Source organism: Notamacropus eugenii, chromosome 2 (genome assembly GCF_028372415.1).
Source record: "Notamacropus eugenii isolate mMacEug1 chromosome 2, mMacEug1.pri_v2, whole genome shotgun sequence".
Taxonomy (NCBI): domain Eukaryota; kingdom Metazoa; phylum Chordata; class Mammalia; order Diprotodontia; family Macropodidae; genus Notamacropus; species Notamacropus eugenii.
The window spans coordinates 190,903,426-191,013,293 of NC_092873.1; the positions used below are offsets into that span (position 1 = coordinate 190,903,426).

At 37.6% G+C, this 109,868-nt stretch overlaps 2 protein-coding genes and 1 pseudogene across 9 annotated transcripts; 2 read left to right on the forward strand and 1 right to left on the reverse strand.

Annotated features, from left to right (window-relative positions):
* The first annotated feature begins 23,953 nt into the window (after nt 1–23,953).
* On the forward strand, nt 23,954–92,693 carry AMD1 (adenosylmethionine decarboxylase 1). Of its 5 annotated transcripts, none has more exons than XM_072643055.1 (9): nt 23,954–24,441; nt 42,559–42,645; nt 44,075–44,201; nt 45,415–45,517; nt 47,793–47,835; nt 47,928–48,072; nt 48,193–48,285; nt 48,388–48,543; nt 92,607–92,693. In XM_072643055.1, the coding sequence occupies exons 1-9, from the start codon at nt 24,332–24,334 to the stop codon at nt 92,688–92,690; spliced, it is 948 nt and encodes a 315-aa protein (XP_072499156.1). In that variant the 5' UTR covers nt 23,954–24,331; the 3' UTR covers nt 92,691–92,693. The 5 variants fall into 5 exon arrangements, with proteins under 5 accessions (XP_072499156.1, XP_072499154.1, XP_072499155.1 ...); XM_072643053.1 differs by lacking the exon at nt 92,607–92,693 and adding an exon at nt 49,001–51,265; XM_072643054.1 differs by lacking the exons at nt 23,954–24,441; nt 92,607–92,693 and adding exons at nt 24,620–24,698; nt 49,001–51,265.
* Nucleotides 46,383–47,501, reverse strand: LOC140530413 (small ribosomal subunit protein eS24 pseudogene; annotated as a pseudogene).
* A 5,561-nt stretch (nt 92,694–98,254) lies between the features above and the next one.
* GTF3C6 (general transcription factor IIIC subunit 6) lies at nt 98,255–107,824 on the forward strand. 4 transcript variants are annotated; one of them, XM_072643060.1, is made up of 6 exons: nt 98,255–98,439; nt 103,256–103,336; nt 104,186–104,249; nt 104,341–104,385; nt 104,489–104,602; nt 106,632–107,824. In XM_072643060.1, the coding sequence occupies exons 1-6, from the start codon at nt 98,437–98,439 to the stop codon at nt 106,931–106,933; spliced, it is 609 nt and encodes a 202-aa protein (XP_072499161.1). In that variant the 5' UTR covers nt 98,255–98,436; the 3' UTR covers nt 106,934–107,824. The 4 variants fall into 4 exon arrangements, with proteins under 4 accessions (XP_072499161.1, XP_072499160.1, XP_072499162.1 ...); XM_072643059.1 differs by lacking the exon at nt 98,255–98,439 and adding an exon at nt 98,858–99,281; XM_072643061.1 differs by lacking the exon at nt 98,255–98,439 and adding an exon at nt 99,376–99,552.
* Nucleotides 107,825–109,868: the final 2,044 nt, after the last annotated feature.

Genomic DNA, 109,868 nt, shown 5'->3' on the forward strand with positions numbered 1-109,868 from the left:
GAAATGAATGGTAGCTATGTAGGTGGAAGGAAGGTGATATGCACAAAGAAATCAATGAAGATGGAAGTAACAAAATTTGGCAAGCGAGATGTAAGATGAAGGAGAATAAGGAATTAAGGAAAACACCAAGGTTGCAGCAAATGAGGGAAGTATTTGAGGGCATGCTACAAAGCCCTTTTCAGGTTCAAGGGTGAAAATGTATATGCAAAGACCAGGAACATAATCAGGAAGTTAGAAGAAATAAAGACTTTGCCCTTTAAATTTGTCATCGTCTCTCTCTACCTTCTTTCCATTCACCTATATCAGAGAATGACAGAGACTTAGGGTTTTAAAACTGTAGAACCCTTAACCCCAAGAGTGGTTTGGTAATTACTGTTCCACTATTACCTAGTGTGTAATCTATCATTAAAACTACAACATAAATAAAATTCTCATCATAAACTCGTGTGAAACCTATGAAAGAGAGACCCAAGCCCCTGGACTAGGAAGATGAATCTAAAGAAAAGACAATCTGAGGACATTAGCTTATTTAGTGGACCCTGATATTTATTCTACGGAGTTTGGCATTTGAGGCTGAGAATCTCCTGATATGGTAATGAGAAGCTTCAGTAATCTAAACTCTAAGGGAACAAGACAAGTGAACCTGAGGAGAGCCTTTTTGTTGGTCCCAGGTGAGAGTTTCTGCCTTTTCTACAAAAACTGACCAAAGGGCATGGTTTTTAAGCTAATAGACTATGGCAACACTGGCACCCCCCTTCATAGCCAAATATTACAACTAAGCCAGGAGCTGAAGGCAGCAAAGTAGTGCTGACTATATGCTTGGCCAAGCAGCATCCAGTAGAATAGGGTATCTGACCAAGTAGCATCCAGCAGAGACTATGATATCAGCAGAGGGTAGGACCAGTAGAACCCAAAGAATGTCATTACTAGAAGATAGTAACAGCTCTGCACAGACCGAACTGCCTCTACAAGAATATGCTTACCAGGGGGGAGCTAGGTAGCTCAGTGAATAAAACGCCTGCCCTGGAGTCAGGAGGATCTGAGTTACGATCCAGCCTTAGATACTTACTAGCTGTGTGACCCTGGGCAAGTCACTTAACCCTGATTGCCTCAAAAAAAAAAAAAAAATATGCTTCCTGATGTGCATGCCCTTCAATGTTTGTTCCCTATAAATGTCCATTCTTTCCACTAATGTGTATATTTGTGGAAGAGTATGTGCCAAGTTCATGGGAAAAAATATTTTGTTACTACGTTTGTTATTATGCCATTTTGTAAAATGACTTTGCTTTAAACTAGTTGAGTCTTCTGGCTGATCATTGAAAAGAAATACATTGGTAGGGGGACTCATGAGCTATGACTCCAGGGAATGTGGACCCAAAGAATACTTTGAACATGGGGTAATTAATGTTTCCTGTTAGTTGGAAGGATGAGGAAACTGAAGCATATATCCACTGATATTCTACTTTATGCGAAGTTTTGTTTTCTTTTGTTTTCTTCATAGGATGGTGTAGTAGCCAATTTGGAATAGTAGAAACTGAAAAACTGACTCAAAAAATTAATGCGCTGAGCTAGCTACGAGTAAGAATTTTGATGTATTATGTAGGTTTTATTTCTAAAGAAAGGGTCACGTGATTTTAGTCATTCTGTAAGATCTTTTTGTTATGAGGAAATAGTGGGAAAAGAGTAGGGCCAACTTAGAGACCAACATACTTCCTTTCCGAGAAGTTCTGAATTAATATCTCCTAAATCATTGAACTTCAGACATGAAAGTGCTCTTAGAAATCTAGTTCAAGCACCTTAATCATACATATGAAGAAATCAGCTCACAAAGGTGAAATGATTTGCCCAGTCACACAGATCTCATGATTCCTTTGTCCAGTATAACTTCTACTATATTATTATGCTTTTGAGGCATGTCTCCCAGATATTTTCTCAAGAAAAGAGAGTGGTTCATATAAAAGTTTTTCATTCTTTCCCTGAGAATAACTGTATAAATTCAGTTATGCCTATTGCAAACTCTCCTCCTTTGTCTATGTGAATAACTTGACTATGCATTTAAAAATCTGAATCATCCTGCCTCTGAATAAGAATAATTCAAAATTAGTTCATAAGACAAGAGTTTAGAAGGAATGAAGTCCACTCTCTTAATTTTCCTTTAATTATTTATTGCATATAATAATTTAATATCTTAACAATATAATATGCATTATATATGCTTAATATTCTATTATATACTATGTATCATAATAACATGTAATAATAATTCATATATAATTTTATTTTAATTTAATATGGGAAAAATGAATCCCAAAGAAATTAAATGAGTTGCCCCAGGTCACATAGGTAATTTCAGAGGCAGAATTTTAATTTGGTTACTCTGACTTCAAAGTTAGCACCGTCTTTCTACTGTATGTAATGCTAATGCCATACCCACAGCAGTTGCTGTATGCATGCATATTTCCAGGGTAAATTTGCAAAATACAAACTCTCCAAAGACAAAACCAAAATATTTATACAGATACCAGAAAGCCAGTTTCACCATGGTAACAATGAAGTTTGTACACATTACCAGTAAAGGGAGCACAGCTGCCCCCAAGCCTTCTCTCTATCAGGCCTCCTCACAAACAAGCTCCCTTAAGCAAATCCCTCCCTCTCTCACTCACACTAGCTGCTCTGTTCTGCCTGCTCTCTCTCTCTCTCAGCTACACCTTACTCTCTCTTCCCACTGCACCCTTCCTGCTCCATCCATTCAGAAGCTTCTCCCAACATGGGCTTCATGTGACTCAAGCTGTGGGCTGGGCCAAAGCCCAAAACTAGTCACATAGGCCTATTAAGGGGCAGGGAAGATGTTCAAATTCCTTTACCATTATACTGTACCACACTGCTTCTCAGCACTTAGACACAGTTATTCTCTAGAGTTAAAGCCTAGTCTTCCATGGACCTATGTTCTGTCAAGCAACTCTTCATTGGAGGCAAATATCTAAAGCAGTGATTCTCAAACTTTTTGGTCTCAGAACCCCTATATACTTTTAAAAAATTATTGAAGACACACCCAAAAAAGTTTTTCTTTATGTGGGTTACGTCTGATATATGATATTTACAAAACAATATGATATTGATTTTATATATACATTTGCTCTGTTAGAAATTAAATAAAATTCTAATACCACATTAGAAATTAAAATGTCAGTAGTATTAAAAAAAGGGGGCACCTAGGTGGCACAGTGGATAGAGTGTCAGGTCTGGAGTCAGAAAGACATCTGAGTTCAAATCTAGCCTCAGACATTTACTAGGTGTGTGACCCTGGGCAAGTCATTTAATCCTATTTGCCTCAGTTTCCTCATCTGTAAAATGAGTTGGAGAAGGAAATGGCAAACCAGTATCTTTGCCAAGAAAACTCTAAATGGAGCCATGAAGCATCTGACACAACTGCACAACAACAATAACATTAAGAAAACAGTTTTGACCACGCAAGTTTCCCTAGACCATAACTTTGAGAACAACTAGTCTAAAGCAAGATTTGAATTCAGGTATTTCTAACTCCAGATCCAATGTTCTAACTATTGTTATAGGATCATATGAGATATCACTGAAATAGGTCACCACTAGTGCAAACCAATGACACTATCAACAGAATGATGCAAGAGGAAGATACCATTAGCACATCATCCTAATTGGATGCCACCTTAGGCAAAAAAGCTACATCACACAAAATACCACTTTACTATCATCTACTACTCTGTTTTGCGGTATGTCCTCTCTTTCCCAATCTTTTTGATTATTGCTTTGTGCTCTGCTTCCTGCTTTCTCTACACATTAGGCTTTTCTGGTGAACTTCTACACTCTTTCTAATCAAGGCTTGAATAAGGTCCCTTCCCTCCTCCAGGATCTTCATTTGAGCCTTTTCAGTTCTCTTTGATCACTAGCTCATTTTCCTCTAGAGCTGTGAGACTCAGTTTTATCTGCTCCCCAAACGGAATAAAATGTATCCTTTACCTTTGTGTGGCATAGATAAAGGCTGAGTAGTTTGTTAGCTTACTACCCCTATAGCTGGGGCTCCCTGGAGCTCATGGCACTTCAGCAATAATCATAGTCTACATCTGCAGAGCTTGCAGGAGCAAATGGGTGACTACAGAACTAGCCGGTTACTCTAATTACAAAAATAAAAATCAGTCTGGTGTGTAATGGAATAAAGTGTTAGACGGGTAGTTGGAAAGATCTTGACTGAATCCAGCCTCTGACCCTTCTATGACCACAGACGAGTTGCTCCACCTCTCTGGAACACAGTTTCTTCATCTGTTAAACAGGGATCCTTATGCCTGCACCCATCTCATAGAGTTGTTGGGGAGACTCAAATGAGATAATACATGTCAAGGGCTTTGCAAAATCTTAACCTATATTGATGCCAGTTACTACTCACTCACAGTGAGTCAGTCCCCCAGATTCTTTCACTAGTCAAGCAAGGAACCTCCCAGGTTCATGGCCCAATTATAATTGTTCATAGTTCTCCACTCCCAAGTCTTACTCCTCAAAAACCTGGTCAGCTTTTCTTGCCTTTTGCCCAAAGGGACAGGTTGATCTTTTGGAAACCCCCTACCTCAAATAAAGAATACAAATATACATGTATATGTATAAATATCTGTGCAAGTATACACACGTGTATATGTATGTTTAAATATCTAAACATGTGTTATATTGTGCGTCTATATGATTATACATATACATGTTTGTGTGTACACACACACACATATACATATATGTATACATAAAAATGGTGATTACATTGGTAAGTGTATAGGAAATGCCCTAAGAGGAAAATCTTTTTAACCAACAAAGATCAGTACCTGTTCTGAAATTTCTAAAGTTCATTAGGAATTTGAGAAGTTAAATGACTTGTCTAGGGTTACACAATCAGAGGAGGGGCTTTGTGTGGGATGGCGAGACCCCTACTCAAATTGACTACTCAGAGGCATCTCAAAGTACAAAGTACAAACAGAAAGTCTTGAAAGAACCGGACTTCACCCTCCTCCAAGCAGATTGGAAGAGGAGAAGCATTTTACAGAAGCAGATGAAAGGTTATATAGCAGAAATCCACAAAACTCCCCCCTACTCTCTTGGTCAAGAGCCTGAGTAAGCAGTCTTTATTTTCAGAAATAAGGAAATGGGACTCAACAGCCTTAGCTAGCAGTCTCTATTTTCAGAAATATGGAAATGGGTGTCAGCGAAACTGGGGAGAGGAGTGACACATGGTTTCACAACTTCAAGTTTCCCCATATCATATGATTTCTGATAAATTGAAGCTCAGGCATTATCTGCTTTACTTAAAACTTAGGTCCCTGAGAAGTCTTCACTGACTTATCACATTCAATCCTTCCTTTTATTTTTTTATTCCTTTGAAGACTTCTCATGCCATTCCTGGTACATTTGCTCAACCAGGGAATTATCTTTGTCCACTAGCTCATCCCCTTCCTCCACATTCACAGGGATCCACCCTTGTTCATTCAGAATCATCATGTTAGTCTTGATAGTAATCATTTTTGATATGGTATCCTGCACTATTCTAGTAATTAATTGTATCATGCAAGGCAGACAGACAGGTAAAAGAATAATGCCGCTTAATGCATTGAGCACAAACCACAGTATTTGTTTCCATCAGCTTCCCCCAAACCATGACCACCAGGATGTATCGAAAGGAGAAGACCAAGTTTGGACAGGAACATGGGCAATCTTTAAAATTCCTGTTTTCACACTTAAATCCAATCAATAAATACTTCCTCACATTCTTTCCCTCATGAATTCTTCCTTTCATCTATCCCCCTTTATATGAATTTAGGGAGGGAGCAAAGTTGACCAAAGCATTGACAAATTACAAGGGGGCTGTCCCCTTGTTATAAGTACAGATACTGAGATTCAAAATACATAGATAGATCAATGAATTATCCTTTCAGAGATTCCATCTCATATAGCAGTCTGGGGAGGAACATCAACTGATGCAGTTTTCTGGTCTGGATGCTCCTTCAGGCCATCTTCAGCACAGCATCTCTGCATCTTCTTTCCTTTATCTTCTTGTAGAAATCCAGATGTCCACTCTCCTACAAAACTGACCTTAATACCATTTTAGATAACCATTCCTAAGCTTCGTATACTTATCACTCTTACCAAATCAAAATTGGAATTTTGGCCAATTGTCTTATTTAAGAAATTTGCATTAGAAGCCAGTTTTTTACATTTTACATTCCCCCATCAGGAAGATGAGATTTCACAAAGGAGTCAATAACAGGTTCCAGTATATATTTATGTATATACATAAATACAAAAAATAACACAGTATATATCACATCATAAAACAAGTCTAACTACTGGTCATGTGTGCTTCTTCTAAAGCATTTACAATATGGACCACAAACCATTTTTCTTTTAACATTAACCAACTGAGACAAAAATAATAATGACTATATATGCTAACTTCACAAACCCTTGACCTGATTGTCTCCACACTATTACTAAGAATTCAGGAACTCTAACTAATTGTCGTTGGTCTAAAGTCCTAATCCTAATAGCTTAATTTTAGACAACCTCAGATGTTTCCCTACCAACAATCTACAATTTAATAGATCTGGTACTAAGCTTACAAAACCTTTGATAATAGGAAATTGCTACTAAGAGTAGACACATTGCAGGGAAACAATATCTCCCTAACTTCATGTCTACTCCAGGCAGGAGCAGATTGTCAACTGGCATTCAGCCAGGCTTAAAGTCTGCCAGGTGTCAGTGGGGAAATTGAGTCAAGAGAATCCTACCTCAGCCCAGGCTGAACAGCCACTCTTCCACTGTTCCCATGAGATCACCTTTTTGCAGTTCATGCCAGCATCTCACAGGCCTACTGGCATCATGGATTGGAGGCTCTGACTGCCTTTCTTGCTTTCCATACCTGGAGTTAGACTCAGAAGAACAGTCAGCTAATAGTCCCATAAAATCTGAAAATAGCAAGTTCCAATAATCAGGTTTCAGATATGACTATAATTTCACATTGACTAAGGAACATCTTTTAAAGCAAGTCTTAGGTGGCTTACGTGCCTTTCTATACATGTTCTGGTTCCTGATTAAAAAACAATCATAAAATCAAATTTACCATTAAAGCCTTAGGTTATTGCTCTAATAGCTTTATATCTGTTTCCCAAACTACTCTGTCCCTTCCTAACCCTGTTCAATCTAAAAGAATGAGCTACACATATAAGTTCAAACACTAACTTCAACTTATGTTCATAAAATGAATTCACATTGAATGGGAACAGATTTAGTGAAGACTTCTCAGGAATGTGGAGCCTTCTCCCTGGAGTGGAGGAGACCTTAGGCCCAGGTTTCCATTCCTCCAGAATCGGGTGATTTCCATATAAGGCTATGTATTGCATTAGGATCAGTGATTGGATATGACTCACTAACTCCTCAATGCCTAGTTTGCATATAATGATGTGTATTTTCGCAGGCTTTGTAACATCCAGGAGCGGGAAATTTGAACCAGGTTTCAAAGAGGATTGATTAGATTTCGTGCCTAGATTGTAAGACCTTGCTTCTCAGCCAATGAGAATAATGGTCAGTGGGGGGGGGGGGGAATTTTCGAGTCAGGGTCTATATAAATTGCCATTCTGCTTCTGTAAGGCACCTCCCTACTCCAGCTTTACTGGTGAAGGGACCGCCGGGTTTCTAGGGAGAAATGAATAAAGGAGATTTTCTGTTTTTACTTTGAGAGGCTCTGAGCAGTCAATTTGAGTAAGGGGGTTCGTGCTTCCTCCCCCCCCACAACCTCAAACAGAAACATTTAACTTTTCCATCAATTCCAAATTTTACCAGAGGTTACCTGCCTCTAAGAAACTTGGACTGGAATTCTTTTCCCCAAACTAAAGATGCCTCTGATTTAGCCTCCGTCTCAGTAATTAATTTAGTCAATAGTATTTACCCAATTGGTCTTTGTAACAGATAAAGACTTTATTCCCAAGTTGGGACCTTTGTCCATTATCTCCAAAGAGTTTTAGTTGTATTTGTCTAAAAAGGTCCTGAAAAACCTCAGCTTGAAAAGTCCTTGGTTTTTCCCAAGTGAACTGGCTCTTCTGAGGCCCACTGTATCACTATGCTCAAATTCCTGTTCTATTTCCCACTCTTAATCCTATCAATCCAAATCTCCAGGTTACTGGCCACTTCCATCAAGACCATGCAGGGAATCCCTAGACTGCCCGGGGCCACCTTGGGCTCCTTCCTCAGTCCCTTTGTGGATAAGATACAATTCAACTTTAAATAACATCACATTTATTCTGTGGTTTCATCTCCACCTTCTAGCCAGACTCAGAATAGCCAAGTGGGAAACTTTAAAGGGAGTGTTCATTTTCAAAGGAAAACAATGGGGAAACTGAGCCAGAAGGATTCCATCCCAGGCTGAGGACACAATTGTCCCCTGAGGTTTGTACCTTAGATAATAGGTTTCATTAATCAAAAATTTTACCAAGACTCACATCTTAAATTTTAATTTGTCCTAAAAGCCAATCACTAGAGTTTATCACCTTAAACGAATTCCTGGTTCAGGAATACACAGCTTACATTTTATATAGAGATTACAACTTTCACAAAGTGAAGAGCCACACCACTTGGGTGATCATTTGAGACTCTCCTAAATCTTAGCTGACCCTGGGTGGGAATGGGGCCAACTCCTCTCCTTTTACAATAGAAAATTAACATCTCTTCTTTGAGTATTTCCAGTTCAGATGAGATCTTAAGAAGTCCATCTGTAATGACTGACTAAAGGGAATGGGCCAGGAGGCTTTTTGTCTTAAAATTCCTGGTCTCCATTATCTTGTCCCTTATCTTCCAAACCCCCCATAAAACCTGATGTTATTATAACAGATTAGCTTACAACTGTAAATTTGGTAGGTAGTCCTTTGAAAAATCATACAAAAGATTCATACAACAAATATTTTCTTCTTTTAAGAACAATTTACAATTTGTCACAAAACCCTCATGAACCTAATTGGCAACCATTACAAGACCTAAAACCAAGGCCTTTTTACATTTGGCCATAAGCTTCCTTTTTACATATTTTTGTAGATATGGTTGATTCATAGCAGAAACCAATTTTAGCTAACAATGCAATCTCTAATATAACATTTAGATTTACTTAAAAATTTAAACTATTTAAGTTTACTTAAAACTTTAAATGAACCATTCCCTGTTCAGTTGAATGCATCTCTACATCACTTTGCACAATAACCTTACCATGTGGGCATATTCTTATCACCCTGATCAGATAAAGTCATCTTAAATTTGATTAAACTATTAACTATATTAAATTAAGTGATTTTTCTTTCTTCTCAAATCTCTCAATTCCATCACTCAGATTGTCTAGTTCCTTCACTAATGATAAACATCTTTTACAATCAAACACTTTTGCTACTTGCAAGAAAACTTTCTGCCCTCCTTTTTTTTTTTTTTGTCAGGCCTTGTCTGCATTCATGAACGAATGGAAAGGCTTTCCAGTTCATGTCTCATTGTGGGTAAGACAGGAAATGAATTAAATGGTCGTTAGCCTGCCTTTCTTTTAGTCTGAGAGGGGGAGATAAGCTCGCCTCAGCCTTTCTGGTCTTACCAGCTGGCTTCCTCACAAAGTGTCAGAGAAGACAGAGATACAAACCACAGACACAGACTTTCATTCATACACAACACATACAAATAACACATTTAACAAATAATTTTCACCCATTTTTGAATTTTGTTTTCCTCATCTTCTCAGGTGCCAACCCAAAGAGTCCAGGAAGGCTTATAGGGCATCCCCCACAAAATATTTGTTCTGCTTTATCAACTCAAAAGAATCCTACATTAGGTGACTTCTTCCAGGCTACTCAATTCTTGGAGGATTCATGCTTTGGCCAAATTGTGCCTCCTCCAAAATCTTTTTCACCCCATACAAAACAACAATACTTAATCATTTTCTTTGTATCTTTTCCTTTATATTTTGGTACCTCGTTCCAATTTTGAAATCTATTTCCCAAGGAACTATTTACCAGTATACTCTGACTCTGCTCTGAAGCACAGGGTTTGGCCTTCTCCTTCCCCATTTTGCATGAGGGCTGCTGCGCAAACACCTCCAAGTCTAGACACCTCATATCTAAGACTCACTGGACCCTTCCTCGAACTAGTTCACGCTGGGGGTCACCCACCCACCAACAGTCACCCAGCAGAGTGGTCCTTTCCTCTGGGGTCTGTAGTTCACTAATTTGGTTGGAAGCCGTCAACAATCTTCCTGAGTCTAAGACTCTCGAAACTGACCCCCAGACCCACGAGTGCTTACCTGTGGGTTATGCGCCGTAAGTTACCTGACTGACAACCACAAACACCAACAGGTCAGAGTTTCAATTCCTTCAGAGCTTCAGAGCTTCAGAGTCCTCATACCTTCTGTTTCCACTGAGTTCCTCTGCTTCGGGTTGTTACTTCACAGAGAGTGAGGTCCTGTGCTCAGTTTCAAGGACCATTGGTGAAAATCTCTCAACAGCCATATGCTCTTGAACCAAAGCACTGACCTTCTCTCTGGAAAGTCACATGATCCTGGATGAGCCCCCAAGAACTGTGTGGGATGGTGAGACGCTTACTCAAATTGACTACTCAGAGGCATCTCAAAGTACAAACACAAAGTCCTTTATTTGGTTCTTGCAAGAACCGGACTTCACCCTCCTCCAGGCAGATTGGAGGAGGAGAAGCATTTTACAGAAGCAGATGCAACATTATATAGCAGAAAACATAAAAAACCCCCCTTACCCTTTTGGTCAAGAGCCTGAGTGAGCAGTATTTATTTTCAGAAATAGGGAAATGGGAGTCAGTGAAACTGGGGAGAGGGTAACACGTGGTTTCACAACTTCAAGTTTCCCCATATCATATGATTTTTGATAAATTGAAACTCAGGCATTACGTTTGCTTTACTTTAGACTTAGGTCCCTGAGAAGTCTTCACTGACTTATCACATTCAGCTTGAAACCCGGTTTTCTGACTCCAAAGCAGACCCACCCTCCACTACACCATGACTACTTCCTTACTATTAGATAATTTGTAGAGAAAACTTCAGGATACTTCCAACATTTCCTTAGATCAATCCAACCAATATTGCCAACTAAAGGAGGTATTAGCTCCAGCTAAGCATAAGTGACCATGCTAGACTTTGGCAACTCCTTCCAGATACCAAGTCAGATTTGACATGGAAAGCTCCTGTCATAGTAGATTAACTTTTGGAACAGTTGTCCAAGCCTATCTATGATGAATTAACTCAAATCCACACAGCCCCTCTTCATCTGGAAATTTGTGCTGAATGAGTCCCACATTTGATGACAGTACTTTCAACATTCTTCTTTTTCTTTTTTTGGAGGGGAGAAGGCAAGCCAATTGGGGTTAAGTGACTAGCCCAAGGTCACACAGCTAGTGTCAAGTGGCTGAGGTTGAATTTGAACTCAGGTTCTCCTGACTCCAGGGCTGGTGCTCCATTCACTGCACCACTTAGCTGCCCCATTCAGCATTCTTCTGAAGAGAATTTCTGCTAAGAAAATAAGAACAGAAGTAGAGAAGCCAAGTTTTCCCACATAAACCCCAGAAAATATCTGACTAGGATTCCAGAGAGACCAATGACAAAGAAAACTGATAAAGAAGGTATAGAAACATATTAAAAGATTATACACTATGATCAGTTTTATTCATAAAAGGAATTTAGAGTTGGTTCAATATAAAAAACTACAAATATATTCAACAATAAGAGCCACATGATTATACCAATAAATTTCAAAAAGCTCTTGACCAGATACAGCATCCATTTCTATTAGAAACCCTGAGAAATATAGAAATAAATCAATTGAAAAGGAACTTGATATGGTAAACAGAACCTATTTAAAGGCAAGGACAGTACTATATGTAATGGAGAAATGCTAAAAGCCATGTCAACAAAGTCAGGGTAAAATAAGTATGTCCTTTACCACCACTATTATCTGATATAATGCTATAAATACTAATTACAGGATAAGAAAAGAAAAAATAAATTGAGAGAATAAGTATAGGCAAAAATGAAACAAAAGTATTGCTTTATGTGGATGACATGGTAATCTAGCTAGATAAACCTGAGCATTCAACTAAAAATGAATTGAAACAATAACTTGAGCAAAGTTGTAGGATAATAAATCTACATGATCAACTTTTATTTATACTATGAAAAACCTAGCACAAATAGAAAATAGAAAGTAAAATTCCATTCAAAATAACTACATAGAATGTATAAAATATTTGGTCTGACTACCTATTGAGGCAACTATTTGAAAAGTGGAACTGTTCAGGGAACCATTTGACTGTAACTGAAAAATAATCTTTATAGAAATAAAGACAGACCTAAATGATTGGAGAAATATTAATTGCTGACAGTTCAACTGTGACAAGGTAATAAAAATGGCAATACTACCAATATTAATTTACTTATGTAGTGACATACCAATCAAACCAAGAAAGAAGTATTATTATAGAGCTAGAAAAAATAATAATGAAGTCCATTTGGAGACAAAAAAGAAAAGATCAAGAATCTCAGTGTAAATAATAAAAAAAAGTGAGAATGAGGGCCTATAAGTATCAGATTTTTATCTATCCTACAAAGTATTAATTGTCAAAGTATATACTTTGCTACTGTAGTATATGCTACTGTTTTAAAAATACATGAGTTATTCATGGAATAGATTAAGTACATAAAATATAGAACCAAATGAATATATTAATAGTGTCTAATAATCTAACGACCCTGACTACTAGTGTTCATATTCATTTTATAGCAAAAACTGGTAGGAAATTGGAAAACAAATTGCAGAATTTAGGTTCATACCAAGAGCTTATACCATACACTACAATAAAGTCCAAATGGATATATGAAATAGGTATGTAAAAGATAATACAAAGAAATTAGAGAAACAAAGGAGATACCTTCCATAACTATGGATAGAAGAAGAATTCTTGAGCAAACAAGGGACAGACAGGATCATAAAAGACAAAATGGGCAATTTTAATTACATAAAATTGAAAAGCTCCTACACAAACAAAATCAAGATGGGTGTCCCATTTAAATCTTGGCTCTGCTCTTAACTTATTTGTGTGACCTTGAGCAAGGCACTTTACCTTTTTGGGATTCAAGTTCTTCATCTGTAAAATGATGGGGTTAAACTAGATGCCTTCTAAAGGTCTTTCCAAATCTATGATTAATTATGATACAGTGGAAGGGACACTAAAATTGGAGGATATGGATTCAAATCCTTTCCCTGATGGTTACTGCCCATGTGACCTTGGTAAGTCACTTAATATTTTGGGGTCTCAGTTTCCTCACCTGGACTAGATGATCTCTAAGGATCCCTATAGCTCTAGATTAATAATCCTAAAGCTTTTAATAAATGGCTTCTGAAGTCCCTTTCAGCTCTACATCTATGAACCTATGATCCTATCTCAAAATAAGATGCTCCACAAGCATCTTACACTAAACATTTACAAAATGGAGTTCATTATTTCTTTTCCTTTACCTATCCCTTCTCCAAATTTCCATATTTTTGTTGAGGCCAGCACTGTCTTTTCAGTTACTCAGACTCAAAACTTTGTAGTTATCCTTGACCCCCTTCTCCTTTAATAGCAACCAAATCTTGTCAATTCTGCCTCTACCATATCTTTGGCATCTGGATTCTCCTCTCTATACCCATGTCCACCTCCACTATCTCCACTCATCTAGTGCTTCTTAAACTTTTTCCACTTGCAACTCCATCAGCACTTCTTAAACTGTGGGTTGTGACCCAGTGCAACAGCCCCCTAATGGAACTTGTAGTATCTTGGCTCTCATCTCTCCAATTCATCAACCACATAGTTGTCAAAATAATCTTCCTTAAATTTAAGTCTGGTAATGTCATTCCCTCTGCTCAAGAAGCATCAGTAGCTACCTTTTGCTTCCAGCATGAAACACAAACTTCTCAGCTGTGCACCTGAATGAAATCCCTTAACAATCTGACTCTGCCTTTCCAGGTTTATTTTACTTTACTCCTTTTGACACACTCAAGGCTTCTGCCATATGGGCCCACTTACTATTCCCCAAACTCAGCAATCCTTCTCCTACTTTACTGTCTTTGCACAGGCTGCCCCACTATGCCTGGAATGTACAATCTCTTCACTTCTGTTACAGTTCCTAGTTTCCTATGAAGGTCAACTCATGTGCTTTCTACAAGAAGCCTTTCCTGATGCTCCTACATGTTAGTGTTCACTCCTTCCTCAGATTATTGTGTACAAACTTAAATCCAATTTACATAGGAGTCAAGATGATGTCATTGATCCAATTCAAAAAAAAAAATGAAGGACAAACAAACTTACGTATCAACATTTCATATCCTTAGTTAATTCTATCAGAGCCAGATCTGCTGTTTCTTTACTGTTATATAAGTAGTATGCTCCTTCCCCACTTTTAGAGGAGCATTTAGTGAGGTGATATAGTTAGAGTAGCTGGTATAAAACATCCCCACCAAAGTCTTTAACATGCTGTATCAGTCATGTACATACAGTCACCATGAAAAAGTGGGCTCAAGATTAGAGAACTATTCACAAAAGGACAGCTCCTGGTTGCTAGAAGTCTTTAGCCCTTAGGTATAGTGTAGATTCTTTGCTAGGCTTCTTCCTGTCCTTGGGTCACAATTCAGACACTGTTATTAGTTCACCTGAGGACACTGATGAAAAGATGGGCAATTCAAAGGAGACCTGGCCAACACCAAACCTGGGGACTCTCATTCTACCTCACCTCCACCACCACCACCCCAAGCAGGATGAATCTGTGCAATATATCCTTGGCTCTTCATGCAGACAATGCTGCCAGCTGATCCACAGATTCCATATAGGACACAGATGAGAAGTACAACATCCTCTGGACTCTTCAAAACTGAAAAGTTCTTCTGTCAAAGTCAGAGGAAGGAGACCTGACCAAAGTCAAAGCCAAGACCTTCCCTTCCTTCCTAGGTGGAACATCACACTCAAGCTAATTTCTCAACTTCTTCTCTTGCTAACTTGATGCTTTTATAAAAAGGACCCAGGAAACACAACAAAATCCCTCCACTGATTGGAACAGACCTCTTGCCTAGCATCATTCTGGTTCATCAAATAGCTTTCAAAGACTTTTTGAGCTTAAGGTCTTTTGGTCTCAGTGATTGGGACTTGTTTTTGTCAGGCTAAAATGGGACTGGGTTTTGAGCTTACCCCTACACATAAACACACACACACACATGCATGCATGCACGTACGCACACATGCACGCACACATGCACGCACACATATATTTTCCTTTCTACTACATTAAAGTGTTCTGGGTAATCTAATGGGGAGGCATTATGAACCACTCTTGCTTGAAACATTGCTCTTCCAATGTGGGTTTGAGGATTAGTTAGCCCTCTGTGCATAATTCAGCACTTGTCTGGGAACTCAGAGAAGTCTGTCTTCTTTATGCTTATAAATCTAGCACTTAGAATGACTTACACATAGTAGGTGCTTAATAAATGTCTCTTGGAGTAGGTAATAATAGCATACATTTATGGAGCCTCCAAAGCTTACAAAACACACACAATAACCTTGTGATCTTATTAGAGTAACTACTATTATTACCCTTATGTTATACATGGGTAGACTGAAGTTCAGAGTGGTAAAATGACATAATCATAGTCTTACAGCTAGGAAGTCCTGAACTGAACAGAAGTATCAAACCCAGGTTTTCCAAGATCAAATCTAATGTCATTTTCCTTTACCACATTTCCTTTACCACATTTCCTTACCACAAGCCCATTATTGTAATACTAATGAGATTAAAGATCTTCCCCACCCATTAACGGTCCGTTAAGGAGAATTTGATTAGGGTAGATTTGTAGGAAGGCCCACCCTTTTGTTAATGAGGCACTGGTTTTCAATGGTTGTGATGCCCTCTGATTCTGAAAAGTGTATCTATATCTATATGTGTGTGTGTGTGTGTGTGTGTGTATGTATGTATGTATGTATATATGTACTCTGAAGTGAGGTTTTGTTTTGGGGCTTAGTTTTGGAAAGATGGTTTGTGTGCCAGATGAGACTCTGGGAAGCCGATAAGCAGCCCTCCAGCTTTGAAACTCAGATGTTGGTGCTTCTCTCTCTGGTATGTATGTATGTATGTATGTATGTATGTATGGTCAGACAGTTATCTGTCTGTTGATCTGTGATGTATGTATTGCTTATGGTCAGGCAGCTGGAAGCCCTGTTTCTTGATCGTTATTTCTCTGTATTTTCTCTGAAGTTCAGGGTGCTAAATGACTATGTGCTTGATTATAGTGACTGTAGACCCTTCAAAAGTGTACTTTCCTTTTAGAAAAGCAGATCTAAGAACCTGTACAGCAGGCCCTTCTGTGTATGTCAGGGTGCTTGCTTTTATAATCATTTAGCATTTATAATTTATTATCATTTAGCACATAGTAGTATTACTTTATTATTTTGCTCTATATGTTCTTTCTCATTTTTCTGTAATGTTTGCCTCAATTTTCTCATTTGTAAAATGGGAATGATAATAGCATCTATCTCCCGTGGTTGTTGTGAGGTTAAATAAGGTAAGAGTTGTAAAGTGCTTAGGACAGTACCTGGCATATAGTAAATGTTATATAAACGTTAGCTCTTATCATTATAATTATCTATATTATATCCATAATTTATCCATCTCTTTAATCTTCTTGAGAGAAAATTTTGTAAGCTATAGTATGTTCTTTCACATTTCCTCTGTTTTTAAATTTATGTCACAGTCACTTCTGGGAACACTCTTTTCTGACCAATAAAACAGTAAGTAAAAGCATCTGATGTACTGACAATATGTAAAATATTTTGCTCTAGTAGATCCAACTTCTCTGCCATGGAGAGGCATGTTGTATTGTGTGTTCTCTGGGATCTTTATTGGTTTTCAAATTATTTGAAGTTAAACTTTCTTTTAGTGATCTTTTAATTTAAATTTATATTATTGTGGTCATTTCTCTTGTTCTTTCACTTCTACTAATCAGTTTCATATAAATTTCAGTCATCAGTTCATGTAAGTCTTCCAGTTATTCTCTGAATTCCTCATATTTTTTATTGCACAATAATATTCCATTAAATTCATGTACCATAGTTTTTTCAATCATTCCCCTAGTCAACAGACACAAGCTTTGTTTACAAAGAGTACTTACTATAAATGTTTTGGTATGAATTGAGAAGTGAGATCACTGGATCAAAAGGCATGGACAATTTAGTGAATTTTTTTAATATAATTCTAAGTTGAGATCTAAAATGGTTAAATCAATTAATAGTTCAATCAGCTGTAGGTTCAAGTACAATTCTCTTTTCCTGTTCTACTATTTATTGACCCATTTAATTTGTTTTTGTTAAGTTCAGAATAAAAATGGAAATTTTTTCTTTAAGGAAAGATGTGATGCTGAAAGAATTTTGAGAAATGATTTTGATTTTTTTAAGAACCATAAATGAAAACTATTCAGTGGGGAAAAGGAGAACAAGGACTTATGACTTTGCCACAATTATAGTCTTGAATTTCACCTTCATTTGGGATCAGTGCCCCTTGTCTTTGTTACTGAATCAACTGTACTAGCTCATAGGTAACTTTGGTGATATTCACCAAATTAGACCTCCAAGAGGTACAAAATTTGAACTAAATATAGAAAGGTGATCATAGAGGAGGGTCTTCCAGATAAATTAAAGTTTTGTATTTTTTTGGTTGCAGAATGTATCTAAAGTTATTTGTTTTGGATAGTAGGGAGCTTTATAAAAAAATTTGCTTTTGTAAATCAAATGCCTTTTTATAGTCAACCAACCAGTGAACACCATGGAATCTTGTATTCTTGATACATGTCAATTATATAATTATAAAGAGGTTGTCTGCTAAAGAATATTTGCAAAAGCTAATGCATATAGTTTATTTTCATAAAAATTTTGTGCAAATTGTAAAGTAGGCATATTGGTTAGTAGTTATTGATATTCTCTCTCTCTCTCTCTTTGGACAACTGATGGACAATCTATGTGACCCTCGATGGAATCCTTAAGGAAAATTTATTAAAGGTCATGGAAAGAGTCATACAATGTAAAAGGTAAGGATGAGTTAGGTTCTTTTTTTTCTTTAACAGGTATCTTCATTTTGTTTAGGTGTTTTCATATTACAAAAATGTACAGATTACCAACCACTCCACAAGAAGTCTCATAACAGTAAAATAATGAAATAAAATTACTAATACAGTGACTTCATCTGAAAGTAACTGCAGTATCCTACATCTGTAGCATGCTATCACTTTTCTATTTAAAAAATGGAGAAATGTTTTCTTCCCTACCCCCAACTCCCAATCTATTCTTTGTAAGAAATATGTATGGTAAAGAAAAATTCCTTCAACATTTGGACACATGCATACACATACACACACACACACACACACACACACACACACATCTCATTCTGCACCTTAAATCCATCACCTTTTTATCATGGATTGCATAGTTTATCATTGGTCCTCTGAAACCATGAATGTTCATAGTTCTTACAGCTTTCAAAATTTGTTTTTACAGTTGTACAATTTAGAATTGTATAAATTGCTCTGGCTCTGCTCATTTCATTCTTCCTAAGTTTGTAAAAATCTTCAAAATTGTTTGTTTTTATAATATTGATGTTGTAGTATAAATTGTTCTTCTCTGCTTACTTCACTCTTTATCAATTCATGTCTTTCCATGTCTTTTTGGAATCATCTATTCGCTCATTTCTTACAGTGCAACAATATTTCATGATCTTCATATACCACAGTTTATTCAGTCATTCCTTACTTGATTAGAAGCCCCTTTCCCTTCTTCTTTAATCTCTTTTGGGTAAAGGCTGAACAGAGGTATAGCTGGGACAAAAGACTTGCACTATTACATAACTTTTGTATATAATTTGTATATAATTCCAGATTACTTTAGCACAACAGTAATAATAGTAACTAACATTTATGTACCAGGCACTGTTAAGTGCTTAAAAATTGTATCTCATTTGATCCTCACAATAACCCTGGGAGGTGGGTGCTATTATTATCCCTATTTTACAAATAAGAAAACTGAGGCAAACAGACATGTAGTGATTTGCCCAGGGTCACGCAGCTAGTGTCTTTCTAGAATGCCTGCACACATTCACATGTTCACTAATATAGCATCAATGTGCCTGCTTCCTCACAGCCCTGACAACATTTGTTCTTTTCTTTTCTCTTTTTTTTTTTGTCAGATCTTTCGCAGCCTGATGGGTTGAGTTCTGCATGATAGGGAAAAGTATCCATATTGATTAGATTTTTAAAAATCCATAGAAATACAAACTCAGTATTTAAAATCCTGCTGAAAGAGAGGCAGTCTACTTCAAGGATTATGTCATGTACTCTAGGGTCCTCATCCAATACACTGAATTTCCTTTAGCACTTAAGGCAACAAAAAGTATTTGCCAAATTAGAAAAGTGCCAATTAGAGAAAAAGACAATGCAGTATCTGTGGCACATAGTTGGCTGGTGGGAAAATCTGTATAATTAGCTGTCTTCAAGTATTTGAAGAGCTATTGAGTGGAAGATGAAATACATTTATTTGTTCTACTTGACCCCATAGAGTAGAACCAGCAGCAAGAGGTGAAAATTGCAAAGAGGCAATCTGGATTAGATCTGAATTGTACCACCAGCCTCCAGTGTTGCTTTCAACTACAGGATTTCGTGGTCTGCATAAAGTAGAAGACCACAGTTCTGTACTGAGAAATCCCTACACTGACAAAATACTTGCAGGGACTATTAAATTTTATGGCAAAACTCTTAACACTTCATCCCAGAGTTTCTCACCCTGACAGAGTTTCTCACTGATCCACTGAAATACCCCAAGGCTTTCCAGTAATACTGAAAAGGCAATTTCAGTCAAAAGAACTCCTTCACCTTGGACATTATTTTGACCTACCAAGACTGCATATTTGGGTATTGATATATCCAATGTGACTAAAGGAGCTATTTTCTAACAGGCATAAACCATAAGTTCACCAAAACTGGTAGTCAGTATGATGGAGGTGAATGATTATTTGGCTCACCATGGGCATGAGCAAGCTGTGATTTATTACAAATAAAGGATTTCATAGGAGGAACACTATAAAAGATGCTATAAGACAAATATATGAATGACTGGTCATATAGCAAGAGCAAAAATATAGTTATCCCTTCCATATTGCTGGTGGTAGGAGCCTGGCACCCATGTAAAATTTTTTGGTCCTACGTTTGTACCAGAGAAAAAGTCTGAATTATTATTAAAAGATGAAATATGCTATTATAAAATAATATAAATAGTGCATTTGTGAATTTCTAAACTTTTTCTGTGTCATCTGCAGGCCTTCGTGTGCCTTCTGCAGCTTCCACAAAACTCCCCCCAAATTCCCATTTAATTTTTTATGCTGACCTGCAATATATTGAAACAGTGATGGGGAAAGTTGAGACACAAGAGGAATAATTGAAACTGAAAGACAACTAATATGCTCCATTGGTATCCATGCAAGAGAAATCAAAAAAGGTCCCCAACATATTAGGGAAACACTCTGGGTGAAAATATATATTGATAAGCAGATGAACAGGTTCGGATCAGTTCAAGTCTGTATTTGAACAAGAACGTCTATTTTGATGAAACCACAGATCTAATGGAGCACTGTGGTATGGGAGGCTTACTGTTGATTCACATTGAGCTTATTGTCCACTAAACTCCGAGGTTGGTTTTTCCTCCACATCTCTCCCCTTACTTAAGCCTTACTTAACTTGCTAATTTGTTAAACAGGAGTGACAGATTTTACATTCATGCCTATTAAATTTCATTTTTTAGGTTCAGTCCACTAGCCTGACAAGATCTTTTGAGATCTTGAGTTCATTCTCCAATGTGCTCTTTAGCCTTCATGTTATCTGAAAATTTGATGAGCATGTCTTTTATGTCTTTATCTAATTCATTAATAATAATCAACGGACAGAAAAATTATCTAACAATATAAGAGGCCAAAGACAAATTCTTGGGGCACTCAACATTCTCTAGGTTTACCTAATACTTAGTACTTTTGGGGTCCAGTCATCAATCAATTAATAAGCATTTAATTTTTATTAAAGGAGTTTATAATCTAATGGGGGAGACAAAAGGCAAATAAACATATACAAAGCAAGCTATACACAAGACAAATATGAAATAATTAACAAGAGGAAGGCACTAGAATTAAGAGGGGTTGGTTGGGAAAGGCTCTCTGTAAAATATGAGATTTTAGTTGGGACTTTATGGAAACCTGGGAAGGCAACAGGCAGAGCTGAAGAAGGGAGAGCATTCCAGGCACAGGGACAGTCAGATGTTGAAATTATGATAAAAATGATTGGTAGTATCGTAATTTCATTCATGAGGAATGGAGTAGTTAGGAAAAGGAATCAAATGGTGGTGGGGGAGATAAATTCAGTTTTGTACTTCTTGATTCTGGGAAAAGGTGTAGTATATCCATGCATGGATTAACAAATTAAGAACTAAGTACATGGTGATTCTCAGCTTCAAGATTTAAAATAGCCTATAAATAGTAACACATGGTTTCTAATCCCAGCTCTACTACTGTGGATATAACTAGCTTCATAACCTTGTACATATCTTTGAGCTTCTGTTTTTTTATTTCTCTCTAAATTGAGGCAGCTGGATTATCAGGTGTTCTTAAACTTTTTTTTATGTCCTGGACCCCTTCAGCAGTCTGGTGAAACCTATGGACCTCCTCTCAGAATAATGTTTTTAAATATCTAAAATACATGAGATTATAAAGGAAATCAATTACATTTAGGTTTTATTATCAATATATTTTTTAAAAAAACTTCATTCATGGACTTCAGGTTAAAATCCTTTGGCTCATTTAATGACCTTACAAGTCTAATCTATGACCCAATGATCCTTCCAGTTCTAAAATTTATTCCATAAGCCATTTGGCTAGGAAACACTAATTGCTTTAATATACACATTATTTTGAATTAACCTCCATCAAATTAACAAGGTTTTACAGTATCATTGTTCTCATCACTACATTAAGACTTAAATTACATTGGAAAAAATAATATGGTAGCAATTGAAAAGCAACTAATTACAAGCAATTATAAGACAAATAATGTTTATACTACAAGTAGAGTTTGAGGCAGTTTAACAGACGTGGATTCTCCATTTCTATAAGCAACTACTTAAAGCCAAAGAATGGAATTGCTTGTAAAAACATGGCAGTACTACTTTCATCTTCATCCCAATTAGTATTACAAGCCATCTTTCCATTAAAAAAAAAAAAACAGCCTTGACTTGCCTACCCATTTGCTTGTCTTTGCCTCAACTAATGGAAAGATGGACTGTAAGATCTGGGAGTTCATAACCCCAATTTAAACAGTCAGATGTTTTTGTACAAGGTGGCAAGATTATTAGCAAATATAATAACAAGCTCAATACCTAGTTGCTTTCAACAAGTTTCATGGAAAAATGTGAACAAACCTTTATACTTGTTGGACAAGTATAAAGCCCTGCAGGGTATCTGGAAAGCAAGCTCAAACCTCTTTTCCAGCTGCTTCCCCCTCCCCATGCTGACAACATCCGAAAGCCCAGTTTTTAAAAGTCTTCTCTGATCTTAAGAGAAATTTATTTCGTCTCGTGACACATTTCTCTTCAAGTCGCAGACATTTTTCAATCTTCCAAGTTCTCCCAGGTACCCAATAAGTAAGACGGAGGGTCACTGTGACATTCTGACCCTGTCCTAACTTTGTCCTGCCATGGTCGGTCATGCATTCATTTTCCGTGCATTAGGCATCTCAGCAACGATGCACTTCTTCACAGTCCTCAGTGCCCCATTCTAGAACGCGGTTTTCTATTGATTAGGATACCTGCTGAAGGCTGAGCCAGTGCCAACGCCCCTCTTCCCAGGGACCATTTTCAATCGGTTGAGATTTGTGAGAAACAAATCGGATTTACCAATAAAGTTAATGCCCCGTTCGATTTGGAGGAAGACATTCTCATTCTTAAATCTGTCCCACTGAGGCATGAAGTTGTGCTCCGCGCTCCACAAACTCACGAGACTGAGAGAAGGGTTTTCTAAAGGATAAACAGGTTAATGGAGGCGGCTCGCGGAGACCCAGAGCCCTCTAGGGCTGGGCGCCACGCTGCTTTTCTTTCCCCTTTTTCAAACCAGGCGAAAGCCCAACAGCTTCTGCCTATTGTGTAAAAGCGATACGAATTCGCTCCTATTCGCACGCCAGGATGAAGCTGGGGCAGAAAGAGGCGAAAGCCTGGTGCTCCCACTCTTGGCAAGGGCACGCGTCAAGGGGCAACGCGTGGAGTTTGAAAACGTGGATGCTTCCTTTCTTGTTCTAGCCTCGGAGAAATAGTCGGCGGAGAATAGCCAGATCCACCAGAAGCATGGGTGACCAAAGACACCCCACAGGGAAGGGAGCGAGCCGCTCCCCGGCAGCGCAGCCCGGCCCGGCCCGCCCTGCACCGCCCAGCCCAGCCCAGCCCATCTCAGACACAAGGACCCGCCCACGCTAGCTGAATTTTGAAAAGCTCAGCCGCGACAGACAAGTCCTCCTCCCCACTCCGCTTAGACGCTTCCTTTTTCACCCCGATTTATTCTCCCCAGCTAAATGCAAACGCGGTCTCCTCCTCCTCTACCTCCCGCTCGAGGGAGCCATGGCAAAAGATTGACCAGGAAAGCTGCTTCCCGGCGCACGCGGGAGGCCCGCCCCAACCTAAGACGGCAAGTGATTGACAGGCGCCGGGTGCTATGAGCGGGAGGGGCGGGGCCGCGTGCGTCACTTCCTGACCCTGTGGGGTGAGGGGGTATATAAGGGCCTTGCTCACGCAGCGCCCTCGCTTACACAGTATGGCCGGCGACATTAGCTAGCGCTCGCTCTATGCTCTTCTCTGTAACGGGAACCAGCGGAGTAAAAGAGACTGAACAGCATCTGCCTCTATTTCCAACACAGACTCACGTTCAACTTTCGCACGAGAGAAAAAAAAGCCGGGAAAAATTTTATTAATCTTTTTTTAAAAAAAGTTAATATAAAATTATAACAGAAGCAAAAAAAAAAGAACCACGCGCACGCGAAAAAAAAAGAAACAAAAAAACCTCCTGAACTTTAAAGAAGCAGCAGGAACAACCCGCAGCGGCGGAGGCGGCGGCGGCGGGAGAAGAGATTTAATTTAGTTGATTTTCTGTGGTTGTTGGTTGTTCGCTTGTCTCACAGTGATGGAAGCTGCACACTTCTTCGAAGGGACCGAGAAGCTGCTGGAGGTTTGGTTCTCCCGGCAGCAGCCAGACGAGAGCAAAGGATCTGGGGATCTCCGCACCATCCCAAGGTCGGGGGGCGCGGTGGCGAGGGGTCGGAAGCGTGGATAAGCCTTGGTCAGCGGGCCAGGGTCGGGGGTGGAAGGACGGGAGGGGGGCGGAGGTGTCTAGAGGGCCGGGGACTAGCTGCCCGCCGTCAGGTGGTAAAATCCTACGTTCGGTAGTCGGCGCCCTTTTCCGTGGCGGGGCTGATGGTGGTAGGGGCGAGGGGGAGGGGACTGGAGCGCCGTTTGCGGTGGGGCCTCTGCCTCGTGCCGGCCGCGCTCAGGTAACGTCCTTCCGCGGCCCGGGGGTGGGGTGGGCGAGCGCGGGCTTCAGGTGATTGAGGAATGGAATGCTCACCCATCCGGGCTACTGGGCGCCGCCCCCGCCTGGAGGGAGGGAGGAAGGGGGGGGGGGGGGGAGCGCGAGAGCCGGTCGTTGGCTCGGTCTCCTTCCCTCTCTGCCCGCGGGTCAGGTGTGTTCGGCGCCGTCCGCTCGAGCCTGGGGCTCCTCGGACCACTTGTCCGCGTTAGGTGACCTCGATCCGGCTGGACCCACCACCGTCACTGCCCGCAGCCCCTGGTGGGCTTTGGGGGAGAGGGCAGATACGCTCTTCCCGCCGCTGCGGGGAGGAAGGGGAATTCCCCCTCGGAGAAGGATCTGGTTTAAGCAGGCCTCCCGCGGAGCCGCCATAAAAACCCGCCTCCCGCGGCCTCCCCTTCGGGTCCCTGCCGGCTGGCTCCTTGGGGTGGGGAGCGGGTGGGAGGCGGCGGTGTCGCAGTGCCCGCGCGGCCTCGGGTGGGGGTGGGGTGGGGGGCGCCGCCGTTGCCTTGAATCCTCTGCACCAAAACCTCGGGCCTAGCGCGTGGCCCGCGCGGCCTCCCTGCCTGGGAGATCCGCTTTTGCCATCGAGGCTGGTCTGCAGCCGCTCGTGGCGGATGGCCGCCCCTACGGGCGTGACGAAGCCCGAGAGGAAGTATTGGTTGGAGGCTTTTCTGACCTTGTGCGGTATAACCTGTTACTTGAGCCTGGGAGCTCGGGGGCATGGCAGTGCGGCGTTAATAGCATAGATGCCCATCCTGCAATTATTTCTGCCCGGGAACGTAATGCTCGGTGTGTAACGCATTTGTCCTGCCTGCTGCCTTAAGCTTGGTCCAGGATATCTGCGGCCCCGGGCTCCCTGCACCTGAGGCCACAGAACCAATCCCAGAGGCTTTTTCTGAACCTTTCCTTGATGGCAGCTAGTGGCGTCTTTGGAGGTAAATTCGGAAACTGGTTCTAATCGTCCTCCCCCCTTTTAAAAACAATGGCATTATTGGAAGTACAGACTTGTCTTTCATGCAGTCTAATAATAAAGGTACCTGAAAGAAATTAAGCTTAACCTGAGTGTCGGGCGACCCTAGGGTCTCTGGAAGGACCGACGTGTGCTTGGACTGCCTGCCCTTTTCCTTCCCTTCGTTTCTCTGCGAATCCCTTTTCTATTCCCCCCCACCCCCACCCCGCCCCAGTGGCCATAACTACGATTACACGTGAGGTTCTTAGCTGTGCCTTATCTTCTAACTGGCTCCTCTTCATTGAAAAGTTGGACCAATGAGAGCTTTTAGGGTAGGCAGACTGTTGGGCCCTATGGCTGTCAGCCAATGGGATTTTGAAGAATGTTGTTAGCTGCCACTCAGCCCTAATCCTCAGATAAAGAGCAACCCAGGTTAAGGGGGAAACTAGGAGGTGCTACGGAGGCATTTCAGGCACTTTTTTGTGGTTCGTTTTCCAGCAGTAAATGAAGGATTCCTGTCTTCGTTGTGACTACAAAGTACTTTGGCTCTTCCTAAGTTTGGTGTGATGCTAAAGACTTTAAACTTCAGGGTTACTGTTTTCCTTTGTTTTTCAACTTAAAAAGAGATGACAAAAACCTCCCTATGTATGTGTCCGTAGTGATAAAACTGATGCAGTTAGAAGTTTCTAAAGGAAAAAAGGTATTTTAGAAGAGTAATTAAATGGAAGTGAGTTGTTATAGAAATTTTAGCTACATCATAACTAAACAGATTTCCTTGGCTAACAGATTGAACATTCCTCATAATTTAAACGGTTTCTTGGAGAAGAATTTGATGGATGAGCTATGTTTTAGTCTTTGTAGAAGTTTGGGGTTTTTTTCCCCTTCCCAAGGTGATAACTACATTTAGAATCATAGAATTTGAAGGATGTTAACATGAATAGTTCATATATTGAATTATCCTTTAGTGAAGGTTTGTGATATTGGTGTAGATTTTAATCTGCCTGTAAAAGGGTCACCTGACAGATGAACTAGCCATTTTGTAGGATCTTTTTGTTTTGAGGGAAACCTTGGGGAAAAGTTAATAATTTATGGCGCAAAGACTCTTAATCTGGATCCATGACCCTTTTTTTAAAAGCATTTTTGAAAACTATATTTAAGAATAATTTTGTTTCTTTTGTAATCCTTTTTTGTTTTATGCATTTAAAAACATGATTGAGAACAGTTCATAGGCTGCTTCACCACTCTGCCTAAGGACCCATCCTACTGAGAAAGACCATGAAACTTTCCCCCCCCCAGAAGCTATTAGTTTCACCTATCTCTCCTAGATCACAAACTTGAACATGAAAAGGAGATCTTAGAAATCATCTAGTATAAACAGCCCACAAAGGTGAAGTGATTTATTTATCCCTAGGGTCACATAGTGGAAGATCCAGCTGGATTATAATCTAGATTTAAGATATTTTGTTCCATTGCTACTGCACTGTAACACCAAGTTGCCTTTTCAGTTGACTCTTGGGTACTGTTCAGGAAAATGGATTCAAGTTTGTGGCTCAGTACTTACTGGCTATATAGGCAAGTGGGCAAAACTCCCTGAATCTTTCTAGAGCCCTCAGATTTTTGCTGTAGAACCATTTTTCTAGACCCTTAAAGCAATAGGATTACCAATTTGAGAAAGACACGTGATTGATCCAGTTGAGTACGGTTGTTAAGCTGCTTGTGAAACTCAAAAGCTACTGTAGAATCCTTTTATATTGCTTAGAAATTGTGGAAGGAAGTGTTTTTTTTGGTGTTTTTTTTTTTTTTTTTTAAGTAACTTGGACATGTTTTTTGGTGATGAGTTCATTGATTTATTCTGAGGCACTCCCAATCAGTTTCCAAAACATCTGGTAGTCAGTAAACAAGCAAAACAAGCATTTGTTAAATTGAATGCATACATGCAATGTGTCTCTGTGTGCATGTTGTGTTTGTTCACTCACAGGCCCAGTAACCTAGTTTTTATTTTCTCATCTCTCTGACCTGAACTTCCAGGTTCAGCAGGCTTTTCACTAAACTGCTACTCAATCTATAATATAAATTTAAATAGTATGACAAGAGATTTTGTTAGTTATAAACTAGCCTAGCTACTTACTTTTCTCACTTTATTGGGGTGGGCGGGGCATACATGAAATTCTGCTCCCTGACCATGGTGGTATGAGCAGAGAAGGCTGAGAAACATTAAAGAAGTAAGTTGGCTTAGTAGAATTTTCCAGGGTGTGTAAAAGGAGAATAATTACGATTACAAAATAGTATCATTCTACTGGCATATTTCCCATCCACCTTGTTAGTCTGTAGTATCTAACAAGTTTTAGAGTATCTCTGAATTAGTGCAGTGTGCACTAAGCAAGTTGTGACATGCTTTGTAAGTTAACATTGTAGTGGAAAAAATAAATTCATCTTTTTAATGAAAAATTAGAACAGATTTTGATTATTTAAAATTTGGTTACTAGTCTTAATTCATAATTTGAATGCAGGAGTAGTGATTTGTAATCAGTCTAGTCAAATGGTCAAGAAGGTAAAACTTCAGTAAAGTGGACAAATATGTTTATTTTGTTTCATAATTTGGTATCTGAGTTATTTGAAAAGGAAGCCCCAAGCAATTTTATGTCACTTATAAAATGTGGTGAGCTTGGGGAATTTTTCTCTCTTTGTCTGTGGAATCAAATTATGTGAACTAAGGTGTCTTTCACCTAGTGTAGGAACTCTTAAAAATATTTGTTGAATCTTTGTAATGCTGGTTAAATCATATAACCATAGATGTTTGTCCATGATATTATGTTGAATTGAGATTCTGTGCTTGCTTTTCAGTCTAGTGGGAAAGGATGCTGGATTTGGAGTCAGAAGACATGGATTCAAATTGGAACTCTGTCCAGATAAATCATTTAACATCTCTAAGACTCAATTCACTCATGTGTAAAATGAAAGGATTAGACTAGGTGACCTCTAAAATCTCTTTCAGACTGAAATTGAAAATCCTGTGACCCAAGTTCCTGGGGTAATTTTTGAACAGGAAGAGAGAGTGACATCAAAAGAGGTTGGGGGGGCGAGGGTAAGGGTGAGGGAAATGACCTATTGGGGCTTTACTTGACAAAGATGCTTTGATTTACCATTTCCTTTTCTAGTTCATTTTACCTGAGGTGAACAGGGTTAAGAGACTTATCTAGAGTCACACAGCTAGTGTCTGAGGCCTAAGTAAAACTCAGAAAGAGGAGTAGTGCCTTATGCACTGTGCCATCAGCTGTCTAGTCGTAACATTCCATGACTGTGGGCTGCCTTTGCAAAGAAAGGCATTAGAGGTAGGAAATGAGATATCCTGTGTAATGTGTAAATGAGCCTGTTAAAAAAAATTAGTCTAGAGCCATAACATGAAGGGCCTTTAAATATCAAAGAAAAGTTCAGGATGAGTGGGAGAATGGTGACATCCTTGAAAAAAATTAGGAAGTTAGAAGGAAAGGGGGTGTGTTTAGGAGGGAAGATAATAAATTCTCTTTGAACTTCCTAAGTGTGAGTATACATGTAGCACCTGAGGGTGGTCCAAGTAGCAAATTTTGGACTGGGGTGGTGGGGTAAGGCTAAAAGATTTGGAGTCATTTGCATAGAGATGAGAATAATTGAGTTTACCAGATCTGGTAAGATTGACTTAGTAAGGAATGTGGTCAGAAGCCCTAGGAGAACTGGATGGAGGGGAAATTAAAGACTGAAAAGAAATGGTATGACCGGTAAGAAGGAGAATCCTTAAAAGGAAGGAGAGGGTTTGTGTCCCAAAGGAAGGAGAATGTATGCAGAAGGAAGATGACAATTGCAGAGAGATCCAAAAAGATGAGAACTGAGAAAAGGCCTTAATTTAGCAATGAAGATACTTGCTGACCTTGATGAGAGTAGTTTTAGTTGAAAATGCAAGGGGTTGAGAAGTCAACTAAAGGTGAGAAAGGTAGAGTCAGTGGGACAGCCTGTGAAAGGGAGAAAAATAGTAAGTTTAGTTTATAAATCTGGTGCTTGGAAAAGGGGGAGGATAGTATAGTAAAGGTAATTTATTGGGGGTGGCATGGGCAGGGGGCTCACCTTGGGATCATTCAAGACTAGTTATCAGCTATGTGATCCTGGGTAAGTCATTTAATCCTATTTGCTTCACTTTTCCTCATCTGTAAAATGAGCTGGACAAGAAAATGATAAATTACTCCAGTATCTTTGGCAAGAAACCCAAAATGGGGTAATGAGTCTGACACAACCAAACAACATTATTCTGTATTTTTTTTTAAAAAAAGCATTTCATACATAAAATAGAAGACAGTGTTCCATGTGAAACTACAAACTTCCATTTCATACAGCTTATGTTTGTGGTGCATTATTTTTAATATAAATTTTTGTTGATAGTCTTTTGTTTGTACGTTGTCTAAATTTCCTTCTGTATGTCTCTCCTTCCCAGAGAGCCCACTATTCCATAGAACAGAGTAAAACAAAATTTAAAAGAAAAGCAAGCCTCTATACTGATCAGTATATTGAAAAATTAAGCACTTTTTCCACCTTTGTGAACCTCTCTCTGGCAAAAAAGAGGTGTTCTTGTACTTCTTTTGAGCTTTGTTTGTTCTCTTGTTTGTACATAATTTTGCAACATTTATTTTTGATTATTTTCTGGTTATTTAGGTTTACATTGTTGTAGTTTGTATATTTTCTTGGCTTTGCTTCTGCTCTTGAACTCTGCATCAAATCATGTAAGTTCATGCTTTTCTCTGCATTCATCATTTCTGTAATATCATAACCATTAATATTCACATACCACAGCTTGTTCTTCAGTCAGTGGATATCTACTTTGTTTCCAATTCTTAGCTAACACAAAAGTGCTGCAATAAATATTTGGTAAATTTGAGGACTTATCATTGACTCAGGAGGGGCAGGCAAATGCCTTGACGTCAAATGGCATGGATAGTTTAAGCAGAAAGATTTGGACATGTTTGAAGGTAGCTACTAAGGACCCCTGGCTAAGAGACTTGAGATTGAGAGCATAACAAGTTAGAGGAATTAACCTTTCTGGAAAAGGTATTGGGATGTGATGCTGATGTGATTTGGAGTTTGGGATGCAACCTTAGTTCTCTTCATTGAAGTTTGGAGCCATCCGTTGTAGAAAAGATTGTCTTTTCCAAAAATTTGTAGTCAGATTTAAAATTGATGGTACTCATGTATCAACAAAGGACCTGTGGAATAGATAACCTTTGCTGAATCTGCTATATTGAAGTGCAGCAGTGTAGAGATCCATTTGACATTGGCTAGCATTAAGAGACTCAGAATTGTTGAGGACAATGTTAACGTTGAACTGATCAAAATTTCTAAGGCCGTAAATGGGGGCCAAAGAAATCCAAGAGCCTGGAAGTTTCCATGAGAATGAAGACTGTATTGGATGACTAGTGTTAAGGTTCGGGGAGAACTTAACTTGAAAGGTTTGAGAGAGGTTCTTTCTTGTCAGAGGAATTTTAGTGTTTGTAGAGGTAGAATATTTTTGTGTAATAGTGAGAAGATATATCACGTTCATCTCTGGAACAGAGACCTTGGACATATGGTCAATAATATGAAGAAAGAAGATATGAAAATCTTCTTGAAAGTAGTAGCTTGTCATCTGAACATGGTAAGCCAAAATCAGTGGGATTACTTTTGATTTTTTTTAAGTTGTCAAAAAGTACTTTCTGTTGATAATAGCATATTCTCAGTTCCAAATTTAGAATTGTAGAGGTGAATTGATTTCCCTACTTTTTTTTCCTTCTCTTTTTTTTGCCCAGAAAAACAGCATGTGGGGTTCAAATTCATCCTGGGGCAACTTACGGAAGGGTAATCTGAAATAGAAATGTGTTTGATAATTTTCTGATCTTTATTGATGGAGTAATTGAGACTAATTCATGCTTCCCTCTCCCTCCTCTCCCACCTCCCTTTCATAAGCTATTAACCTGGAACTAGATATCTGAGATTTATACTGTGGGAAATGACTAAAATGTTAAGTTGAAGTGTTGAGATAATCTGGATTGTGTGTCTCGTATTCCCTCGGGAATGTATAAATATAAAATGGGTAGGTTTCATTTGCTTAAGTTATGACTTCATCATTAATGAAAAGCGATTAGCATTTAGATGGCTTTGAGGGGGGTGCCCTCCCCATTGGGGTCAGTTAATATCACGGTCTCCCCACCTCCCATTATACAGGTGTAGAATATACCTTTGTGTTATTTAATTTTGTGTGTGTATATATGTATGCGTGTGTGTGTATGTGTATATATAAATATATATACGTGACCAAATAAATGACCTTCATAGCATTAACATGTTTGTACTATACATAGTAACTGAATAAACATTTGTTGAATGAGGGAATGAAGTCAACTTGGAGACTGATCAGCAAGTATCTCTGAAAATAAGCTAAAGCAAAGAGCAAATTTGACCTATTCAGAAATTTCTTGATTCATGAACTGGATTTGTATATATTAAAATAAATTCATTCTGCTTTTGTAACCTACTTTAAAGTTCATAGAAGAGGACAGCTCTCTAAATTAGTCTTAGTGACCTATAAAAAGGGGTGAATCATTTATTAACTTACACCTTTAAAAATTTAACAATCTCAAAAATATCAGTAGTACCTTAAAATTCTATGCTTGAATTTGGTTTTAATTTTATTTAAAGTGCGTATAAGCTGAACAAAATGCTATTTTCATAAAATCTTATAAGAAATTTTGTATGTTCACTGTTTGTATATAAGTTGTGGGAGTTGAATTTTTCTCATGAAGAGAATATTCCAAGGTCAGTTTCTTACCTGTTAAAGTGTGAGCAACTTACATTGCATCATCTCAGAAGTTCCAGCTCAAGTAATCTATTAGGATATGAGTTTAAGATTGAAGTTGCAGGGCCTTTTAAAGAAAAAATAAAGGAAGAGATTGCAGTAAATCATTGAACTCGCTAGCTGTATTTGAAAGCTGAACTTTAGGAGACCTGGCTTTCAAACTACTGTAAGGATTTCCACACATTAATTATGTGCCAGTACAAACATCTAATTACTTCAGACTTGTCTGCTTCTTGAAGCGATATGAAGACAGGTCAGTAACTTTGTCACTTCATATTTTAAGGCACTGAGCAAATTACCTGGAGAGAGAAAAACTAGGTTAATCTTATCAAAGCACTAGTCTTTTAAATAAGCGTTCCTTTTGGGTCTCTAGTATTCACAAAAACTGAACTTTTAACTTAATAGTGGGGTGGAGTTAGATACAGGGCAAGGAATATGCAGTGTTCACTTATTTCTTTATTAGAGTAAGTTTACATGTGAAAATTTCATCACTAAATAGTATTTTATTTGTTGTTGAAAGACAGGCTAATTTAATAGTTGTACCAAAGCTCTAAAATTGGAAATTAAATTTAAATCTGGCAGTCATTCTGTATTTTTTATGCCGCACTTGAAATCAAGATTTTTATGGTTAAAAGAAATTTGCAGTAAAGGCTGAGGACCAGTAGTTGCAAATATAGTAATTGAAACCTCAGCATTAACTTTCCCGGAACTCATTCCATACTGGACTACGTCATTGCTCAAGCTTTACAGCATCAATGATTTACATTAAAGGAATCCACAGCCTAAGCCAAAAAACCTTTTAGCAAAAAAGTTTTGAAATAAAAAAGCTTTTCCTATTAAAGAGCTGAACTTTCGAAGTATCTCTCACCACCCCCACCCCACCCCCCAGCTTTTTTAACCTGCATGAGTCTGTACTTAAATCTGTGTAAAGTTAAATAGCTTCTCTGAGCTGTTGCCCAGAACAGAAGGGTCTTGGATTAAGGAATAACACCAGTCAGTTAGAAATGAGTTTTTTGGTCAACAGTCTGAAACATTACCTCTTTTTTTTGTTTGTTTGTTTCTTTCAACCTGGAAAATCTGTATGATTTTTATGAAGGAAAATATTTTCCTTCCAAGGCATAGCAATCTTTCGTATTCCCCTGGTCAGTTAGTACATGCTGAATAGCGTGTATTATAGTAGTGCTTTTCATACATTATTAAAATTGATCTTCTAACCTATAAGACAGGTATAGTTGCAGAGCTCTTTGCCTTTTCATCATTTAAAATGACATCTACTTTGAAAATATCATAGGATTGGAAAGGGACCCCAGAGGTCATTTGATCTACAGCCCACTTTATCGGTGTTGCTTTAAATATTTTATTGCTTAAGGTTTTTTTGATTGAATAGATCTTTGTTTAAAATTTTATTCTACTACTCTTAGGAAGCAAACTCTGATTTTCCTGGAGACAATTCTGAGTATATAAAGTAACATTCCTTGTAATTTTAGGCTTAGTCAAATCAAAAATTTAATGCCTGGTTTGATGCAGGATGCTCAGCACAAAGCAATAGACTGACTTTTTTCCCCAAAAACATAATGTATCAATAAATAGTTCATATGACATTGATAATCTTGTATGGCACGAGCATGGTTGCATGAGCAGCTTTCTTCTGAAGTTTTTTGTTATCTCTTTATACTTAATAGGTTATGTGAAGAATATCTTCCATAATCTTGTGTATAAGTTGAACCTGAGGTATGATTGATATACAGAGGTGTTAAAACATTAGCTGATAATTGCTTCATAACTCTCATTTTTATATATATGTTCTTAGATTGACAAAGCATGTTTCTCAAAACAACCTTATACATATAAGAAAACTGAGTTCTAGTAGAGGTCAAGTGATTTGTCTATGGTCATAATACTAGTAAGTATCAAGAGACACATGATTAGGTATTTCTTGACTGTAAGTCTGGTCCTCTCAGTGGGTATATTATTTTTTTTAAGTCACTAGTTCCCAAGAACTGACTACAATTTTGTTTTAGCCAAGTGGATCAGGAGTCCATCTTCCACTCAGCTGTCAAAGGATCTTTCTAAACCACAGATCTGAACATGACACTCACATGCACCACCCATCTCCACTCCAGGGGTGTCCTATCACCTCCAGCATGTACATGAAGTTGTTTTCCCCCATTAGACTGAGTTCCTTGATCAAGGACTTCATTTTGCCTTTCTTTGTGTCCCCAGTACTTAACATAGTGCCTGGTACATTGTACATTGGCACTTAATAAAAGTTAGGAATAGATCTTGAGTTAGTAGTGGGGATAATTAGGTCTATTTGGGATGGAGTAAGACATGAGCTGGAGATGAGGGAAGGGTGTAGCATTCTATTAACGTGGGGGAGGTTGTTTTGAACCCTTCAGCTAAGGGTTTTAATTTGATTTGAAACGTTGATAAGTTTGTGAGGGAATTGATGACAAGATGAAAATGGCATCTGTGGTTGTTAGGTCAGTGGCTCAAGAGGTTTGAATGTTGGTGCTCTAAAATATCACTATATTAAATCTCTGGCTTTATGAGTCTCTGAAATTGTCTCTTGGACAACCCTTGTCTTTCCTACCCTTCACCACTGAGGCCCCACCAATCTGCCTCTGGAATACTTTGGTCTTCACTCACCAAGTATCTGAATGAAAGAAATCCTTTTGTTTCTAAATAAGCACCTCAGGAGGTGATTTCATTTCTGATTTAGTTTCTTGTTATAATTGTCTTCTTCAGCTAATTTATGGATAGATTTTATTTAAAAACATTTTCTTTATGTAATTGTAGTGAACAAGTTTTTTTTTTCTTATTTAAAAAAACTTTTATTGATGCCTTTTATTTTTATATCACAGTTATTTCTAGGTCTGTACCACTGTCCCACCCTCTCCCCTATCAAACCCTTCTTTGTAACAAACAAAAAACCTCATTAAACAAGACTACCAGATAGTGACTCTGACCGTCTCCTTTTATATATCTCCCCCACACTTCTGTCAAAGGGAGACAACTATGTTCCTTTATTTGTTCACCATTTCTTTTTTGCTTTCTCAGTCTTTCAGAGCTCAGGTTCCTGGTGATTTTTCTCCTGTCTATGTAGCAGGAATTATTACATTTATATACCAATTGACTTTTGCTCTACTTTGTTTCCAGCTTTTGTTGTACTTGTTACCACAGAGTCCTACTGAAACTGTTTTCATCTTTGAACTTCTTGGGGTATATGTGTAGTAGAGGGATTTATTCAGTCAAAATGTATGAAGTAATGTCACATTTGCATAATTCCGAATGGAGAGCCAAAATGGATGGATTGATTCACAGCTCTACCAACAGTGTACAAGTATTCCTTTCTTCCCACAACTCCTCCAGCACGATGCTCATTTTTGTTTTCTTAGTCAATTTTCAGGGTGAGAGGTGAAAACTCAGAATTTTTAAAATTTGTATTTCTCTTATTATTATTGATTTAGAGCAAGTTTCCAAATGGCAATTAATATAATTTATAATTTGCAATTCTCTCTAAAATTGTTCATATCTTGTGATCACTTATCTTTGAGGAACGGCTCTTGGTTATTCCTTTTTTGTATCCTTGAGTGTCAAGATAGTGCTGGGAACACAACTGATAGTTCATAAATTCTTCCTGTTGATTCAATTCAGCAAACGTTTATGGAAATAAATCTGATATTAAGCTATAGAGAGAGGAAAACTACCAAGACTAAATAGTAACCTTTTTGAAACTAGGTGTGAAAGTACTGTTATCCTTGCTGAAACTGGAAGTTGAATCTTATTTCAAGACTTTCTTGAAATTTCAATCTTCCTTTCATGTAGGAAACTGGTGGAGTTTGCTAGTTTTGTCCATGGAGTCCCAAATTTTATGCATGTGTGTACTTGGATTCATCAGGTGTCATCTTTCGGAGTTTACCCACACAGAGCAAAATGAGTGTAAGAAACCAGAGACTCCAGCCAATAGCTGCTGCGATCCAACCATCTTCATCCATTCCATGCTTACAGCACTGGGCAGCCTTTGAGCAGAAATCTACATTAGGGCACTGTGCTGTAAATCTCGAGTCTGACACCAGAGAAGGAACCGTTGAGGAGTTGTGTGTTTCTGCTAAGCAAGTTGTGTAGAAGGACGCAGACAAGAGGACGGGGCTGATGGGAACGTAGATTACAGAGGAAAGCTGCTTCATATGAAGGTGGAGATGGGAGGCACCTATCCAGACTGCCCTAGTACCGCTTGTCCTCTGGAAACCTTGAAAATGACTCTGGCAGACCCGAACAAGTTAAACTAAAGACAGTTTAGACTTGTGATTCTTAAAATGCTCTAAGCTCTTTTCCCTATGTTCTCCTGCTGTCAGTGCAGAAGAAGTGGTTTGTAAAATTTATTTTTCATGGGTTGTCATGGCTAAAGTATTCACCAAGTAGCCCTACCTACAATTTAAAGAAAATTATTGATGATTTCTGTTTCTTAAATCCTCATTATCTCATGTATCCGTTGCCCTGTCTGAGGGCAATGTCAAATGACAAGTAGTATTTTTTTAGAGAAAAAAATCACAATTGATTGGTAACATTGATAGAATCTGAAAACGTGCAATGTGTAGCATCTGTGGACTTTTCACCTCTACAAAGGAATAGGTTGAGGGGAGTGGTGTCTTCTTATATCTCTTCATTTATGTCCCACTTAATCTTTATAAATTTTGTTATCTTTATATTTTAATTTTTTGATAGTTCTGTTACTGCTTTTTGGTTGTCATTTTATTGTATGCTTGGCTCTACATACTTTGCATAAATTCATATAGATCTTTCCATGCTTTTTGGTATTCATGACACATCATTTCTTACAGCACAATTGTATTTCATTACTTTCACTTAACACACTTTGTCTAGCTTTCTCTAATTAATGAGCATCTTTGTTTTAAATTCTTAGGTATCCAAAAAAAGTGCTACTAATAAATATTTTTGGAGTATATGGTGATTTTTTTCTTTTAATTCTTTCCAAAAAATTATTTTTTCCAAGTACTTGCAAAAATGATTTCATTTTCATATCAAAGACCCAAGAGGGGTGGGAACATGAAAAAAATAAAATGAAAAATAATATGCTTCAGTTTGTATTCAGATGGTAATCAGGTCATTCTCTGGAGGTGAATAGCTTTTTTCCTTATGAGTTTTTTGGAATTGTATTGGATCAGTGCATTTCTGGGAACAGCTAAATTCATTCACAGTTGATCTTCTTACAGTATTGCTTTTAATTTGTACAGTGTTCTGATTGGATCAGTGCATTTCTGGGAACAGCTAAATTCATTCACAGTTGATCTTCTTACAGTATTGCTTTTAATTTGTACAGTGTTCTGATTTTTATTCACATCTCTTTGCATCAGTTTGTTAAGCCTTTCCAGTTTTCCTGAAATGAGCCTGCTTATCATTTCTTAAATAGCACGATAATATCCCATTTCAATCATGCCCCATAACTTACTTGTTCAGTCATTCCGCAATTGAAAAGCATCCCTTCAATTTTCAATTCTTTGCAACCACAAAAAGAGCTGCTATATATTTTTACAAAGAGTTGGGGGTTTTTTTGTTGTTGTTGTTTTTTTTAATCTCTTTGGGGTACAGACCTAGTAGTGGTGTTGTTGGATCAAAGGGCATGCAGAGTTTTGTAGTTCTTTGGGCATAGTCTAAAATTGCTTTTCAGAATGGTGGGATCAGTTCACAACTCCAGCAGCAGTGGATCAGTGTGGGGACTTTTTCTTGTTGGCTTTTTTTAGTGTATAACCCCCCCAGTAATGAAGTCTCTGGAAGGGTATGGACATTTAAGTTGCTTTGTTTGCATAATTCCAAAATGGTTGTACTATTTCAAAGCTCCACCAACAATGTATTACATTAGTATGGCTGCTATATACTTAAATTGTTACCCAATTTCCACATGTGTGACACAGTGGAACTGTCATATGATGAACAATTTCTAGTGGAGTTTTTTATGTAATTTCCCCATCACAGTATTCCTGTGAAGTTATATAATTTGTTGAAATTCAGAACAGTTGACCATTTACTTGACATTGTTTCTAGATCATATTTTAAAGTGCAATTTTTTGTTCATTCTTGAACAGAAATGACCTTTTCTAGGTCCCAGTACAGAAGTCATCAATATTGCCTCTAAGATAAAAATATATCTGTAGCTTTATATTAGATCTCCCCTCTCTTCTGTCACACTTTCTATCTTTGTTTTGTTTACATTACTCTTATTTCAGACAAAGGGCATTTCCTAATAGTTGCCCCGAACTAACTTGCCTCTGCCTCATATACTAGAGTGCACTTCCTCAACCTTACCTCTGAATTCTTTCACTGCTGAGTTTAAATAATCACTTCCTCTGAAGCCCTAAAAAATTCTCCTTCTAATTATTTGTCCATTATGGCATTCTCCCACCACTTATCAACTTTCCTTCCCTCTCCCTCTCTCCTAAATATCATCTGTAAGGTCAAGAAATATCTTTTATAACATTCTTGCTTCAACATAAAAATTACTGATTAAAGTAAAACCCTTGGGTGTGTATGGAGAAAATAGAAGTATACATTAATAGTTCTAGAAAAAGGTTGTTTTAATTGTTATTGCTTCAGTTCTAATTTTTTGACTTTTTAATTTAATTCCATTTGAGTACCTATTGCCCTGTACAGTAGCACATAGGCAATAGGGAGAAAGCAGTGTGTAATCAAAGGTTCTGGGTTCAATTCCCAGTTTTGCCATTTACTACCCTATCTGACCTTGAGCAAGTCAGATGACTAGAATTCTTCGTTGGTTTCAGTATCCTTATAATATAAGGAATGTCTTCTAGTAAATAGGACGGGATTTGTGTATGGATTTACATGATATGCCAACAGACAGTATCATTTTAATTAAAAGGCTAGAAAAATGTAATTATGCTAATTTGTAAAGGTATGGAGTGTAATACAGCTTTCCAATAATAAAAAAAATTCACCTTATGTAGTACATTAAGGTTTACAAAGTTCTTCCTTCACAACAGTCCTGTGAAGTAGATTATCTCCATTTCACACACAAGGGAAAGATTTGGAATTTCATAGCTTCTGTGTTTCAGAAAGCCTGATTCAAAATCCTTTGCTTTTTGTACTATTTCATATTGCCTTTCCTTAGAACCATTCAGTTCACCTGGATTTAAAAGAAAATGCTGTGCATTTCAAGTTTATAATTCAGTTATATGGAAGACTTCCCTAGAGAAATAATACTATAAAAAATGGTCATGTTGCACCTATATATAGCTGAAATGTAGCTGTACACACATAGAGTGAAAAATAGTAATGCAATAGTAATAGTTAATGCAAGTAAAAACATTCAGTAACAATTGATCTTCAGTGCTGGCTTAAAGATGTATTCTAAGTATTCCCTGGACAGGTACAGTGAGTAGAGTATTTGGATCTGGAGTCAGGAAGACTAATCTTTTTGAGTTCAAATCAGGCCTCAGACAGTCACTTGTTGTATGACCCTGTTAAACCATGTTTACCTCAGTTTCCTCATCTGTTAAATGAGTTGGAGAAGGAAATGGCAAATCACTCTAGTACAAGGGTAGGGAACCTTGAGGCCTCAGGTTTCCCATCCCTGCTGCAGTATCTTTGCCAAGAAAACTCCAAATGAGATCACAAAGAGTGGGACACAACTGAAAAACAACTGGAAAGTCTTCTCTGAGGTTTCATTTCCTTAAGTCATTCTTAAAGAAGCAGACATACCAGCATATCATATCTTGATGGTAGCATGTGCCCTCTCTGAGAACTTAGGTTCCAGGACAAACTTTCCTAAACATATTTGGGTTTCAGTTCCCTTACCTGAATTTCTTACCCCCTGTCACCTTGATAAGTTAATTGAAGTAGAGGATTTTTTTTTTCTTAATCTTTTACTTTTTGGGTTGGTAAGGCATAGGATAAGGGAAACAAAGCCCAAACCTAAGATTTACTGGGTAGGGCAACCTTGGAGTCCAGGCACCTGGTTGGTATTTGCTATTCTAGCTGCGGGTTGTTGACAGATGCCTTGCTGAGGTGTGGAAAAAGGTAGTGGGTGCCTCAGGGAAGGGAAGACATTAATAATTAGAAGGAGAGACAGGCCTGGCTTGTCTCACTTGGCAACTGGTAAGCTGGTTTATTATCCTCTTCCCTCTATTTCCACAGAGCAATAGAAAAAGAAGCTAGAAATATAGTGACCTCTTGGCCTCTAAAGCTAGGGAGCAGTATAAGAAGTAAGCAATATTGTGCTTGGGGAATAAACTTGTTCAGTTTGTCCTGGGGGAAGAACCAGGAATATTAGGTTGGAAACTGTAGAGACAAGATTTTTGGCGCTTCCTAACAATGGAGCTGTCAGATAGTGAAATAGCACCTCGATGAAGTTCCTGTATCTGGAGGTCTCCAAGCTAAGCCCAGATGATTACTTGGATATCATAGAGGGATGCTTTTACAGGTACATGTTGCTTCTTCATATTGTGGTTCTTAATCTTTTTTGTGTTTTGTGTCAGGGACTGCTTCTCAGAATGTTTCTTAAATGCATAAAGTATATAGGACTGCAAAGGAAAAATAGTAATGAAATAAAGTTATCAGTATTTTTTTTAAACCTCATAGACTCCAAGTTAAGAACTCCCCTGCCCTTAAATGATCTTCATCTAAACTCCTTTGCTTCACAGAATCCATAATGCTTTTGAGTATCACACCGCCATTCTCTCTCTGGCTGAAGAATGTTTAGATAATTGAATTTTCCTCAAGCTAGGAGGATGAAAATGAAATGTAAAACTGTTTCAGAGATTTTTTTTTTAAGTGAATGTGGCATGGTATCAGACATTTTTCGAGTAAAACAGTTAGAATTTGACTCATTTTACTTTTTCATAAAACACAATCCCCAATTTTTAATTGGTCAATACAAAATATAAACCTGTTAAAACAAGGAATCTTAATTTTTATAGGGAGACATATTCATTAAACCATGCTTTACTGTGATTTTCTGGCTGGTCCCTAGCACTGCTAAGTTGATGTTTATTCCATTGTTTAAAGTAGATTGTGATATGGTAAAGTTTTTGTTTTTGTTTTTCTGCAGTTGGTTATACCATTGGAACTCGTCATAGTTTAATTTGGTGAAATGAAATCAGTTGTTGTCTTTTATTTTTACATTGCTCTCCCCCTCAGCTTCTCCTCTCCCTCAAGAAGAGGCCCTTGGAAAAAACGAAATCTTACATTGACCAAGTCAGGGGGAAGAATCCTCATTCGGTACCATGAGTCCATTACTTCAAATGACATTTTTGAAAAGAGCAAAGAAATGAGAGAAGGGGTCATTTTCTCATCTTTTTGGGCTAAGCTTATCATTAGTAATTACATAGTATTGTGTATAATATTTTCGTAATTCTGCTTACTTTATTCATATCTTCCTATGCTTTTTCTAAATTCCTCATATTCATCTCTTACAACATAGTAATTTCATTTCTTCATATCTGTTTACTACCAGTTAGTTAGTAGTTACTGAATTTGGCAAAACAGAAAGTTTTATGAACTTTGTGGCATATTTGAGAACTTTGCATCTTTGATCTCCATAAGAGTATATTCCTATCAGTGGAACTATCAAACATTTTTAGATTGCTCCCTTTTGCATACTATGTCATGGAGACCAAGCTTATCCGGGAAAAATACACTTTAACTTATTTTCATAAGTAAAGAAGCCTCATAATACTTTCAGAGGAAGGTATATAGGAAGGAATAGAGTTTTTTAAAAAAATTCAGGCAAGAGTGAAAATAAGGAAACTTGGATTGGTGTTAGGATCACAATAAGTAGTTGACTGGCAACTAGGTAAAATTTCCAACAACGATCAGTATATTACTTGGCATTGGGCATTGCTTGAACTGCAGATTTAGACTTTGGGTTCTGGAAAGAAAAATTGATGGTACAGTCCCCTTCCTAATTGTAAGATTCCTATGATATCTCTTAGAGGGGAGTCAGAGGACTAAGGACTAATAAACTGTGTACATTTTTCTTTATAGGTTTGAGTGGGACAAACTTTTGGAGAATGTGCATTGTTTAATCATAAGTGTGACAAAAACTGACAAGCAGGAAGCTTATGTACTCAGGTAAAACTATATTTTTATTTAAAAAGTATATGCAGTTAACCTTTCTCATTTTAGTTCTGAAGCACGTAAATCATAAAGTGGAATATAAATAGGAGCTGCTAAGGCATAAGGCATAACTATCCTGTATTAGAGGTACCAATCTAAATAGTACTGATCTGTACTAAACTACACAAAAATTACTTGCCATTAAAAATAAATTATTTAACTATTATCTTGTTATTTATCTTATCTATACTGGGCATCCCAAAAGTGTTAGTGCAATTTTAAGCTGTTAAAGGCTTTTAGGATACCCTTTGTGTGTTAACAGTGACCATTTAGCAGAGTGTATTTTGAAATTATAGATGTAGGGGGAAAGTGCTCCTTTCCCTAAATGGTAGTAAAAGTTTAATATTCAATCTAAAACAGCCATAGAAAAAGAAACTCTGTTACTTAGCACACAGGGAAAGGAGGCAATAGTGCTAGATTTGGGAACCTCAAGACCTAGACTTTTTCTGGTCCTGATTCTGAGTAAAGTGGTAAGGGTACCTTGGATAAGTTACTTAATTTTTTTTTTGAACCTCAACTTTCTTTGTCTCTACTAAAATGAAAGAATTGGTGGTCTTGGATGAGTCCTCATACTGACATTTTATTATTAAAATTACCAAAATGTTAGTATAAAGCAGTAATGAACAACACAGTAAGCAGGTAAGTGTCGTTGATTGGTAACATTTATATTATTACTTTTCAGCCTCTCCTGGAAAGCTTTTCTCATTGTTCTGACCTTAGTCATATAAAGCTTTCAAAAGGTGAATAGATTAAAACTGCAGTAGAACTTTTGGGATACCCTATATTTAAAAGCTACATAGTAGGTCATTCACTAAGTGACCTCAGTGAAAAGTAAATGGAATCTGGCAAATCACTTTTTTCCATAGCAACAGTTACAACAAAAAGTATATTTCAAATAAGCCCAACTCGCCCTGTTTATTGAACTAGAGAAAAGTTCTCCTGAGTAACCACAAAAAATCTGTCACTATGAAAGTATGGAAAGTGGGTTTTTCTGAATTCACAAGCATGTTTGAAGAACCTGATGATCATGTGCTGGTTTTATTTTTATTCATTTGTAGAAGTTATGCTGATCAGGTACCTTGCTAGGTACTGAATTATTTGTTGATTTTTAAGGGAAAAAATCTGTTTCATGTGTGATATCACATTACAAGGTGATACATGTAAATACCCTGTGGGAAATTAGTCTTTTTAAAAAGCACTTGTATAATGACTGGTATCACTTGTATAAAAAATCTAGACTGTAGAAGTTTGCATGTAAAATGTTTGTTCCCTCAATAAATACTTGCCTATTTTAACAGTTTGTACTGTTAATTTTCTACTTGGTTTAAACTTCTGAACTACTATAGTGATTATCTTGGGGTTTTTTTTTTCTTACCACCCACAGTGAGAGTAGCATGTTTGTCTCCAAGAGACGTTTCATTTTGAAGACATGTGGTACCACCCTCTTACTGCAAGCACTGGTCCCCCTGTTGGAGCTTGCTAGGGAGTACAGTGGGTTTGACTCAATTCAAGTAAGTATATAAAGGAACATCTTCATGTTAGAGCGAAATTATTTATTCTGATTTTAAAATTTGAGTGTAAGTGCTATAATAGAATATTTATAGATGAATAACATACTGTAAATTATAAAGAATTTGAGAGAAGAAAAAAGATGTTACTTGGATTCCTTCATGAAGTTACTTTATGTTCTCATAGGAGAAAGCATTTCTTGTGGGTAGGGGTAATCTATACAACACAGTATTAAAAATAAGTTCTTTTTAGGTTCCAGGAAAGTTTTTAAAGAGTGGCTTTTCATGTAGTTAAAATTTTGATAAAGGATTGAACAATGATCTTGTGTTTTTTATCAATATCATTAGTGGAAGGAAGAATTCTTCTGATGTTAATTATTCCCATAATTATTATACTTCTATTAAGTTAGGTCATTAACACTGATGGTAACTCTTGGCTTTTATATTTCATTTCATATCGTTTAAACAGTTATAAACCTTGTTAGATGAATTAATATTCATTGACAATCATCTTATTAGGTTCCTCAGTCAAAGATAATGTTCTTTTACCTCCTGTTAATATGAAAAGGGGGTGCTATGATTTTTTAAAAAGTGTAATGTTTGAACATTGTCATTTGAACATATTTGTCCTTTGGGAATCAGCAGCACACAGTTTTAGGATTATGGGACATGGAAATTCGGTTAAATTTTAGTCTTTATTTTCAGTGTGTGAAATGGAGTTTTATAACCCTGCTTTACATTTGTGTCCTGTTCTGACATGGTGTTCCATGTCACTTTGGGACGAGACACATCCTCCACCCCCAGACAACCCATTTGCATCAATATTGGTTCCAGTTTATTTTCTTCCTCTGCACTCTCTCCTTCTGAGATTAAGTTTCTATCTCAAAAGAGAAGATTGTTTGCTTTAGATCACAAACTATTGTTTTAAATAAAAATCCAGAAATAATTATAGATAATCACCACCATTCTTAAAACCCAGGAGAAATCAATCAGGATAAACCTTCCCTGGTCTCAAGGAGTTTAAGATACTGTATCAAAAAATTAATTATAATTAGATTGTGAGTTTAATGGGAGGAGAGAGATGGAATTATAGAAGTTTGTTTCTAAAGCAGTATGACTTAGAATTATTTCTGATGAAATGGTATAATCACGATTTGAAATTTTTATGACACATTAATGTGGGGTTTTAATTAAATTGTGTATTTATGCTTTTCAGAGCTTCTTTTATTCTCGTAAGAATTTCATGAAGCCTTCCCACCAGGAGTACCCACACAGGAATTTCCAGGAAGAAGTAGAATTCCTTAATGAAATTTTCCCAAGTAAGTACAGTTAAATCAAAGCATATATTTTACTTAGTTTTTAATACTATTCTGTTTAGCAAGATACCTATTCATAGTAAATTGACAGTTACACAGCACTGAAGTTTTTTACATACGTTATCAAATACTCTTCAGAATTAACAGCTTTGGGAAACTGAAATTCAAAGGTTGTGATTTGTCTTTGGTCAAATGGCAGCTTAGTGTTAGAGGTAGAATTTAAACCTAGACAGTCCTTACTTCCAGGTCTAACATTCTGTCTACTATACCATATTAGTATTGCAGTTGTAAATTAATTGAATTAAAATGTCCTTTTTTTAAACCAACATCTATTGTGTCTATCATATACTATATACTAGCTGCTGAGATAAATTCAGAAAGATTTTTTTAAAAAACATTTTCCACTATGATCTGTCTGGGATTGTCTTAGTCATTGTATAAGCTTCAATTATCTACTAATTTCTGGTGTCATATAAAATATGAAGAAAATATTCCTTTCATTTTATTTTTTTTCAGACCTTGTTTTATGCCACTTCTAAATTATTATGAATTACAAAGATGGGGAAATTAGGTTTTCTTAACATCATAGACTTAAGAAATATTAGAGAGATTTGTCTATTCCAATCACCTTTATTTTGTAGATGAGGTAACTGAACCCCACAAAATTATCAATTTAGTAATGTGAGTAAAAATTACTTATAATTGTAATGTGATTATATGAGTCATTGAGGTAGCTTTTTTTTTTTTTTAAGAGAAGGCAAGGGAGAGTAAACACCTTGAGGGGCCAAAGGTGCTTGATTGGTAAAGCCTCTATTCCATTCACAGATAATGTACTTCTGCTACAACAAATAAAAATTAGGTTAGACGTTTGAGTTAGAATCTTCCAAGAGAGATGTTTGTTTTAGTTTTATATTATGTTATATAAAAGGTCTAGTTACCTTCACGGATAAACAACATCCATAGTGCTTTTTATTCCTTCTTTTTGCCAGCACCGACCTTTGCCTTTTGCAGTACCCCTGACTTTCTTCATTCTGTTCTTGTGTTCCTTTCACTGCTTTCTTTTTCTTCTCATACAGGCCATGCCTTGCAAGTCTGTGCTTTGGTTCATTTTTCTTTGCATAGTCAAGGGAATCATAAAATGCCAAAGCCTGTTGTTTTGCCACCAAATGGTTTCTGAATCCAAAGACAAAAATGACATCTGAAGTTGTCTTGTATATCTTAGCCAGTTTTTCTAGAATTTCAGTCTTGGGCACTGTGGTCTTTCCAGGATGAAGGACATCTATTTACACTGAATAGACTTGTTTGTTCATAAACTTCCTGGTTCTGATGGTTCTTGTTGGGCATTTAAAGCTTTCCCCAACCTGAACCCCATGTTAACCTTTTCTGTGCCTTTTTCCACATTGTTTTCCTTTATATACATTCTAGTTCAGCCAGTCTCCCCTTCTGTGCTATTTGCAGCTGACAGATGAATTAAACTCTTCTCTCTGCCTTTGTACTGGCTGTTCCCCATAACTCTATACTCTCCCACCTCACCTCCACCTTTTTAGTTTCCTTCCAAGTTCATCTCTAGTGCTCATTCTTCTGCATGAGGCCTTTCCTGGTTCCATTTATACTCTTCCATCTCTCCTCTTCCTGTTTGCTTTATGTGTGCTTTCTCTATGTTCTTGTTTATATAAAATATAGGGTGTCCTTAAAATCTAGTATACTTTTAAGCTTTAGTGACTTAAATTAACTAGACTTGAGATTTTTAATATTTTGTTTGGTACCTTTAATGTATATTCCTTTTCCATTTGAGTATACATTCATTCCTTGAGGACAAGGGTCTTTTTGGTTGCGGGTGAGGGCAATATGATGTGAGTCTTGGCCTGGCATTTCTAATGTAGTGTCTGGCACCAAGTAGACACTTAATAAATATTTTCTTAGTTTGAGTATTTTTTATTTAGTTTAGAATAAAGAGGGCTGCCCCTGTGTGCCTCACCAGTGCCATATAGATGAATCAGACCTCTTTTTATAACATTTGGAATTCAGCCATATCTAGCCTATTCATGGTGTTCATTTTATTCATGTCCTCTTTCTGTAACCATGAATAACAGAGATCAAATTAGTCAGATGATAAAGATCAAAGGGTATTTTTGCATCTGTTTACATGTTTTCTGTCATGGCTGTTTGTCTCTGATGACTGTAAGCCTGTAATAAAGAGTGTATGAGCCTAATTAATTTCAAGAGAGTAATCAAACTGACATGGATTGGGTTTCAAAATTTGTTCCTTTCTCAACAGATGGAGCAGCATATTGTATGGGGCGTATGAATTCTGATTGTTGGTATGTCTAAGTATAATTTTGTAATTTTTTTGCTTGTTGTTAATGATTGTGTTAGTTACAGCATTGGCAAGTTAAAATTTTTGTTTTTATAGGTACTTGTACACTCTGGATTTTCCAGAGAGTCGGGTTATTAATCAGCCAGATCAGACACTGGAAATTCTGATGAGTGAACTTGACCCAGCAGTTATGGACCAGTTCTACATGAAAGATGGTGTTACTGCAAATGATGTCACTCGTGTAAGCTTTTTTTTTGGGGGGGGGGGGGGGGGTCTTAACTTTTCTTGCTAAGTTTACTTTTTTCATCTTGCTTATTTCTTTTTATCATTAAATCTAAACTTCTGATTTAAAAATTTTTAGGTGAGTGGAATTCGTGACCTGATACCAGGTTCTGTCATTGATGCTACAATGTTCAATCCTTGTGGGTATTCAATGAATGGAATGAAATCGGATGTAAGTAATTGTGCTTTGCCAAAGTGGTTAACATTTGCCACTTAATTTTTTAACTGTTCTCGTTTATTAAAGCAAAAAAATGTATTTTTGTTTTCCTCTAAGGGAACTTATTGGACTATTCACATCACTCCAGAACCAGAATTTTCTTATGTTAGCTTTGAAACTAACATAGGTCAGACCTCTTACGATGACCTGATCAGGAAAGTAGTGGAAGTTTTCAAGCCTGGAAAATTTGTGACCACCCTTTTTGTAAATCAGGTAACCTGTTTTATTGTTGGTAACATATCAACCTGAGCTTATAGAGAATACCATTTATATGAATTTATTGTTTCCTGGTACAAATAGTTGGGTTCAGAAATAATATTTTGAATAGGTAGCCAGTGGAAGCAAACAGATATGTGACATCTCTTCTGATAAACAATCCTGTACTTGTTAAGGAGCTGCTAAAACTTACCATAACATCTATAAGAGTGAATAAGTACTAATAACAGTCTCATCACCATACTGTTTTTTATTTAACATAATTCAAGTGTGGTGAGATGTCTTCTGACTATATTTTAAATGTGTCTTTTTAAAAGCTAGCCTAAATACCCACTGCAGTTCTTATGAGAACATAAGACTCAAAAAAATGTTTTTCTATTTCATAACCTTGATTGCTTGAAAGCTACTTTTACTTTGGTATATTCTAAATGGTTTCTTAATTTTTTCCCCCCAGAGTTCTAAATGTCGCACAGTGTTTTCTTCGACCCAAAAGATTGAAGGGTTTAAACGTCTTGATCGTCAGATTGCTCAGTTCAATGATTACAATTTCGTTTTTACCAGTTTTGCTAAGAATCAGCAGCAACAGCAGAGTTGATTAAGAAAAATGAAGAAAAAACGCAAAAAGAGAACACAAATAGAAGGTGGTGGCAGCTTTCTAGTTAATGATACAGGGGGCCATGCTTTCCATACCCACCACCTCGTAGTTGCGGAAAGCCCTAGATGTAATCATAGTATAATCATTTTGAATTGTATGCATTATTATATCAAGGAGTTAGATATCTTGCATGATTGCTCTCTTCTGTGTTTAGGTATTCTATGCCACTCTTGCTGTGAACTTGAAGTGCATGTAGAGAAAAACTTTTACTGTATGAGACTTTACAACACTTGTAAAAACAATTCAATTAGGATTATGCACGGTGTAATTTTTCTCCAGGTATCACCAAAAATTCCCCACAGACAAGGCTTTCGTCCTCATTAGGTGTTGGCCTCAGCCTAAATCATCTGGGACTGTTCTGTTAAATTGCTGCCAGATATTTTTATGGGCAGTTTCTTCCAGTTTCTAGACCACATTTTTCTCTATTAATTCTAATGAAACTAATTTCTACTTAAACACAAATGTTTCTTTGCACTTGAGGAGTTACCTTCTTAAGAAAATTAATGATTATTACAGCTGATGATTTTGCTTATTATATAAATTTTGAGTATTGGAACATTACTTTTGCTCCCTGTATCTTTACTTTTTTAAGCTCAGTGATTTCCCCCTCCTCCTTTAAAAAATGAGCAATATACTGTTAAACTGAGTTTAATATTAGCCTTTTACCTTTGAGGGGGGAAATCCTTGGTTCAGATCTTAATTCAGGTCAAGGTGGGTTTGGTGGTCTCTTTCATGAAGAATTGGCAAGGGTTGGTGGGTTGGGGGCACCAAGACTTTCTCCAGTATGTGTTGGTTAAGATAAGAGTGCATTGGCAGAGCTATGAAGGCTTTACAATGCCATTTCCATACTCCACAGTTAGTGGAGCACCAAATGTATAGCCACAGACCTTCAAATACTTAATTTTTTTCTTTTAAATCAACAAATTTAATAGGGAGATTTAGTGTAAAGGATATGGAATTTACCAGACTAGATATGCCGGTCAGCTTGGATCATTCACCATAACTTTTTTCTTAGCAGCCATTTCAACCTAATTGTGAGTAAACAATATACTGTTAACCTAATTTTGTTGTTCCAAGCAGAATTGATATTGCCTTTTTATCTTGTGACTGAAAGTCCTGTGATATTGTGGTGCATGAGACTATTATGCTGTATTTGATAGTGTTGTGACTTCATCTGTTGTTCCTCTTAATTAATGTGGTGATTCCTTTAACCATGATTTGATGGCATCAAGTGAATGACTGCACAAAGTTAGAACTGTCTAGGTTATTTGGACAGACAGTGTGAAGTAAAATGCTATTCATAAAAAACAAGGCATGTTCAAAAATGGTCATTTAATGGATGACTAGTAGATGCAGGCTTTTAAGAGTTGACATTTTCAGCAAATAACTGGGATTTTAGCAACTGTGAGACCAGCAAAATTAACTTAAATTTGATATTTCCCTCTAGATGTCCTCGCAATTTTGTTTTGACTCTTTCTGGATTGATACAGTGGTGTTTTGTTCCTTCCGTATTTATAAATGAAACACTTTTTTTAGTGTTTCTGAACTTTAAAAAAAATCTGCTTGGTTAGTAATCAAGTGGTTGGAACACTGTTTTGACTTTTATTTTAAGCATGTTATTGACTAAAAGCTTCATTGAAGAAGTATTCTACCAGCTAGGTCAATTTGATTCTGTAATCTGTAAGGAATGTGGCACCTCATACTTTTTGGTGCTTGATATTTTTTGAGGACCAATAATTCAAGTGGATTTTGTTCTTGAACAGTGTCCCAAGAGATTTGATGATGATATTTGTTGGCTTGAGGTCTGATTTTTTAATCTGAAGATCCCTTCCTAAGTAGTTGAAAAGTGCACAAATTTATATGAGTATGAAAACATAAGCCTCTGAAAGAAAAGTGAAAGCTGTTGAATGAATATTAATCTAAATTAATCTAGTATGATCAGAAGAGGGGAAGTTTTGGTGTCATAATTTCTCTCTTCATGGTGTTGGACTTTAATCAGTTAAAATGTATTTTTAAAATCTGTACCACAAAACTTAATGCTTCAATAAAAGTTTGCTTAATTCATTGTTTAGTGACATTCAGAGATTTTTTTGAAAGTATAAGTGATATTATGTCAAACTATCCTCAAAATAATCAGGACCCTGTTAACCAAGTTCTTTGACATCTTAATTTTCAGAGCTGATGCAAGAAATGAACTGACTATTCTGCCTCTGAAAATCTTGGACATTTGTCCTCTCCTTTTTATTTCTTCTACAAGTACTACCTTAACTTTGATTCAGCCCTCAATCTGATAGACTCACTCCTGGGTTCCATTGTCACATGAATATACAACCCTGGTATTCAGACCCAACCCCCACCCCCAAGTTCCAGCTTACTGTAGTTTTATCCAAACAGAATCCACCTATGGTCTTCTCCAGCCTCTTCCCATATCAGTGCCTTTATTTATGCCTTTCCTCTTACCTGAAACAGATTTCCCTTTTTGATCCCAACTCCTCATCTCTAATTTTTGTAAACTTTCCCTTCAAGCAGAAGGCCAGCTCACTTTTTCTGGACTTTACCTTGCATTTGCCTGCCATACTTTCCCTTGTCTCAGTTATTTCTGTACATGTCTTCCTCTCCGCAGTTTCAATGTAAATTTAAGAGGAGGACCTTTACCTTTGTATCCCTAGCGACTAGTATGGTACTTTGCATGTAGTGCATTTGCTTAAAACAAATTAATCTGTGTACACCCCTTCAAGACATGTCTAATGATCTCTTGTTTGACTATGCCCATTGCTCATCAACTTGTGGGTATGTTTTCAGACAGCTGTGGAACAAGCTATGATAGCTTTTCAGTATTTGTTTCAACAGTGTAGACCTGAGTCTTAAGTAGTTTGTCATACCTGGTGCCTGACCTGTACAGATTCTGAGCTTTTTCCAGCTTCTGATAAGATCATAGATCTGTATCTGGAGGGAACCCTGTAGTATGTATTCTTAAATCTCAGCAAAATTAGGTTAAATGATTTGCTCAAGATCACAGAGATAATAAAGATCCAGAGTCAGAATTTGAACCCAGGTCCATTAATTCCAGAGCCAGGACTTTTTCTTTTATTACCCTTGAGTCGTAGCCAGTAAAGTTACAAAATATTACTCCCCCATCCAAAATACCCTTGTTGTCCTAGAAGTAGATCCAGGTTCACCTTCTAAGGCAGCTAAAGAAGCCTGTTAGAAAGAGGTCTGCCAAATTTCTCATATCTTCTCTGATTTGAGGTGTGGGGGAGGAGAGGGGAAGTAATGAAAGAGGGCCATAGTTCTAAAGTTAAAGCTTGCTAAACATTGCCTACATGTGGTAACACTTTACCCTAAAAGTCATTCTCACATGGGGTGGGGATAAAGAAGTGTATTGGACAACAACTTAATGCTTAAATGAGGTTTGTACAAAGTGTGGTAACTGATACTTACACAAACCAAAAATTTTCCTGAGGTGGTAAGGTTGTCTTTACTGAAACAAGCAGAAGCTGTACATTAAAAATTTTTTGCCTTCTCTCTAGACAACACAGCTTTGCTGCACATGCTACATGAAGATGTTTGGTGCTTTTTTATCATTACTTCATAGAGAATTAAAGATAATGCTGTACCATGTAGTAACCAAGTAGCTGTTTGGCTGCTAACCTATAGTTTGAACAATATGTACCCTCCTTAAAAATGGAGAGATTTTCAGGTCTACAGTGTAGTGGAACATCTCCACAACCTCTCAAAACTCATTTCAGCATGAATCACGTACATGATCTAATGTCATGGGATATAGCACTATATATTTAGATATGCTAACAGTCTGTCGGTTTAGGAAGCTAGGCATTTTCATTATTGTCTTGGATTTCAGTCCTCTCTCTGATAACTATTTTTATCAACAAGCATTTACTTGTATTAAGTGACAATTTAAGCGGTGCTAGGTGCTGGGGATACAAATATAAACAGTTTGAAACAAGCAAAATAGCAAGTGAGCAGATCTTACATCTATTACTTTTATCAACTACATGAGACATCCTCTTCTATCCCTTTGAGTTTCCTCTTTTCCCACTGAAATATAGTTAAAACACCTTTTTCTTTTCAATAAACTCAGCTTCTAAGATGTGTTTCCCAACAGCTGTTCTTACAGGACCATGCTTTTCTTTGTATTCATCCTTGGTACTTGTATTTTTGCTTTGATGCTTCCCTATAAGTCATTTCAAAAGTTGTCAATGCATTCCTTACATACCCATGTAAGTCTTTAAATAGGTTCCCTTTTTTATTCCTTATCAAGTTCATTCACATCTGTCTCAGAATTTTTTTCTTTTTAGTAGGGTCTGCCTATCCCTTTTAAAAGGGCCAACTTAGAATGTTAGGCCGCAACTTACTGATACCTGTTCCTCCAGAATAGTAGAAAGATTGTACCTATTATATACTCCACATCTATCTGAAACTCTCAAATAGTCATTTCTTTCAGGGTTCCTGTTCATCCTTCAAGAATTTTTATCAACTGATTTACTTTAAGTATAGAGGCCTTTATTTAGCAAATGTCCCAAAAGCTGACTGTTCTCCCTATCATAACTATATCAAGACTGTCTGTATTATTTATTTCCTCCTGGTCCAGAGGGCTTATAACAGTATTGGAATATCATTTCTCTTTCCCTTTCTAACTGCAGAACTGAAAAGGTGGCCAAGAGTCTCCCACAAACAAATCTTTTGAATATTTAGATAAAATTTGTATCCCCTATGCCTCTGGATCATATAATAGTGTCTGGTATTTATGTAGTTTTATGTTTTAGAAAATGTTTTGCCTGTATTATCTCACTTAGTTGTCACAACAACTGCACTGGGGTAAGTACAATTGTACTTTATAAAACTAGCAGCACGAAGAGGTACAGGAAGTTGCCCATGATCACACATTTTGGTAGATTTTTGGAGGCAAGCTTTGAGTCCAGCTTTTTCAGAATTCCAAATACAATTTTCTTTCTACTAACAACCTCTTCGTGGAAAGAACCCTGGGCTGAAATGATTAAATGCACTTAAACCTCTCTATCCCATCCATCCTGACGTTCTGTCAGGGATCTTAGTGTCAGGCCCTAGTGGATAGATGGCAAGGACAGAATTCCATTTTTCTACAGTTCTGCCCTTTTGTCCCTTTACCTGGCTTTGTTCTGAGAGAAAATCTTGGTTCAGATCCTTAATACCTGTGTGAACTTGGACATCTCTCAGGGCATTTTGGGGCTTCAATTTTTTATAAGAATAGTTTGTAATCTAATGATATACTATGAGTTAGAAATTTGGGGGGGAGGGATCTCAAGGTTTATCCTTCTCTTGTTAAGCTCAAGTCATTGCACTTCCTTTTTTAGGATCAGTAATTTCCTTTGTGTCTAATACCTTTAGACTAAAAGCTTCCCATGAACTTCTGGGTATATTCAGTGATTATATTTTATTTTACATCATACCTTCAACTATTTTTCTTTCCCTCCTCTCACCCGTTTTCTATTTTAAAAGTCCTCGAAATCAGGTCACCAAGTTTTCAGCCAAATATATTTTTGCCAGTTGTGTCTGAAGCTATGGTTAACCAGAAAGTGTATTTTGGTTTGACAGGTCTTGAAAAGTCTCAAACACCTCTCTTTCAAATCTTAGGTGCATATTTGTGAGAAAGGATTAGCTACTGTTGGTCAGGTCATCATGACTACCCTGATAGCCCTTTATCAGAACTGATAATTACCAGGATGATTATAGGGTTTGTGCAAATCTTAGCAGCTAAGCATCTTCCATCATCCCTTGAGGCCCTTCCTGAGATCAAGTAGTCATTTAAAACTTTTCTGAGCCTCAGTTTCCTCATCACTTAATCACATTTACAAGGATTAATTTAAATAATTGTATGCTTAAGTGTTTTGTAAACCTTAAATGTGACATAAATGTCAACTATATATAATAAACCAATTTATTATACTTTGGTACAGTGGTTCTTAATCTCTTCTGCCTCATTCATTATTTGCCCCTCCAGCTAATGTCTTGTCATAAATTTGGATTCCCTTTTGCTTTCTGGGATTATTTTTTCACTGATTTTCCTCTTGAAGCATTTCTTCCATTTTTCTTGAAGGAACCCTACCTCTTTACTCTGAACTTTATCGGGGAGAACAGCCCATTTCATTTTCCCTTGTGCTTTTGCAAGCATAGTTATTAATGGGCTCTGGAAGAAAAAAAATACATAATATCATGATCTGAATATAGTTACTGTAACATTCCATTTGAGGATCTGACCTGAAACAGATCCATGTTCTATATGGCTCTTGTTGATAAACTACCAAGGCCACCTATTTTTTTTTTAAGTCTCTCCATCTTGTGCCCTCTTAATACTGCTCCCGGTCCAAGTACTTCTCAGTTTACAATCCTGATTTGTGAGACAGTTATCTGCAGAAATTGAGCCCCTACTCAAGCAGTTCCTTTAGGGTGGTCCAAACCTGTCTTGATGTTTTTTAAACTACAATGGATGATAGTTATGAATATATGTATAATATATTGTCTTAAAGTTTTTAACAAATTTTCCTTTGAATGCTCTTTCTATGCTTTTTCTAGATTCTATCTAACCTTCGGAAGATTCAGAGAGTACATGAGAACTCCATGAAGATCGTGTAAACTAAATGCTTAAATTGTGTTACAGACTAGAGTTTGAAAGAGTTCAGGGAAGGGGAAATCAGTGAGTAGAATAGTTGGGGAATGCTTATGTAGAAGAGGAATTTTATCTGGAATGGTTATCTTTTGGATAAGAAAGAGAACCATTAATAGGGATTTATCCTTGCCATTCAATTGGGTCAAATGATTTTTTTTTTTAATTTGAAAGAGAACTTAGAAGTTACAGTTGAGTGCAAGCAAGGCCATCAGGTTATTGTACTGGCTATGGTTTTTAAAAGCTGTTCGGTTTTGGTAAATGTACTTAGCCTTGATGAATTTGTATATGTCTTTACTTGGGAAGTTATTCCAAAAAGGCTTCTCTATCAAAAAGTGGTGATCACACGGGTAAGCCCTAATTTGTTTGTTCATTGCAAAAAATTGCTTCATGTAGAAGGAGAATGTTCCTTTCTTGTCAGCAAATATTTGGTTCTGACCTCAGGTTATATTGTTTGAGATCAAAACAAAGTCCTATTGATAACCAAAGAGCGCCCTGTTTTAGCTGCTTTATTCTAAAATTGAGTGTTTGGCTTGAGATCCATTATTGAATTAATGGAAATAATAGATGAGAAATAAAAAGATTAACCCAAAACTAAGAGTAGAGCTGGAAGTAACACCAACTCTTCTGGTCAGTTTTCAGGGTCATAGCACCAGAAAACTTTGGGGGGACAGGAGGTCTCTAAATTTTGAAATGGTCTTTCCCACTTCCTCATGCTAGACTAACTACCATTCCCTTGGCAGTTAATCAAGTGCTGCCTTGTGTGAGGTTGCCTATGTTGTTGTCTTGCACTCTTACTTGATTCTTGCATTGTTTAGCGTTTTTCTGTTTGTTTTGTTTCCCCAACTGCATTGTGGTCTCTTGGAAGGCAGGAGCAATGTTAAATTCATCTTTGTATTTCCACAGTGCCTTACACATATTAGGTGCTTAATAAATAACTTAGTTAATATGTTGTATTCTGCAAACTAAACTCAGGGAATATCTGTCCCTCAATACCAAATTATAGATCCTTATCATAACAGTTTAATGTGAACATTTCTATACTGTGTAGATCAAGCTTGTCTCCTAAAACATCCTGCAAATCAGATGATCTGTTCCCCAATACCAGTTCTGCTGTACTGATTCTATACTTTTGAGACTTGGGGAAAAGTTTTTTTTAAACACTTCTATTATGCTGTTCCATTGTTAAACATTGGTCTACACATTTAGCCTTATTGCAGTTAAGGTCAAGAATGGCAAATCTGACCCTGAGCCACCATACATTTCAGTTACCTGCTCCCCAAATTTGCCTTCCTGTACTATGTTAAGACTGCCTGGAGCTACACAAAGAAATTTGACAATGGAGATTTTATTTCTTTAAGATGGTCAGGAAAGAAGGTACAATAGAAAGAGGCTAAATGGAGCAAAGTGACAAACTTAACAGGATGGGAATATACCAAAAGAAGGGAAGGTGGAAAAGCCCAGGACAAATGATTTTGCATGGGGAATAAGGATGAGTGACCTTGGAATGTTAGAGGCTTAAGCTAATTGCTTGGTAACTGCAAAAAAATAGCAAAGAAAATGAAATGAGAATTCACTTCACACCCCTCAAATTAACAAAGGAGATAAAAGATGGAAGTAGTCTGAAAGTTCTCTTGAAAGTCAGGCACATTAATACACTTTTTAAGAAATAGTAAATTGGCCATTTTGGCCACTTGTTTTGGAAAGATGTATGAATGGTGGCCATGAATTAAGAACCATCAGAAATGTGCACAGTGACTGTAATAACATAACACAAAATGGTGACTTGGTGTACCATGAAAGCAATAGCCAACATTGAATTTGAAAGTCTAGTGACTAGTGCTCAATGTATCAGACACAGGTATAGTTTCTGTATTGATCAGTCGTCATAATGTCACTTTACTCATATCATTTAGTCAGGTCACACACAAACATACTCCCAAAGTCTATCCATGTAAATTCCCAAGCAAGCTTCCTTTTCCTAGACTTTGTGATAACCAGACTTACAGTTTGCTTTTGTCCTCATGAGCAATATCACTTTACTATCTCCATACAATGATATTTCACATCTACAACCAATAGGTGTACATGGGAACATTGTCAGCACTGCCCTATTTGGACCCAAGGCATGTGCTCCTGGCCCTTACCTGGCAACAGGTAAGATTGTAAACACCATCTGCCATCTACTACTATTTTCTTGGTTTTTGAGGCAATTAGGGTTAAATGATTTGCCCAAGGTCACACATCTAGTGTCTGAAGCAGGTGGTCCTGACTCCAGGGCCAGTGCTCCATTCTCCCACCTAGCTGCTCCTACTACTTCTATATGTAGCAAATTCCCACAACCTTTTTACTTTATCCATCCATGTATTAACCACTGGGCACCGAAAGACCAACTATTCCCTGCCTCTACTTTTCTTCAGCTCCGATCCTACCTGTGTCTCATTCCAAGGCACTTCCTTTGTGGCCTCTGGCATTCCTGTTGCATAGTGAACAAACTATTTCCATCTATCTACTTGTCACTCAGATTTAACTTCCCTCAGAAGACACTGCTTCCCTGGCCATCCTTTCTAATGGTGATTTAACCGTAACACCCCACCCCACCCCACCCCTACCCCACCCCCACCCCACCCCCACCACACACACACACACACACACACACACACACACACTTTGTTTACACTGCCAGTACCAGACTTTACTGCCACCATCATTTACTAACCTCTTGTGGTTAACTGAGTAAAAATGTTAAACTCGTTTTAAATCGTGGTGGCAACTGTGAACTAGTCTTTAGGTTATTCTCTCTCCTTTGGCAAGGAGTTTAGCACCTGATTCACTATATTCCTTTCCCCCAACTCCTTATACTAGGAGACTTCCATGATCGTGCTGATGCTTTCCCTAAACTCCCTAATCTCCCTAATCCTCCAAGTCCATCTTTTAAAATTCCTACTCTACCATAACCACATAAAAGATGTCACACCCTAGATTTTGCCATTTGCCTACAAGAGTTCTACTTTAATAAAAAATTATGATGTCCTCAGCCTGACTAGAAACTGATTCCTTAGCTCTATGCCTTACTATTAAACCTATCTTCATTTTCATTGTGACCTTTCATCTCTGTACACCTTAGTACTTCCTCAGGCCATTAGCCCTATTCTATATCTGTCCTATCCCAACCTGTTACCCTATGGTTAGTGAACTAAATCAGTTCCACACTGCCCTTTACTTTTGGATCTCTCATCCCCTTGTATTGCTTTTCCCCTTCCAAAAACCAGCCCTGGTTTACTTCCACTGGCTGTTTGTCTTCCTACTCATGCTCCTAAATAGAGCTGGAAGAAGTCATACAGCTGTGCTAACTGGGTACACTAAATTCATATTGTCTGACTAACTGGGTAGGCTTAGTGCAGCAAGGCAGTCCCTTTATTCATCGTTGTTTCCCTAGTCCACTTTCTACAGAAAATCTATCTCAAGCCTCCCAGTCCTTCCCACCCTGATTTAGCTAAAAATCTGACCCTTTGGATTTACTGAGATTTGAGGCAAGTTAACTATGGCTCCCTCTTCTACCTCATCCCCAAACCCCTTGATAGCATCCCTTACTTTTCTTTCCCAGGGGTGTGGAACCTGTGAACTCAAGGCCACATGGGGCCTTCTGGGTCCTTAGGTGCAGCCTTTTGAGTAAGTCCAAGTTTTACAGAACAGATCCTTTTATTAAGGGGATTTGTTCTGTGAAGTTGGGTTTCAATCGAAGGGCTGCACTTGAGGACCTAGAAAGCCACATGTGATCTTGAGGAGGCAGGTTCCCCACCCCTGTGCCTAGTTACTGACAATAAGGCAGCTTTCTAATTTTGATAAGACCAACTTCTATTTGTGGGGAAGGGAACAAGCATTTATTTATTAAGTGCATACTGTGTGTGAGGCACTGTGCTAATGACTTTGTAAATATTTGATCCTCGCAACAACCCTGTGAGGTAGATGCTATTATCCCCATTTTATAGATGAGGAAACTAGTACAGACAGATTAAGTGACTTGCATGCGTGGCTAGTTAAAATGTCTGAGGCCAGATTTGAACTCATACTATGGTCTCAGGGGCAGGTAGGTGGCACAGTGGATAGCATGGGGCCCAGAGTCAGGAAGAGTATTTCCTGAGTTCAGATCTGGCCTCAGACACTTTCTAGCTGTGTGACCTTGGGCAAGTCCCTTAAACCCCCGTTTGCCTCAGTTTTCTTATCTGTAAAATGAGGGGGAGGAGGAAATGGCAAACCACTCCAGCATCTTTGCCAAGGAAACACCAAATGAGGCCTCAAAAGAGTGGGACATGACTGAAAAATGCCTAAACAATTATGGTCTCGCTGGCTCCCATTTCACACGTTTTGCAAAAAAAAAAAAAAAAAGAAATTGCTCCTTCATTTGTGCTTTCTCTGAAATGTTCATCCTCCCCCTACGGGTTCCTTCTCTACTGCCTTCAACCCCCCTCCCTTTTTTTTTTGAATTTTTCAAAGTTCCCCCCCCCCCCCAATCCTTAAAAACACCACTAGACTCTTCTCTGGCTATCACCCAACCTGTTGCTTGAATTAAAAATACACCTAATACTAAATAATACCACCTGTGCATTAGCAGTAAAGCAACAGGATAAAACAGAGGGAAGTAGATTTCACCATCAGTTTCTCTGGGTGGGACCAGTTAAATCCCTGCCTGCTGGATTCTCTTAACAGTATAGTAGTGAATGAGGGGAGAGGCTGCAGTCATGAATCAGGTTTTTTGCACCGTCCCATCCTGCTACTGGCTGCGGCTGTGGTCTTTGCTCTCTTTACCCCTTGCAGATTAAAATAGAAACTTCTCAGGTTAGTGTGAGCTCAGTCCAAACTGCACAACTGTTCTATCTCTTCCTGGGCTGGGAAGATTGTTCTTTGAGACAAAGACGGGTTTCCCAAAAGGTCCATGTAGGTAGGTAGTCCTTGGAGACTTACCCTGCCTGCAGATCTGTCTCCAAAGGGTACTTGGTCTATATTTCTCCTATATGTCTCCACTTCTCTCTCCCTCTCCTTTACAAATCTGGCTTCTGACCAGTGATCTCTTAATTGCCAGATCTGATGTTTCTCCCATTTGTCTTCATCTCTTTAGTGCATTTGTCACTGTTGACCCATTCTCTGGAATTACTCTTTCTTCTCTGGGTTTTTATGACACCCTCTTGGCTCTATTACCTGTCCAACTAACTACTCATTATCCTCTACTTCATCCACATCCTGCCCCTTAACTGTGGATGTTCCCCCATAGTTCTGTCCTATGTCCTCTGTCCATAGGTCCTCTCTATTCCCTTTCTTGGTTGCCTGATTGGCTCCCATGGATTTAGTTATCTTTCTGCGCAGATGGTTCCAAAAATATATGTATTCAGCCCCAGTGTCTCCCTGAACTGAAGTCCCATATTAGCAACTGTTTATTCATTTAAAATTAGATGTCCTAGAGACATCACAGACACCATCTTTCTGCTCAAACCCACCACTCCAGACTTCCCTGTTACTGATTGAGGTACCACAGACCTCTTCTCCCAGGTTTGCAACCTTGGCATTATCCTCCACTCCTTACTCTTCCCTTATTTTACATATCCCTTCAATTGCCAATCTTTCTGTTTGTACCTGAATGGATTTTCTTATCTGCTCCTTTTCTCTACTTAAACCACTACCCCAGTTCAGGGCCTCAACACCTTTCAGCTAGATTATCACATGGCTTCCTTCCTCCATGTAGTCACTTTCTCTTCACTCCAGTACATTCTACACACTTGCCAAAGTATTTTTTCTGTGCACAGATCTGACCATGTCCATCACTCTCCTACTCAATACCAGTGGCTCTCTCTTGCTTCTAGAATAAAATGTAAATTACTCCATTAAGCTTTTAAAGCTCTTCACAACTTGGCCCAGCCTATCTTTCTAGTCTCTTTATGCACCACTCCTACATGCTGAAGCCCAGCCAAACTAGCCTTCTCACCATTAGTCACTAATGAGTAATTTCCCTTCTGTAACATGTCAGAGATGGGACTTTTCCAATGCAAAGAGGGAAAGCTGGGAAGCCACCTTAAAAGCTGCAATCTAGAGAGGAGCCATCACCCTAATCTAGATTCAGTCTGTTTTAGGCTTCAAATAAAGACAAATAATTTCTTTTGTAAATGTGAGCATTACATGTGGGTTTCCTTTTCCCTTCCCTAGTTGAGGACATTTGGAAAAAGGCATTTATTTGGAGAGGCATTTGGTACTAAATGAGGGAGTTGAAACGGGTGGAACAAAACTGATTTAATTCTCACTTTAGGCTTCATTCCATAAAGAGGCCTAGTTTACTTTTTTCGGCCCTTTACGTCCTTGATAATATCTTTACCTCATCTCCTCTGCAATTTGTCATTGTTTATTTTACTGCAGATCTTTTCACCCTTTGGGTTATTTGTAATTTAATTCTTCTAAGACGCTGGTATTTCTTGGAAAAGGCTTATATGAACTGATGTAGAGTGAGGTAAGCACAACCAGAAGAATAATTTACACTATCATATGATTTTACAAAAATGAATAACTTTGAGAATTTTTTATAAGTTGTTGAATGGAATAACCAGAATCTGAAAAGTTTATACAACACTACAAAAACAACTTTGAACTATGATTAGCACAATGACCATTCAATATTCCAGAGGATCAATGATGAAACATGCTATCTATTATACAGGAATAATAGCTTGAGGGTGCAGAATATGAGACAAATTATTTTTGTATACAGCTATTGAGGGAATTTGTTTTGCATGACTATGCATATTTGTCCCAAGAAATTTGTTTTTATTTTCCAGTGGTGTGGTGGGTGGGAGGGAGAAATCAAGATTTTTTTTTTTAATGGAAGAGTGCTACAAGTGTGAAATATTGCATGCACTTTCAGATGAGGTCACTGTATTATTTAGTTTTTCTTAACTGTTTTACTTTGTTAAAAGAAATCTCGTGGGAGATCATCTCATCTCTCAAGTGGGAGTCCTCTGTAAAATGTAATGTAAAGCAAAACATCAATAAAACTTTTAAATAAAAAAAAAGAGATGGTGATATTCCAGGATCCATAGCCATGGAACTTCACATGTGCAGTTTCACTATTATTTCTGTATTAACCATTTTAACCCCTAAAAATTAAAGCCTGCTGAGTGAAATCTAAAGCAACAAAAAAGGGAAGGGAGAGGGAGGAAGAAAATAAGCATTTGTATAGCATCTGCTATGAATGACATTGCTAAGTGCTTTTTACAAGTAATCTCATTTGATCCTCACAACAACCCTATGTTGTCCCCATTTTACAGTTGAGGAAACTAAGTCAAACAGAAGTGAAATGACTTGCCCAGAATCACAGCTAGTAAGTGTCTGAGGCTGGATTTGAATTCAGGCTTTTCCAACTCCAAGTCTAACACTCGAACCTTTTTTGGTGTAAAACCAAAATAAGATGAAAAAGCACGTCACTCAAACTATGACATTTATCTGGAAAGCCAGTCTGTCAAATAAGGCCATTAATAGCTTGCAGGCAAGCTAGGTGGTATAAGTGGATAGAGACTACCTGACTTTGAGTCAGGAAGACCTGAATTCAAATCCCACTCTAGACACTAGCTGTGCAACCCTGGGCAAGTCACTTCACTTCTCTTTGCCTGTTTCCTATATTTGCCTCTGTTTTTATTTTCATAAAATGGAAATTATAATAGCAGCCATCCCTCAGTATCAAATGAGATATTTGCAAAGAGATCTGCTTTTATTGTTATATCTAGGAGCTGTCACTTGTCCCCAGAGTACCCTCTTACAACAAAGTGTGGAAGAAGTTAAACCAATTTCCATGTTTACACAGATAAAAATCAGTATGGGCTTTACCCCTAAAAAACTCAATCAAAAAATGAGAAGAATATAGCATATATAATATAGATGTACGTGTAGATATAGGTTACTAAATACATATATGTGTATATATGTGTGTATAGGTGTAGCAAGGTAGAATGTCATAAGGGCAAAGGACAGATCCTGATGAAGAAGAAATATAAGGGGGGTAAGGTTACCTTCAGTTCAGATTAGGAAAGATTTTGTGGAAATTGCACTAGTAGGGTCCAAATCCTGCCTCAGACACTTACTAGCTGTGTGACCCTGGGCAAGTCACTTAACCCTTCCAACTATACCCCCCCAAAATTTCACTAGTAATCCATATTGGCTAGGATATATAGCAGGGGTGGGAAACCTGTGGTTTTGAGGCCACATGTGACCCTCTAGGTCCTTAAGTGTGGCCCTTTGAATCCAAACTTCACAGAACAAATCCTCTTGATAAAATGATTTGTTGTGTAAAACTTGGACTCAGTCAAAAGGCGGTACCCAAGGACGTAGAAGGACACGTGGGGATCTCAAGGCCACAGGTTCCCCACCTCTGAATAGAGTATGTGGAAGAGGAGTGAGTAAAATAATTGTGGAATGGTAGATTGTGGGTCCACATTGTGAAAAGCTTTAAATGCCTTTGCTAACGTTTTCTAAAGGCAATAAGGATCCGGTAAAGATTATTGAGCAGGAGTCATAGTCAGATTTGACATGGGAAAAGACAGAACAGATAGGAGAGATATTGTGAAGGTAGAATTGATGGAATATAATTATTAGATTTGGAGGATGAAAGAGGAGGGAGTTAAATATGATTCTTAAATTTTGAGTCTGGGTAACTAGAAGGGAGATGAAAATCCAGAATGAAGGAGTAGTCAACAGTAACCAGTGGTCTCCTAAAGGTCTTGAAAGATGAGAAGAGAGACTCAAGGAGGAGGTTTCCTGTAGATGGTTCATTCCATCCATGGTGAATACTACGTGAAAATCTTCTGTTTATATGTCCGCTGTTATTATGCACACTTAACAGCGTTAATCGCTAGTACCCTTTCCTTCATCCAGAAGGTCTCAATCTTTCATTTCACTCAGCTGTTACGCTAGGTCTTGAAATCCATCTTTTGAATGAACTATCTTTCACAGTCAAGTTCTACAAATGCAATATAAGGAATAGTATAAAACCAAAGAGAAGACCAGCTATAAATTTCTCCATCCAATTCAGGATGGCACAATATGACTGCCAAGATCCTGGAGAAGCAGTGTATATAGAAAGAGGTAGGTAGAATGTAAAGCAGGCAAAGCAGCCTAGTCCCATAGTAGGTGACAAGACCTAGACTAGCAATCCAGAGACCAGGAGGCAAGGCAGTGCCCGACTAGTACAAGGTCCAGACCAACCGAACCAGACTGCACCTGACCCAGAACCTAGGCAGCTTTGGCCAAAACCACAACAGGAGCTAAAGCCTGAGGATTCTTACAGAAGGTGGGCTCTAGTCTTAACTACCACATATACCATCAAGTACAGCTTGTCCATACCATCCAAGAGTGTGTGAGGGAGTAGAGGCAGACCCAGGCACAAACAGCCACGCACTCAGACCCTCTCCCATCCAGAAACTGGCCAGATGAATGAATAACAATGCATATTAATAAACAAAAATACTCAACATAAAAGAAATCCCATGGATTGAGAAAAGTCCAAGTGGCAGAGGTACAAAATATAATGTGGAAGGAAATGACAGCTAGGGAGGGAAGAATGGTAAGGAAAATGAGCAGCTTAGAACAGATGGTGGCAAACCTTACCAAGGAACTCCCTAAAAATTAGAATAAGCCAAAAGGAGGCAACGAGAAATATTATGACAAAACAGAGGGGGGAGCTAGGTGGCATACTAGATAGAGCACTGGCCCTAGAGTCAGGATGACTTGAATTCATATCTGGCCTTAGATACTTCCAAGCTATGTGATCATGGGCAAGTCACTTAACCCCAATTTTCTCCCCCCCCAAAAAATTGAAAAATGTATATGTTATCAAAAACATCTAAAAAAACAGGTCGAGGAGAAATCATCTAAGAACCATCAGACTACCTGCATGACCAGAAGGAAACAATACAAAACCCAGCACTGAATGGATTTATAAGTGAGTGAATTCTATCAAACACTGAAAGAAAAATAATTTCAGTACTGCATAAAATGCTGGTAAAACTAAGAGATCTTTCCAAACTTATGATATAAATATGCTCTTGATTACAAAGTCAGGGAAAGACAAAGCAGAAAAAGAAAAGTTTAGACCAATATCCCTAATGAACTTAGGTGCAAAAATATTCAATAAAATCTTAGCTTAAAGGTTACAACAATATACCAAAAAGACGATATAATATGACCAGGTTAGATTTATCCCAGGAATGCAGAGTTGGTTTAATATGAGGGAAACTATAAACCTAATAGAGTGTACTAATGATAAAACAAAATGTGATTATGCTAATTAGATGTATAAAAGGCTTTTGACAAAATCCGGTGTGTTTGTTTTTTTTTTAAATGGAAAGCATAAGAATAAATGGAATTTCCCTAATATGAGGAGTTAGTAGTTTCTATCTAAATCAAGCAAATATGTATAATAAAAAAGGTGAAATAAAGATGTCTGTTATCACTACCATTTAACAGAATGCCAAAAATGCTAGGTATAAAGTAAGACAAGAAAAAGAAATCGGGAATAAACATAAGCAAAGAGGAAATAAAACTACCACCTTCTGAAGATGATATGATGGAGTTTTTAGAGACCACCCCCCCCAAAGATTCATCTAAAATTAACTAAAACAATAACTTCAGCAAAGTTTCAGCATGTAATATAAATTGATATAAATCATTAACACTATCATGTTAATAGCAAAACCTAGCAGGAAGAGATAAATTCCACTCAAAGTAACCACAGAATGTGTAAAATATTTAGAAGTATGACTGCCAAGACAAACAAGAACTATATTAATTCAAGTACAAAATGCTTTATAGAAAGGTAGAAATAAATTATTAAAGTATTATTATTATGAAGTAATTATTAAAGTAAAAATGACAACACACCTAAATTAATTTGTTTAGTACCATGCCAATCAAGGAATTTTTTAATTTTCAAATTAGTTTGCTCCAAATCTAATAGTCCAAATCTAATAACCCAAACAACATAACAAAAAAGGTTTTTTTCAGCAAAGATTTTTTTTTTTAATTTTTTGTTAGATTTTTAAGTTCTAAGCTGTCTCCCTGTCCTCCTCCCCATCCTTCGCTAGGGAAGGCCACCATTTGACATAGATGTAGATACAAATGTAAAAACATACTATACATCTATTTATCAATTCTTTACTCTGGAAGTGGTATAGTATCTTCCTTCATAGGTCCTTTGTAATTGATTTGAATATCTATTTAATACTCAGAATAGCTAGTCACTCATAGTTATCTTTCAAACAATATTGCTATTACTATATCCACTATCCTAAGGATTATTTTTAAAGGTATAAAATATGAAATTCATCTGGAGAAATTAAAGCTCAAGGATCCTAAGGAAAATTTTTTTTTCTTAAAGTGGAAAATAAGAGAGGCTAGAATTTTCAGATCTCACGCTTCTAATAAGCAATCATCATTAAAACCATTCACTACTGGTAAAAAAAAAAAAAGAATGAAAGGTTGATCAGTGAATTTTAGTATAAAACATATAGAAGCAAATGAATCTAGAAGGTTAGTGTTCAGTAGATCTAAGGTCCTCAACTATTGGTGTGAAAAGTCACAATTTTACAAAAACTTAGTTCTGGGCACCTGGCTTTTCTCAGTGTAGGTGGGAGATTCTGATTAAGGAAAAAGTATGGGTTATGAACAGTATATGTAAAGATACTCCAGATAACTAAGAATTAAATACAAACAGAAGTAACCCTGACGTGCCACCTCCTACCCATCAGATTGGTAAAACTGATAAAATAATAAAAGAGGGGCTGTAGGAAAACAAGGGCATCAGCACACTGTTACTACAGCTGTTCATCACTGCAGTCTTTCTGCAAAGCAATTTGGAACAATGCCTCCAAGTTTTCTAAATTGTGGATGCCCTATTTAACCCAGTGGTGTCTCTAGTCAGATAGGCCTAGTAATAGTAGATCAAAGAAAAAAGCACCTATACATATAAAAAATATTTATAGCAGCCTTTTTTTTTTTTAGTGGCTAAGAATTTGAAACTAACAAAATAGCTGTCAATTGGATGATGACTAAACAAATTGTTGTACTACATATGTAATAGAATATTATAGGTGACAGTGAATAGAGTGCTGGGCCTGGAGACAGGAAGACTCATCTTCCTGAGTTCAAATCTGGCCTCAGACACTTACTAGCTGTGTGACCCTGACAAGTCACTTAACCATGTTTGCCTCATTTTCCTCATCTGTTGAATGAGCTGGAAAAGGAAATATCAAATGGGAGCATGAAGAATTGGGACATGACTGAAACAATAAAGAAATAATGAAAGAGACACTTTAAGAGAAATTTGGGAAAACTTGTATAAACTGACGCAGCATGAACTTAAGAGAACAATTTATGTAGTAACAAAAATGTTATAAAGAGAAACAACTTTCAAAGACTCGAGAATAGTGATCAATGCCATGAGCAACTACTATTCTAGAAGAATGATGACAGAAAGGTGGTGGACTCAAGATGCAGAATAAGATAAACATTTTCAGATATGGCCAATGTGAAAATTAGTTGTACTCAACGACAGCTTTGTAACGAGAGAGAGAGGGAGGGAGGGAGGAAGGAAGAAAGGAAGGAAGGAAGGAAGGAAGGAAGGAAGGAAGGAAGGAAGGAAGGAAGGAAGGAAGGAAGGAAGGAAGGAGCCAGGAAGAATCACAAGGTTCTAGCAATATAGTCAATAGCCTTATTAGATAAGCAGAGTTTTCTTTCATTTTATTAAAAACTGAAAGTGGAGACTGAAGAAAGACAACAAAAAATACATTCTCTTGCTTCCAAGTATGGCTGTGCCTCATCATTTAACAAAAAAAATTTCATTAAGCATCCACTGTGCACAAGACATTGTACCAAATAATTTGAGGTTGCAGCACACTGTGCAATGTCTTCCAACTCCCTTTTTTACTCTCAGTACTACATAGCTGGTTCTTCAAATGCACATCCATCCTGGTGGAGAGGAAGAAACAGTTGATATTGAGTCTCAGGCCCTAACTTCAAACCCTCATTTATTCCTTGGGTGACCTCAGGCAAATCATTTAATGTCTCTGGGTGTGAGTTTCTTCATCCCTAAAGTGGAGGTTGAACTAAATGATCTCTAAGGTCCTTCCTAACCGTAATTTTCAATGATGATAACTATTAAATTTCAGGATTTCAAATGATCTGTTCGTTCAAGAAATAATTGTTCATTGATGAGGTATGAAAGAAATTTGTGGTTGGGTTTATCTGAGATTACTTTAAATATCCAACTTTCAAAAGTAGAAAATTTCATTTCAAGTGGAAAATTTTAAGATGAGGATGGGATCTGAACTCTTAAAAGAAAAATACTGTGTCTTTGAAAGCAACCCAGTCCCTGAATTTTCCTATACATTTCAGTATCCCTGATCACTGGTGCCTGAGCCCAAGGCATCTGGCACATCCCAGCCCACCTTGATTACTTAATTAGCTTACCTGACCCTTCTTAATTCCTTCTAGACCCCTTTTTCTGTTACCTCTGGACCACCCTGGGTTACTTGCCACTCCTAGATTCCATCCAGATCCTCAGTCTTTCTGCACGTCAGTCCCATCCTCATTAAAAACATGTCATGGTGAAGAGAATAGGTACTGGGATCAGCCTCTGACACATTCAGGCAGTGTGACTGCACGAGTCATTTCATCTTGCCAGACCTCAGGCAATTCTTTAGGGATAAATTACAGAGCAATTTATATCCATAGTGGAGTGGGAGTTTTCCAAACTGATGGAATCATAGGTACCTAACATCCTTCCTGTTCCCTTCTCCAAAAAAGAAAATACATTTCTTTTATAAGGAATAGAATGGTTTCTTACTATGGACTAGTTCATTCCAAGTTGAGATATCATTTGAAACTGAAAAAATAGGAAGTAATAGATGTGAATAATATAACAAAAAAATGAAGCCTACACTTCCTTTTGAGTTGGGAAGCTAGCCATCCAAAGATTTCAAATATATCTGTTTCACTTGTGCTTTGTTAATAAAAAAATCAAAGCCTCTTTAAATTTTCTAAGGTAACTGTAAAACTACCTTGAAAAATTTTTTTTAAAAAGTGAATTTTTAAAAATGTATGTGTGACCTACGCAAGTCATATAATTTACAATAAGTATGAATAATAAACTAGTCATTCAGGAAACAAGAGGAAGGAGAAGACAGAATTAACTATATTACCTAATATTTTTAGTTTTATCTGTCTCCCTAGCTAAAATAACAAAAAATAAACTAATTTAAAATTCAGCATAAAATTATTTCATATATATTATATATCCAAGTATATATGTATGTATACGTATAAATTACTTCTGCCAAAAATGTCAAGAATACATGGGCATTTTGTTCTTGTTAAATAAAATAATTTCAATCCATTTTTAATAATAGTTATTATTTTGGGAATATAGTATGGCAAAATTATACTCAAAACATCTATACGTGATTAGCTTGATGAATTGGAGATAATTAGCCTCCTCAAAACTTCAGACATCATTGCTTCATTTATGTTTGGTTGAGAAAATGAAGCATCATTAATTTTTCTAATGTAACCATAAAATTACCTTCAAAAATACAAAAAACAACAAATGTTGTCAAATTATGCTATGTGACTGGGCAAGTCATTCAATTTGAAATAATAAACATGAATAATTAAGCACACAATAGCTGATGTGAATAACAAAACAATAAAAATGAAACCTATACATCTCTTTGATTTGGGAAAAATATAAATTAAGATTATAAAAGAAGAAGAATATGCTATTGGTGTTTTCCTGACAAGATATTTGAATTAGAGCCACTCTAGAACCAAGTGGTAACCGGGAGAGAAAGGCCTTTCTTTCTTTAAAAGGAAGGTAAAGAATTGAAGAGAGGTAGAGAAAGGCCAAAATTAGCATATGAAGACTAGACTGTTGTTTTTCGTGTTCTGGAAGGGACCATGACATCAGAAAGGTGATGTCATGAGTCATGAATTAATCGGATTTAAGCAAGGCAGAGCTGTGAAAAGTCACCTGCCTCACTCTCTCCTGAGCAATCAGAGTCCAGTGGCAAAATGTGATTAGGACTATTGTGGCCTTGGCCTTTTTAAGCTAAGGTCTTTCCCAGGTCTCAAATTTATCTGAGGCTCATTCAATGATTAAAGCTAGGTAAGAAATGAGACAGAGAATGGCCTCTTTTACCTAGTCAAAAAAAATATATCAGTCTAATAGAGGAAGATCCTCTGGTCAAAACAGAAATAATTGCAATTTACATTTACTCTGAGTCATCAGAATCCAAAAAATGACCAAATGAGGCTTGAGGTAGGACCTATTGTTGGTCAATCAATGAGAGCCAGCACGATTTGGATTAAAGGCATGGTCCATAAAAAAGAAATCTAGCCCATAAAACCCAAGCTATCTTGCTGGGTTTCAGTGATCAAAATTGATATGAAGACTAGGTAAGTAGACCAGAAGTAAAGCAGTTTTTAGGTGGTGAAATAGTTTTATGTGGTTTTAGGTGTATTATATTTTAATAATTTGACATCTCAGTAGCTAGATGTAGATCCATAGTAAGAAAATCACACTAAGTTGTCTTCTCGTTTCTGTCATCACTTAAGTGTTTAGGGTTATACTTTCTAACTAAATATTTTGATCCATGCTCTTCCACTTTCTCTGAACTTTACAAGTTTCAGTCTTTCACCTTGTTCTGTGCAGTTCCCTTACCATGCAGTGCAGCTTTGTTTTTTAGGGAGGACAGCTCTTGGGAAGCAGTATCCTAGATTCTACAAGAACATCTTTTCATTCTGAAATATTCCTGACCCATATGTCTCCAGGTAATAATTATAGTAACCCATATTGCATTTAATGGCTTACAAAAGCTTTCTCTATAATGTTTTATGGATGAGGAAACTGAGGCCTTAGGAAGTAGTCTTCCTGTGTTCGTATAGCTAGTATAAGTTTTAGCACTTTGACATGAAACAGAAAACTATCATGTTATTTAGTTTCCTCCAGGGAATAATACAATTAGTTACTAGATATAGAAAGGACTTCTCATCCCTTCAGTGACTAAGTTTTGCTAGGGAGGTCAGATAACTAACGCAATTGCTTCATTATGTATCAGAATGTCCTTGAGACCATATCTATGACTACTCCAGTTTCCAGAAAAGAGGGATTAGCTAAGTGCTAAAACTGGGCACTGAAGATATGCCTTTCAAAGACACTACTTTATCACAAATGTTTAAGGTGGCTTCTTTTTTTCCTTTAATATTTTATTTTTTCCAATTTCATGTAAAAACAAATCCTTAACATTTGTTTTTAAAGATATGGAGTTCCAAATTTTCTCTCTTTCTTTCTTACCTCCCCCCTTCTTGTGAGGGCAAGCAATATAATACAGGTTTTACATGGGCAATCATGCAAAACTTATTTCTATTTTAGTCATGTTGTGAAAGAAAACACAGACCAAAAAAACAAACCAAAAAAGAGTATACTTCAATCTGTGTTTGGGCTCCATCAGTTCTCTATCTGGAAGTGAATAGCATTTTTCATCATACAATATTACTGTTACTGTATACAATGTTGTCCTGGTTCTGCTTGCTTCACTTTGTATCAATTCATGTAAGTCATTCCAGGTTCTTCTAAAAGCATCCTGCTCATGATTTCTTCTAGTACAATAGTATTCTATCACAATTGTACACCTCAACTTGTTCAGTCATTCCCCAATAGATAAGCATTCCCTTAATTTCCAATTCTTTGCCACCACTAAAAGGGCAGCTATAAATATTTTTGTATAGAGCTCCTTTTCCTTTTTTTTCCAGTCTCTTTGAGATACAGGTCTAGTCTCAGTATTGCTGGGTCAAAGGGTGTACACAATTTTTATAGTCATTTGGACGTAGTTACAAATAGCTCTCCAGAATGGTTGGATCAGTTCATAACTCCAACAAAAGTGCATTAGAGTCTCAATTTTTCCACATCCCCACCAATATTCATCATTTTCCTTTTCTGTCATATTAACCTATCTCATTAGGTATAAGGTAGTACCTCAAAGTTGTTTAAATTTGTATTTCTCTAATTAATAGTGATTTAGAGCATTTTTTCATCTGACTATAGATATCTTTGATTTCTTCATCTGAAAACTGTCTGTTCATAGCCTTTGATCATTTATCAATTGGGGAATGACTTGTATTCTTATAAATTTGACTTAGTTATCTACATATTTGAGAAATGAGGCCTTTATCAGAGAAAATTCCTATAAAATTTTTTTCAGTTATGATTACTGTGTATTTCCTGCTATCCTATTTTCCTCCTACTTATCCTTCTCTCTCCTTTCACCTTGCCTCTCCTCAAAAATATTTTGCTTCTGACTACCACCTTCCCCAATCCACCCTCCCTTCTATCAACCGTCCTCCACTCTATTCCCCTTCCCCTCCTACTTCCCTGTAGAGTAAGGAAGATTTCTAAGTGTGTATGTTATTCCCTCTTTGAGCCAATTACAATGAGAATAAGGTCTAAGTGTTGTCTGTCACCTTCCTATCCTCTCCACCATAAAAACTCTTTTCATACCTCTTTTATGTGAGATCATTTATCCCAACCTACCTCTCCCTTCCCCCTTCTCCCTCTTACCTCTTTATTTTATTTTAGTTATCATTCCATTATAGTCAACTTATACTCATGCTGTCTGTCTATGTACGATCCTTCTAACTGCCCTAATAATGATAAAGTTTTTAAGAGTTGAAAGTATTATCTTTCCATGCAGGAATATAAACAGTTCAACCTTATAGAATCCCTATGATTTCTCTTTCCTTTTTATGTTTTTTCTCTTGAAATCACATTTTCAGTTCAGCTTTGATCTCTTTATCAGTAATGCTTCAAAGTCTTCTATTTCATTAAATATCCTTTTTCCCCCCCGAAAGATTATACGTGGTTTTGCTGAGTAGTTGATTCTTGGTTGTAATTCTAGCTCCTTTGCCCTCTGGAATATCATTCTAAGTTCTCTGACACATTAATGTAGAAGCTGTCAAATCCTGTGATATCCTGATTATGACTCTACAATATTTGCATTATTGCTTTCAAACTGTTTGTAGTATTTTTTCTTTGATCAAGAGAGCTCTGGAACTTAGCTATTATATTCCTGGGAGTTTTCCTTTTGGGATCTAGCAATTACTATTTTGCCCTCTGGTTCTAGCATATCAGAGCAGTTTTCTTTGATAATTCCTTGAAAGATGATATTTAGGCTCTTTTTTTTTTATCATGACTTCCAGGTAGTCAAGTAATTCTTAAATTATCTCTCCTGGATCAGAAATTTCACATTTTCTTCACCTGTTTTCATTTTTTTCATTTTGTTTTATTGTTTCTTGATGTTTCATAGAGCTATTAGCTTCCACTTGTCCAATTCTAATTTTTAAGGAATTACTTTCTTCATTCAGCTTTTGTACTGCCTTTTTCATTTGACTAATTCTGCTTTTTAAGGAGTTCTTCTCTTCTGGGGATTTCTATGCCTCTTTTAACATTTGGCCCATTCTATTTTTTGAGGTGTCATTTTCTTCAGTATTTTTAATGCCTTCTTTACCAAGCTGTTGGCTCTTTTTTACTAATTTTCTTGTATCATTCTCATTTCTTTTCCCAATTTTTCCTCTACCTCACTTATTTGATTTGTTTCTCTTTCTTTTTTCATTGTAGAGGCAATCAGAGTTGAGTGATTTGCCCAGGATCATGCAGCTAGTAAGAGTCTAAGGCCAGATTTGAACTCAGGTCCTCCTGACTTCAGGGCCAGTGCTTTATCTACTGTACCATCTAGCTGCTCCCTCATTTGATTTTTAAAATCATTTTTAAGCTCTTTCAGAAATTCTTCACTGGTCCTGAGACCAATTCACCCTTTTTTGGAGGCTTTGGATATAAGTCGTTTTGACTGTTGTCTCCTGAGTTTGTGTTTTGATCTTCCCTATCACCACAGTAACTGTCTACAGTCAGGTTCTTTTGTTGTTGTTTGCTCATTTTCCCAGCCTCTTTCTTGACTTTTAACTTTTATGTTAAAGTTGGGTTCCGCTCCTGGGCTTGAGAGGACACTTACATTCTTTGATCTCCTTTATCTTTATATCCAATATATCATGAAGTTCTGCTGATTAGATTACAAAACAATTCTACTGATATTTTTCTCTGAAACAAAGACCTATCCTTTTAATACCAATATTCTTAAGTTGATACTATATGGTTGTAAATGATGGGGCACTATAATCTCCAAGAGCTCAAAATCATGGGTGACTCAAAATACAGTGCAAAGAGTCATAGTGGATCTAAGTAGATTGCAATATATTACCAACAGCATCAACTACTCATAAAGCAGACCTATTGAAGGGGGAATCAGATTTTGATCTCCCGCAGGAAGGAGTGGCCAGAACCAGCAATACTTCTGAAATCTTGAGTTTTCATTCATCTCCCAGCCAAGAAAATAATCACATGGTTTTGGGACAGGGGCAGCACTTGGAGAGACCTGTGGAAAAGGAGTCTGGAAAAAAAAAGGTAAAGAAAGGCAGTTCCCTCTTGCCTTTTCCAGGCTGCCATCAAGGAAAAGTGGATAGGAAAAGACTTGGGAACAAAGTCCAAGAAACAAAGAAGTAAAAACAATGGAGATGACTGAAGAGACTTGCTGGTGTGATTGGAGCTCTGATAAAAGCAAATGTAATGACTATGAAGAAACTAAGTCTTCCTTTATCCCCTCCCCTTATCCTGCCTCAGCTGAATGTGACTGGTGCTCATTTCTGAGTTTGTTTCTTTTCTTTGCTATAAATTGGTGGGATTTTTTCCCCTTTACTGACCTACTTTGACATAAACATTTGCTGTCCACTCAACTATGTATTTCCTTGAGTCATTTATTTTCAGTCTTGAGTATGTTGTGGGGCAGCTCTGGTAGTTCCATCCCTTCTGTAGGAAACTGATTAGGAACATTTCTTCCTAGTTCAGGCTGGGAGGCCCAATCCCTGGCCCATTATTAGAGGATCTGTAACAGGGGAATATTTTATGAGCTATTAATAGTGTATTTTGTTATAACCTTACAAGCTCCCCAAAGCCAAACTTTATAAAAGAGGACCTTTCACCCCTGAAAGAACTAAAATTCCTAACTTCATTACTGACTCATAGTTGGCTTTGGGAATGAAAAGAGAGAAAGAGGAGTGGTTCTAACTTTCAGTTTTACTTTTTACCCTAAACCTTTCTATACAGTGACCCTTGTTGTTACACATGTAAGAAATTGTACAAAAGAGACCATCCAAATCTGGGCATGGTGGTATATAATCCCCAAGGCTTGCAGAACCAGCTGGAGAATTCTGAACTGAAGTAGCGCTAAAGTCAGTTGGCTTTCTGCACTACATCCATCACTGATGTGGTAAGCCCCTGGGAGCTAAGGACCACCAGGTTCCCTAAAGGGGGGCTAACTGGTCCAAGCCAGAAAAACAAAGCAAGTTAAAACTTCCATAATAATCAGCATTGGGATAAGACCTATAAGTGCTTTATTCTTCATTCTTGAAGAGGACCATGACATCAGGAAGGGAATGTCATGACTTGCAAGTGAATTGGATTTAAATGAGGCAGGGCTGTGCAAAGTCACCAGCTTCATTGTCTCCTCTAGAGCCATCTTGGTCCAGTGGCAAGATACAGATCAAGATAATTGAAGACCCAGTCTTGGAGGGGGAGGAAGGAGGGAAGAGGTATATCATTCAGGAAGTTTATGATCAGAAGAAATATGGATCAGTCATGAATGCTCAATAGACTTTAAGGAAGTCCTCCAGCACATTGGGTAGATTCTTGTTAGAGGATTTGTAGGTAAGTATAGGGAGGCAGAGTAAGAGGACGAGAAATATCTAGGATAAGAAGATTTGAATATAGTTTGTATCAATGGAGAGAGTTGCCAGATCACAGATCTATCAAAGCATCAATGTATTCCTTCCTCTATTTCTATAACCACAACCCTGTATCAGGGCTTCTTCGACCAAGCAAGTCAAACCACCATCTTGCCTCTGACCCTCATGGAGACAGCCCAGGATCCTAAACCCATGAGCCTTGGGTAAAGCAATGCTTTCACCACCATCACCCTGGAAAGAGATTCCTATGGAGAGGCAGCCTGGCAACTGCTCCTTGTAGGTGTTGCAGCCACATTTATTAAAGATTCAGAAAAAGAAAGTTCTTGTCACCAAAGTCCTTGGCACTGTTAAATGGTTCAACATCAGAAATGGATATAATTTTATTAGTGGAAATGATATTAAATAAGAGACTTTACCTTCTGCTTTGCTGCTGTATCCTAAGGATTTGGGGACCTTCTCGTCTGGCTTGCAGCTGAAATCTTCCATTGTGTTGTCTCTTGCATTAGAATATGAGTTTCTTGAGAACAATGACTATCTTCTTTTCTATTTGTATCCTCAGTGCTTTGCACATGGTACACAACTAATACATGCTTTTTTCATTCATTCATTCATTCATTTATTCATTCATTCATTCACATAGACTACAACTTTAGCTTTCAAGGAAACCTAGTTTTTTCCTGTCTTTTACATATATTATATAAAGTAGCAACAGTCTTAATCCTAAAGCCTTATTTTAATCACATCTTTTCTCTGTTTATAAGGTTATAGTGGGGTCCAATTATGTCTCATATCAGATTTAAATTGTTTAAATTTAAGAATTTCCTCATACTTAACTAATTACATCAAGGTATATCTGAACTTTCACTGATGTGGATAACTCTCTTCAAGGCATAGATCGCAATCCATGGCCACACCTTCTTATTCAGTATGACTCTTATTCATATCGTTCCATAAATCCTGTACGAAGAGCAGACTTTATACTTTTCCAATCACTGCTATTGTTTTCAGTTCTTCTCCACATTCGCCTAGTAGAAGCATACAAGCTGTCCATTAGCTTTGTCTTACTCTTTGTACATTGACTAATCCACATCTGTTTTCAGGCATATACCTCTCTTATGATTTCCTTTACATTGCTTCTTTTGTGTGATTCCTTATTGATAATATATTGTGGCTTATTCATGCCTACGTCTCCAATCCCACTGGGTGACCTGAAATGTCAATTCTTCAGGGGTTATGGAATGCTATGATTCACAGCCATATCACATCACCAAAGAATATTAACTTTAAAAAAATAGACAGGGCTTTGAGGGAGACATTTGGAATCATTAGAAGCGCTTATACAGTTTCACAAATAAAATCCAATTTGCATTTCTTTTACTTAGTTCTACATACAGTTCATTGTCCATCTGTCCAAAATATAGGTACTGAAAGAACAACTCTAAATTGTTATTCAACTGCTTGTCATAGTTTAGAAAATAGGTATTCTTCATCTGAAAGTAGGTAGGTAGAGCGGTGGATAAAGCTTCCAAAATTTCCTAGCTATGTGATCCTGGGTAAGTCACTTAGCCCTTATTGCCTCAGTTCCTCATCTATAAGATGAGCTTGAGAAATAAATGGCAAACCACTCTAGTATCTTCACTAAGAAAACCCCAAATGGGTTCACTGAGAGGGAGACATGACTGAAATGACTCAACAACAAAATTCTTCATTCATTTTTCCTTGGTGGTTAGTCAAGCTGGACTTTTTGGATTGATTCTAGATCCCATTTAGTAAACTCCACACTTCTCCAGGGACTAAGCCCATCAACACAATGACATCTGCAAACAGAAAGATCTGGAAGACATCCTATTCCATTTGATCTTAGTGTTCGATGTCCTCCATGACAAAAGCAACCACATTTGGTGAACATACATCAACACGCAAGCCAACAAGCATTTATAAGTACTTAGTATGTTCCAGGTACTGTGCTAAGCACTGGAAATATAAATTAAACAAAAAGAACTACAGTTCCTGGCCTCAAAGAGCTCACCTACAAATGGGGAAAGATAACATAAAAGGTAAGGAGATGAAGTGGAGTAGGGAGGAGAAAAGTACAAGGGAGTGGAAAAGTCCAGAACATTAGAATTAGAGCCTAGAGAGAGAATGAAAGAGCCAGACATCTCACTTTTTTCATGCCTTACTTGATATTAATAACCACAGGGTAATTGAAAAAAGTAATCTCAACATCTTTGAAGGACTCATGATTTTAATGTATGAATGGAAGACAGCTTGTTAATAATCAACCAGCAACAAGCATTTACTAAGGGGCTGCTATTTGTGGCGCTGTGCTGGGGGGTGGGAATATAAGTATAAATGATAATAATACTTTAAGGTCCACAAAGTACTTTACAAATACTTTACAAATACAAAAAAAATCATAATTTATCCTTATAACCATCCTATTATAAGCCTCATTTTGCAGATAAGGAAAGTGTGACAGACAGAGGCCAACTGACTTTCCTCTGGTCACATGGCTAGAAAAGGTCAGCTTTGAACTCTGGTCTTCCTGACTCCAGATCCAGCAGTATCCAGCACTATCCAGTGGGCTAACTCTTTGTCACCTGGTGTAGTCCCTATTCACAGTGAACTTATGTTCTAAAGGCCAACACAACAAATACATATAAAATTATACATAGCATACATGTGAAGTTAACAGGTACAAAGTAGTTAAATACTAAAGTAGTTTGGGAGGGGAAACACTAGCAGTTACAGGGAATCAGGAAAGGCTTCCTGAAGAAGATGGTACTTAGCCTTCATTTTAAAGGAAGAAAAGGGATCTGAGGCAGAGGTAAGTAGGGGGAGCATTTCCAGCATGGGAGACAGCAAGTACAAAGGCACAGGGACTGAAGATGAGAGAGAATTCCAGTTTGGCTGGATTGTAGAGTGAGGAAGTAAAGTCCCACGAAGACGGAAAAAGTTAAGACTAGGTTGTGAAGGGCTTCAAAAGCTAAACAGAGGAGTTTTATATTGGGGGACAATAGGGAATCACTGAAGTTGGTTGAATAAGGGAATTGTGGGAAGAACAGAGTATAATGTTAGATGCCAGACACTGTGCTCAGTGCTTAACAATTATTATCTCCTCTGATCCTCACAACAACCCTGGAAGGCAGGTGCTGTTATGAGTCCTATTTTAAAGATGAGGAATCTCAGACCAATAAATTAAATGACTTGGCCAGGGTCACATAGCTAATAAGTGAGTGAGTATGAATTTGAATTCGGTTCTTCTTGACTGCAGCCCCAGTGTGCTGCCCCACATGGTAAACCATATTAAAATATAGCAATTATCATCATTCCTATGGAAAATGTCAGTTTCAAATACATGAAATTCGCAATGATTTAAACAACCCAATAAAGCTTTTTATTGACTGAATCTGGATAAAATTAAACAACATGCATGAAATTAAGGGGAGAAAAGGAAGCCCATAATACTTGTTATATTATCCTTGTTATAGGATCCTTAATAAATGTTAACAAATAATGCTGTTGCATCGTTTTCTATCAACATCCCTAACATTACATATAACTAGTAAGGTGGTGTCTCAGGAAGTATTTTCGTACTTGGTGATGTCACAGTGAGTAAGATTCAAAAAATCAAACAATTTTAGAGCTGGAAGGGACTTTAGAAATCAACTAGTTCAACCCCCTCATTTTTAAGATGGGAAAACTGAAGTCTAGAGTTGTTAAGATATGCCCAGTCACATAGCCTTTTACAAAAACACAAGAAAACCACTAGTGTTTGAGTATTTGAACTCAAATTTATACTGATTGTTTATAAAATATTTTGGAACTGCCTGTTTTATGGGTAATCTAGACTAAGACATCTGTGGCAGAAAGTTAGAACTGATGTCGTCAAATGCCTTATCTAGCATTTTATTTGTCTAGTCCCCCCACGGCCCCTACCAAGGAGGGAGTGTGCCAGATGATAATAATATCATACTGTAATATTTCCTGTCTGTGCTAGTGTGAAAAATAGTCTTTGTCAGGACTTCCAGTGGATTCTTACTATCTAAAACAACCATATGCAAGGAATTAAAAAGGCACATTTTAAAAATATATTTTGGGGGTTTTCCTTGGTTACATTTCCCAAGGTAAAAATTGATGTACTTTGAAAGTTTGTTAGTTGCTTTATTCCTCTGTTGTGAACTGATGAAACTCAATTTTGGAATGATTCAGGAATCCTTATTCTTTTTTTGTTCCAGCTACTGAATGAATTCTGGCACCTTATTGTACATAAGAAAACAACACAAGTTCCTCAATTTAACAGGAAAAATTGAGAAATCCGGATAACCTAAATTAATGCGCTTAACATTGAATTTTTTCTTAAAACACACTTAAAGAATTACCAGTGGCTGTGTGACCCAGTGATCACAGGCAAGCCACTCTCCAGGGCTCATCTGGAAAAGAGGTGGCTGTACTAGCAAGATCCCTTTTCATGTCCAAATCTGTGTTCTGAGTCTAGTGACAATAGACACAAATGATAAAAGACATTAATGATGCTCGACTTCCTATTATAAGGCATCAGAGTTCAACATCTTTGCTTTTTTCTCTAGGCACACCTGTGTTCCCATGATTTTCCTTTGGCAGACAGATCTTCTAATATATCATGATGTATTGGTTTTATTGAATTGTAGCACTGGAAGAAGGCATATGTTTCCTAAAAAGGCTGCCCTGTGTAAGTGTTAGCTCCTGATAAGTGATTCAAGGCCAGAAGACTTGGGCAGGAGAGACTCTATTTAAACTCCTACTCAGCTGTATCTTGTGTGACAAAAAACAGGGGGAGAGAAAGAGAGAGAGGAAGAAAGAAAGGAAAGCAGAAGTCTGCGTAAACTTTTTAGTTTTCATTTCTTTTAAGTATTCTCTTAAGACTTTTGGTTTAACACTAGGTATTATTGACTCCTATTTATACCTAGTGTCGAGGTCCTTAAGGGCAGCTAGGTGGCTGAGTAGTTGGAATGCTGGGCTTGGACTGAGGAGGACCTGAGTTCAAATATGACCTCAGACACTGTGACCCTGGGCAAGTCACTTAATCTCTGTTTGCTTTAATCCCCTTGAGAAAGAAGGAAACCCCATGGGCAGTATTGGAGTACTATGGTCCATGGGGTCACAAAGAGTCACACAACTGAACAACAAGAAGAAGAGGCATATAAAGAACACATACTACATAAACATAAAGAATACAGGCAGTTGCATCACAACATTGATCATACACCATGAAAAGAAATTCTATGACACTTCCCTCCCCATCTCCAACTCCTATTTCTATTCACTGAAATTGTTCCTGTACTTTAAGACTTAACTTAGAAGCTACCTCCTCCATGAAGCTTTTCCTAATCTCCTAGACAGAAATCATCTCTTTCTCCTCTGAATTAAATCCAGCTTGCTACGGTGAGCAAAGTTCTATTACACTGAAAACTCCTGAGGGCAGAGACTCCTATTATTTTTGTTTTCCCAGCAGCTAAGAACAGTGGTCTCTCAAATTTTAGGCAACTTAATCTTGTCTGTTGAACTGAAGGTAATATGTACTCCTTCCTGGGAATTCCATTCTATATTTTAGAGCTCATCAAAATGCATGGTCAGCTTTTTCATTTAAACAACACTGCAATGCACCATGGATAAGGGATGCTCACTCAATGTTAATGGAGTGATACTACATCCTTACAGCAAAGTTTTTCCTCCTACCAATAGCCTTTTGATTGTTAACACAATAGAAATGCAATTCATTTTACTTCTGTTCACATTATCTTTTTCAGTTGAGGCCTTTTGTTTTTACAGCAAAATCTTCCCTTATTAAGATAAAGATTTGAAAAGGGAAAAAAGTTAATTAAAATCAATTAAAACATCATCTGTGACAGACTTTAGTTTTTGACAATCAATCCATAATTATTAACCACCTACTATGTGACAGATACTTGAGATATAAGGACAAAAAAAAAAAAAGAAAAACCCCCTCTCAAGGAAGTGTACAGTCTGTGGGGAAACATGTACATAGGTAACTATATGCAGGATAAATACAAAATAAATACAAAGTGATTAGGGTAGGACACAGGGATGTGTTGGAGCCAACTGTTCATTGTGAAAACCGTTGTTAAATCTTCAATGTGAAAATTTATACTTCCAAAATGTGCAATCACTTCAAATTAAGACTTGATTTATTGTTTTCTTGATGTCTCGACTTAAGAAAGTGTTAATAATGCAAATTAAACTTAAAAGTTTGTGCATACATTTTCCCCTCCAGAGAGCCAAGTTATTAAGCATGTACCAACACACCCCTGTACTGCCCTATAAATCTTGTCTGAGTTTAGGCTCAGGGAGTGAAGTCATCATCGGAATGGAAGTCTAGTAACTAGAGGCTAATAATAAAAATAAAAATGTCGATGATTTAATAACTGGCATTTACATAGTGCTTCAAGGTTTACAAAATGGTTTACATTTGTTATCTTACTTGAACCCCACAACATCCTATCTACATCCCAGGAAGGAGAACTCTCATAGGGACATCATGAAAACTAGGTTATTTTACAATACAATTAAATATGGGCAGCTAGGTGGCACAGTGGATGGAATCGGGAGAACCTGAGTTCAAATTTGATCTCAGACACTTACTAGCTGTGTGACCCTGGTCAAGTCACTTCACCCTATTTGCCTTAGTTCTTTATCTGTAAAATGAGCTGGAGAAGGAAATGGCAAACCACTCCAGTATCTTTGCCAAGAAAACCCCAAATGGGGTCACAAAGAGTCAGACACAATTGAAACAACTCAACAACAAAAACAAATTACTGTCTAATTATGTTATCTTCATTTCTAAAGTCATGATCATTCTATGCCATTCCAAAATTCAGTGTTCCATGGAAATGCCAAGAGTCACTATGGCCTATCTGTTATAGTTTGCTGCCCATAGTCCTCACAACAGTATCAAGACATATAATTTTTTTGTGTCAAATGTCCAGTAAGTCTACAGTATCATTAAAAAAACCCCACCAACTTATAGCTATTGGTGTCAAGAGTATTGGGGACCTGGCTGTGCTTGCATTGGAAGCTAGAAAATTTTCCCAATTTGTTGTAACTTCCCATAAGGCTATGTAGAAATGAAAGATGTAAAATTTATTAGAAGAAAATGCAACAGAAGCCAGACACTTAAAACTTCTGTTTGACTCAGGACTATTACTCAATTTCTAGTTTCATTCTGATTTTAAGTGGGGGAAAAGGAGCATCACATTGAAACTACAAGCAATGGCGATTATGTTTCTGGAGAGTTCCAAACTAGCCATTTTAGGCCTCAGATTTGAGATTTCCTCTAACAAGGAAATGTTGCTATTTTCCTAACCTCTCCTATCCTCTAAGAATATTCCAGTTATCTTTAAAATAAAAAACCACTATTTTTTGAGTGCTATTTCCTTTTTTCCTTTTATTATGAATATCAATCCATTCATTAGTAAATATTCTGGAGCTAAGATAGTTAATTAATAATTTGTTTTCATCAGCAAGTATTTATTAAGCACTTACTATATACCAGGCACAGTGCTAAGCACTGGGGATACAAAGAAAAGCAAAAACATAGTCCCTGTCACCAAGGAGCTCACATCCTAATATGAAGACATACAAAATAACTTTGTACGTATAAGATATATACAGTGTAAATGGGTTCCTACAGATAGATTTGAGTCATCATTGTCTATAACATAAAATAACATCATTAATAGGGATATGTATGAGGTTTGTTGAAACAATTGAAACTAGATTAGTCTGCAATTTATTTAGAGCAGAATGATTTTTTTTTGTCTGATGGTAAAAAATTAGAGCTTAGTACCAAGAGATAGTGAAGATAATCTAGAGTTCTCATATTATCATGAAAAAATATTATAATACTCTCTTGACTAGTTTTGTATAAATGAGTTAATATCTAAAGACCAAATCTCAACAAAATTTACATTCTGGAATTCTGAGCAAGATTTTCAGGATTTCTAAGTGTCATCTTTAGCAAAGTAAACAAGTCCTACAGAAAGGGAAACTCTCCTTTCTTGGGGTTTCCCTGTGATAGGGGAGTTGATTAGTCCTTGCTTCTATGCCAAACACAAAGACCCATGTTACTACTTTCATGGAGTCTTTGTCCAAAAGGAGACAATTACTAGCTATCAATAGTCATTACTATTCCTTTTTCTATCTGTGTGATATGGGTAAACAGTAAATATTTCATTTGACAAATGAGGAAAGTGAAGCACAGATCTGAAGTAACTTTTCAGAAGTCACATGTTAAGACTGAGGGCTGGTTAAAAAAACGCAGTCTAAATTAATTTCACACAGTTTGGACTCACCAGTCAACAAGCAGCTAATTGTACCAGGCTGGATAGCTGCCCAGGGCCAGAACCACCCTAGATAATCCCCATTCTCAAGGATACTGGGGACAGCAGATTATTTCTCTCTACTCTGTTAGGAGTTTAGCTTTCTCTCTGATTTAGTTCTAGTTATCTCAGGCTTGTTATAGGATAGGGTTGAATAGGATAAAGGAATTAGAGGAAACAATCTCTCCAGGATGTTTGGAACCAGAGACAATTTAATGTTTGACTTGCTGTTACAACAATAGGCTTTCTGATTGCCATTTTCAGTGGCCCAAGCACTTTATGTTAAAAGAAAAACATGTTAGACTCATTTGCATCACTGCCCTTTTTATGCAATTCAATTACAAGAACTTAGTAGCAATGACTGGTGACTACTCTACCAGTTCATTATTAGTATAAAATAAATCATTCCAGAGTTGTCTGTGCTATCTCACATTGTAATAAAGAGGAAAGAGTTTGTGTTACACTCTTTCCTATTACAGTATAGGGATAGAGCAGAGAAAAAAGGAAGAGATTTCTAAATCAGTAGATTTAATGCAAAATGTGATGATTTGAGTATTAGAAGGTAGTAAAATGTCAGAAACCAGCTGCTTGTTCATTTTCATGTACTGCACTGGTGAGAGATGAATTGAACTTATGTTTCCACAGAAAACATATAATATCTGTAATACCAGTGATAATCATTTAATATAATTTTTGAACCCTCAATAACATCCAGAGCCTGAACTAATCAACCAGAAGAGCTTGGATCTAACAGCTTCTTTGTTCTCTAAGTAAACTCAGAAAATACCTCTTCCTATGTCAACAAGGCCAGAAGGGGCTGACTTAACAACATTCTTTCCGTTTACAACCACTAAAGATGAGAACCTTAACCGGAGATGCTATCTTGAATAAGGAGATTTTTTCTTAATATTTTATGGACACATATTATGTTATGGCATGTTAATGTTAAGAAAATATATTTTGACACTGTCAGCTTTCTTATCTTATTGTATTTACCACCTATTCAATTAAGATATCACTTAACTTGTTTTGCTTCTTTAACCAAACTTTCAGGCCAACATCAGAAAGACTGTACATCAATTAAAGGAATTCCTTTAAAAGAATTTATATCAAGAATTTCTGTAAAGAAAATGAGGAATGTGGAAGTAGTGTAGATCCATGTGGGGTGGGGTGAATCCTGGAATGCTGGGCAATGAGAAGTAGGAGGGAAATTAGAATTGGAAACAGGGCATAAAAAGTTTTGTGTTGGTCTAAACAAATGTAGCAGCCCATTAGGAACTACCCGTTCATTCAGGGGAAATGAACATAAAAATTAATAAAGCTTTTTCCTTTACACATTCCTGCATAATATTCTGCTTTTGGAATTTTCCAACAGCACTGTACTTAGAGGGAGAACAATATTATAATCAAGTGCATCTCTTTTGTGCCATGTTAAAATATAGGCCATTGTTAGCTAATTTTTCTTTAATTTAACATCTACTTTGTATCCAGCATGAAACTACATTTCCTACTTCTGTCCATCAGCCTTTATCATTCTCTCCAATTTATTCTTCATATACGTTATTTGTGCAGAGTTGTTTGCCTATTGTACATGTAATTAAACTTTGAGCTCCTTGAAAATAGGGGCTGTGTTTCGCCTTTCTTTGAAAGTCTAGAAGCTTAGCATAGTGCTTGGCAGATAATAATGACTTAATAAATGCTTGTTGCCTTGCCTTGCCTTGTTGATTTAACAAATACTGTGCACCTGTTATAAGCCTAGTACTGTAGTAGATAAATTTAATCCAGAAAGCGTTTATTATGCCCTACTATGGACAAACACAAACTCCATAGTGTTGATACCAGAGATGCAAAGACAAAAGTAAAACAGTTCCTGTCTTCAAGAAGTCTACATGTCACTTTGTTGAAGTCTAGGGGGTGCTGGGATCCTGAAAATTCAAAGGCAAACGACATGTGGGACCAGCATCGAATGAATTCACCCCCAAGCCTTCTTTTAGCCAAAGACAAAATTTATTAGAACACTGATTGGGTGGGTGAGATCTTAAGAATCCACGCTATTGGCCAGACTGTTAAAGGAATCTGAGCACCTTAATAGAGGCAAGATGGATATTATATACAGAAAGACTGTGGGAAGGATCTAACAGTGGCCAAGTAGTCTGGGGTGACTGAGAAGTAACAGAGGAGGACCAAGTGCCCTTTGGCCCACATGGTGAAGAAAGAATGGGGTCTAGATGGAATAAAGGATGGGAAGTAGCCTGGGGCCATCAGAAAGTAATAGACAATGAAGAGCTGGGCTGGGTTAGAGGTAACAAAGCATTGGGAGACTGGGCATGGGCCACAATTAAAGGCCAGTTAAGGGGATTACTGGGAGGGGTTGATGCCTCAGGAGAACACCACAGACTTGACCTTGTGGAAAAATTCAAGGAGAGTTCAGGAGAAAGTTCAGGGAAGGGAGTTCCCAGGGCTTGTACTCCATCATCTAGAGATTACAATTTGTACACAAACGAACAAATAAATAAATGCAAAGTATAATTAGGAGTGAGAGGTAGCACAAACCACTGAGGCAATCAGAAAGGGCTCTGAGTAGGAAGTGGCATCTGGGTTGATTACTGAAGGAAATGAATAATTCTCAGAGGCAGAGTTTGAGGAGGGAGGCCTTGAAATACATAGACATTTCAAAATAATCTGTATTCTATAAAACATACTAAGAAGGGAAGTAGGAAAACATCATAGAACATTAGAACTAGAAGGAACCTTCAGGATTATCCAGTCAAATCTCTGTATTTTACAGATGAGGAAATTATAACCTAGAGGAGTCCAGTGACTTGACCAACACCGTATACTTATCCAGTGGAAGAACTAGGATTAAAATCAAGATCTCCTTACTCTCCACTGAGTGCCTTTTCATTACATTGCTACGAATCTTTTTTGTAAAGAAGATGCAACAAAAGAAAAAGAGCAAACTTAATATTCATTTAAGTACCTAAATGAATAGAACATTAAAGTTGGAAAAATGTGCATGAATTCAAAAAAATGAGAAATCATCCAACTGTCTATTGTATTTAATGCTACATAATATTATCATCCAGTTGTCTACTTTATTTGATGCTATCCAATTCGAATGATAATAAATTATCTGAACTTCCTACTCTCTTAAACCTGTGACTCAATCTTTATTTGCAAAAAGAAACTTTTTTTTTTAACCGTACTACCTTTTGCCTTTACCTGCACCCTGCTCATCATCTACCCCAGCCCTAGGCCTTTCCAGTCAATTTACTCCTGTGCTTTCCCTTCTGCAACACTTACTTGCCCATCATGATAATTCCTTTCATTCCAGATTTCTTGTTTTCACATTCTCCATCTTCTGGCACTCAGTGAAACATGGCTCCTTCAAAAAGACATTCCTGCATCCCTTGCTAGCCTCTCTACTGTGTTTGCTCCTCTCATGTCTTTTCTATTGCCAGGAGAAGCGGACATAATCCTTGCTCCACACTATCACTTCCAGGCCTTCCCTCTGCTTTTTATAACACATCAGCTTCTCTTACCTTGAGGTCAATTTTATTTCCCCCTGGTATAGACCCTTGTTGCTAGGATCTACCTCCCTTCTCAAGGAGTGTAGTACCCGGCTCCTGTAGCTCCTGGCTCAACTCCAGCCCTAACACCTGGGGATTTTGATAAATGCATTGATGTCCCCTAAAGCCTCTGGTCTTGCATTTTATCAGTCTGAATTCTCATCACCTACAACTCTTTCTCCTTCAGAAATCCACAGAGATGATACTTAAGAACTTATCATCACCCATAGCTGTACCACTTCCATGAGTGAAATTCCTTTCTCTGATGTGGGAAACAAGGAAGGTCTATTTCCACAGCTTTGGGTGATCAGAGTTGTGACCCAGCATGGTCAGGGTAGAGGTCAGAAACTTGTGTGCAGGCTTGACGAGCTGTTTGAGGGAAAGCCTATCAGAGAGGAGAACATGAAGTCGTGTAGCAATGGACAGTGTCGCTTGAGGTCCAAAAATTCAAGGGGAAAGAACGTAAAGATTAATAAAAGCTTTCCTGACTTCACAACAGTTATTGTTCTTTGTTTAAGGGGAGCATGTTTCTCACAGTGGGGACTTGTTAGTTGGGTTCATTTCTCACATCTAATAATCCTGATTTTCTATGTCTCCGTCAGCCTCACTCAAATAAAGATCATCGCAGTAATCCAGATATGAGGAAATAAAGGTTCAGAAAAAGTGTGATAGCTGTAGAAAAAGAGAGGGAAATTAATAATGTTTAACAACAAATTGAATATAGAGGACAAAGAAAACTTAGGATGATGATAAAGTTTGGAAGGTGTGACTATTTAGGAATAAAGGTCATGACCTAGATATGTATTTTATTACAGATTTAAGCCAGCTATTTTTATTTGGTAGAATAGAGATAATGCACTGCTTTGTAACACATATTGGCTGGGTACCCCTGGGCAAATCATTTAATTTCTCGGTGATGTAAGCACCTCTCTATAAATTGTAGAGAAGGTACTGACTTGCATTAATAGAAGGAATTTCCTTATCTGGAAGTTCCCAATACCAAGGAAATCATACCTCCAGTTGCTATTTCAGTCCCCTAATACAATGGTAGCATGACATAATAGAAAGATCATTATATTTCAGGTCAAGATAATCCATTTCATGTCCTGGCTCTGTTATTTCTTAGCTATGTGATCTTAAGCAAATCCCTTAATCTCTGAGCCTCAGTTTCTGCATTTATAAAATGGAAATAATTAGAGCCTTGCCTGCCTCATAGGATTGCAGTGAAGAGCAAAGGAATATTCTTAGTTTAAACATAATTTTAACAAGCTTCACTAACTCCTTTTCTTTTTTTCCAATTTAATTTTATTTTTAACTAACAAAAATCTGCCTTTTCTCTCTCTCACCTGCATTGAGAAAAACTAAACCCCTGTTATAAATGTGTATAGTTACAACAAATTCCTGCATTAATCATATCCCCCCAAATACTAAGGTTCCCATTAGTGCAAATAATGAATCCCCTGAAGTGATTAATGTTTTCTAAATACTATTCAAAGTTATAATTGTGTATTTTTATATGGTAATTGGCTCCAGCCCACTGAAAATGTTCAGTATTAATTCTAATAATGTGACTATTTTGGGGTATTATTTACACTAATTGGGACCTAGCTGTATGTCTCAATCTGCACTCTGAATTCATCACCTTTCTATTAGGAATTCATCATCTTTCTACTCATCACTTTTTCCATTAGGAGATGGGTAGCATGTTTTATCATGAGTCCTAGTAATTGTGGGTGGTTGTTCTGTTGGCCAGAATTCTAAGTCTTTCAGAGTTGTCTTCATTGCATTACTGTCATTATATCAACTTTTCCAACTCTGTTCACCTCAGTGCTCATCAGCTCATACAAGTCCTCCCAGATTTTTCTAAAGCCATCCCCTTTATCATTTCTTATATAGCACAGTACTATTCTATAATATTCATATCCTGTCATTTGTTCAGCCATTACCTAATTAGTGGGCATTCTCTTAGTTTCTAATTCTTTGCCACCAAAAAAAGAACTGGTCCAAATATTTTTGTACAGTTTGTTTTGCTCAGAAATATTTTCTCTCTTACCTTATCTTCCCTCTCATTCTCCCCCTCACTTCTTCCCTTTCCCTCAGGTTTCCCTGTCAAGTGAAATGTATTTCTGTATGCCAATGTATGTAATTTTTCCCTCCTTTTGACAGGTTAAAATGAGAGTGAGGTTCAAGTATCACCCCTTCTTCCTTGTCCATATATGTCTAGTAATGATATAAATTCATTGTATAAGATACCTTATAGCAACATGTAGTTTCCCTATATACCTCTTTTAATCATCTGTTTTTGTTGCTGCTTTGTCCAAGATCATGATTGCTACTCCTATGTTTTTTACTTCAGTTGAAGCATAATAGAATTTGCTCCAGCCTCCTGTGTACATCTTTCTTTTTCAAGTGTGTTTCTTATAAATCACATATTGTTGAATTCTGTTTTCTAATGTATTCTGTCATTCTTTTCTACTTTATGGATGATCTCATCCTATTCACATTCATAGTTACAATGGTTAATTGTGGTTTTTTCCTGCATCCTTCTTTGTTTATATGCGTTTCCTTTTTTTTCTCTGCCTCTTCTTTATAAAGAAAAAGAAGATTGTGAGAAAAGCGTGATCTCACTGGTGATCCAGAGATCAAAACCAGATTTTTATCCTTTTTCTTTTAAAAAAAAAATCTCTTTGAAATCCACTCTCCTTAGTTAAGTTTGTTTTGCTTAAGACTAGTTCCTCCCTAAACCTATTCTCCTTCTTATTCACACTTTTTTCTTCACTTTTTTCCTTCTGTTTCCCTGTTGAAAAAAGGTATTCCTAAACCCAGCTGTGTGTATGTGTATTTTTCTCTCCTTTGAGAGAGTTCAGATGAGAGCAAGTTGAGACTTGAGTCTCAACCACTGCCCACCCCCAACTCCTTCCTCCTTATTTGTGTAGATTTCTATTTATTTATTTTGTAATAATTATTTTATTTGTTTTCAGTGTTCTATAATCACTTCCATATATCTTAGATTTTTTTCCCTTCCTCCCCAAGATGGCTTGCAATCTTATATAGATTCTACACATACATTCCTATTAAATACAATTTCACCGTAGTCATGTTGAATAGAAGAATTAAAATGAACGGGAGAAACCATAAAAGAAAACATAACACAAAAAGAAAATAGTTTGCTTCATTCTGCGATCCAATTCCATAGTTCTTTCTCTAGATGTGGAAGGCATTTTGCCTCAAAAGTTCACTGGGAATTTTTTAGGTCCTTGCATTGCTATGAAGGACTAAGTCTACCAGAAAAATTCCTCGAACACTGGGGTTGTTGCTGGGTACAAAGTTCCCCTGTCTCTGCTTCTTTCATTCAGCATCAGTTCACATAGGTCCTTCCAGGCCTCTCTGAAGTCTTCCTGTTCATTGTTTCTTATAGCACAATAGTATTCCATTACATTCATATACCACAACTTGTTCAGCCATTCCCCAATTGATGGGCATCCCCTTGATTTCCAGTTTTTGGCCACCACAAAGAGCTGCTATAAATATTTTTGTACATGTGGGTCCTTTCTCATTTTTATGATCTCTTTGGGTACAGTCCTAGAAGCGATATTGCTAGGTCAAAGGGTATGCACTAGACTTCTATTTATGCACTTTGATTATGTGAGATAATTTCTCCCATCCTTCTTCTTCACCTGCCTCCAACCCAGTATATTATTCTTATCTCCTTTCTCAGTTTTCTTTTAAGATCATGAAAAACATAACAGGATCATTCTTTGGGGCCTCTAATTAGACTCCCATAACAAAATGATGATGTTAAGATTCTGAGGAAACACATGTATCAACTCCCAATTTTAGAATGTAAACAATTTATTCTTGTTCAGTCTCTTATGCTTGCTTACTCAAGTTTACCTTTGTGTGTTTCTCATACCCAGGTAATGGACTTCCTGAAAACTAAGATGGACCAAACAGAAATAAATAACTCCATGAAACAGCAAGAAACATTAGAACAAAATTAAAAATTTGAAAACATAGAAGAAAATGTAAGGGATCTGATATATAAAAAAAATGACCTGTAAAACTGGTCAAGAGAGATAATTCAAGAATCACTGGACAACCTGAAAGACATGTTGTTTTTAAAGCCTGGATCTCATTTTTTCAAGAAATCATAAATCAGAAAACTGTCCAGATCTATCAGATCCAGAGGACAAAATGAAGATAAGAGTCTACCAATCACCTCCTGAAAGAATTTCAAAAGAAATCCCCAAAGTGTCATAGCCAAAATCCAGAAAGCAGCAGTTTAACTACTAATAATCCACAGTCAGGATCACATAACACCTTCCAACATATACTATAATGAGAGACCTTGGAATACAATATTTCAAAAGGTAAAGAGAGATTGGCTTACACCCAAGAATAACTTACCTTGCAAAACTAAGTACAATCCTACAGGGAGAAAATGAATCTTTGATGAAACAGAGGACCTTCAAGCATTTCTAATGGAAAGACCAGAGCTGAGTAAGAACTTCAAATACCAACAGAGTTCAGAGAAACTTAGAAAGGTAAATTTATTTGGGCAGTTAGAAAGGACTCTACGACGATGTAGTGCTAACATTCTGAAAGGAGAAGGAAATAAACATCCCTTCAGAACCTTAATTAGGTTGAAAGGGTACAGAAGGAAATAAATAAGGAAAACAGGGATCCTGGGGCTGGATTGGTTCTGATCTGAGGGATTTAAAAGGGGAAAGAGAAGGGAGAATGCAAGATATCCAATGGTGTAAAAAAAGAAGGAAGGGGTAAAACTTGCTATTTGTCTTATTTAACATACATTAGAAGAATTTAAAAATATGGATGGAGAAAGTGAGCATCCAATGAACATCACTCTTGTCTGAAATAGACAAAGAAGGGTTGAACACATATATACATGCAAAGAGTTTGGTGTAGAAATACATCAAATTCAACAGGAAATGAGTGGAAATAGAGTAGGAATTAAGAAGGAAAATAAAGAGAATGAAGTTAGGTGGCTTATTGGATATAGTGTTGGGTCTGGAGTTAGAAGACCTGAGTTCAAATCCATACTCATACTTATTAGCTGTGTAACACTGGGCAAATCACTTAACCTCTGTATGCCTCAAACCACTCAAGAAGGAATTGAAAAATCCACTCCAGTATCTTTGCCAAGAAAACTCTATGGATAGTATTGGTATGCTGTGGTCTACAGGGTCACAAAGAGTTCTGACACAACTGAACAACATACACTCACACACAAAACAAACTTCCTTATCTTGAAGGCGGAAGAGGATACTCAAAGTAGGAGAAAGGGGGAAAAAAAGAGAATCTAAGTAGAGGTCTCTACTTAGGGAATGTCTGAATATATTGTAGTGTATAAATATTATGGAATATTATTGAGCTGGAAGAAAGAAGGAAAGAGAGACTGCAAAGAATCCTAGATAGTAAGAACTCTGATAAAAAATGAAGTGAGAAGAACCAAGAGAAATTTAGACGAGGATAACAAATTTGTAAAGAGAAATAATGGAAAGACAAAGTCTGATCAATGCAATGGACCAAAATCTCCAGAAGGTCTGTGGTGAAACATGTAACCTTAATGTTCCAAATTGCTAATGATTAGAGAAATGAAAAATAAAGAAAATCTGAGGTTCACCTCCTGCTGATCAGATTGGCAAAGTTGATTTTAAAAAGGAAGTTGAAAAATGTTGGAGGGGCTGCAGGAAAATAGGCACATTCATGAACTGCTGGTGTAGTTGTCAATTAATATAGCTATTCTGCAAGCAATTTGGAATTATGCCTCAAAAGTTATTAAATTGTTCATATCCTTTAATCCAGTGATGCCACTGTCAAGCCTAGACCTCAAAGAGATCAAAGAATGAGGAAAAGAACTCCAATGTACAAAAAATATTTATTGCTAATGTATTTGTGATGGCACAGAACTGGAAACTAAGGGGGTGTCTGACAGTTGAATGGATGAATAAATTATGGTATTTGAATATAATGAAATACTATTGTATCATAAGAAATGATTACTGGGAATGTTTCATTGACACACTAATGCAGAATGAAGTAAGCAGAATGAAGAGAATTTATAAAATAACAACATTGTAAAAACAAACAATTCTGAAAAGATATAAGAATTATGACTAATGCATGGAAACAATCATGATTTCAGATGTAAGAAGGGATATTATCTTGTTTTGCTTCCACAAATGTTCTAGAAAAATAGTAAAATTCCTGGGCTGATGGGAACTTGTGATAAGATAAGCATGCATAACCGGTTTTGTGAGGATGATGGTTGAACATGTTTTGGCCTCAGGGGAAAACTAGAAGGGTGGGGGCCTGACAAATAGCTCTGCCCCTGGAGGTCACAAGTATCCTCACTACCACTACCTACTTAATCTGCATAAGGAGGGAATGTAGGGAAATAAAGTGAGGAATCTGTGGAATTTGAACTAACCCTAACTCTTCTAGGAAGGGGAGAACTGTGTAACCTCACTCCTGCTTCTGTATCAGTGTGCATGTTCCTATCTAGCACCATACTCACTTGCTCCAGAGAGAATTCTTTCAGTGAGAATGGGTCTATCACATGGGTCTTCCAGAGGACACTCTGGGAAGGGAAGCAGTGGACTCTGGAAGCTGGTCTAGGCTAATTCCCTGACCCTGCCTGAGAAGGGAAGTCCTGTGATCCCCACAAACGTGGTTCTCACACAGATAACCCAATGATAAAGTATGATACCTTTTTTTTCTCTTTTTAGGTTAAGTGGCTTGCCCAGGGTCACTGAGGTAGTAAGTGTGTTGAGACTGGATTTGATCTCAGGTCCTCCTGACTCCCAGGGTCATTGCCCTGATAGGCTCATGGTACAGACTGACACATATATTTTTTGGACGTGACCAATATGGGAACTTGTTTTTGTTAACCATTCATATTTGTTACAAGGGTTTTGTTTTTGTAATTCTCTTCTTTTCCCAGTGGGAAGGGGATAGGAAAGAAGAGAAAAATAAAATTTTATAGATAAAAAAATTAATTTAAAAAACAAAAGAAAGAAAAAAATGTTACAGAAAGGTAATGGAGAGTACAGAAAGATACATTTTTAAACATGCTTCCATTTGGATTCATTTTACGTGAGGTTTTTTTCTTTGATTTTTTTTTTTAATTGGGTGGAATTTAAAGTGGAGAGGGAGATTAACAACGAGTGAGACGAAAAGGAAAAAAAAGAGGGCCATGGAAATAGGCTTTTTTAAATGCTTAGAATAGAAGGAAGTTCAGAAGAAAAGAGAGAAGCAGAACAGTCTTGAAAGTAATGTTTGTGAAATTTATCATAACGTTTTTTTAAAGCAATATGAAATATAGATTCATGATTTCATGTACAATCTTTGTTTTGTGTTCTGTTATATATGTGGAAATGTTCTTTTTTTGGAGAGTCAGTTCAAAATTTAAAAATAAAACATTTTTAAAAGAAAGTAAGTGACTTGCTCAAGGTTGCACATGTTAGAAGGCAGTGTTGTCTTTGTAGGATGTTTCTCATTTTTAAAGCTATCAAGAATACCACAAAACATTCTTAAGCCAGTTTTAATTTCGGTATTACTGATAATTTTTCTTTTTTCCTTAAATCAAAGTTGGGTTATTTCCGGGCTGTTGCCCATCCTTTCTCTCCTTGGTAAATAATTATTATCTCTCCTAAAGGATGCAGTAATTATCCTGGTCTGCACCTGTGATTTCTTTGGTGTAGGGAAATTCCTATTGAGGAGCCTTTCTCATGGAATGCAAATTAGGCAATTGTCCTACAAATGACAGAGTTGGAAAATTAGTTGCCTGAGGGATTGGGACATAAATGACTTTTTGGGTCCCACAACTTGGTGAGAACTGTACCCAGATTTTCCTGATTTTGAGGCTTTCTGTGCAGTAATTTTTCTTTTTTGGTGGGTTGGGGGAGGGTGAGGAAGGAATGGGGGAAACTCTCCCCCATTGTGATTTCATCCACTTAGGAAACTCCCAATTTGGACGCTTTCTCTACTGATGCAGACTGACAACTTCTGCAATTTATAATCTTAATATGCAATATAGAGCTAATGTAACCACATCCTCAAAAATGACTATCTTTAGAAAATCTCTTGTTACTGATGTTAGTCTCCAGTCTTCTTCTTAGCACATTTTCACCCATTACTAGTGCTCCATCCCTTGATCATTCTCCAGACTATGAATTCCAACTCTTGAAAGTCCTTCAAATTATAATTTAGGAAACACTGCTTTAGCACTTTGAAAATGGGATTTGGGTTATATAATTCTGTACTGACTCCCACATTTAGTTTTTAGCTGTAAATATTAGTTCACTGAACTGTGGCAATGAGACGATATAGTTAATAATACTAGCTGACATTCTTAGGGTGATTTAATGTTTACAAAGTAGTTTCATTTGATTTCATTTTATTGTGAAACTGGTATCGTTAGAATAAACGAAAGGTACATAAATGTAGAACATGGTTTTAAGGAGAAATATTAACGTTCATTAAAAGATAAGCTTAGGTAACGTTTGATTCATCGCACAAAATAATAAATGATGCACTGCTCTTCACTAAAGCCTCACACCAATGCTTTATCTTATTTAAGAAGATGACCCTGGATTCTTGAAAGTTAAGTCAGTGGAACCCTGACTTAGGTGGCAGGTCCTAGCAAACTGAAAGGACTTGGGCTAGCTAACAAGTCTAAATCATCTATGGAATAGTTTAGCTAAATTCTGAGAATATCATTACCAGAACCAAGGGGTGGTGTGTTTTGTTTTTTGTCGAAACAGTTTGGTAAGACTGTCTACTAAAGCAGAGGAGAAATGATCTATTCACACCAATGAAATGGTGGATCTTTGAAATACTGATTTAAGATGAACTACATTTTCATATATTTTATTGTTTTCAAGTGCTTTAAAAGCAGAACATTTGTCTCCTCCTAGTGGCAGTTTAAAATATTAAGTCTTATATACCAATTCCATTTCTCAGATACTGAAATTGCATTACCCAGGGTTGTGTAGGTGATAATTCAATTATATATCAGTTGTACACGGCTCTCTTCCCCCTCCATCAACCTATATCTTTTCTCTTCCATTAGCTCACATCTCTGCCTGAGTTTTACCAGGATTACCTTTTTGATTTGTTGTGCTTTATAGTTTTGGATATAAGCATTATGTCTAGAACCATAGATAAGTAGAATATCAGAACTCTGGCCCAAACTGAAGATACTTTCTTCGCTCATCTTGCTTTACTAAGGAGGTTTAACTAATAATCTAAGGATATGCCATCTCCCCTGGAATGGGGTCTCCATAAATGGAGTGTAAACCTAGAGTATTGCTAAAATGTATCCTTTAATCTAAGGATAAGAAATCTCCCCTGGAATGGGGTCTCCATAAATGGAGTGTAAACCTAGAGTATTGCTAAAATGTATCCTTTAATCTAAGGATAAGAAATCTCCCCTGGAATGGGGTCTCCATAAATGGAGTATAAACCTAGAGTGTTGCTAAAATGTATCCTTAGCCAGCTGGGCTAAAGATCTTTTTTTCTAACATCCTTTTGGTAGTTCAGTGGACAGAAGGCTGTTGTCATTAGAGCAGTTCGGGTGCCATCTCCTCCACGAAGCGTTCCCTAATCACCTAGCTGAAAATGATCACTTTCCAGAGCGCTCTGTCTGGACCTCTCCCTTGGCCCTATCGCGGGTCACCCTACATTACGCTTCTCTGCGCTTAGAAACCTCTCTTCGCCCATTTGATGGTAAGCTTAATACTGCTAAGCAAGGACGTGTTATTTTTTTCCCCACTTTGTATCCCAATGGCCTTTTGGGATGTAATGACAATCCTAATAATAATTAGCGTTTAAAGCACTTGATATACATTATTTAGTTTCATCTTGGTGCAAAACAGGTGGTTTTATTACGTTGTATTCACTTTATTAAATTGTGTATTATCGACACTCTTCTACAAGTGGCCCAGACTCCTTCCTCTTCTCTCATCGTGTCCCTTTTCATTCATCTATTGATCTAATTGATCAACTTGATCAGGGCCAGCCTGGGGCTGGGGAAGGGAACAGGGGCTGATTCTGGTTTTGGTTTTGTTTTTTTTTTTTTTGGTAATCCGAGCGATTATGAAAAGCTCGTTGACTCGAGGGAATGCCGGGAGGTGGGCAGAAGTCTGGGGTTCTAATCTCTGACGGAGACGACCGGGGGGAGCCCAGGCCGGCGCGCTTTCCCTTCTCCTCTTGCTTCGTCCAGTCTCCCCTCTCGTGGGAGGCCCAGAGGCCGCCATCGCCTCCCCACGCGTGTATGTGTATGTAATCTGGGAGGTACGAAGCCCTGTTTCTGCCTTCCCACACACAGTACAGGCTCAATAAATGCTTGCTGACTCGACCAACAAGATACGCTAGGCGCTTAATAAATGCTTGCTCGGTTCTTAATTTACTCGCGGCAGCAGCGCCGCCTAGGCGCGTTCACGAGGGCAGAACAGCCGGTGATCGCACCCGCCCCGCAGACCCCACCCTAAGTCCGGCTCTGCTCTCAGGCGGCCGCAGCCCGGGTTCCAGAGGCAGAGAGCGCACACGGAGGGGAGAGACTCGGGCAGGTAAGCTCACGAACGCTCTCCGCCGGAGCGCCATTTCTTCCGCTCTGCCGGAAGGGCCGGAGCCGAAACTGTAGAGTGAGGAAGTCCCTTCTCGGCAGCCCGCCCTCAAGATGGCGGCGCGTGTGTGGGCGTCCCCGTGCTCGGTCACGTGACGCTAGCGGGGGTGGCTGGGGGAAAGGCGTTTCAAGTCCCAGGCCCGTGGACCATGGCGGCCGCTACCCTGGGTGAGCAAGCTACGGGGCGCGCGGAAGAAGAGGACGAAGAAGAGGAGGTAGGTGGCGGCCCGGCCGAGGCCCAGGCCGCGGCGGAGAGCGCGCCTCGGGAAGATGCCATTCCTTCCCTGGCTTTTAGAACGGGTGTCTCTGGGGCGCGGAGAGGGGCAGGACGGCGTTTCCGGGGAGATGGGGATTCGCTCGGGGCGCCGCTGGAGGAAGGAAAGCTTTATCCGGCACTTACTCGGTGATGCTGTGGGCGGATGCCTGGGCCCCGCTGGAACGTTTAAATCCGGCGGCGGACCTTCCTCGCTGTGCGACCCTGGCCGAATAACCGTTCGCCTCAGCCTTCTCGTCTGCAAAGTGAGCTGGAGAAGGAAACAAGCATCTTCGTCCGGAAAACCCCGGATGGATTCCCGAGGAGTCCCTGCCCTCCGGAGCTCCCGGGCCGCGGGGACAGGCAGCGGTCTGATGCCCCGGTCACCTCGGATCCTTCTGACATCGCCAAGGCCTTCGGCGACAAGGATCTTCCTGTCCGGGTTGTCTTGGGCAGGCTGCATCTCCGGAACTGTTGCTTCACAGGATGATGGCTGAGGGCACTGGCTGGAAGCAAGGATATTCCCAGGGCTTTGGGGGTTGGAGTCCATCAGGGGAGAGAGTGATCAGAGTGGTGATGTGGTTTAACTTGCCACACGTGCTGCCTCGCTTCTTTAGCCAGGTTAGCTTGCCTGCCTTGGGAATGGCACTTAGGGTTGGGCTGGCAGCAGGACTGGTGATCCAGAGGAGGGGTGCCTGCCAGGGCTCCTGCGCAGGGGCTGGTTCAACAGTTGTTGCTGATGGTGATCAGGGAGGCGGTATCGTGGAACTTTAGGGTATGAAACATACTGACTGGTCTAGTCTGGGGGTGAAGTCAGGAACATTTAGGGCTAGAAGGATCCTCAGGGATTTTCATTCAAAAACTTTCATTTTACAGATGAGGGCTAGAGAGGGTAAGTGGTTTGCCAAGGTCACATAATAAGTGGCAGATCCTGCATTTGAATCTGAGACCTATGGTTTCAACTCCAACCCTCTTTCTACAGTACCATGATGTAATCGGGTTCCAGTCAGTTCCAGATAATAGACATTATTACTAAATAATAATTATGTGCCGGGAACTCTCCTAGATTCTGGAGATGCAAAGATAGAAATGAGAGTCTCTGTCCTCAAGAAGGTTACATTCTATAAAGGAGAAACAATATGTCCAAAAATAAATATGAGATATATACCAAAAAAATTATAAACCAATTTCTGTGTTTGAGAACAGTAACACTTGGCACAATCAGGAAAAGCCTCTTACGGGAGGTGTCACTTGAGCTGAGCCTTAAAAGTAGCTAGGAATATAATTGGGGTTTTAGTTGTTCAGTCATTTCAGTTCTGTCTGACTTTTTGTGACCCTGTTTAGGGTTTTCTTGGCAGAGATACTGGAGTGGTTCGCCATTTTCCTCTCCAGTTTATTTTATAGATGAGGAAACTGAGGCAAACGGTTAAGTGAGCACACACGTAGTAAGTGTCTGAGGCAGGATTTGAGCACAGGTCTTTTGACTCCAAACCAGGTGCTCTCTCTACTGCACCCATATCCAATTGAGGAGAGGTGAGTAAAGAAAGCATTCCAAGGATGATGGTCTTGGCTTTTCCAACTACCTAGTGGACATCTCAGACTAGATGTTCCATAGAAATCTTAAGCTTAACATGTCCAAAACTGAACTCATCATGTTTCCCCAAACCCTCTCTTCTTCCCAACTACTGTTGAGGACATCACCATCTTCCCAGTCACCAAGGCAGACAAAGTAGGTGACGATACAACTAAGTGACAACTTAGTCATCTTTGACTCCTGACTTTTTCTCACCTCCTGTTTCCAATCTGTTGCCAAGTCTTGTGGAGTCTGTCTTTGCAACATCTCTGGTACATGCCATGCTCCCTCTCCTCTGACACAGTCACCACTTTGATATAGTCCTGCATCACCTCACACTTGTAATACCAGTAGCTATCTGGTTCATCTTCCTGCCTTAAGTCTGCTATCAAAATGATGTTTGGAAAGAGTAGTTTTGGTCTTCTTAATACAGTAAACTCCAAGTAGCTCCCTATTACCTCCAGGATCAAGTAGAAAATCCTTTGGTGTTTAAAGTCCTTCATTACCAAACCATTTCTTTACTTTCCAGTCTTACTCCATATTCTTCTCCCAAATACTCTGAGATCCAGTGACATTAGTCTCCTTGCTATACCTCCCAACTCCTATGCATTTTTCACTGACTGTTCCTCATGACTGTAACTCTCTAGCTCTGCATCTCCTCCTCCTGGACTCCCTCACTTCTTTCAAGTCTAAGCTAAAGCCCCACCTTCTGCAAGAAGCCTTTTTAAGTCCCCCTGATTCTAGTGTGTTTCTTTTGAGATATCTGTAGTGTATATATATCTTCTTTTAAAAAATTTTATTTGTTTTTAGTGTTCTACAATCACTTCCATATAACTTAGATTGTTTTTCCCCCTCCTTGTCCCCCCCTCCCTGAGACGGTATATAATTTTATATAGGTTCTACACATACATTCCTATTAAATAGATTTTCACCTTAGTTTATCATATATCTTTTTTGTAACTACATGTCCATTAGAAGTTCTTTGAGAGCAGGGATGGTTTTTGTCTTTGTACGGTATTCCCAGCACTTACAGTGTCTGACACGTAGTAGGTGCTAAATAAATGTCTATTGATTTAGAGAACCTGTGTGAGGACATAGGGGGCCATCTCTAGTCATTCTGATCTACATCTGGCTACTGGACCCACATGGCTCTGGAGGAAGGAGTGAGGCTGGTGACTTTGCACAGCCCTCCCTCACTTACATCCAATTGACTTGCATGTCATAGCATCACCTCCCTGACATCGTGATCCTCTTTGAAAACAAAGAATCAACAACAGCATCAGGGAGACAGGTAGGAGATGGAATGGCAGGAATGGGAACTGACCAAAATCAATGTGGAAACATGTCAGAGCTGGATTGTGAAGGGCTTCAAATGCCAGAGAAGTCTGTGTTTTATCCTGAAAGCAGCAGGGAGTCATTGAAGGTTAAGGAGGATGACAAGGTCAGATTTGTGTTCTTAGGAGTGTGAATCTGGCTGCTATAATTGAGGAAGTTACACACATAGTGAATAGCAGAACCCTACTCTTCAGTACACATCAAGTGGTCTGCTATGCCACAGTGGCAAGCTTTAAAAAAAATTTGATAGCTTTGTTTTTACATCAGCTAAATTTCTTTCAATATTCTCTCCCCTCCCCTCTCCCAGAGGGCTATCCCATATAGCAAACAGTATTTTTTTAAAGGGAAAAACATTTTTAAAGGGAAAAAAATACCAAGAGAAAGAAGGGAAAAAATTGACAAAATCTGTGATTACATCAAAGAAATTTGAATATATTCCACAGCTGTGGATCTCCTACTTCTACAAAAGTGGAGGGAGGTATCTTCTCATCTTTCTTCTTTGTAACTGCTTGTTTTTTTAAAGTTCTGCAACATTTGCTATAATTGTTCTATGGTTCTTTCCATTCACACTTTTGTAGTAATTATGTATATTGTTTTGTTGGCTCCCAAAGCCTCATAAATTCCATACTTCTCTTTATTCATAATGTTTGATATTTCTTACAGCATAGTAATATTCTATGACATTCATGTGCCCCCAAAATGGGTATCTACTTTGTCAACTGCTAGCTTTTAACACATTTTCCTTTTCCTCCTCTAGGAGCAATTGGTCATGGTAGAATTATCAGGAATTATAGATTCAGAGTTTTTAACAAGATGTGGAAACAAATGCAAGATTTTGGTGAGTGTGGTTTGTTTAAACTGTTACTAAAAAAAAAATAGGATTAAAATCTTATTAACTGTGGAATATAGGGAAAACACCTTCAATTCGGCAAAGCTGGGTTTGAGTCCTAGTTCTGAGAAGTCCTAGTTGTGTGACTTTGGGCAGAGTCACAATTTTTTGAGTTTCAGTTTCCTCTTCTGCAAAATGAGAATAGGAATTAATATTTGTTTTGCCTGTATCACAGAATTCTTGTCAGGAAAGCATTTTGTAAACTATTAAGCACTTTAACAGTGACTCACTTTTCTATAGCACTTTAAGATTTGAAAAGTGATTTACAATTATTATCATACCTTCACAACAACTCTGGGAGGTAGGTGGGTGCTGTTATTATCATCATTTAGCTGATGACAGAAGTGAACTGACTTGCTCAAGGTCACACAGACATAGTATGTGTCTAAGGCTGGATTTACCAGCTAAATATTTAATTATCGTTGTTGCTAAATTTTGCTTATAGAGAATTTCTATATTAAGTGTGATAGTTGCTATGTAAAATTACAGGTGGCAGGAGATAATAATTAACCTTAAAATAGTAAATCACTGTGAAACATTATTAAGTTTCACAGTTGTGGACTTTCTATTCCTACAGATCTTTAAAATTAACAGTCATCCATATCAGAAAGTTCACCTCGATGGGGTCTTGATCCACAGTTAGAAGTGCTGAAGGGATTTCCTGTGGAAAAAGTTTAAGAAGCCCTCCCTGTCTTAAGAGTACTTATTTGGAAGATATATGTGTTAAAGGTTTTCCATAAAGTAACCTGCTAAAGTCTCTTCTAGTTCTGACTATATTTTATTATGTTCAATTCATAGGGCATTGACACAGAGAGACCTATTCTTCAAGTGGACAGCTATGTCTTTGCTGGGGAATACGAAGGTAGGAGGAGGTTGCTGACTGAAACTCCTTTTTAATTATGGGACTTTTTGAGAAGAATTTTATTTCTCAATAAATTGTCCTTGTTGTATAGATACTCTTGGAACCTGTGTTGTGTTTGAAGAAAATACAGATCAGGGTAAGTACTTACTCTGGTCTCCCAGGTTAAGTTCGGGGCCACAGAGCCTAAATTTTTCATATGAAATTGATCATTGTGGTAATTGAGGTAACTTTGTTTATAGTCGATGCAGAAGGTAACCATAAAACAGAACTGAAGTATAAGTGCCACACAATGAAGAAACTAAGTATGACGAGAACACTTCTGACTGAAAAGAAGGAGGGAGAAGAAAACATAGGTTGGTATACATCATTTTCAGATAATAGTGATTTGGACTTGAATTGTCTTATATCAAACAAAAAGCATTTGTTAAGTGCTTACTCAGTATTAGGCATGTTCTAAGGGCAGGGGATATAAAGAAAAAAGCATGAACAGTCCCTGCCCTCAAAGAGCCAGCATATTAATGTCTGGATAATGTTTAGAAACTAATTCAAGCATATTCCCTCAGATAATTAGTGAAATAGCTATAAGCACTGACTGCATATAAATAGGCAAGTTTAGGTCTATTTATAGGGTAGCCTGTTCAGGGCATACAAGTCATTTTCTTGCTTACTGAGAAATTATATTTGAATTAGTTTCCAGAGTTCTGTGCTACAGAAGATACAATATTTTGATGAGATGACATGTTATTTATAAACACACATATATTAGTGCAACAGAGAGATGCAAAGTACCTTGTTAAGGAATCAGATAAATGCTTCATAGAGGAAGTGGCATTTAAATTGGGCATTTCAAAGTAGATGAGGAATTCATTAGGCAGAGGGTGTAAAAGCATTCTTTGGATAGGAAATAGTATGAGGAAACATAGAGTCTGTAGAAGTAGTCCTGTTTGACTGGAATTTGGAATGGATGAAAGGGTGTAATAGGAGAAAACTCTAAAGGTAGGATAGTGCCTTAAACACTAGGCAAAGAACTTTGAACTTTGTGGTAGATAGGGAACTGTTGAAGGAGTTTGAGCAGAGAAGTGACATAATCAGAGCTACGAATAAAGCCCTATATGGCAGCAGTAAAAACATAGATTAGGCAGACAAGACAGAATAGAAGCAGAAGACCGGGAGGTTATTGTGATAGTTTAGGTAGGTAACAGTGAGACTAAGAAAGTGGGAGTGGGAATAGACAGAAAGAAAGGGATGTGAGAATAATTGCAAAGGTAGGATTGAAAAAAATTTCATCTTAACTGTATATATAGAAAGATGAGGGAGACGAAAGTTAAAATATCACACTGAGGTTTTGATGAACAGTGGTAACACTGATAAAAAGTAATAAAAGAAGGAACAGGTTTTAAGGGAAAAATAAGCTTTTTGGACATGTTGAGTTTGAAGTGTCTGTCAGTAGGACATTAGTTTGGAAATCCCAGTTCTGCTGTTTATTATCTTTGTGATTTTGGTCAAGTCACCTCTCTTCTCTGTGGCCTGTGTGTGTTTTGTTTTGTTTCGTTTTACTATAAAATAAAGGAATTGGACTGGATGATCTTGATGATTCTTCCAGTTCTAAACCTTCCTATAAGTTTATGGATTTATGTAGCTACTTGGGTATCTGGATCTGTTATTTGGGGAAATTGGCCAGACTTGAGAATTTGGATCTACATAAAGGCTGAAGCATAGAATGAAATATAGAGAGAAAAGAGAAAAGAAGGGGTTAGGACATAACATTGAACAGTATTGTAATTAAAGCGTTGGAAAGAAGATGATATAATAATAATTGAGAGAAGGAATGAGTAAGTAGGGAGACCAGGAGAGAATGTTGTATTTCAGAAGCTAAGGGAGGATTGAGTATTCAAAATATGTGGAAATGGGAGAATGTGTCAACAGTGTCATGCTCCAAAGAAGTCAAACATGATGAAGGCTCTAGAGATGATCATTTGACTTGATGAGTAGATCATCATTGGTGTCAGAGGTAGTTTCAGGAGACCTCTAGTTAAAGATAGCACTTTGAGATATGGGATTAAGCTCTTTAGAGAAAGGCCTGTGAAGGACAAGTAAAATGTAGTCTTCCTTTTTTTTTTTTTTTAAAAGATAACTGAAATTTCCTTTTGACTTTGTATAGTTTTTCCCTGTAGGCACTCTTACATTTCCAAAATTTGCAGGTGAACACTCAGTAATCATTGATACTTATGCCTTGATGTGTTAAGAGTTGTGTTTTCCTTTTGACATGTTTATTTGGGAATATCAGTTTAAGGTTATATTAATTGAGGAAAATGTTAGTTTTTAATTTTTCCCACCTCTCCATCCCTATTACTTGGCATAATTATTTCTTTTCTGGAACAGGTGGTGTGGAATGGCTGCAGATCAAGGACAATGATTTTTCATATAGACCCAACATGATTTGTAGCTTTGCACATCAGAAGGAAGATGAGGAAGTTGCAGCTCAAGCCCCAGATAAAACTTTGGAAATGGAAGAACAAGAGATGCAAACCAAAGAGAACACAGACGTAGGCAATGAACTGGAAAAATCAGACCACTTGGAAATGGAGGATGCTGGTCCTCTTCTTGATAGCCCTTCTTCTGAGACAGAAGATTCTACTTCTATGGAAACTCAGGAGCCTGCCTTAGAAGCCACTCCTACATGACATCATTCCTGTAGGTTCTAGGCATGGGCATAACTGGAATTCTGATTTTGGAGAACTGAATTTATAGCTTTCATTTATTCATGGATTCCATCACTATTGGCCATACATATATCACAGCTGCATATATTTGGATGTCAGGACCAAGCACTAACCAGATAGTTCTTAAAAAAAAATTTTTTTTTATTCCTCTCTTTCGGATTCTCTAAATTAGAGATTTTGACTGAAGTGGATATTGTATATAGGTAAAGGCACTATTTTTAGAGGGCTTAAAGGATTTCTGGGAGCTTGAATAGAGGGATCCTGAGTAAAACACAGCTACATATTCAAACCTTTCCTCTAAGAGGATAGCTAGGAAATTCTAGTAGTTACTAGAAAACATTATTTGGTCCTGTCCAAGGCATTTTGTTCTGCAGCAATGATTGGACTTTTTTCAAATATGGAAATCCCTTCCATCTTGGTGTAATCCCCATCCATTATCTTTCCCTCCTCCTCCAAGTTAATTTTAGAGAGTTGTGAGAGGCCTTCAGAGGTCATACAGCTGGTATGTCAGGCAGGAATCTGGGATTTCCTGACTTTCTTCTGTACCATGATTCCACTCAATCTTGGAACGATTGACAGAAATTTAATTTTTGGAATTATTACAGACTTCTGCTTCTAAAACATTGTGCATATACACCTTATTCCTATAGTGAGAGGAACTATAGGAGATCATTTTTTGTAATGTATAACAAAGCATTTCAGATAAGCAGAGGTCAAATAAATGAGGTGGTAACGTAGCCTGTTTACATGAAAATGCAGTAATAAATACTATGGAAAACATGGATGCATTTTATCTTATTTGTTTATAATTATGTTTGGTATATACTAAAATAAAGTCTTATTTTTCAGAAATTTTTTAATGTCTAATACTGGTTTATCCTGTTAAGCTATATATATTTCCACTGTTTTTGTGAATTGTTGTTTTTGAATGTGCAAACAATCCATTTAAGAAACTACATTATACCATTAGAATTCTGGCACACCTTTATCATGATGCCTACTTTTGAGTTTTTCCTTCTTGTCCTTTATATTCATATGAAATGTAGTGATTTTCAAAGAACCAGAACATGTAGCAAACTGTAATATGCTACTTGGAATGTATTCTCTTATTGATTCTTCAGATGGCTATCTTCTCATAAGTTCCTCTGTAAATTGTCATAGAATCTTAATTGGAAAGGCATGAATTTCACAACTAAATGCATTCTGAACAAAGAAAAGGCAACTTTGGGGTCTTTTTTTTAGAAAGATAAGATGTAATTTCTTGGATACTAGCAATTCAACTTTTAAATTAAACAGTATTCACCAAATATTTATTGAGCACCTAAAATGTGTAAGGCTGTGTAAAATGTGTGAAGGACACAAAGATGCATAAGACTGATACTTCCTTTCTAAGAGCTTAAGATTGATTAGGAGTGAAGACATCTACAGAAATAAATACAATGTGAGGTACTATATGACAAGTGCCAGTTGAGTTAAGTTTTTTGACTTAGTTTTAAAGTATGAAGAGAACAACTTTTCTAAAAAGGAGATGAAAGCATTATTAGCAGGAAAGATCATGGTACGTTGGGGAACAAAGAGAGTGGCTAGAGACGAGAACAAGGATAGTGGGAGATAAGGTAAGAAAAGTAGGCAGGTCCCAGATTGTGGAGGGCCCCGTTAGAGGATTTGAATTTTTCAAGAAGTGTTTCCTATTTCAGACATTTTTAATAGCTGAAGGATAGAAATTATTTGTGCAAGGTGCAGTTCTTCTAAACTCACTTTTAAGAATACTGAGGATTTGTAAAATAATATTCTAACAAAGGATACAGAATTTAATGTAACTCACGGTGCCTGATATTGAGGGGATGCATCATTATGGGGACCTTTTATTTTCCAAACTTACTTGTTGCCACCTAAGTTGCAACTGGAACTATCAGTGTGTATCACTTTTCCCAAGGGTAGTCAGTGGCCCTTCTAAGCATTTAGGCTCAGAAAATATCAAACAGAACAGAACATACTCAAGATTCCCCAAGAATCCCCTTAGCCAAGAACCCTCTTATCCCTCCATTGGAGAATTGTATTTACAGTACCGTCGTGTGGGCATCCATCAAGGGGTAAGATCAGCATGTGTTGCTCTTTGTCTCTGTCCTTGTCCTTAGTTCCTTCCTTCTGAAGATGTCCTCTCCAGTTGGTCCAGTAGTACTAGTCAAAGGGAAGGATTACATTGAGGTCATAATGTTCACACTATTATGCCCAACTATCTCTTTTAATGTGTAGGGAAAACCTGACTTCTGGACTATTTATATATATAAATACCTCTGGAAGTGCTATCCATTATTGAACTGGGGTGAAGTGTTTCTCTTACTACCTCAGCTCTCTGCTGGCTTCTTCCAGCTCACCAGGATTTCCCTTGAGTTCATTCTTCCATCTTCCAGTGGAGGCTGGGCATGGGAATTTGCATATGACTGCTTCCAGGCTGGGACAAGCAGTTAATTACTGAGTGAGAACAAATAACAAATTCCTCAAACAGTATACTAATTATGGGAATTAGGAGACACTTTTATATACCTCTTGTCCTTTTTATTTTGTCTTCCTCTCTCAATGGAAGAAGGGTAGAGATTGGTTAGATACAGACTTAAATAAAGGATTAAGTTGAGGTTTTTCAATCTTCTGAATTAATTCTCATCTCTTAACCATTAGCACACAAGCTACCACTAGGGATTTAGGAAAAAACAGCCAGGAAAAAAATAAAAGGACAAAGTACTCCATTTTAGTTCCTCTCTCATTTTTTCTTTCCTCCCTTTTTGCTCCCTTCATGCTAATCAATGACTATCCAAAGTAATCCACTGCACTTTGACCTACCCTCCAGTATTTCTCCTCTCCTTACACCCTAGTTACTTTATTGCCTCCGGATTTA

Coding starts and splice junctions, on each gene's coding strand:
- AMD1 (XM_072643053.1), top strand. CDS start 24,332: ATGGAAGCTGCACACTTCTTCGAAGGGACCGAGAAGCTGCTGGAGGTT. Junction 24,442..42,558: donor GATCTCCGCACCATCCCAAG/GTCGGGGGGCGC, acceptor TTTTCTTTATAG/GTTTGAGTGGGACAAACTTT. Junction 44,202..45,414: donor GTGGGTTTGACTCAATTCAA/GTAAGTATATAA, acceptor TATGCTTTTCAG/AGCTTCTTTTATTCTCGTAA.
- GTF3C6 (XM_072643058.1), top strand. CDS start 100,077: ATGATGGCTGAGGGCACTGGCTGGAAGCAAGGATATTCCCAGGGCTTT. Junction 103,337..104,185: donor GAAACAAATGCAAGATTTTG/GTGAGTGTGGTT, acceptor TTCAATTCATAG/GGCATTGACACAGAGAGACC. Junction 104,386..104,488: donor TGAAGAAAATACAGATCAGG/GTAAGTACTTAC, acceptor CTTTGTTTATAG/TCGATGCAGAAGGTAACCAT.